The 121,896-nt window shown below is 35.8% G+C and overlaps 1 protein-coding gene and 1 non-coding gene across 2 annotated transcripts; one reads left to right on the top strand and one right to left on the bottom strand.

Moving 5' to 3' along the window:
• Positions 1-19,185: 19,185 nt before the first annotated feature.
• On the top strand, positions 19,186-115,701 carry LOC124641966. Its single transcript, XM_047180243.1, has 6 exons — positions 19,186-19,367; positions 72,130-72,647; positions 93,268-93,448; positions 108,138-109,170; positions 109,578-109,579; positions 114,521-115,701. The coding sequence occupies exons 2-6, from the start codon at positions 72,197-72,199 to the stop codon at positions 115,548-115,550; spliced, it is 2,697 nt and encodes an 898-aa protein (XP_047036199.1). The 5' UTR covers positions 19,186-19,367; positions 72,130-72,196; the 3' UTR covers positions 115,551-115,701.
• Positions 78,972-79,044, bottom strand: Trnak-cuu. Its single transcript has one exon. It is a non-coding gene; the product is annotated as a tRNA-Lys (tRNA).
• Positions 115,702-121,896: the final 6,195 nt, after the last annotated feature.

Genomic DNA, 121,896 nt, shown 5'->3' with positions numbered 1-121,896 from the left:
ATATGACGTTTAAGACCAACCGACAGATTTTTGCCGGTATATGGTGGATTTAACGCGCGTGAAAAAACTGTGAACCAGTCTGAAAGCGTTCCTAGTGTCAGAGTTATCTCAAATTCGTTTAACTGATATCTATCACCTCAATCATGCGTTATTCACATTAGTCAGTTGTTTAAGAGCGGTGAATAGTAAGGTACCTCACATTTAAGCCCATATTTGTAGTATACATTTTATACATATGTGTGTATAGAATAGTAGAGCAGCTACAACAATACTGCTGAAGGAACTTTATCTTGAAAACCCTTGATGTGAGCCTAAATGGGGTTGTATGAAGTAATAACAATAAGTCTTTGTTTATTTCCTAAATGTCACAAAACTGACCACAAGGGACAATAAATAGGTAGTTGTTGCTAATGTAAACTAACACCGGAAAAACGGGGACCTATTTGAATTAGGTATGTCTATATGTCTACTATAATCATCGGCAGGGATATTGAGCCTTGACCTTCACCTGCGCAGAAGCGATTTATTGGTTTATTGCCTTATGTGTACAGTGCGCAAAGCGATCCCAACTCATCCGCCGAGAGCTCAATATCCGTGCCGATAACTATACTTTTATTGCATTTTCGTAGCTTTTAGGGTGTTCCATTTAGTCGTAAAATAGTGATGCTCATATTTTTTGAAAAATTCTTTGATTGTTTAAAATGAAATGAAGAAAACTGAACTTAAGAACTCATGAGATGAGACAGACGACATGCATAAGAAAAATATGTCTAAACATGTCCAATTTAATCCATATTCTCAATTTAAAAGTGCCTTACCCATCAAGCATATTAATTTCAAGTCCTCAAAACGTCATTTGAAGCCAACAAGAATATGGCTCTCCTATAATGGAATCGAGAAACCGACTAGATATATTAAAATGCCTGTCATCTAGCCTGACAGCCGGCGACCGAACACAGCTGCTCCCACAAAAACTAATGTACGTTATACATTGCCGGTTTTGTACGTAAATCTGCCAATATTAAACCTAGTAAGGACGCAATGTATGGGGAGAGGGTGTATGGTGACGAGTATGACGAAGATGGATTAATTTCGCTTTGAGTGGCACTTTGGATGAGATTTTTATGGTGAAAAATGTATGTTTAAACATGTGTAGGTATGTTTTTTCGTTGAAGTACTTTTCTAGATAACGTTGTGTTGTTATTTTAGGCACGGAATTATTTTTTGGTGTTGATATAGATAGTTGGATGAAATTAAACGAGGCGGATAAAGTTTGGAATTTTTAAGCAGTCAGAATTTGACACCTACCATAAACTAACTAACATTTTATGAAGAATTCAAAGTTCGTAATATAGGATATTAATCCTTAAAATTCACACCACATACCCAACACATACCACACCACAACCAAAGAAGAATATAAACTTCTAAGTAGTTACTAAAATTTAGCCTTGTTTCTATCAGTATCACGTTATAACAGTTTCATAAATCAGTTCCAATCCGTGCTAGATAGTGTTCACGTCACTGTTTGCGTCAAACTGAAAATTGAATCATTCATGACACGCGTAACGTGTAATGTAGAAACTGTTTACGGAAAATAGAGGGTGAGAAATATGTAACGCCAGTATTAGATAGGACTAAGTTTAGAGCAGCTCCTGATTAAGTAACGGCCATACGTTTAAAATTAACATAAAGTTTAGCAACGCTGGCCGCTATTACTCTATAAATGGGTGACCATCTGTGTAGTGACGAGTTCCTCTGTTTTTCGAAAGGCACGTTAAATTGATGTGATTTGAACACCTTTGGCAGTCGTTACGGGTAGCCAAACCAGTCCTACCAAGGGATATCGGATTGCCCTGATAGCTGGGTTGAGGAGGTCCGAAAGGTAGTCGCTCCCGCTAAAATGCTGGTACCCGCTCAGTTGCAAACTGCGAGACTGGAACCCGACCACAACATAGATAGTAGAGAAAGGCTAGGCCTAACAAATTCACCATAGCAACAAATCAAAACGTACCTACATAAATACTCTTTTCTCGGGAACTACCAAATTAGTGTCGTTATAGTTTCAAGATGGCTTCCGAGAACGATGCGTTTGCGCAGAATACGTGGAAATAGTTTGTAGTTTCAGTCTAGTGGTCTGACGGCGTGGATGACAAATGTGCATTGTGCAGTTGGAGACTGCATTTCTTAGAAGGTAAGATGTCCGATGTTCAGGTATAAATATTCGATGGTTTTTTGACACTAAGCTGAGAATATTTTCAGAGTTCTTTTAGTCGGTGCGGTCCTTCTTTTATATTGCGTAAGTAGCTACCTATCTTAAGTAGGTATTTGATTGAGACCAAAAGTAGCAGCAGACGTTGATCTATACTTATCTATACTAATACGATTAAGCTGAAGAGCTTCTTTACTTGTTTTCTTAAACACTCATTGAAAATATCTTTCAGTATTATTAGCCGATATCCGGTTCGCTGGTTTATATAAGTTCAAGAATTACATTTAAGTTATTAGAGATGGCATCATCTAGCTAATTGTTAGCCCGTTTCCTACAAAATGAACATCACATCAATAGAAAAGTAAATCAAGCGTACAGTTTTACGTAATACTAGTATGATTAACGTTTGCTATAGCGAATAACTAAGTATTATTTAGACTAGGTCATACACAAAATATACCAGCGAAGGTCCAGTTTTTTAAAATATTTATCTGCTCACGCTTGCCTTTTTTTTAAATATGTCTATTTGTTCCAGCTCATCTCTGAAATGGCTTTACCGGGACCAGGGCTGGACTGATGCAGATTGTCTTTGGACGCGGGTGAAATCGCCAGCCAGTCTTTAGTACAATAAAATATTAATGAAAATAAATAATAAAAAAATCTTTAGCACATAAATCTAGATTAGTAGTAAGACATCACATTGTTAACGAACATGCAGTAAAAGTTTTCAAAATCTTTAAATGTTCTAAAATATTGTAAATTATGCCTCCATTCAAGATGAATTCTCACCTAATCTTCTCCAAATTCATATAAACCGGTCCTTCTGCCATACCTTTACGTATTATCCTAACTAGACGACCAGACATACCGGCGGCAGGTGTCCTACTGTCTGCTATGCCCTAAAATCTGATGAACAGGTGCCATAGAGCACGCATTTCCGAAGACAATACCAAAATAAAAGCACCCATTGCTGGCTTTCTAATGGCACTTTTCATAGACGCGGGTTTGAACGCAGCAGTGGATTCGAAACAAATGAATTCGTTAGTGAAATTGTTGTGTTTTTAGTAGTTGTCAAAGCGGGAACAGTGTCCAAGCCAACACTTTGGCACAGAGGGTTATAATTCAACGAGATAATTTATGACACCGCCGAAATCACTGAGGTGGGTCTTAGTTACGGATTAAAGAAAGATGAGCGGAGATGCCATAAGGAAGGTAGGTCAGGCACCTTCTTCTAGGTCAAAAATATACGCTGGGCATGACCAAAACGATCAGTGACGAGTAAAGCTATGAGGCGTTCGGGTTATTTAAGACATCTGACAATGATTTTTAGTATTACAAAAAATTGTCGGGTCCAAAGATCGCGTGTAAGGGTGAAAACAGTAACGTTCCTCGCCCCCAGTACACTCGCATTTTGGCGCGCTACTTTCTTAGGAGATTTTCCGTTATGGCACCTCCGCTAGTCATTTTGTTCTCTATGGTTTTAGTATATTTATAAGCTGTTACACGCCTTTTAATCTTTGTAATTGATAAGTCAGGTGGCAAATGTTAACTTATTGCAACACTTATATATAAAGTAATATTTTATAGTGCCTTTTTGATTTATTTTTATTGGTATTTAGATTTATAGATTTTATGAGTAAGATCTGCAGTTCGTATGAACGTTACCTGTCCAATACTACATAGACGTATCAAAATAAAATACAAATAATTATTTAACTATATTTTCTATAATTTTAATGAAGGCCATAGGAATCTGTGACTCCCAGTTTAGTTTACAGGCAACGTATCCTTGATATTTTTAAGCGATTGAAGCCCGTGAGATGTGAGTGAGAGAGAGAAAAAAAATCGAATTGCACTAAATGAAATATTTGTGGTCGGCATAGTCTATACCTTCCTTTATAACTTCATCCTAGTAATAGTCTTTGCAGCTATATTGTTTTTCAAACGATCTATCTATCGAATTACTAAATATTTACTACGCTATCGTTTATTCAGTCGTCGCCCTCTGTATCTATTCACATTCATGCTTAACACCTTCCTCATACCTTCATAAACTGCAAGAAACATAACCCATGAAAGTTCATTACACATCTACTCAACCGATTAAATTCTTAACACACAGATACAATTTTGTACAATAAAACAAATACAATACAAAAGGAAGAAGTTGCCGACATTTCTTTATTTGTTATTTTCCTAAAGACATTATTTTTGTCATAGTTTACGATGGGTCGTTTAATGCCGTATTTTAGATTCGCTATCCCTAAATATGGCTGTCAAGATTTAGGCGGGAAATATGATAGGAGGGTCATTGACCCGGGGTAGGGAAATATGTTCTTTTTATGTATTGATAGATTACGTTGTAGATGTTTAGATTTTTATAGGTAGGCATACGCAGTTTTAAATGATACGAATGGATACATTTTCAATATAAAAGGAGGTAAATCTGTAGGTATACCTAGATACATATTATGGTAGGTATTTTATGGTTTAGATATCAAGGCCCAAGTTTACCGACAATATTTCAGTTTCGTTCTGCTCATAGAGGTATTTAGCCTACTGCTATCACGCTGGCCAGACGGGTTGATAGAGGGTTGATGCGAGAAGCAGAAAATAGATCTCAGTGGCGTGCACTTGGAGAGGCCTATGTCCAGCAGTGGACTGCGATAGGCTGATGATGATGATGATGATGATGATTTCAGTTTTCTTAAAATAATTGTTTACTTTAGAAAATTGAACGAAAATTCATTGTAAAAAAGGGTTGTTTTAAGAAAACTAACATTTCAAGTACGGTGTATGTACAGTAAGTTTGCCGGTGAACTTAAGTAGAAAATTACGAGTGTCCAGCATCATAAGCGAGTCAGTAGGTAGGTATATGTATAGTGTATTATCTTCATAATATAGCTAATTAACTCTCTATTTATTTTCCCACCCGCACATCATTCACCTAGTTTTCATATTCCGTAGTCAAAATGTCAATGCAATATTGCATATTCTATGCATAACCAATGCATAGTCATAGACAATGCATAAAACATACGTTTGGACGTTTGACAATAAACCAATTTGCGTAGGATGGTAAAAATTGTAATTTCTTTGTTTTTCATTCATATTTGACCTTCATAGTCATTTATTATTTTAGTTGACTCATGAAGAATGAATTCTAAGCGAACCCATACTGTTGACCCGATAAATGCCAACTTTTTCAAAGAAAATCTTGATCCCAATCAAAGTTTTCAGTCAGTCTCATACCGGCTGTATACCAGATCTTTGTAATGTGCGTACTACCATCCATCTTCATACTGATTTATGAGCCCAAACAAACTATCGGCCGACTAAAAGTTTGCAGTCTGCGGTTACTCTAAATGATTGTATGGCAAAGATAAACTTGAAATAATTCTCTAATCATAGATATTATGTTAGTGTTTGCGTTAGAATCGACCATTAATTTTATATTATCGTATTTTTTCATGATTAATGCTTTTGTGACACAGTAATTTCAGGTATAGTTTAGGGTTCACAAAAAACATTTTAGGATACTCAGATATTCTAAAGTTGAAGAGGTGGAAAGCTTGTTTGAAAGAAAGCGCTAATCCTGTGAACTAAGTACTGAACGGTCTTAAAAAAATATTTTACTGTTTAAACTCTATTTACTGAGTGGGTCTAGGAAACGTTTTTTCCGGGAGCGCGACGTAGTTCCTACGTGATGCGGACTGGACTGAAAAATTTGTATACAGAGAATAAAGTGTCTCATCCTTATATTTTAATGCTTGAGTCGTAGTTTAGAAATTGTTTACTTATGACTATTTTTTATACCGCAATCTTATGATATCTAAGCGCAATAAATTTCAGTTTTCTAAGTCCATTTAGAGTTTGAAATTATTTATTAGAGGGCATTTTTTAAATCTGGGTGTTTTTGTTATGTTAGTTGAATGAACAATTAAGTTTTTAAAGTAGTTTTTTTTTAATTTTTCGTAGAACCTAAAAAAGACTTTCGAAGACAGAAATAAACTAAGCTTTATAACATTAAAGTATAGATAATTTGGCATTATAATCAATCAATCGGTAACTGGGTAAATGGTGTTGTTATTGATATTAACGTTCTACAGTTAGCGGGAAAGCTAGAGCTCAGATTTCATGACTACGCATAAATGCATTTGTAAGCAACTTCTTGTGGAATATAGCTGTGTTTGTATCTTATGTAAACTCAAAAATGACTGAATAATAAAATTATTTGATTGAAAAACAGCTAATTGCGGATACATTGTAAGATAGAATAGGTTTATAGGTAATTGCATAATTTTGATTTTCTGAAAATCATCGAAAGAAGTCAATTTGTAACAAATATAGCTTGAACCTTTGTGCAGATTATAAGTTAAGTAAGTATTTGATAAACATGATAACAATATGCATTCAGGTACATCCACTTAAGAACAGACAAAACCGCAGAACACAGCTTGTGCAGTTTATATTTAGCTTACGCGCATGAACAAAAAGTCTCAATTGGGTCGTACATCGTAACCTCTTAGAGCAGTCAACCAACTGGATGTGAAATGAGCACTATTTTGTCAGGAGAAGTTTGAAAAAGTTAGCCAAAAACAAGCTCCGGGACAAGGAAGGCAACCTAAGAAATATAAAAATATTTTTCTCTCAATAAACAGCTAATGAAAAGTTTTTCAACGTTTTTCTTTGCGAAACTTTCAATAATACCTGCGCTGCAATTTATTGATGTATACTTCGACAAAGTTTTAAATAAGTACGAAATTAGTTTTTCTTTTCTTTCGTTTCGAATTGAGAAATAGTATCGTGAAGAATTCCTCCACTAGCTGCTTGCCGAGGAATCCGTAGCCGCCTGTCACGAACACGCTGGCGCCGCAGTAGAACTGCTGCACGGCCGAGTCTCCGTGGTACTGAATGCATACGTGTCCGATTTTAACAGCCTCAGAATCATAAGCATCGGACCTTCTATATAAAACGCAGGCTACCGCCTGAGAAGCCGGGGCGCGGGCACTGGCCGGCCGGGGCTGGCCAGTGAGTCCCGCGCCGAAATGTGCCGAAACTAGCGCGACTGCGTCAAATTGACATTTTGATTATTTGTGTTTTTGAGTGCTATTTTGATTTGTTACTTTTATTATTGTAAATATTCTTTTGTGGAAAATTAATAGTTGTAAGTGTATACAAATAAGTAGCGAGGCACCCAGATGTATAGTAATAGTGATGGGAGTGTAAGTGCTTGTCAATCTTCAACATCTCTGGATGCCCTGAGATGCCCGCTGTGCCCCCAAGCACGTTTTTTTAAAGGTAAGCGGGGTTTGAACGTGCACATTGGGAAGACACATAAATCCCAAAGTGCAGTTCCTCCCACACTAACCCCGACAAACCCAGATACCGACACACCTTTGGAACCGTTTTGGAAAAGACTTTCAAAATTCAAAAACACAATTCCAATCCTAAAGCGGGTTCCCCGAGGCGCCAGGACTTTAGTAGCTCAACATTTGGCAGGTTGTGTCCGCCTGGCTGCACGGGAGAACTCGCAACGTGCTTGGGAGAACTTACTCACTTTCCCTTATAGAATCTTACATATTCAAAAAAATTTGGCATCCAAAAAGTCCTTAACGACCCAAATTAAAGATAATTGTAATGTTTCGGTCAGAGATTTCGACACTAAATCACCGACAACAGGATCTACCTATTCGAGGAGCATCCCCCACCTGGTAGAATCCAAGTTAAGTGAAGGTGACATAAGTGGTGCAGCGAGGATCCTCTTCAGCAGTGATGTGGTGGCTCCGTGTTCTCCAGAAACACTTTCCGCTTTGGAGAGCAAACACCCTGCCCCATCCGATGACCTTTCTTTTCCCGACCCCCCTGATCCGGATTTACATACCCTCATCGTTACAGGTCGACAATTGATCACGGCAATAGGCTCCTTCAGGAGCGGTTCTGCAGGCGGCCTCGACGGCTTGAGTCCGCAACACCTTAAGGACCTTACCTGCCCAAGCGCCGGGGAAGCTGGTGAGTCACTCTTGAAGGAGCTTACAGCCCTGGTCAACCTAATGCTATCCGGCAAGGTGGACGAGGCCGTCATCGACGTCTTGTATGGAGCAAACCTCTGCGCTCTACGCAAGAGGGACGGCGGCATTCGTCCAATCGCCGTAGGCACTACTTACCGTCGTATGGCAGCCAAGATTTGCTGTAAATTTTATAACGAGGGTTGTTCGGAAAAATTTCAGCCCCTTCAGCTGGGTTACGGCTCAAGAGGGGGCTGCGAGGCTGCTGTACACGCGTTGTCGACCTATTTAAATTGTGGCAAAGGAGAGGTCATAATGAAGGTTGACATAAAGAATGCATTCAACTCAGTTAACAGGGACACCCTACTAGCAGAAACTAAAAAAGAGCTACCCCAAATTTATAGTTTTCTTTACCAACGCTACAGGCACCCATCTAAATTTCTTAATCGGGACACCCTTTTAGAATCTTTTGTTGGCTGTCAGCAGGGTGACCCACTCGGGCCCGTGATTTTCAGTTTAGCCATAAACCCAATAATTCGGCAGCTAAATTCTGAATTCAATGTTTGGTACCTTGATGACGGAACCTTGGGGGGCAAAGTAGATACTGTTCTTAAAGACCTATCCTTTCTTCAAAATAAATTCCAAGCAATAGGACTTAATCTAAATTATTCCAAATGTGAACTCTTTGTAACGGACAATACAGACAGACAAGACATATTTTCCAAATTTTGTGCAATAGCCCCGGATATCAAATTAATTGACAAGAGTTCTCTTTGTCTCCTCGGTTCCCCAATATTTGAAAATTCATTCTCGAATTTTATTCATGATAAAATACAAAATTTCAATCATATTTCGGACAGGCTACTCCAAATTAAAACCGACTCCCAAAAACACTGAAAAGCAAAAAAAACTATTCTTAGGTGCATCGGCCTAGAAGTCGGTGTCTAATGGATGTAACTAAGTTTATAACGCCACCGACTTCTAGGCCGTAGTCGGTTTTATTTTTTTGTAAAAAGTTTTTTATTTTTAGCTTTTCAGTGACAAGCATAGTTGTCACTATCCGCATGTCATATCCGCAGTGGAAAGTTCTCATCAATACGAACAATATAAGCCCAAGCACGAGGTAGTTTACATATTCAATTGTCGAGTTCCCTCGACCTTCGCTGGTCTCCATCATCAGGTCAGCTTCAAACCTTCACTGTTGCAAAGGTCTCGTCAATACGAACAAAATAAGCCCAAACACGAGGTAGTTTTTTACACATTCATTGTTCAAGTTCCCTCGACCTTCTCTGGTCTTCATCATCAGGTCAGCTCCAAGCCTTCACCATTGCATAGTGTTATCAGACATGCGCCTTAGTGTCAAGTTTTTACCCTACGTATGCCTACGATTTTCGAAAGTTGCCCTCGATTTCTCAGGGTTTCCATCATTAGATCCTGACCTGGTGACTATGGGACCACCTGGAAGGTAAACCCTATCAAACAAAAAAAAAAAATTGCAAATCGGTCGAGGCGTCTCTGAGTAATCGGTGAACATACATAAAAAAAAAAAAAAAAAAAAAAAAAAAAAGATCCCGACGAATTGAGAACCTCCTCCTTTTTGGGAAGTCGGTTAAAAATGCACTCAGCTATCACAATCATTAGATATTGTTGTTTTGGCCCAAAATTAACGTACTATTTGCGTGCTTCCAGTCTATGGAAGCACACAAATCTTTTGGAAAAACTTGACAAAATTATTAGACACACATTAACATCAATTTTAAATGTGGCCTTGGACGACCGAGCCTGGATTCAGGCTACTCTTCCCGTTCGCATGGGAGGGCTTGGCGTCCGCAAAATTTCAAGTATTAGCCTACCGGCCTTTATATCCTCCGTCCATGGTACTGAGCAATTGACCAGGAAAATTCTTCCTATCACACTGGCCAATTGCGAGGTACCATGTCTGACTGAGGCTGTAGAGGCTTGGAAAATCACCTGCCCGAATACTGATCCACCCGTCAACCCGTCCTCCCAGAGACAGTGGGATGAGCCGCTCTGCAGAGTTATACGGAATAATCTGCTAAATACGTCAATTTCTTCTGCAGAGCGAGCGCGCCTTCTGGCTGTGGGCGAATGGGAGTCGGGTCTATGGCTTCTGGCACTTCCGTCGTCAAACATAGGCACATTGTTTGACGACACCACTTTCCGGCTTGCTGTTTGCTTGCGTTTGGGTGCTCCGTGCTGCTCTCCTCACCGCTGCCACTGTGGTGAAGCTGTCAGCAGCCTTGGACACCACGGCTTGTCGTGCAGCCGCAGCGCGGGACGATTTGCACGGCATGCGAATATCAATGACATAATCCGTCGTGCTCTTGTTGCCGTAGGCGTTCCAGCCATATTAGAACCCAGTGGTCTGGCACGCGACGATGGCAAGAGACCGGACGGTATGTCGTTGTTCCCGTGGAAGATGGGTAGGTCTTTAGTATGGGACGCGACTTGTGTCCATACTCTTGCACCATCTCACCTTCCTAGCTCGGCGCGATGTGCTGGTTCCGGTGCTGCGGCTGCAGAGAACCTCAAACGGCGCAAATATAGCACCCTGGTTGGTAACTATACCTTTGAGCCGTTTGGGGTTGAAACCCTCGGGCCGTGGGGTCCAAGTGCTCATCTGCTTTTTAAAGATCTGGCAAAGCGACTTGCTGACACTTCAAGTGACCCAAAGGCTGGTTTTTATTTTGGTCAAAAATTAAGCATTGCCATCCAACGTGGCAATGCTGCCAGCCTCTTGGGTACACTCCCGGTGGGCAGCGATGAGGAGTTTTTTGATGCCATTTTTTAGTTGTATATATGTATAAATAAGGCTTTTTTTTTACGTCATGTAAATATTTACATAAACTGAACCTGTTAAAACTTGCTTATTATAAATAAAAATATACCTAAGAAATTACTGATAGTTTACTTATAGATTTTTGATCACATTGTTATCTCTTGGGTAAGGCATAGTCGAAATAAACAAGAACAATTTTTTTTTCGTTTTGTAAGGTTTTGCTCGTATTTATCAATTTTTGGTAGAGAAGGAAGGCATGGCAATGGCTTCTCATCGACATCATCATCATCATCATGAGCCTTTTCATCGTCACACTGCTGAGCACAGGCCTCATCTCACACAGAGAAGGATTGAAAGTTAATCACCACGCTTGCTCAATGCGGGTTGGTATCTCTTGGCTCAATACCGTCTCCGGTAGGTTTAATGCTCTAAGCGTAACATGAAAATTCTTGGCAGCAAATTGTATTGCGGTAGGTTGAAAGATACGCTTTTAATCGTTGCGTTTTATTGAGAAAATGATATTAAACTCTTTGTAAAAACCGTTTATTGAGTTAACGTCTGTTGATCAACATCCATCGTTTATTTAGGTTATTATTGAACTTTTAACAGCTTAAATGTAATAAAAATAATAATAAAGAAAACTCTTTGGCTTTGCTAGTGACGATAGGCAAAACGTAAAAACAAAACTAGCATGTCATCTAAAATAACCGCATAAAAATTACTCATCTGTTTAAGACCTACGGTGCCACAGACAGTCACACAAGCAAACACTCTTTTGAGTCGTGGTAAGAAAACAAAAACCGGCCAAGTGCGAGTAGGAATCGCGCACGAAGGGTCCCGTACCATTATTTAGAAATGAGCAAAAAAATCCCGTTTGTTGTATGGGAGCCCACCAAAATATTTATTGTATTTTAGTATTTTTTGTTATAGCGGCAACAAAAATACATCCTCTCTGGCCTCCTCTCACAAGAAGAAGGATTGACCCTTAAACACCACACTTGCTCGATGCGGGTGGGTGATTTCAGACTCTCCATGAGACCGACATAAAAAAACTTTGACTTTGAGAGGCTTACTTCTTGACAGTCAGACTTATTTTCTGAGAACGGTATGATAACATTGGTAGATCATAAGTTTATAGGTCAACTATATAGCTATGTAGGTCAACATGACATTAGAATAGTTTACAATTAAACAATAATATCACACGTCATGTGTCATGTAATTCAATTTGTTAACATACGTGACGCCTGTCAGGAGCCCTTTAATTAATGTATTGTTAATTGTCATCGAAAGTAAGCTTTGTAATGGATTTTGTGTCTTAAGTTGTAGACGTTAAGGTGTATTTTTGGTAAGCTGTTTCTTTTCTAAGTTTTGGAGGAACTATTTAAGCTAGTCTTAATTATAAAATCTAAGTTACGGTTAAAATATATACTAAATGTTAAAACATATACTAATGGGATGAGCAGTTTTACCACGAAATCATAACATTAATTACAATAGGATAACTATGTTTATAATTTCGTGGATTTGAAACAGAAATAATAACTTCTGGTAGCCATATATTTCAAACAAATAAAATATCCGATAAATGATAAAACTTGGAAGATAAACTTTATTTCTTACTGTTTTATAGAAAAAAGTAAAAGAAGGTTTATATCGAATTGATTTAGGATGGCAACATCGTAAATGTGAAGTAAATAAAACATTACTGGCCGATAAAGAAAGCTACATAAAAAAGGGCGGCAAAACAACTGTCAAACTGTATTTACTGTTTCAGTGTTCCGAATTCAAAAGTTTGATCAACAGATTTATTTATTGCGATAAAAAGCTGTTTTACGTTTTGAGATAACTTTTATTTGATGGAAGGAACACATGTATCTATTTCATTTACAAAATCTGTCAACGACAATTTTGTATTAAGTTTTATCTAAAGAAAAAGTAAGCAGAATAGTCCAAAACTTAAACCCTAAATGTTTTCCTGCGGATTTCTATAATTTATCTATTCGATATTTTACTATTTATTAATTTTTTTGGATTCGATTTTTTATTATGATTTCATTTTGATATTTTTTTTTATTTATGGATTTATTTATTTATTAGATTAAAGAAATCAACCAGGAAAACATCTCAAGGAAACCTGGACTAAGTATCATATCTGGAATCACCAACCCGCATTGAGCAAGCGTGGTGATTAACGCACAATCCTTCTCTGTGTGAGAGGAGGCCTGTGCCTAGCAGTGGGACGATAGAATGACGAAAAGAATGCAAGTAAAACCAGAGGAAAAAGTTAGTATAATATTCTAAACAATTTGATTGACGTTTGTATAGCTCGCTGTAATGTACGCAAAGATTTATCGCCGTCTTAAAATATAATGATTGATAGACGAAATATTCACGCATTGAATAATAAGCAGACTAGGCACGGGAATGTATGAACTAACAATAAAATGTTTAGGAATACAGATTTTTTTCTTGTTACTCAAATAAAAAAAAAAACAGATTAGAAAAATATTCCAGCTTTATAACATTAGTATACATAGAAATAAATGTCGTTTTCGCAACAGCGACAGTAACAGCGCTTTTACACTAGCGGATTTTCCGCCCAGTTCCTATTGGCGGTTGTTGCAACTAATTGACAACTATTGTTGCAGAATATGACGTTTAAAACCGAGTGACCGATTGTTCTCACGGTCTTGCTATGCGCGACAAAGGTCGCCAGTATGAAAGCACTGTTAAGCTTTGGTTTCCTAGGAAAGCGGTGCCGTCATATAGCGGCCGTAATACAGCGGTGAATGACGTCACTAGAACGTTGTCTATGTAAACGAAATGGGGCGGTTTCCTAGAGAGCGGTAACGTACACCGTAACTTCAAAATGCGGTGCCGCCATTTGTATGACGGCCGTCTTGACGGTGTCAGATGGTTTGGTGAACGTTTTATTGAAAGCGGTGAAGCTTTTTTAATCCGTATTTATGTTTGTTTTTTCGGAACAACGTAAAAAATGAGTTCCAACTCTTGGAGCAGCGAGGACGACGAAATTTTAATAGATTTCGTTCGTAAGCCACGAAGCAATAAATAATATAAAAAGTAAAGATTATAGAAAAAGTCAACTAAAACAAAATCGGTGTCGTGAAATTTGAGAAATATTAAATAAATCAGGTTAGTAAGTATAATACGACTAAAAAAAAGTTTATGACGGTGTGTTAAAACGGCCGTGGAACTTTCCACATGTCATCACCGTAAAGACGACCGTCTATTTGCGTCCGTAATATTACGGCCGCTATATGACGGCACCGCTTTCCTAGGAAACCCAAGCTTTAGGCATTCCCTTGACGTTCAATATAAATATTACGCAATATGGTTTAGGGTTAACATTGAAGATTGCGCACTGATTTTTATCGAATTTGATTGCGCAATTATTTTGACCGTCTACGGAGTGCCTTATGCTGTAAAAATGATTTACTTGTATACGAGTCTATCCTAGTTATTGGCATACATTCGGCTTCCGTTCAGTTCGTTCCGTTTTATGCGTTCAGTTACATTATCTAGAGTTTTTATAGTTGCGGCTGGGAAGTAACGTGGTTTTTGAGAAATTTATGCTTTGAAGTATGTTGGTAAATGTTATTATTATATACTTAATATGTAATCTGTATTTTTTTATTGCTTTATTTTTTTTTTGTTTGATATTTTAAATTTTATCATGACAGTGTCCTATAATCAACAATGTATTTAGCAATTTAGTTTCTTTACTTATTGTATACATTTGAGATTTAAATAATTTGAAGGGCATTTTCCTCTAAAAAGTATGAATTTTGGATTCCTATAATCGAAAATATTTTTATTGTTTATTGTTCAACCAGTAAATAATCAAATAGGCACTTTGATTGAAAGCACTGCTTGAAATATAAACCGCCAGAGACAAGCTATCCCAGTCAAAGTTAAACGAATCATTGTCTACTGCTCTTCGAATTAGTTTCGAATTCTGTACAGCTGATCAATAAACAAATTGACCTCTAAATAAGTAGGTACCTATAGATGCTTTTAAAAATGGGTAAGTCACACTTGTTTGTGTACATGCATATTGTTTTGTACACGTAAGCCAGAGAGAGCTTTGCGGCCGAATAGCCAAACAAAAAAAACACTTTTTTGATAGGTTTGGTTAGGGACATTTTCAAATGGTACTGATTGATACAGTGGCAGTGTCAGACTTCTACTGATTAAAACGCACTCATGTTTTGTTTAAAGTCCTTTATGAACCATACAGCCTTTTTTTTAACGACGTCAAAAATCATCAAATGACCCCTCCCGCTGTGGGTTAGCAGCGGTGAGGGAGTGTCAGACTCTTACTGACTAAAAACCGTCGTGTTCCGTCGTAGGCCATTTATGTACCAGGACCGCGGTATCTCTTTCGAACAACCCGCAGCCCCGGCCTCTCTTATGACCTGAACCAACTTTTACAGAAAAAAAGGATGCCATCTAAGTTACGAATGTTTATTAAGTTAATTAAGCTAAGTTAGCGTCGGCAATCGATCACACTTGTTTGTACACAAACTGTGCTAATCTACGCATCAATCATGTCCCGATGAAAACGTAAACAGGCGTCAACTTTGTTCAATTGTGAGCCGATGACACACCGAGGTTTTTCTAAGATTTTAACCTTTTATGGTGAACTTAGAAACAACATGGAAACCGGCTTTCATGCTGTGGAAATTGCTGATTTGTACGGTCATGAAAATGTCAGAAGCCAGTCCAGTAACCAAGGGGTATTGGGTTGCCCAGGTAACTGGGTCGAGGAGATCAGATAGGTAGTCGCTCCTTGCAAAGCATTGGTACTCAGTTGAATCCAGTTAGACTGGAAGCCGACTCCAACATAGTTGGGAAAAGGCTCGGAGGATGATGACGGTCGTGAAAATGTGGATTCTTTCATATTATATTAGTTGGAATACTCTACTGGAATTGCCGTTTTCTTAGTAGAGAAGTTTTAAAGAATTTTGAGGATTAAGACAGCAAATCACCAATTTCAGATGGACAAGCTTTGATATCTGCGATTTGACGTAAACCTGATACGAATAAGGAAATAACAAGCCAGAATTATCGAGCAAAAACAAAACATTTAATTTTGGCAGCTTCCAGTTTGAAACAGTTTCCTCCAGTTTCTTTTCTTTACCGCCTTTTTTTTGTAAACAGGTCGGTATAGATATTGTTTTTTTTTTATATCTGTAAAAATACTTTTTTATAAGTACTATTTTACTCTTCTGATCATAGATGTAATATAATAAACAAGATTGCGCACGTTCAAAATACATATTTACGAAAATGAACTCTATTCCAACGCAATAAGGTACTAAATTTGTTGCATAATACACAGAGGCAAATCCGAGCCGAGAGGGATAGTTAGAACGGAGGCTGTTTGTCTCTTTCTAACACCTTGCCAGCATAAAAAAATGTTGTGGTCAACAGTTTTGTCTTCCCAAAAAAACAATTGAATCACATATATTTTTATCTTATTTTAACAATTGTAAGTCAACAAATTAATAAAAATCGCATTAATTTATTATACGAATAAATTATTTATATAAATTCTTATTCTTAAAACATAAACAACATATTTTTTTTTTCTAGCGGTAACCCTGAACATTCTTGGCGCGTAATCAGCATTTAAAATTTTGTTTATATTTTTTGTATTAAATCAATTTAAACTATTTAAATGGTGAAAAAGTGTTGTGTTTATACTTGTAAAAGTGAATCCTATGGTGGTTGCAATATATCGTTCCACAGGTTAGCTAATAATAACATTTTCGTAAACCAAACAACTAGGGTGCCCATGAATTCTTGTAATGAGTGAAAATATGGGTGATGGATTTTAAAACTGTTGTACTATTGTTATAGCTTCCCAAAAAATGAAGAAAGGCGACATAAATGGCTCAGCAGTCTATATATGAAGTAGAAATACAAAAAAAACAGTCTTCACTTCGAATCTTCCTGCTTTTATACTGCTAATTCCCGCTAATTATTAAAAGCCTTTATAAGTATCTTAAGGTCACAAACTGCGTAAGTTAAAACTTCAATACCAATCTGCGTTTAATAATCTTAGCAAAATTCGGATTTGTCTCACATAGCTTAATCTCATAGTCACTGTTTCACTCGGCTCGTTTTTTGGGTTTATATGCGCAGTCCTGTTTACTAATATTATGTCTATGCTTCTGATACAGTTATGTATTGTGGCCAGTGTTATTCGGAGCAATGATCTGTGAATGAATGAACGAGATATTTTCGTTCTGAAGTTATTTTCGTGAACGGATTCCAACAATCGTTGCTCTTGAATTTAGACTGTCATGTTTTTTATTGTTCTTCATTTTTCTTTTAACAACTATGTAGTTTAATTAAGTATGTTTTGTTTGGTTTTAGAAATGTTTGGAAATATACCTGATAAAGTTCATTCGCATAAATAACGGTACTAAAATATCTTGTTGCTAATTTATCTTGTCAATTTGTTTAAATGTTACAGATACTCACTATTTATATGTTGGTATATTTAGAGCTAGATTTTTTAAGGTTAGTGGAAACAAGAAACGTTTGTATTGCGAGATTTACTTAAGTAAATCGATCTCTTCAAACCTTTGTAAATCAGAGGACTTAAATTGTTCTCATCTTCAAGTCCTTTTCAGCCTTTTTCCGCCGACCAATTCTTTCCTAAATCTTCTTTAAAATCTTTCCAATTGTTCTACCTATTAAATGAAAAAAATACAGAATACTTACATAGGTACTCATTAGGTAGGCCGTAGATGTCCCCGCATGCCGGGGAAACCAACCCTATCTAGAATTTATTCGTGCAAATGAATCGGACCAACAGAAACCATTACTACTTATAATATTATATTACTATTTATAATATTAGTAAAGTCAAGATAAACTTAGGTAGGTATGTAATTTAAGTCCCGTATAAATTAATCCTCAGCAACATTTTCCTGTAACAAAAATAAGACACATCGTGACAAAAATACCCATACAAAAATATAAAATGAATTCCATAGAAACGGACATCATTGCAATATTCCTCATTCATTCATATTTAACAGGAATTGGGTCAAGAACGATGCCTACAGAGAAACTTTACAATATGACCTGCACCAATATTGTAATATTAGTCAGGAATGTAATGACAGAAACGAAGACTTTTCCTCATCTACTTCCTGGAATATTTGTACTTAAAGTACAAATAGTTTAATTTTACTAAATGTATGCGAAAAATGATTCTGATTTTCATGCTAAAATTCGTGAACCGATATGGATGGTATGTAGAGACGGGCATAGCCTACTTACTATGCGGATGATGATAGCACAGTCCAAATTAAATTATAATTATAACTGGTCACGAGTTTGTATCACAAATTCGAAGTTCATCGTCTCATCTGTACGAATAAGAGCTAGGTATATATTGCATTGATTTTAAATAGGTTTTAATTATTAACTCTACTGTACCTGATTTGTTCAATCTTCAAGCTCAATAATATACAATTTAGAAACTGCTCTAAATCTAGGCTCAACACAAGCTCCATTATTTTATTTATAAATCATTATTCTAAATCGTTGTTTGCAACATCTAATACTAAATTCAAGTGACATTGTAAAACATGTCATGCGTATACACAAAGATAGTGAATCGTTTTGTTCGCAAGAGAAAGTAAAAGTAAACCTAACGCACTAAATCCGAAAGTAAAAGGAATTAGAATACTTCTATACGTTTTAACGGTACCTATACAATGCTTATTTACCTTTATTTCGATCGACAAAGGTTTTAATCCAAGATGGCGGTTTAAAATACCGTTGCTTACGGTTTTAAAATTAGAATTAGAAAATGGCGAATGTATTTGAAGGACAGTCATTGTTTTGATGATTGATTTTAATTGCTTACATATAACAACATTTCATCTGAATCACCATTTATATATCAACACTGCGTGTAAATAATTGTCAGACATTAACAAAATATCAGAGCCAACATGTTTTTATTTCGGACCATAAATTATTTGACTGAGCCAATAATTAGCTCTCGCCCTACGTACGCGTCATAGACAATGTTGTATTCGAATCTCGAACGCGGCTTTCCCGCCCTCGACGCGTGATCCAAATGAAAACTCCGTGGGTGTGGAAATTCAGTAGGCCAGTTCTCGCGCTGCGAGCGTCAAGTGCAGTTGTCTCCACGTCGCTCTCACCAAAGTTTCGCGCGAAAGTTTTCACGTAAATAAAAGTGACAAGATAATTTTACAATAGTGTCAAAACAGTGTTTGTATTATTAAGATTTGTGTTAAAGTGCGCCTTCCGACTTATGACCGACATTTCGATTTGTGTAAGTATTTCTTATATTAGTATAGTTTAGTTTTAATTTTATTTTTGCTTCGAATAATAATTGATGCCGTCTAAATAGGTTATTGGAATAGATTCGTAATGAGTGGTTCTCGCGACAGTTTTATTCATTTCGATTGACACGATGGGAAATCTTCAAAGAGTGTGATGTGACATATTATTTTGTAATTAAAAATTATTTTAGTTAATGTTGTTTTATATCCGTTGGGATATCAAACGAATTAATGAAGATTTAGAAGTTTAAAACAAGATATTTCTTTCTTAAGATACTGTTATTCTAAAAACAACAAATTGATGATCGAAGTAGACAAAATGATGTTATTGAAAATGTATTTTATATTGTTTATTTTTTGTCACACTTTTTATGAAATGAAACTTTAGTCAGTAATTACTTTACCCAGTACATTAAGGAATAAATATTGTTTTGAATATTTATTGCAATGTTCTATTACAATCCAAAGATAAAATAACTATTTCAGTAAGTAGTAACTTAATACGACATAAAATATTAATTACGTTTACATGTCCTTTCGTGATAAAATATCACAAGTACCTAACTACCTGTATGTATAAGTTTGTATGTGAAAAAACGCTTGGCACTTATTTCCCGCGCTAGTAACCACAGATTAGCAACGTACGTAACTGAGCAAGTAGGTTAATTAAAAGAGTCCCTTTTCTTACATACGAATGACCTTAATAAGTTATGAACCCTTAGACACGATTAATTTTGACTTCTGATAGTTTTTTCTTCTAAATAGTGGTGAGATTCAGTATTGAAGTATTTTTTTAATTACACAAGAGAAGCATAAATCAATTTAAAGAACGTAATAACTCATACTTTAATAGCCTCATAACATTTGGAACTTAATTGTATGTCTTATTATACATAGGTAATAAGTAGGTAATTAATGTTGACATTCTGTTTTTACGTTGAATAATATATAGATCGATTAAGTTCATTTCAAAGTAGATAATAATATACTTACTTAAACTTCCACTTAATAATGTACTGCTTTCTTCGAGTAAAGTACAAAAAAGTTCCACACATACCAAGTGTCATAAATAAAGTAAATTATTTTTTTTTACTCATCCCTATTCCCATTTCTAACCTACATTTCAGAAAACGCACTACGTTAATCACTTCAGTTAATGAATCTTTTTTAACCCACACACTTCATATATCTTAATAATGTGTTAAAATAAAATTAATTAATGTTACATAAGTATAAATAGTTATAAATTGACTATAATGTTCTGTATTATGGAGGGACTGTCGTTGGTTCTGTTAAAGATGATGGATAAAGTATATTAATGATATTTATGATATGGAAAAAGTTGTCATAGGTTTTTGTAACAGTTGTTCGATGACAGCAGAGACAAAAATATTGTAACTTTACATAATGTATATTTTATGTATGACTTGTATGAGAAGCATAGTGGCTTCCATTTTCATCTAAGTTTATATGTATACTTGCTTCCGCCAGCGGCTTCGCCCGCGTGGTGTGTTGATAAAAAGTAGCCTTTGTGTTAATCCAGGGTATCATCTATCTACATACCAAATTTCAATCAAATCGGTCCAGCCGTTTTTGCGTGATTGAATAACAAACATACATCCATACATTCTCACAAACTTTCACATTTATAATATAAGTAGGATGTAAGTTTTATCACTATTTTATTGTTTTCATACTACTTTAGGTATTTTAAGAAAAAATAAACTTCCCTCTTTATAAATTATATTTTTAAATTTTTTATCAAAATAAAATATATCATTCATCTTCAAACTAGACTTCGAATATTTACCGACGTAACTTGCTTTCTAAGGAATTATTTCCTACTTAAAGATACCACTGTCCCACTTCATAGTAGCAAGTAAAATAATTGAGCATGCGTCGCAAGGTGCATATCCCATGTATAGCTTAGCGATAGTACCCAGAGTCACGTAGGGCGCGTTTATCACATTTCCTCGTCTTATCTTTCAGTAAAGACATCGGTTTTTTATGCCAGCGTTGCAGTGAAAGAGTACTTAATATAAGATAAGGCTTGATACGCATCTGCGTTTTTTTAAATCGGTAAAAAAGTTTGTACTTATGTAAAATTAGGATCCCATCTCTGTAAATTTTTGATCATCTAGTGAGCACAAATTAGACACGATTTTCTATGAAAAATGTTCTGAAAACTCCCTCTCCTTAATAAACACGGATTAAAGTTATACTGAGGAATAAGAAAGGAATGACCATACATTTTTGTGTTTTTTATTAACTAGGGGATGAAATGAGATGTTATTCCTTACCTGTATCCCACGTATTTTTGATACTTTGATACAGAACTAATTCTGACATTACCCGCGAATCGTCATCTCTATGAAAAACGCTACTGTACAAGACGCCTCAAACGTAACTAACTACATAGTAAAGTACTGAGTCATTAAATAAGTAAATACATAATTTGAGCGGCAATTTAGTAGCAATTAATAGTGCAATAAGAATGTTGTATATAGCTATGTGGTAATTAGCGTAGTTGTCAAGTTCTGAGTGCCAATAATGTTATTACTGCACCATGGAAAGGCTTATTTACTGGCGGACTTGTAGACAAAATCACTGCTTTGGCGGTGGAGTGTTCATACACCTAGTTGCGATGAATCAAGGTAGGAGCGTTCAAAAGAGTTACCGGGGCTCTAGAAGGGGATCAATGAGGAACAAAGATAAGTTTTTTAGTCAGTAAAACACTGACAGTTCCTCCAACTGCACCCACAGCGGGAGGTGTTATCTTCCCGTATAAAAAAGGTGCAATGTTATACCTATCTGTTACGATGTTTGAATGGGCTCCATTTTAAAGGGATTTTTAGTTTACTTCCATGTACAAAAAAAAAAAACATATTTTTAACTATGAATTAAAATAGAAGCAGTGTAAAATTGCAATATACCTCTGGAGGAATGATTCAAAGAAGCCTTTAAAACTGAACCCTCATTACTTAGGTAAACAATATCATGAGGTACTAGGGTCTCATATCCGCATAAAGGTATTATATTCCATCTCTAAAACATTACAGGCTTACAAAATGTATCATACACGCATAACATGAGAGAATCCTACATCTACTTACACTAAAATTTGCAATATGTTTAGCGAAGGATGATATAATAATCTTTTATGATAGATGCTTCAACTAACGATTATGATGAAGTGCTGGATTACATGGTACCTATATGAAGCTTATGTAATCTGAGTTCAATGACCTGTCTGTGAGCGGTGAGTTTTGGATGGCTCACCGTCTTTCCTCTAACAGCCTTTCCTAATAATCTATATAGGTATCTGTTGATTTGACTTCTAGAGAAAGAATTTTGACATTAGCCCCGTACAAGTAAATAACAATTCAAATCTGGGGATACGGTAGTGCCCCAGCCAAGACTCGAGCAAAACGGGCACGTATCATCCTTTTCTCGAAGCGTTTCGCGGCTATTTTTCCTATCTCTAGTAAGCAAAACGATAGATAGATACAATATCGGAATCGACCGTAAAAGAAGTAAGGGTCAATTCCCACTGAAAGAGCAGCGGCCGGCAGCGGCCGGCAGCGGCTGTAATTGCAAGGGATTGAGCGCGAGCGCGGCGGGCCGCGCGGCGCCGCGTGGCGCCGCACCGCGCCGCGCTCTTACATTTTCCGTGCTCTTACGGCCGCTGCCGGCCGCTGCTCTTTCAGTGGGAATTGACCCTAAGGACGTGTCGACGGCTCACGTTATTTCACATGCTCCACAAAGAGTGTCAGCAAACCACAGTGGATCTCATTAGTGCCGAAGCTTTCTGGGGCTGCAGGATTGTTCGAAAGAGTTACCGCTGCCTTGGTACATGAAGAGCTCTAAAAGTAACATGGTGACTGTCAATGACCTAAGTGTGGATTCGTTTTATAAGAAGAACACGTGTGACAAAGATTTTGTTAGAAGCCTTTGGGTACGTGTCAAACATTTTATGCGTATAATTTTTGGATTAGCTTTCTTTTACATAAAACATGACGCTGGTTTCCTCAAAGGGTCTCAGAGATTATCTTTCTTTTACATAAAACGCTAGTTTTTGAAGTCCTCGAAAGAACCAACAGAGGTGTATGGACTGTGGGATATGGAAAGTGAAATAGTTGCTAAATACTTTTGCAAAAAGTAAATCAAAAGTTTGTGACAAATGTTTATTAGAGTTTTGCATTATTTTTTTAAGCACCGTGTCAGTCGTATGTTTACCTTTTTGTACCTAATGACACCCCATGTTTCTAGCTGTATCTAAGAAGTAATTGAGGGCACAACTTGCCATTATTCGGGCAGAATTGAGATTCCTGGTTCCATTAAATGTCACTTGGGAAACCCAATTACTATGTACCTGACCCGGAAATTGAACTTGCGAGCCTCATATTCAGTCGAGTGACCAATATCTGTGTGAAAATCATAGCTCACAATATCGGATAGTTACATATCTAAAATTATATTCTTACTAGCTGTTTTCTCGCATACCATGGGAACTAGGTACTGCCCCTACCGGGATAAAATATAACCTACATATGTTACTCGAGATGAGTGTAGCTTTCTAACAGTGAAATAATTTTTGAAATCGGATCAGTGCTTTCGGACACTTCAGGGTAGAAACAAGCCAAACATTTTTCCTCTGTTATATTAGTATCTAGACTAAATAAATATCATAGTAAAGACTTAAAGAAATTCAAGGAAGGAAAAATCCCCAACTACGCTAACCTCCCAAATAGAATTATAACAATAATTTATGATACATACGTGGACAAATCTGTCGGCAGGTCACCGGGTTGGGACACAAAACCTCAGACCCCTTCATATGTCTTCATTAAGATATCCCGAAACAAATGTTCTATAATGTGTTGTTACACGGTGACCATGTTGCTAAAAGAGTGAGGACAGTCCTGAAAAAAAATGGTGATGTTGCTTTGATTATACAAGAGGTATATTTAGCTAGCTAAATTTTATTAAAAAAAATATCATTAGCACATAATGTCAGGGATTTCAAAAGCAGCGAATATATCCTCACAAAATATTTTTTACAAAAAAAATCTAGATACTTAGAAAACTTTTGGAAATTTTTTGAAATTTTTGGAGCGGAAAAATAAAAGAAGCTAGATAGAATATGTAAACGATATCCGTTATGAATAAATATTAAAATAGCCTTAAAACGTTAAAACCACTTTACGTGCCTTGAATAGCTTAGAATCTGATCGTAAATTATAGAACGCAAAAATCTTCAGCAAAATGGGGGCAGACGCTAAAAGGTTTGAGGGATCCCAAAAAAAAGGAACGCTTATCCCTTAGGATCTCCGCATACTAAAGACTAAACAATCGGCCGATAGTTGACCCGATCATCTTCCGACCCTTTTCCCAACTATGTTGGGGTCAGCTTCCAGTCTCACCCAATGCAGCTGAGTACCAGTGTTTTACAAGTAGCTACTGCCTGTCTAACCTTCTCAACCCTGTTACCCGGGCAACTCAATATCCCTTGGTCAGACGGGTGTCGGACTTACTGGCTTCCGACAGTTGATGCGATGGTTAGCAAAAATATTTTTCAAAGAAAATCTTGATTCCTATTAAAGTTTTCAATCGGTCTGATACCGGCTAAATCTAATATATGTAATGTGAGTACAGTCATTCATCTCCATACTGATCGATGAGCCCAAACCAACTATCGGCCGACTAAAAGTTTGTAGTGTGCTCTGGACTCTTAGAAGTTGTTCTTCGTAATATGTATTTGTCAACATGTAACCTTTTTGCTAGGAAAAGATTCTTTACATTTGAGGTTGGATTACAAGGTCCATTCAAGTTTAGAAACGTCAAGCGCGTTTTGTGATATATTTTTTTGTTGTTAACGATTGAACCAATCATCTTTGGTTCTTCTTTGCGTTTTATATAAAACTTGAAAAGGTTTATTTCTTGTGAATTTACTGTCTTTTAATCTGTTTAAGGTTCAATAGACCTAAAAGAAATTCAGGCTTTTAAATGGTTGGGTTTGGAAATGCTTAAGGCTGGAAATTTATTTTCAGATTTTTTTGCTTTCATTAACACATCGATATCAGAAAATAACAGGAATAAAAAGAATTTTATACAAAAATAAGGTATTTAGTTGTGTAAAACGAAAATAAATGAGTAACAAATTATCTACAAGACAAAATAACAAGCCTAAAAAATATGGTTTTCTGTGATGTGGCGAATAAATTAACGACTTCAATTGATAGAATTAGTGTAGACCACCTAGATTTTCTAGTTTATGAGCAGAAAAAATATTGTTTGTCACTTATTTCTCAGTAATCATTTACTATTTGATGTTGCTGAATCTTTACAACTTCCGATGACGTCAAAACCCCTTTTAAGATTAATTTATTTCTATCTACATATTACTATTAACTGGCTATCTAAAATCATGAGCAGTGTAAGAATTATTATACTTTTTACCATTATGACGGACTTTGGTTAAGAAAATAAAAGATTTCAGTGCATTACACTTAGACGGCCCACGGAAATGTTATTTAGTGATTTGGAACTTTGCCAAAGTACAATTTTTCATGTACTTTCTTCCAATTTGACTGATTTACACGTCATTTTGGTTTCATTATGAGTTGACCGAGAATTTGGGTTCGGCGGAAACTGAAGTTTATGAGATTGGCCGACTGTGTATTTATTGGTAATAAACATATTATCTCTGATGTGTTATGATGGTATTTACGCTTTATTATTTATTTGATATCAAAGCAGGTTTGTTGAAATATTTTAGATGTTTTTTTTTCTTTATCTGTCGCATGGAAAATATCATTGTAATTTCACGTGAGAACTTCTAGAACAATAATTCAAAGAGGTTTTTGAGGTATCTTCGTTATTTATTTTTTAGGATAGGCAAATACAGTTAAGACCTTAGGTAATATATGTATTGTTTTTATGACTGAGGTCGTTTTGCTAAAAAACTAAAATCCCTGACAAACAAAATAATTCGACCGACATCAAACAAATATACACAAACTCATAAACCTATTTTTGTTAACATGATTGTTTTTTTTTATAGTAATAACTGTCAGTGAGAACAAAATACAGGTTCAGCATTCTTTATAGATTCCTAAAGCCAGAAACATGATGCTATTTTTGAAATAGATATAAAATAAATTTAATTTTCTTACTTTGCAACTTAAAAAATCTATGTATCAAAGAAGCGTTTACTCAGCAATACCATAATATCATTTGACAATACCAAAACAAGATGTTATTAATATTATCTAAATCGTAAATACCTACATTGGCACAAACAAGACATTAAAAGTTTATAGGTAAAGCCTTATATGTGACCTATTTTCAGGCACTAAATATCAGATATTAATTAATAATTGTTCTATGTTTAGTTTGAAAACTATTGTTGTCTTAAACCTGTTTACCTACAGTTTATATATTGATTCTTTATTTAGTGTGCAATAAAGCAAATACTTTATCTTTCTGTATAATTTTTTGACACCAACCTCACAAAATATTATAATTGCCACACAAAATATCATAGAAAACTCTAAGAAACTAGTTGTATAATGTTATTTACAACCTGTTATAAAACCAAAACCGATCTTGCCTATATATTGATTAAAAAAATTAAAAAATGAACCAGGACTGTCCCACCAAAATCATGGAGTTCCTAGAAACGGATGGTGAAGCAACGCGCAGTGCAATGGCGACTATAAATCGCGCCAATTGAACACAAAATTGATACTAATCGCTTGAACGGATCGTTTTATGTGGCCGAGGCGTTGTAGAACTAGTAATAGGTAGGTGCTGTGAATGAACACTATTTACTGATGGTTTTGTGGACTATTGAGATAATCTGTATTTCTAAGCTAATATTATGTAGGTACCAGACGTTTTTGATTGGTGACAGGGCTAGTCAATCTCGGAGACTACTGGTCCGATTTGATTTGTTTCTAAGGGTGTGTTGCACCGTGGAGGTGAACCAAAACATATCTACCCGTTAAATTAAGTCATACTCATGTGTTTACATACCTGCATAGCTCACTTTTTGTGAGATAAACCATCTGTAGTAAGTTATCCTTAAGCGGCTGGTTAACAATCATACAGATAAATGTTTTTGTTTCAATCAGTGTCTTAACCAGATGACGCGGTTAGTGCAATTTGTACTAAGGAACGTTTACCGAGTTGATTTATGGTTGGTTTGTGGTTGCAGTATTTGTCCTATGGTTAAAACAAGCTGCCTTTGAAAATGTAGGTACTGATCTAGGCATACTATTATATTCTTAGAGGTATTTATGAGATTACGATCACAAATAACAAAATGGGATAAGGGCCAACTTGTTTCCGTTCTGTCAAAATAAACTAGATTATAGAAAGCAAAAAATATATCTTTTCCAGAAATTACAAAGTATACATTTGTTGACCTGTTACAAACATTCGGGTGTAATTAATTTTTTCAACTTTAACTCCTACTTCCAGCTTAACTAGACTGTCTGTAGAAGGTACCAGTGTTTCATATGGTGCGTCTCTCTGCCTGATCTCTGTAGCTATTTTATTAAAATTAAGTCTCATAAAAAATATACCCCACAGTTACTTATTCACAATAATAACCAGGAATGAAACGATAACTAGAAGGTTATAAATCACTTAAATTAAGTACCAAAACAATAAACCTAAAGTTGGTCAATTAAAAAGAAACAATAAGGAACAACTTATAATTCCAGACCAGACCAAGTTAGGCGCAAAACATTAAAGTAAGTGCACACTGCAAATTTTTAGTCGGCCGATACTTTGTTTGGGCTTATAAATCAGTATGTAGATGAATGGTACCCACGTTACAAAGATCAGGTATTTAGCCGGTATTAGACGGCCTGAAATCTTTACCAGTATGTCTGATACCAGTCTTACCAAGAGGTACTGGGTTTCCCGGGTAACTTGGTTGAAGAGGTCAGATAGGCAGTCGCTCCTTGTAAAGCACTGGTGCTTAGCTGCATTGGGTGAGACTGGAAGCCGATCCCAACATAGCTGGGAAAAGACTGAAAACTTTGATTGGGCTAAAGATTTTCTATAAAAACAAGCCGTTACCAAGTTGCTACCAACGGGGCAACTGTCGGCCGACTTTTTAGTCGGGTGTCTGCGGGTACTCCAAAGTAAAAGTTCCATTACAGGACAGACTTGAGCGAAAATGATTAGCATACAGAACAATAGATTAAGCCCAACTCGGGAAAATAGGACGGAAATAAATGGAGTCTTTTTGGACAAAAATACGGTTATGTTTCATTCTTTTGAATGATACGATTATTACATCTGATGATATTTTTTGGTAATGAAATTCTTTACTATTTTTGTGCTAACATAATTATGTAAGTATATGTTAAAAATCCTGTTTGCCTGCACGATTAAGCCGAAGTTCACTGACAACATAACAATCTTTCTTGAAACAACTCTTTGCTTTCTTTGAACGTAAAAATTCATATTAATCAGTTCTTTTCAGAAAACTGAAGTTTATGCTGTCAGAGTACTTGGGCCATAAATGTTTATTACTGGGTGTGATATGATCATGGTAGAACAATTGAACTGATCAATAATAGTTTGAAAATAAACAATTGACAACTACCTGAATTAAAGATGACACCTGAAACCACGCGACACTTTTATCCACGAATGTGTCGCGCGTTTACTCGCGGATAAATCGTTATTGTGAAAGTTTTATTAGTCATTACTCATTAAGTAAGCAGTATATGTGAAAAAGTACTGAATACGCACGTACAGGCGTAAAATAAACAAACATGCAAAACGTACGAGATATTAACAATGTCAAAACATGTCTCGTTTATTTTGACAAAGTTGTTTTTTGTGAAAATTTTTTTTGAATTTAATATGCAATAATATTTACTGTTTTATTAAATGCAAATTTATTAAATGAGTCAGTGTCATATTAACACTTGACGGATAACAATAACATCATTATTTGAATTTTTTTGATCCTTTCTGATGGTTTGTATAATATTTTAGCTATACCTATGTGTATTTTACCTTCTGCCAAAGAAAATTACCTACATTCCTAAATCCGCAATGTTCCCCTATACTAACACAACGTCTATGTTATTTCTTCTAAAAATAAGTTTTGTAACTTTATGAACACAGAAGAGAGATAACTCCGATACCTTATCCACAGTTTACCCGACAAACATAGAATTTGTATCAGATTTGCACTTCGAGCCATGTCAGGATATCCATTTTTTGTCAGACTCGGAAAGTAGATCAGATTTCTGCGATGTCAGACGATATTTCTGACGCAAATCGGAAAATGTGTTGACGCTGGAAATGGAGCAATGGTGGCTAGATACGTTTTGAATAATTTTGTAGGTATTTGAAATCAGGTTTTTGGCTTAGTGACATTTACATGTAAGATGAAGCTGTAAATTTATCTGTTTATGGACCTTATTTGCTATCGGGCCTACAAGAAAAAATTAGGCTGATTACAGCTGAGCGGTAACATAGATTCTAATGTTTGTCTGTTTGAACGTGCTTATCTCGGAAACTGCTGCACCGATTCTAAAAATAATTTCAGTGTTACATAGCCCATTTACGAAGGAAATTAATAGGCTACTTTTTATCCTGGTGCGTGAAGTAGTTTCCACTGTATACAGGTGAAACCGAAACAAACAGATAGGTAACTAAAAAGAAAATTTCATCAGAACAAAGTTATTAAAGAAATTTCATATAATTTAAATGTTTAATCCTTTTAACTGTCAAACTGAACCAACTTTACGAATTTAGAAAGTAATTTAAACTTGCAGAAGGTCACTTAATATCTGTCATTTCTCAGTCTAGATGAAAAGGGTATTCTTAGCACATTGATTGACTTTATCAGATTCCTGGCTCAGTCATTAGTTTTTAGTGAAATGGGAATAAAATTCTTCCAGAAAGTTCTACAAGATTTACGTAATCTTAGTATTTTATTCCGATTACTAGATTTTATTTAGGTTCTCAAACTAAAAGAACGATTTCGATTGAGAAGAAATTTGGTTTGGAAAGATGCTTGAAGTAGTGCTTACGGGATGCTGGTGAAATTGTGAGGAAAAGTTACTATTTTGTAGGTATATTAAACAATACTCAATACTTAAATCATTAATTAACTGTAAGTTCCACTGAAAGTATTTTTGTCGCAGTAAACGTAAGTCTAAAATGACGTTTGAGCAGTCACGCAGTGGCGTTTCAATATACGGTCGTAAGATCTATTGCTATAGGAAACAACCTCGCATACTCTACAAGATTAAGTGCCCCAAATTGCAAAAAAGAAAAAAAGCCGTTACGTATTTATTTGGTCCAAAAACTTTGACGGAATTGATTAAAACTTCGACGGCACTTTGTTAGGGTGGGCCGGCCATTTTTCTAAATGGCTTCACCTATAAATTATCTCTTTGTAAAAGTATTCCTATCATTATTTAGGATTAAAAGGGTGTAGTCACGTTACTTACGTGGTTTGAGGTATTTTTACAAAGTAGGGGTTTGCGTTTTAAGGTCGTAGGTATATTAGGGTTAAATATGACAATTTCTTGCCGTATCTATTATTATTCAGCTGAACAGTTTGTTTGTTTGTTTAAAAGCACTATGAACTACCTACTGGTTCGATTTAATTTACTCTTTCAGTAATTAGGTAGCTCATTTATACCTTCCTTGACTTTTTTACCGGAGTGCGCGGAGCAGTTCTTACGGAATACTGGCAAAAGCTTTAAAAAAAATATTTAAAATTGTGATAAGACTATAGACCCTTGTACTTTATTTTATTACAAACTTTTTTTTTCTCTTGGACTACTTTGCGGTGTCTTGTATCCTTCCTTTGTCAAAGAAATTTACAAGGGGTTAAGGATATTTAGTTACCGATTTATCTAGACCTAAAAACGTAGTTTTAGTAAAACTATATCACATCGTAAAATTCTATGTTATATGAACCGAAATTGTCTGGTTTCCTCCAAAATAATCATGCATATTTTAAAAGAGGGTCTAAAATATGGAATGTGTGTATCAAATTACGTATTAAGTTATTAAATATTGGCAATAAATAATCTAATTTATTAAAGTCATAAGTTTTGCTAGAGCAACAGTTTGTTGCGTAATAAATTAAAGTTCCAACTTTATTCGTTTATAAACTTTGACCTTATGTGCGTTATGGTAAAATTCCGATCAATATTAGCATATGAGGTTCATTGGCAAAAATGTTTCTCATGGTCAGGGTATTTTTACTTTAATTAATATAATTAAGCTGACAAGTTCGTTTGCCTAATCTCAGGAGCTACTTATTGGTTCCATTTGATTTTGGAAATTCTTTCTTTGTTAGACAGCCATTTACAGAGAAAGGCAGTAGCCTCCTTTTTATCCGGGTGCCCGTAGTACCTAGTGTTGACGGAATGCTGGTCTTCTGTCATATTTAACCAAAGAGTCGTTTTCATTAAAGGAAATGTTTATTTATCCCTTGTGAAACCCAAATTTTGGTCCTATCTGTTCACCAAATCTCATCCGCATCCATCTCACAGTTTTTACACACTGTTGCACTGAACATTCAAACAAACTTCTCGGTACATTTACAACCAGGACATCATAACTCCCTCTATTAAACACAGTTCATAATTCCTGTCCTCAAGGGAACGAAATTCTAACAAATGTAATATCACTTTAATATGCAGAATATGTGTAGCTAGTAAAATTCTTCGCAAACTAGTGTGATCGTGTCCCCGGCTGTAACTGAAGGATTTGTGAAATGTACGTATGTACGGAGAAACGATACTCTGGTAGTAAATATGTAGATAATTGTTTGGCAATGTTTACTAGGAGAATCTTCGTCGTATATTTTTGGTTGTGTTTACTCTTGATCGGATGTAGAAGGGATTTATATAAGGGATCCGTCGAAATATGGATTTAAATCAAATATTAGTTTTTCCATTGTTTCATACGTCCGGGTGAACTTCCTCCCGTACCTGTATAAAATATAGCCTTTCTTACTAGGGAGTAGGGTAGCTTTCGAACAGTAAAATATATTTTTTTAGCGTTTCTGTAATTTCGGAGCTTTTAGAGTACAAATAATTAAATTGTTATATTAGTACTCTTTAATATATTAGTACAGAAGTATACATAGATTAGTATTTCTTCATGACGTCGTATATGGTAGTGTTCATTTGTACTTTTTTAGAATAAATTTTGCTGATAACCTAGCAAAGTCTTCAAAATGAATTCAGAAAATAATTGAGTGTAAAAATTATCGCTGTAAAAATGGGTCAAAATAAACTAATCATTCATTTTTTGTCACCGTCCAGCTTCCTTTAATTGTCCAAGTTAAATAAACTTCTGTTTTTTATTGACTGTAAATTAAGAAGTTCCGATAAGTATTTGCTTGAAATAATGGCCGTGCCAGTATTTATGGAAATACATTTTTATTGTGTAAGTTTTAATTACTTGATTAAGTTAAGGATGGCTTTGATTTAAGCCGATGTTTTTTGAGGGAATGGCTTTAAGTGGTGAAGTTCCAAGCTCTGTTGTTTATGGAAGCGAAGACGTTTTCTAAATCCAAAAGACTTTTTTATCGTTCCAAGAAGGTTTGCAAACTTTTATTATGTCACTTGTTATTCTTTGAGTAAAGTGGGAACGAACTATTTTTCAAAATCCTGCCGATAGCATTATTTAATAGTTCCAATAATAATATATTTAATATTAAAGTTTCCATTTATTGCCATAACTCTGAACTAAAAGTCATTAGCACTACAAAACCTATCACTTCAAGCCATAAAACTCATAAAACATTCTACTAATATCTCCGGTTTTTAATAATCCCGTAATATGAATCCCGGAGAGCACAGACTGCCCCAGGCTAGCAATTAAGTTGCAGATTTCCCCGGACATCGGACAATTTTATTATAACCTCGTTTCGATGCACTGGAAAAAGATCTAAGCAGTATGGTCAAACGCCTTTGCCTTTTATTAAATCTGACCTACATAGACAATGCAGAATATATTTGGCGGGTTTTTGATACCTGATTTTAGAACTATGCGTTCTTTGTGATGAGTTTATGAATATAGTCCTTCTAATCTTCAGACAGACATGTGTTGCTGGGGAGTTTGTTGCGCCACTTCTTCTTCCCAGTAAAAACACATAGGAAGTGGTTAAGGGTGGGCGTTTTAAGGGCTGCATTTTGTAAATCTTTTTGTTCAAAAAGTGCTGTTTTGCAGCCTAGTCTGAATAAATGTTTTTAAGTTTTGAATAGTTGATGAGGTAGGTACTCCATTTTTAGGGTTCCGTAGTAAACTAGGAACCCTTATAGTTTCACCATGTCTGTCCGTCCGTCCTTCCTTCCGTCATTAATTTTCATATCCTATGAACTTTACAGAAAGAAACCACATTGCATTTTAATATTGCAAAACTTTTCAATATTTTTTCCGGAATTATCGACTACGTTATCTACGTATAACAAAAAATAAACATACCTGAGTATCTCAACTTCCTTCCCTTTATCAGTTCTGAAGCAAATGTACGGTAGTTAAAAACACGTTAAACTTGTTGTTACAAGACAAACGATAAGAAATGCAGCTGATAACAAGGCATTAGCTCTTGATATTTAGCTAAAGGATATGTTCGACATTGTGGTTATGATGGTTTTCCGTTGTGACGCATTTTCGCGATCTTTTTAAAAAGCCTTGTTTAACAGCGCTTTCACACTGGCGGATATCAGTCGCATGTAGTAAATCCGAGCGTCAAAAAATCTGCGGTCGGTTTCTGATGTCATCTTTCACACCGGTAGTCGTCAATTGTTTGCTGTGGCTTGTATAAGCGCCTGTAGGTACAAACAGAGCGTTGTCACTCGGAAAATCCGCTAGTGTGGAAGCGATATAAAACGAATTCAAAGAAAGGGAATTCCAAATTCAAATGTTGTTTAGTTTTTTTCTCTTTTTCAAGCTGAAGTCTAAAAATGTTCTGATTACAATAATGTTTATGCTTTATTTGCTATATCATTCCTTTGCAGATTTGGTGTTTCTTTCTGAACAAACTGCAAAAGAAAAAGGAAACGAAATAGACAGGAAAATTCAATTTCATCAAGGATATCTACATGAATTATTACTCTATCGATTCTATAAGACAACTAAAGCACATCCCATTATTTATTTCTATAAACCGACCTCTTTAAATAGATAACAGCACTTTAATGTAGTAAGAAAGTCCTTGGTACTAATCTTTGCGATATTATCGCGTAACAGCGGATGCCGGCTGATATACTAATGGATCATCCATTAGTCGTCTTCTTTGAATGAAAAACGGCTAAGATGTCTATTCTTACAGTTTGTTATGCATATTTAGCTAAGAGATAGAAAGTATATAACTTCATCTTGACTTAAAGTATGAACCAAGTTGCCTTATAACATGTACGTACGTGTTTTTTTAAACAAATGTTTGGGTACTTTGAAAATTGTATGTGAAATTTCATAGCGAACAGTTGTGTTAAGAAAAGTGACGTCTATGTTGTCGGTGAACTTGGGCCTACGTTTTTTGTTATTTTTTTTTCTACTAATTAAGTTTTTTTTACTAGCATTATGAGTCATGTTACTTGAATAAATACACGTTCTATTCTAAGAAAGACTTGAGCTATGGAAACTAAACAATAAATCAAATACGCTGGAATCAAACCCGCCACCCACAATGATATTATTAATTATCCTAACACGAAACAAAACGAACCACGAACGAACGAACTGTTATTTTTTACTATCCTTCCACCAAAAAACATATTAATACTGAGATACGACGACATATTTACGCGTTCTCTCCTAATGTTAGAACATGTTTATGAGTTGTCTTTACACAACATTTACTTAATGTGTTCCTAAATACAGCCTGTGAGCCTACGAGTGTCTCACACTACCGTGGTACAAAATTATGAGCGTTGATGCTGTGTGCTATATTCCCTTCGACGACTCCTAGACCTAAAATGACATCGGGTAATATTGTGCAATTAAATTTTGTTAATTCGCAATCTTTAATTTCTAAAAATCAATGCGCAATCTTTAATTTATGCATATTATCGTAATATTGCGCAATTTGACTGATCGTCTTGGGAACTCGATAGGTAGTTTATAGGAGAGAAACTACCCGCGTGCGGCACTGTGACGCACATAAGTGTTGCTTCTGGTATGCACGTTTCAGCAAATAGCAACAAATTAGGTGTTTAATACATACGTATATTTACATTATGAAAATCTTGGCTAAACTGCAATCTTTGCACGTGAACACATGCTAGAAGTGGACATACTAGGTACACTTGTTCGCGAACAAATGTGTGTGGCACTGTGTGATCCGCCTACTTTCTTTACGGACTGTAAAACGTTAGTAGGCTGAAAATTTTACTTCACAAAGATTGGTCTATCGTTATGGCTCATAAAATGTCTACTGGTATAATGTAGGAAAATGCTTTTATACAGTGGTTAGGACTTGTGTTAGCTGTCTGAAGTACTGTTTCATGATGTTGTTAGTTTTGGTATAGTTTTATTTTTATGTTAATCGTTGCTTTTTGTTGGTCTTTGACTTTTATGTTCTAATTGTCAAGTGTTATTTAACTTTATTTAATTTTGATTGCCATACAAATACGTAGCTTCTATCCTTATCCAAAAATTTATTTGGTTGGCTCAGAATGCCCTCTTATTTCATTCTCTATTTGAAATAATTTTGGTAGTCGGTAGTTGGTGATTGATACATTGATTCGGCCGTGCATCTAAACTCTCTCCGCTCGTATCGAATTGTACCATCAGACTATGAGAGTGAAGGAATAGAGAGTGCACCTGTGTCTGTGCAAATATTGTTGCAGAACCTATGCCTCAAAGAGCACCGCCATGGCCTTTTTCTGGACGTCATTATTATATACAAAAAAATCTAAAACAACCTCCAGCTAATACAAGCACTCAGGCAGATAAACAGTATCAGTTCAGAGGCCACTCAACAAGCGAGCTTGTAAAGTGATCCACCAACAGTGCATTATCTACTTTAGTGTCATTCCATTACTGTGAGTTAGGGTGTGAACACTTGCAGGCGGTTTGTGAAAAAATACATAAACAGAATAGATTGGTATTACCTGTTTTGATATTATATAGGGCTATATTTTATTCAGGGCCTCTATCATCTACCTTTTATCTGAACCTCTTGAAACATAGTGGTGTTCGTTGAATGGGAATTGACAATGGCCATATTTTTGTAAACGAAATTTTCTAGCCCCATTTGCTAAGCTGCTGGATGATTCGCGTGATTTACGGTGCCTCTGGTCACAAAGGGCTCCAGAAGGAACATGGTGGGTTTTGTTATAAGTCTGTCACTCCATTTTGCTGTACCCACAGTGAGAAGGCACATCTGAGGATTTACCACATAAAAAAAGTTTCAATGTGCAGTTGGTTTCACCTTCTAGAATTATTTCATATTTCTCGTATTGTTTAATAACGTAGAACTTGCTATACTGTGTCCAAGCCTTTACACCATTCTCAGATGTAGTGACGTAAACAGATCCATAATCTATGGCTTTATCTTTATTTCTATTACCATCACTAGGTCAACAGGATTCAAATGTTTTGACCGACTGTTCAGAAAAGGGTCATGGTTTCGCATGACGTACATTTGTGTCATCTTTAGCGAAATGCTTGACGTATTTGGATGTGCTTTATTTGGTCCAAGCGAAGGTTTTTTGGTAAAGGATTAAGTAATCAAGATTTGGCAATCCGGTTCGAATACTGTTTTGGTATTTAATTAGATGCCATAAAACCATAAATACTAATGTATGGGTCATCATATGGTTTTTAGAGCCGCTATCATTGATGTCGTTGGCCAAGGTGTTTTTATTTAGTTACTTTTGGTTGGAAAGTTTTCTTATATAAGTTTATAGCAGTAAAACATCTACTTATCACTGAAGAAATTTTGAGCTATAAAATAAAATATGAACTTTTATTAGTTATTTTTTCTATATTGCAAGCAGACATTAATCTGAAAAATATGACATTAAAATCATCCGGTATTTATTGCCTTTGATATTTGAAACCTGTGTCTGGAGGCATCTTTACTAACACACAATATTTTTTTTTTATGATATTTATTTAGTAAATGGAATAACGAAATATGTCTTTCTTTAAAACCATTTTATTACCATCATTCCTCACAGCCGACTGACCTTTTCCCTGGATAAGACAATCCAGATTGAAGAGAATCGGATTAAACTCAGTTTGAAGGAGATAGGAATCTCACAATTTTATTACAGAGATTAGTCTTGCCCTATGACTTCACCTGTCTTTAGTTTCAACCAGACATAGTAAAAGGACCCAACTTTACACATGTCGTGCCATTCTAAATTCTTTTGTTTCTATTTATTTCGCAAATATACGCGAGAAACAATTGATTTTCTATTGTTTTATAATTAGCGATATACAAAAGGATATGGGTCAAAGTATAGGGCTACATATCTTGTAAGCTTTTTGAATGATTGAGCTCTCAGGGTCAGACTAAACTTAATATTTTTTGAGTTGTGTACGTTAAAAAAGTGAAGGAACGTTTTTATATGCTAATATGTAATAATTTAACTGGGTGTTTTTTCAAAGTCCTGAAATCTATAAGCATAGATCTAGCCGACAACTTTCATTAATAAATATTATATTCAGCTTTTCGTTAAAAGTTAAGGAACAAACAAACCCACATTTTGATTTTAAAATAATCCAAGAAAGTAAGGAGGCTTAACAAAAAGGCATTAGAAAAAGATAAAGTAGGTACATTTCGTTTTTAACTCGCATTGTTTATATTCATCGTTAAATAAGACACTAAAGTGCTATGGGCAGTTCAGATTCTGTCTAAGATGTCACTGGTGACTGCTTTTGAAAGCCTCGTAAACTTGTACGTCTGATAAGCAATGATCATCGTCTGACAGACTTTTATGTTTGCAGCATTATAGTTGAATTCGTGTATTTATGAGGTTTTTTGATTTGCTTTAAAATAAGAAAGATAAACCTATCCTTAATGTTTGGACAGGGATTTATTTTAATTTTAGCTGTAAGGTAGACTGCAAACTTTTAGTAGGCCTAAAAAAAATATTCTTCATGATTATATTTTACAAACGTTCCTTTTCTACTTTAAAGCTTGTGGCACATTATAGCAGCATCGCAACAGCACGGCTGCAGCACGGCGTCGCCTCGAATTAAGACTACGGCGAGCGGACAGCGCGCCAACCACGCGCTGTCCGCTCGCCGCCCGTCGGCGCGCCGGCCGCGCGCCGGCCGCGAGGTGTAAGCTTGCTGTCACAGCAAACTCAATATTATTTTAAGACGATTATGATTGATGTTATGATTGAACACGACGTAATGACGTTGTTTCGCTGCCGGCTCGGAGTCGGCGCGCAATTAGCACGCCGTTGGCGCGCTGTACGCATGAGGTCAGCACGCGGGCGGCGAGTCGAGTTGTGTGGAAGCGGCAAGCACGCTGACTGCTCGCCGTTGGCTTTTTCATATTGACATTACGAAATATATTATAATATAAACGATTTAATGCTCTAAATTGAATGACAACTTAAATGCTGGTGTGGAGCCGTGCTGTTGCGGTGCTGCTATAATGAGCCACAAGCTTTACTGTCCATGAAATATCAGTTAAAACTCTAACTGCATGATTTTAATATTCATTAACCTTTTCAACTCTTTCATAAAAACTAAAAATAACTTCAAAATAATCAAGTAACCTAAATCTAAAACTGAGGTTTAACTTCAAAATGCAAAAAAATGCAAACGTCAGAAGTTAGAAAGTTGCACATAAAGTATTTCGCGATTTACTAGCGTTTGTTCACGAAACTGATGCAAATGAGGATAAGCAGGTCTGTTAGTTCAATGGTCGGTGCCATGGAGATCAAAATGACTAGCGGAGATGTCATAACGCAATATCTGGTAGGATATGGTCAATGCTCCTTTTGTTAAATAATATAAGATCCACATGTAGCCATATTCGCAAAAATAAATAAGTTTTGAGTTTTGAAAGCAAAGCGCCAATGTGCGGGTGTTCAGGGAACGAGGAACGTTACTAGCTCGGCTCTTATACGCCTTCTATAACTATTCTAAAATCACCAATCAATCAAGACCAACCTTTAACAGACTTGGCAGATTGGTTTTAAGTTGACATGGAACCCTAACGCCTCGTGAGTTCTAGTAACTGATCACGCCTACTGTACGTTACTTTGACCTACAAGAAGGCTCCTGACCTACCTTCTTTATGGCATCTCCGCTGTATTTTCTTTCTCTGTGGTCGGGACTCCGTACCAACTTGTAACTATTGCTGAATGGTTCGAGGACTTGGTAAGGGTGGTTGATTTGGTGGATAGGCGTAGCGGGAGCGGATACTCGTATAGATTTTTACTTGTCGATGTTTGTATTTATTTCTGACTCGGTAATCGAATATCTTTGACTATCTTACATCCAAAACTATAGTAGTAGAAGGTGATAAAGTTTTAAATGGATTTGTAAATTCAGGCATTGGAAACTCATTGTAAGAGTTGGTGTTAATATTTTAGTTCCATAATCAACTTTATACTTAATGCTTTTATAATTTTTTACCGGATTTAATGTACAACCTGACCAAAAAATGCTGGTTATTTGAATACCTCAATTGCTATTTCTTGTTAAAGAAAAAACACGACAAAATCAATTTATTCAACACATATAATTTCACTCGCTGCCCACTCTCGCTTCTCTCATCACCATACACCCACCCCAAACTAACCCTCGAAAAGCAATAGATCTAGTACTGATAAAATCGTGTTTCACATACACACAGATATTGTGGAACATCCCCAACTCTGGCCATTTATCATGCCCTCAACATTACGCTAAGTGGTATAGCCTATTCGGTGAAATGTTACGAGGTATTGACTACTAAAACGTTTACTGGAGGATGTGACAAATTACATAGTTTTACGATCTACAGTACATTGGCTGTACGAATTTTTCTGTGAATTTTCCTCGATTTATGAAACGGTTTTTAGCTGTGTTATATTTAATTTTTTAAGCGATCATTTTAGCCATAAAGGTATAGTTAGAAGATCAATTTGGTTAGTATGTAAAAGTTTCCGAAAGACTTGAAAAACGTTTTTTAGAAATAGTTTTTAAATAACAAAATGTATCTAGCATTTTTGTTACCACATTTCTTGTTGATTTAATCTTATTTCGCTAATAAAAAATATTTTAAAGTAAAAATTAACTAGGCATTTATCATGCCCTCAACATTACGCTAAGTGGTATAGCCTATTCGGTAAAATGTTACGAGGTATTGACTACTAAAGCGTTGTGACAAACGAGGTAGTTTTACGATCTATGGTACTTTGGCTGTACGGATTTTTGTTACGTCAAAATGTTTTTTGTGACTTTACCTTGATCCATGTACTTATGCTTTTCATTGATTGTGTTATATGTATCTACAAGTTTAGAAAGACTTGAAAAACGTGCTATGTTTGTGTTCAAAAGTCAATTTTATTACGCTATATTTTAAGAAATTTTTTGTCTAGCAAAAGAAAAAGTTATTTTGTTTTTGTATTTCTATTTTTTTTTGTTTAGTTATTTCGTGAAATAAAAACAGTTCTAGAAAAATAAACTGTTTTTGTGACAGCTGCAGCTAAAAACAAAATGCGTGCTAACTTTCCAGTATTCTATTTTTGAAAGCGACTCAATAGCCTTTAAAATCGATGTTAGTTCTGTAAAAAAACTTTTTGCTTGTCTTTGTATTGCGAAATGAGTTTATATAAAAAGAGTTCCAATACTTTGTAAAATAAAATGTTGAAGTTACGCTCAATGGGGCTTTGATGTGTCTCGATAGACTGATATTAAAGGAATTTTATTCAGATCTAGACTTTATTCGCGTTAGTGCAGAATACTGAATAGTTGTGAAGAAAAAGCTGTTTGGTTAGCTTAGTTTTGCAGTTGATTAGATTATTTAAAATATTAACTTAGAACCTGTTAATAGGTACTGGTTGTGGGTTATATTTTTCTGAAGATCTATTTCTAAGAGCTGTGGTGAGATTCTGTAAGACTTCATTCTTAACTTCGCATCTGAATCCGCCCGCGCCGTGAGTTTCGTGATTGGCATTCTCAAACTAACTACACTAGCGCTACTCTTGCGAGCGTGTTTGCGAGTTGAACTAAATTAAACTCGAGATTTTGACAGATAAAGTATGAGATGACTTTTAAAACGTTTTGAACCGAATGCGAAGTGAGAGTGAATAGCGAAGTGAAATACGAGTTGTTGTCTGAATTTTATAGAATCGACGTACTGGTTATTAATTTTAGATCATGCTACGTAAACATGTAGGTAGACGTTCCTTGGAAATAATACCCGCAAAAAATCTAAACTCATTTACATAAATGTCGCTGAAAATCTCCGCTTACAGGACTGACAGCGTGACAGTTTCCGAAATGATCGCCCTTCACCACTTCACATATGTTTATAAAATGTTAAAAACTACGTGCCAACACGTACCTACTCTATCTACTGATATATTTTTTAAAATTCATATTAATGATTTCCCAGCCCACCATTAATTAGAAACTTCACAACAGTACAGGAAAATTTTCAAGTCCTTTTGGCAACATTTCGAAATAAATTAAAACTTTAAAACACGTATAAAAACTCAATTTTATAAATGTAACTTTTTTAGTAAGACCGAACACAGCTATCGTACGATGTTCCATCATGAAGTTCCAGTTCACATCTTCCATAGTACCATATTATTGTATTGTCATCAGAACTACTTACATACATTCATAACAGTTTTAGTTACCTAAGAGTCTATTACATTGTAACATACAGGTCGACCTAATAAAAGCGTGTGAATTTGTAAAAAATATGAAGAATATAATTTACAGATACCATTAATACTCATTAAACCGATTTCAATCCACTGTCGCATAGAAAAACAATTGCTATACACACGGTAGGCCTCATTTTTGGCTAGATTAGCGATTCGGCGACATCAAAGCATTGGCCGATTGCCAGTCTGACTCAAGTACAGTCGCGGCCGATGGTTATCGTTCAAAAACAATACGACGGAATAAAATACTCCTTGGTAATTGTAATGTGACTTTTAACGCGAAATAAACGTTCAGAAGTTTCTTCCGAAGATACTTGATAATGATCTTTTAGATCTCGCGAAATGAGTTTTTTTTATTGTTGTTTTTTTTTCTTTGTGTGAATTTTTTTTTTCGCCGTTCAAAATTAGAATGGAACGTTTAAATTTTGTAATGAAATTCCTAGTGTTACTGGGTGGAAATTATTTTAATAGCACGCTTTTCCTTTTCATGTAGTCAGTTTATTTTGACGATGCCGGTGTACAAAATAAATGTTACCGTAATAAATTACAGTTTGTCTAGAAATAGCACACAAATCTATACTATATCCAAACTAATATTATAAATGCGAAAGTAACTCTGACTGTCTGTCTGTCTGTCTGTCTGTCTGTGTCTTTTCTTCACGCCTAAACTACTGAACCGATTTGTGTGAAATTTGGTACAGACATAGTTTGAAACTTGAGAAAGGACATAGGATAGTTTTTATTACAAAAAAAAAATAAAATTATTCCGGACATATAGCGCCATCTATTGGTCAAATCAAAAATCTGCTGGTAGTCACTATTCCACGCGAACGAAGTTGCGGGCAAAAGCTAGTATAATATATTAAAGAGGAAACATTGTTTAAAGACTTGAATCGATTTAAAAATCCCTTCACCGTTGGTAAGCTACACTCTTCCCGAGCAACATCCCGGTACGGGTAGAAGTTTCCACGGGACGCGGGTGAAACCGCGGGAAAACAGAATCTTATAAAGATGTGTAACAGTATAATTTATTCAGCGCATGATATCATAAATATGTTATCTACCTCCATTTCCAACTATTGACAAGCTTATTTCCTTTCGTTTTATATTCATTAGCACCCGAATATATTTGAGAAACTTTTCTGTAAGATCAAGGGAAAATTCTTAGCCGTGTCGTTTATTTTTTTTTAAATAAACAATAATGCTGACAGCATGTAGGTTATAAAGAAAAGTATTTTATGGCTTTCGATACGTACGTTGTATGCGTTTTTTGACGTAAATGGCTTTTCTTATGTTTGTTATGACAGTTGTTACTGTAATAAATCATTGTTTTTGGTTTGAAAAATAAAAATCGTTTTCAGCTGGTGGAAGCTCGTCTATTGTTATTGTGAAAGTGATTTAGTTTATCATAGATTTATTACGCTTCTACGGTGAAACGGTTTAAATACTCTTCATAATACGAACTTTTCTGGTAAGTAGGGAAACCCAATGATATTATAAAGAAGATACGCTACGTTCATACTAAGCGGCGTCCAAAAATTGTTGCGTTCTTATTACAAATGTACTTAAATGTCATTTTCAACTACGACTGCGACAGATAATTCGGAAAGTATGGTACAGAAAGAGATAGCTATTTGTAGTGAGTTGCGCTTGAAGTATAAGCCGACTAAAACAAATTACGACAATTGTCTGAATTCGTTCGCTACAATTTTTGCGTGCCAGTGCGATATCTACCTCTTTTTATTTATAATATCATTGGGGAAACCTGAACATAAAAAAGGCTACTTTTTATCCTCGTGCAGGACGTAGCACCATTGAGACTCGAAACATTCATGGTAAGAACTTTTCAGGTACGTATAAGAACTTGAAATTACCTGTGTGCTATTTTTTATTTAGCTATAGGAAGGGTGAACCATCTAGAGAAATCTTGATGTTTATAAAAAAATAAGGATTCTATAGGAAAAGAAACTTAGCGTAATAACTTAGCGAGAAAAACAAGACGAAAGCAAAAAGCTTATCTTGTTGATCCTTCGCAAGTTTTTTAAGATTGTTAAGAAAAATTGCTCTCAGCTCAGTTTGTAAGCGTCTCCTTGAACAAAGTTAGTGATCATTATCTAAGCCGCGCGATACTTGACGAGATTATATTCATTAATTTGTACGTTAGTGAGTTTTTGCAGAATTTTGGGGTTGAAAATTATATTTTGGTCACTGTTAAGTGGATAAAGTTTTGGGATTTTGAGCTTCTTACTGCATGAAATTATTTTCATACGTTACACACACGTTGGATTGTTGTGTTCCAACAATAATAAACATATATTTTTTTATTACATCATTGGTGAAATCTTTGAAAACGGACCTAAAACGCAGTGCTCTTTTAAGTGTGTGAGTATCTAATGTTGTCCGTTTTCAGAAATATTATCTTTTATCATAAAGATTATCAGTACATTCATACCCTTACATACTTAAATGATATGAAAACATCGAAAAGGATTCCCTTGTTACTGACTTAACACTTTTGCAACTAAGTCTGAGCAACTACCTATACGTCACAGTCCATTAAAAACTCCACAAAGGCAATACCTAAATATTAAACGTGATTTGAACTATGTGCTGTCTAGACTCTAGACGATTGTTCACGATAGTACCTCCCATAGCTGTAACATTTCTGTTCATGATTATACCCATAAAGTTTGATGATAGTTGCAATAGCGAATGTGACAGTAAATCTATTTCTGTGTCTAGTATTTTCAGTATAAGATAGCTGGCCTATGATCGCTAAATATTGATGCATTTATCCTGTAAAGCTTTGAGAGTTCAGAAAGACGGAACGATGTATATATTGTTAGTTATTTTCGCACTAGCTTTCGCCGGTGGCTTCACACGCGTCCCGTGAGAACTACTACGCTCAGTGCGCACCCTTATAAAAGTGGTATTTTCTATAGCTTTCCTCAATAAAAAGTGTTATTTAAATAATTTAAAATTAATCCAGCAAAAGCAACAAACTCATAGCTATTGAGTATTAGTGTAGATTTATAATACGACTTACAATTTCCGTTGGGAGATGTTCTGAGTAAGAACGGCAAAAAAACAATACTTTAATAATGCAGCCTTTTTGCCAATGTCTTATGCAATTAAAATGTTCGGCAAAAATGATCTAAGACAGTTGTGTGTAAGTGTACCTAGATCTTAATAAGGCTGTATAAGTTTCCGTTAGACGTTCTTGTTGGTACAGCAGCTGGGTTGTTTGCTGTTGTCATTGTAATCAGAGATATCCTAGGTTACACGAGCTTGTGGTATTTCATGTTTACTTGTCTTGTTGATAGAGAAATTCTCCCAAAGCTAGGCTAAGAAATATGTGGAGCATGCGATTTATTGCTCCATAGACGTTTAACATACATACTTAAAGGTAAAACTGAAAACATCCTTTTTGCCCACGACGGAACGGAACAGGTATATGCGTTAAGGGTGAGAGATGTGCGTTTGTGCGTTTGTGTGCGCGTTTTTTGAATTTGGTTACAAATGGTATAGTATAGGATAAGTGATGAGTAAGGCAATTTGTGCATCTTTGTCAGTCAGACGGTATAGTCTCAGAAGCAGTCTTACCTAGAAGTATCGGGTTGCCCGGGTAACTGGGTTGAGGAATGAGGAGGCACATAGGCAGATCACCATAGACAGTCGCTCCATGTAAAACACTGTTACTCAGCTGCATGCGGTTTGTCTGTAAGCCGACCCCAACATAGTGAGGAAAACGTTCTCGAATTTTATCTACATAATAATATATTCTTTACGACAAAAACTATATAAATACTAGTTTTCAGCTCGTTTCCGCTTGTCAACTACATGTCTGTCTGTCAGTCACATACATGAAATAGAGTTGTTACATTTAGCACTAGGTTCGCGTAAAATGATGAATATTACAATGTCTGAAATGAAGTGTAGTATTTTTGACGTGCACTGTAAGTAAATTGAAAATGTATATTGCTGTCCAAAATCGTATTAAAAAAAAAAAACTTCGATCAAGATATTTTTTAAGAAATATATTGTCATTGTCATATAGGCAGCTCAATAAACGAATATCCAAGTCCTTGCGACACGATCTGCGTCTCTTTAATACGAATCGTGTTAAAGAGACCATACAGCGAAACCAAGGCTCCAAAGTGTTCGCAAAGGACAAGTCTATTGGGCAAAGCCAGATGACTAAGCTGAAACGGGAGGATGGCAGCATAGCGGCGACCAAGGCAGAGGTTTTAGGCGAGATCGAGAGGTTCTATGGACAGTTATACACTTCGGTCGCAAAGTCCGTTGACAACTTGGCAGGAGATCCAAGAGCCAAGCTGTCCCGACATTATACCCAAGATATCCCGGACATCAGTCTGTACGAGATTAGGATGGCCCTGAAGCAGCTTAAGAACAACAAGGCGCCGGGTGAGGACGGAATCACTTCAGAGCTTCTGAGAGCGGGTGGAACACCGGTACTTAAAGTCCTCCAGAAGCTCTTTAACTCCGTCCTGTCCGAGGGCAAAACGCCTGAAGCATGGAGTAGGGGTGGGGTGGTGTTGTTCTTCAAAAAAGGTGACAACTGCCTATTGAAGAACTACAGACCCATCACACTTCTAAGCCATGTTTATAAGCTGTTTTCAAGGGTTATCACGAACCGTCTCGAACACAGGCTTGATGACTTCCAGCCTCCCGAACAAGCCGGTTTCCGAAGAGGCTTTAGTACCATAGACCACATCCATACGCTGCGGCAAGTTATACAGAAGACCGAGGAGTATAACTTGCCATTATGCTTAGCGTTTGTGGACTATGAGAAAGCCTTCGATTCGGTGGAAACATGGGCGGTACTTGAGTCACTCCAGCGATGCCATATTGACTATCGGTACATCGAGGTGTTGAAGTGTTTGTATAATAACGCCACCATGTCGGTCCGAGTACAGGAGCATAGCACGAAGCCGATTCCATTGAGAAGAGGCGTAAGACAGGGGGACGTTATCTCCCCGAAACTGTTTACCGCCGCAATGGAAGACGCCTTCAAGCTCCTGGAATGGCAAGGACTTGGCATCAACATCAACGGCGAATACATCACTCACCTTCGGTTTGCCGACGACATCGTAGTCATGGCAAAGTCGATGGAGGAACTCAGTATGATGCTCGAGGGCCTCGACCGAGTTTCACAACGGGTGGGCCTGAAAATGAACATGGACAAGACGAAAATTATGTCAAATGTCCATGTTCAGCCCACCCCAGTCTCTGTTGGAAGCTCGGTACTCGAAGTTGTTGACTCGTATATCTACCTAGGACAAGTAGTCCAATTAGGTAGGTCCAACTTCGAGAAAGAGGTCAACCGCCGAATCCAACTCGGCTGGGCAGCGTTCGGGAAACTACGCAATGTCTTTTCGTCCGACATACCTCAGTGCCTCAAGACGAAAGTCTTCAACCAATGTGTGTTACCAGTGATGACTTACGGCACCGAAACGTGGTCTCTCACTATCGGCCTCATCTCAAAGCTCAAAGTCGCTCAACGAGCTATGGAGAGGGCTATGCTCGGAGTTTCTCTACGTGATCGAATCCGAAACGAGGAGATCCGTAGACGAACCAAAGTCACCGAGATAGCCCACCGGATTAGCAAGTTGAAGTGGCAATGGGCAGGCCATATTGCTCGCAGAGCAGATGGCAGATGGGGCCGAAAAGTGCTGGAGTGGAGACCACGGACTAGCAAGCGCAGCGTAGGACGTCCACCAACGAGGTGGACAGACGACCTTATAAAGGTCGCCGGAAGGCGCTGGATGCAGGTCGCTTCCAACAGGTATCTGTGGAGATCAAAGGGGGAGGCCTATGTTCAGCAGTGGACGTCCTATGGCTGAGATGATGATGATGATGATGATGATATTGTCATTCGTAATGTTGACAGTTGCTATGCTTATTTCATAATTTTGCCTGAGTTTGTAAATGCTTAAAAACGTAGTTTATTGTAAACTTTATGAAATTTAATAACCTACGTTATTTGCAAATATCAGAAAAGCTACAGAGAGTTTCTGATCGCTGAATTTTTCATATAAATCAGTTTTTAGGGTTCCGTACCTCGAAAGGAAAAAACGGAACCCTTATAGGATCACTTTGTTGTCCGTCTGTCTGTCTGTCTGTCTGTCAAGACCCTTTATCTTAAGAACGCGTAAACGTATCAAGCTGAAATTCACATGAAATACTTGGGTCTATTGTCCCTTTAAGCTGTGAAAATATCAAACTTCTAAGCCAAGCCAATCAAAAGATACAACCGATTATGTCGATATTTTCAACAAATTTTCGACACTCGCAAAGGAATCAAAACCTACAGGGTACTTCCCGTAAACTCAGAATCTTGAAATTTGGCATGAAGCATTGTCATATAATGCAAATATAGGAAAAATTGCGAAAATCACATTTTTTTTGTTATATAATATAATAAAAATATTTTAATAAAATGAAACTTACTACCTTATTTGTCACGAACGAATAAAGGTACCGAATTGAAATTTATACCAAATACCTAGGTCTATTGTCCCTTTAAGCAATGAAAAAATCAAACTTCTAAGTTAACGCGATCAAAAGATACAGCAGTTTTACCGACACCTTAGACGAATTTCCGTCACACGCTAGGGAATCAAAACCTACAAGGTACTTCCCGTGAACTCAGAATCTTGAAATTCGGCACGAAGCAACGTTATATAGTACAGATAAAGGAAAAATTACGAAAATGATAAAGGAGATGGCCAAATTTTCATAGTAAAAAACCCAGAATCGACAGCAATGAAATGCTTACCAATAGGTTCATTATTATAGACCTTTGATGGTGCCAAAAACTCCAGCCTGAAATCCATGGGGTATAGGAGCTATATCATATTTTCACAAAAATAGGTCGTTGAATTTATATTGATTTTAAAGATCATTTACATCAAGGAACATAAAAAAAATCTATGTACACTAAGATTATACTAGCCAACAGTAATATCCCCATAGTTACTGAGATTGCCTGGTGATTAAAAGGTCTTATATTTAACCACTCCAAACACGAAAGCACCGACCTTACATACTTGGAGAGGTTTCGCAGTTATATGCAACCTTCACAACTGGCTATGAAACGTCTTTAAAAATTGTCTTTGAAAATCGCGCCATGTGACATTGTCAAATGTAACAAATGACTTAGCGATGCAAAACGGTCCAATCATGAGTCTGCATTCAACTTCTAATGAACATGAAACAGTAAAAGTAAACTTTTCTGTGAACTAAAATCATGATCGAAAAAACGTTATAAAAAGAGAACCCCATGGTTTTTAGATGATATGAAATACTTTTTTTAATCCTTACATTATACTGAATCCAATCGTACATATGAAGTTTCTGTCGACTCTGGGTGTTTTTTTGGCCATCTCCTTTGAAGTTACATAAAATATTAAAATAATATTATTTTTGCTTACATGACATAAAATATTTTTTTAATAATTATAAACTTACGCCCCGCAGGGCATCTGAGGCGGATGACGGGGAGTAGCGACCCCGCGGGGCTATATATCCGAGTGCTCCAGGGAGAGTATACTGTCCCCCATCTCCGGCCTGCCGGAGCGAAGCATGGCGGGGGATAGGTCTCCCGCCTCTTGGCTTGCCTTCATCGGCCGGTCAGAGTGGAGTCGCTAGAGCAGGATTAGCAGCCCACTCGGAGGGTAGGTGCCTCGTGGTAAGTGGCGAGTGGGCCGGTGATGCTGGACCCACAGGGAGCGCGTGATCTGCGTTTAAAGTCCGCCGAGGTATCCTCACCCTTCAGCCGCTCATGTACCTGTTGCCCTCTTGTTGCTATTCAGTGACTGATTCCCGAGGGCCCAGTAAGTGAGTTGGCGAGTCTCCACCTGCCATTTTTACGTGTGCAAACATTGTTATCGGCAGGTGCCATAGTCTTCCCATTCCTAGTCCACTAACATCCCATCACAATAGCCCAAGTAGTTTTCCTCCAAAGTTAGCAATAGTTTAGCACAGAACCGGGGATTGTCCTTGGGTACATTTCTATAGTGTATACGGGGATAATCGTCGGTTTTGTGTCGCCATTTCATTAAAGTTGTCTCAAAAGGGCTTCAGCGTGTTGGCTTCGGCCCCACGTTCGTCTCCCAAAAATCCGGGACTCTATAGTCCCGAGGTCTGGTAGAGACATACAAAATAATAAACTTACTACTTACCCCTTTTCACATGAACGCGTAGATATATTAAAGTTTTGATAAAAAGTGAAATTCATATCAAACACTTCTTAAATATAATGGCCTCTAAACTGTGAAAAATTTTAAATCATTCAAAGGTCATTGGGCACCTTAGTATGGAAACCATACCCACGGCGGATACGAACGAAATATAGCACAGTATAATGATAAAGGCTCTGATTTACTATGGCATTAGTCGCATCAATGTGAACCATGGGAATCTAGAGAAAATCAGGTGTAAACATCAAATATTTTCCTCATTTCAATGGGGAATGTAAGCGACCACGTTTGACGGATTTGAGAAATCATTTCTTTGTAGTGAAAGAGTATACTCGCCGTTTATTTCCGTTGTCATCAGGTCAGGATCTGATGATGGAAATCCTGAGAAATCGAGGGCAACTATCAGAAATTGTAGGCATGCATAGGATTTAAACTTGATTCTCAGATGTATGTCTGGGGATACTATCAAACTGTGAAGGTTTAGAGCTTACCTGATGATGGAGACGTGAGAAAGTCGAGAGAACTCCTTAACGGTATGTTTTTAGTTACGTCGTGTTTATATTATTCGTATTGACGAGAACTTTTCACAAAAGTTAAAAATAAAAACTTTTTACAAAAAAAAAAAACAACTTCTAAAAACAACAAGAAAACTGTTTATATGCATCGGTCTAGATCTCGGTGGTTAAATAAATATAGATGCATCCTCTAGACACCGACTTCTAGACCGATGCACCTAACATTTTTTTAATTTCTTTCTTGCTTTTGCTTTCTTGTTGCTTTTTTATATGTTTGAAGTTGGATTTGTTTGTAAAATGCTACAAAATAAAGCAGACTTTATAAAACAAAGAAAGGGACAGAATACTTTTGTCAAGGCTCTAGAAACGTAAAGCCAGCAGCCCCGAATCCTACTCTCTAGAGGTCGTTGTTACAATTCGACAGCTACAAGTCGTCAGGCGGTTTCGAAAAAAACCTGAAACTGGGGCTCGTTAGGTGATTAATCCCTCAAAAATAAAAGATCCCATTCCTGCAATGGCTGCTTTAACCCAAGTTAGTAGTGAATTCTCGTCACCTAAAATAAAATAAGCTCCAACACAAGGTTACGTTATAAATTGTAAAGGAGTTCCCATAACTATATCTGATCTTTGCTATCGATCCCACAATGGCAGTCAAACCTATCTATGTGGAAAGTCTTCGCCAATACGAATAAAATAAACCCAAACACGTGGTAGTTGCAACATACCGTTCAGGAGTTCCCTCGACTCTCTGTAGTCTCCATAATCAAATCAGCTCCAAACCTTCACTGTTTACCAGTACCCTCAAAAATACACTCACATGTCTGGTTATGACTCGATGCGTGCCTACAATATTCAAGAGTTGCCCTCGATTTCTCAGGGTTTCCAGATCCTCATCAGATCCTGGTTATCCGAATTGGCGTCTTCCTTCTTTATGAAAATTCTTTAACAATAAAAACTAGCATTGCAACCTGTACAATCCTCTGAAACTGCTTGTCTTTTATATTTTTCAAACGATCCTGGACATTCGTCTCCATGGAATTTTAATAAAATATTATATTCAAAGAAACGTCATACCGTTCTCCACGATTTAAAACTACTTTGATTCATGTCCGCCACTTTTTACAAAGCGGGTCAGATATGCCCAATGACCTTTAAGACATAATTAGTTATTTTCAATCAAATTTCTGAATGATGACTATAAAATGTTGTATATAAATAACTTTAATAAAATAACTTTTACAAGGTACTGGCCTACTATTTTAGTTATATTATAAAATAAAAAATATTAACTATTTTGACTCTCACGAAATTACCATAACTAAGATTGTTCTAAACTTAACGGTTGGCGCGAAACTCACTTTTTATCTATACAGGATTTGTACGGAACCCTCGCTGCGCGAGTCCGACTCGCACTTGGCCGGTTTTATTTTAATAAATCTCGGTTTCCATTATGATTAATAACATACATACCTACAGAAAAAGTTAAATTATTTTGAAAAAAAAAACGCAAGCAAAACCGCGTAATAAAACTAACCAGCAATAACCGTCCGTTAGCGCCTCGAATTCCACATTTAAAATTATGTTTCACGCAAACACCATAAAGGTTTTAATTAGATTCCAAGTTCTTAGGAAAACGAGGGAGAATTTCTCGAAATATCCCTACTTACATAATAATTTTATCCTCTTGGTAACGTGTTGGTTTAAGCTTCAAAGTAAATTATATTTCCATATTCCTTCTCATTTTCTAACCCACTTTTGTGATGTCCAACCTTTTACATGATAATTTAATGTCCAATTAAAATTTTTGGTAAGATTTTTTATTAGATTTTAATAGTAAATTATTGTTTATTGTTAAAGGGTTATTGATTTGCTTAATGTATTATATAGTTTAAATTATCGTACGTAATAAATAAGTTCCATATTGCCGTTGCGTATTTTTTCAACTATCTGTATATTTACGTTACATGTATATCTTATTAATGTCTCTTGTAATCGAAGTAACTCTTATAAGATTAAACGTGTCTGACAAACGACAGACGAAACATAAGCTTTATCATGATTATAAATGTCAAAACTCTCTTAATTTTTATGTTGCCAACCGTCACTTTATAATCGAGACATTTGGCAAAAGCCAAACTTTCAAAAAGATCCCCTTTGCTGTCAAAGTCAAGATTATTTCTGTTTTGTCACCTGTCATTTTTTCTAATCACCGTGTCACTTTTACAAATGTCAGCCAAGTTTTGAACTCGTTTAAAAGATCAATTTGTGCGTCCGCCATTTTTTTGCCAAAACATCAATCAGAATGTCCACGCTCCATAAAGCTGGGTTCGGTGTCGTTCCGTGTCTATGGACTTTTGGAATTTATCGACATTCTTTTGTTATGAATTGGCGGCATTTGTTTTTAGAATAGAATGCTGTCAATGTTATTGGTATTTTTAGAAGTACGTATTTTTATAGTACTATGACTAAGTTCTCTTTTTTTTTACGGTTGTTGAAAACTTTTTGCAGTGAGAGAAGAGATATTGTTTTAATTTTCTTTGAGATTTGATTTTTAGAATATATTTGAGGAATCAGTTAACTATAGATTTTGAGGCTACAGAGTAAATACTTAATCAGAATCCGTATACATAACATTTGCTTATGTAATTGCGGTTATCTTGGACGCTGTAGGCTATAGATTGTTGATCAAAGTTTAATCGAGATTAAGTTCTAGTTGTTGGATTAGTAAACTTCATTAAACTTCAGATACAAATCCAGTCCTACAAGAATTTTCTATCAATTACGTAACGAACATTAATTTCAGTTGCGAATTTTCGGGAATTAAAATTATTAAATTAAAATTATTTCAGAGATATTTTCTTCAGTCTACTTCAGTTTACTTCGATATTTTTATGAATTTTAGCTACAAATGACTTTCATTTCTCCTGTAGGTATTTTGGGTGTGTTTACAATCATTCTGAGCGGGAATCGAATCTGCAGCAGTCGATGTTACTGACCATTATATATTTTACGTTCTAACACATAGTTTACACACTGATACTTAAATAAAGAAAATCAAAGCAAAATCCCTGAAATAACCGTTTCATCTAGATTTAGTGCTAATCATTCACGCACTAGTTTCAGCACAATTTATACGGTTTCTTCCAAGAATTAGCTGAAATTATTTCGCATGGAAACTGGCTGATACATAAATCTTGGAACTTCATTGTAAATTGTTGGAAAAGAGATAAATGTTGTTGGTAATTTTGAATTATCTTTTGTTTAAAATTGTTTGTTTTGTAATTCTTTATGGCTCATTACCGTTATGTCAATATAAACACTACTACAGATACTAGGTATATACTAAATAGGTACTAAGTTCAAGGCTAATAACAGCGGCGTCTTGAAGCCCTAGATGCCCAACGCCAGCTCCAAAAATCCCGCCCTAAGGGCAACTTTACTGCGCTATTTGTGACCGCGTGTTCAGGGCAAAGTTTGGTTTCGCGAGTCATGTACGAGCCCATGAACGAAACCGAACTGCCGAAATATGCCAGGGTGTCGACGTCCACGGAAACGTCTAGGAGGACATCATCATCAATATTAGTTAGCTTTGACTTCAGACTTTGAGTTTGTATTTTGTGAGCAATGTTCTCCTTACGTTCAAATGGCAAGACCAATTTTAATAAATTTTGGTAAATATGCTAAACCTCACCCTGAATTACTATGTAGGGTTCTCTTTATCCAGTTCTTCGAAGCAAGTAGTTCTCTCAGAAAGCATATAAAACCATCTAACCCGCTATTAGGCACATTATAATTTCCAAAAATATTTTTACTCACCTACCAATTCCCTCCATTCATCTAACATAAACATGAATGCAAAAAAACTGACCCAGCAGCAAGTAAATAAATCATTAAGTAAGTGTACAGAATATTGTCGCAGTTGGTACACTATACACACTGGCTTGTTACGTTCTAGCTAAGTGCGTTACTGTGTCCGCTCTGTTACACGGAAAGCCCACGAAAAAGGGACAGCTTGTATTTTGATTGTATTTGTGTATTTTTGGCTGTTATTTATTGGTTGGTGATCGGGTTGTGTAATGTTTGAGTATTTATGGGGCAAGAAATATTTTTCATTGAAAAATGCATGTAACAAGAACAAGACAAAAATTTGAAAAACGTTGTCATCATCATTGCCTAGCCTTTTTCCTACTATGTTGCCCTAAGATTCAAGTTTAACCGGATAAAGTAAATTACCAGTGTATTTTACAAGGAGCGACTACGTGTCTGACCTCCTCAACCCAGAAAAGACTCCTAGGTAAGACTTGTTGTCAGACTAACTGGTTTCTGATCATATTGTCATATATTGTCATAATTAGTGATTTGTTTCGAAAGTCATAGTTGCACTCTTTAAAAATCGAGGTTCGTTACAAAGTCCTAACAAGCAATTACTGTCTGTTTTTATTCTGCTCTGGTTCACAGTAGAATTTTATGACACACTTCTAGATAAATCATTTGATAGCAACAAAGTAGTAATTTGTCTTTATAGTTGAATCATCTGAACTACAGCAATTTAATGAGCGGTACTTAACGAGGCTATATAAAATACTTCTAGGAAAAATATAAAAACTAAACAAAGTCTGACAGTATGTGATAAAGTGCTTGTACATCGTAAAAATATCCAGCTTAATCGCTTGCCGTAAATTAATTTAGTTGTCATTGTTTTATTGCGAACGTTAATAAATTGAGATGCTTCTTTTATTTGGATTGTAGTGTATTTTTGGATTCTTGTTTGGTAAATATCCAATAAAAAACATAATAATTAAATAACAAGCGTTGACTTCTCAACATGGTTTATATTGCCCGTTTTGAAATCGCTTTCAAATTCTTAAGAAATTATCTCTTTGAACTAGCATTGCACCTTTTACTATATGGATACAGTTCAAAATACTGTGAGTACCATAGTAGGTAAAAAAAAAAAACTTTTATAAATCAAGGCTACAACTAAGTAATTGGCTTTCACTCGAATAAAACACACATCCTTACAATCACAAATAAAAAAGTAAATAAAAGAAAATCTACAAAAAATCAAGACTATATTTCTGCCGCGACATCATGACTAGGACATAGTCGTAAATAATGTATGAAACACTACAACATTTCAATATTTAGCACTCTATTAGATATGAGAACGTTAAATTGAATGTCTCGTGAGCAAATTATCTTTGTTCTGAGTTATTTATTGCTTTCTTTGACTTTTTACTGTTATTTACGTGTACTCATTTATTAGGGTTCTGTACGTAGAGGGTACAACGGGACCCAATTACTAAGACTTTGCTGTCCGTCCGTCCGTTTGTCTGTCATCAGGCTGTAGGTATTTTATTTACCATTATAGCTAGAGAGCTGAGATTTCACAAATAATGTATTATTCTTGCCGCTATAACATCATGTACTTACTAAAAACTATAATAAAATAGGTAAGTATTTTAGAGCGGTATCCTACGACAAAAGTGATTTTATGTATGGAACCTTTCGTACACGAGTCCGACTCACACTTGGCCGGTTTTTGTAATAATTTATTCATATATCTGAGTTCGTAAATTTGTTTTCTGTTTCACGGACGCATGGTGTGATGACAGGTGAATATAAGGCGTACATTTAGCTATTTTTATATTTATGAAAGGTTTTTCATGTTAGAAAAAATGTTTTCTTCCGTTCTTTAAAGACGTCGTATTTTATACTTATATATTAATGTCTACGTATCTATATTTGGGACATATCTACAATACAATTTCTTATGACAAGGGGGTAAAAAGATCGTTATGCCTTTTATGGATATATAAACATAGACAAAAAGATAATTTTCTTTATGTCACCTGTCTAACCTTTTCCCAACTATGTTGGGGTCGGCTTCCAGTCTAAACGGATGCAGCTGAGTACCAGTGTTTTACAAGGAGCGACTGCTTACCTGACCTCCTCAACCCAGTTACCCGAACAACCTAATACCCCTAGGTAAGACTGGTTATCAGACTTTGTGGCTTCTGACTACCCGTAACAACTGCCAAAGATGTTCAAATGACAACCGGGACATTTTTGTGATAATAGTCGAATTATTTAAATCCCTCGCCTACTAACAATTTCCAAAAACATCCAAAAATAAACATTTCAATATCATAATACAGGATTATAAACTCCAAATTCAATTATGTTTCTAATAACAAGATCTGTATCAGTATATTTTGCCGGCTCCAAGTTTCTATAATAAATGAATACTTTCCCCGGGGTAAACTTATCTGACGCCCACAAGCGGCCATTTTGAAAAAATCTACTAAATTAAATGTGTTGACGCCTATTTTTATTGAGATTATTCTCGGAATAAGTGTATCGTGTTTCTTGGTTTTTTCTTTGTTATTAAGTTTTCTATGGATATTTATTTTGTAACCTATACCAATATTGTAAAGTTGAAGAGTTTTTTGTTTGTTAACGCGCTAATCTCAAGAAGTAATGGTTCGATTTGAAAAATTATTTCAGAGTTAGATAGCTCATTTATTGAGAGAGTCTATAAGCTACTTCACGGTAAATATAGATAGAAATACCAAATTATAATTAATTTACAAAGGAATACTTATGTTATTCCTGCTAAGAAATAAGAAAAGCATTTTGTCAGTTATTGTTTCTTTGAAGAGACACTAAGTAGGAAATTGTGCTAAATATAGCAGTAATAATCTGCTCTTTATGTTAATTTACAAGTTTATTGTAAGCAATCTACCTAAAATAACTTCCCTTTGAATTAATTTGTGACTAATTAGAACGAATTAACGTTTATTGGTTTTATTATTATTTCATACTCCTACGTAGCAATATTTCAAATACTTACTTACATAGTTATAAATAAATAACATAATATGCATCTTCAAAATCAAAATAATTTATCAATACTTGGCTGCAAAACAGCACCACCACTCCCTATCTGTTTTTGCTGCGAAGAAGTGGTGCAACAAACTCTCCAGCAACACATATTTGGAAATTCTGATTTTAAGACTCATACATCTCACACAAAGTACATATATTAAAAACAAATACAGGGGTCCTTTTTTACGTCCTCAAGTGTACACCGCAAGTTGTAAAGGAAGTTAGTTTCTCAGTGAGACGGACAACATTTGCCGAGTGTTACATGACGTTTGCGTCTGCCTACAGGGGGAGGGGAGTATGTGTAAGAGTGGCGAGGAGGGGGCTGGATAAACTGTTATCTAGTTAGGTCTGTCTACTGGTGATTTTATAATGAATGACGAAGCGATGTAGCTTATATAGACTTCGGTAGCTACTTACTTCCCACAACCGGGTAAACGTGTTAGGTATATAGCCTTCCTCGTTCACTCTTTCCGGTTGTGTCGGATTGCCGTATCGGGTTATGAGAGTGAAGGAATAGGGAGTGCACCTGTGTCCAAATAAATGCTCGTGCACTATAATAATGTCCTGCGCAGCTGGCTGATCACCTTAAATGAGAACAGCCGCCGTGGCCGGAATCGGCCGTGGACGCCATTATTATTATTTTATATAGCCTTACACAATGAATGGCCTAATAAAGGCTATATAACACTGATATATTTTTTCGATCTTGGTTCAGGTTCGGAATTTTGGGCGTTGATTCAAACAAATTCTCTATAAACTAATTATACATAAAAATACACCACAATCATTTAAACATCTTCCAAAAATTCCTACATAAACTAAAAACAGAAGCAACTAAATGTAAAAGCCTTGTTTTCCCTACAAATAGCCACAACCGGCCGTCTCCCTAAAGTGTAGTTGGGACAAGAATGGGCTAGCAACTCTCAAGTAAATATATTAACGTGATCGTCTACTGTTTGATTAATCGTTGTTATAATGATGCTATTTAAGTTTAGATTGTAGGTTGTGTGTGGTAGGTAAACGTTTTAGATGATAAACCTAAAACTGGATCTAAATAGTGGATCATTATTCAGATAGCTTTCCTAAACTTATTCTAATCAAATTAATACGTAGGTATCTAGGAAAGCTTCCAAAAATACTTACTAAGATGACCTCATTTAATCATTATCAGTTTCACCAACCAATGAAATGTTTCTTCTGGTCTACTCGCAAACATTAAAATGTCCGCGAAATTGCAACTTTTATGCGCGAATTACCCACACAACTTTTGTTTGCGAACCAATTATGTGCGACGTCAATTTTGGAATGGTGGAATCTCAGATGTAACATATACATATATTAAGATCTTGTCTAAAATAACAAGCACTGATGTCTTTTTCTCAGAATAAAAATGTAAGTAACTAAGTAGTAGTATTTCCTAGTTAGTTGGTTCCTCGTACATTTTGATAAAGGCACGCACTCGCACAGACAGCACTTTGGGAAACCCTCTGTCCGTTCCGCGCCACAGACTTAAAAGGATCTGGTTTTTACGTACGGTATCAATCGTTTTGTTTACTATCCCTATGGGAGAGAGTCCTAAAATTGGTTAACATTTTTTGTTTGTTGAAGTTAGAAATTCTTCTCCGTGTGAGAGGAGGCCTGTGCCCAGCAGTGGGACGATAAAAAAAAAGCTGTAACAGAAATTAGAAACGGTTGTGTCTAGTAGGTAAAGACTATTATAGCTAAGTCAGAAATGTAGCACAAAGTTATTTATAGCCCTTTCACATGAGCGGATTTTAGTCGAGCATAACAAAACACAGTTCAAAAGGTAAAAGGTAACCTTCCCCAAAAAGTGATCGAAGTATCTACTAAAAATAATCAAGAAATTTGAACCAATAGTTATTTGAATTCAAAATATAAGGTTTTTAATCAAGTATGCTGTACTGCTCTCATATAAGTAGGTAGCAACATATGTATGTCATAACATATAGATTATTCGTGTTGTGACTTAGGTGTCGTGAAACTATGTGGATTGCAACGAAGGCATAATCATTTAAATTAATTAACGAGTGAGTAACCGTCAACTCGATGAAACGAACAGAAGCCATGAAGAAAAACTTATAGTTTTGGATGTGGCATGTTGTTTTCATCAATACAATTGGCCTCCAATCGTGGACCTCCTATTTTTCCATTAAAATATTAAAAATAAAACAATGTGTGGGCGAATTGCCTGCTACACATTTTTAAAGGGGTCGATTCGCCCACTGTATAATTGCACTCGTGCGAGTTCGTGACAGTTAAATTCATGCACATTGACTTAAAACCCGAAATAAAATATCAGGATTATATGGAAGAATTCACACACAAACTTACGAAGGCAACTTTACCACATTTCCCGAAACTAAATTAAAATAGTGACGTGTAACAAACTGACTTGCTTACTACTCGACGAGTCAGAACCATACTTCATAATAATTAAACTACATTTGCAGTCGCACCGAGCAGTTGTGTAAGAAATATTACACTTCACTCTCTGGTATGAAATAATTTACACTGTTAAGTTATTAAGTTTAGCAGACTGCTGTTTACTGTAAATTGTTAACAACAACAAGAATTAACTTAGGAATTAAAAAGAAAACTTCGCAAAAAACTGTCATTTGAAAACGTGGGAACTATTGCACACATTCGGATAAAAAGTAGCCTATCTTCCTCGATCAATATTTAAAAACAAAATAGTTTTTCAAATCGAACCACTAGTTCCTAAGAGGAGCCCGTTTAAATAAACAAACTCTTCAGCTTTATAATATCAGCGAAATTCTCAGGAAAATTATATACCTATCATCGATTACCGAAAACCGAAGTTAATAACAGTTCGAATTAGATTTCAATAATATTTGTCTGTGTCAAAATTATCTCTACTATTTGTCGAATTACTATTTTGCGGGGGTAGTAAAGATTAGTAGGTACTTATTGGTTTATTTTCAGTTCATAATTCGGCTTATATCAATTCTATTTTGATATTAGACAAACCCGGATATTGACAGCTGACATTTACCTTAGTGTCAAACGTAATTAGTGATAAGTCTTAAATGTCAAATGAGATAAATTAATAATTGAAGTGTTGCGGTGGCGTATGACGCAAAACCGAGATCGCTAAACTTTTCCCGCAAGAGGAAATGTAATTTTCATCAATACGTGGGTTTTATTTGTAGGTTATGTATATTTCCAATGGCGAAGGGCATAATTTTCCAGGCAATTTTAATACCATTCTTTGATTGCAATCCGCTTTTTTTTTACCTATGTAAAGTATTTAGTTGCCATTTTTTTCTCTGCATCACACTTAAATTTGAAACGGTATGTGCAACTCTAACTACTAAATACATTTTGACGGAACTTGGGAGTAAAATAGCTTATATACCAGGACAACAAATAGGCGTATGTACATATATTTATATACCCGGAATGTTACTAGCCCTTACGTAAAAAAATATTTGCCTAAGATCAAGTTCAAAGTTACCAAGCTTATATCCTTTCAACACACAGTGTGACATTTAACCATAACTCCATTTCCTAAAATGCCCGTTTTCAAACTAAACCCATTAACGTTTTCGAAGCTAAAATTCCTCGGAACCCGTTAGAAGGGAATCTCATCAGGATTATCCGATACTGCAACAAATTAGACACATAGTTGGTGCAGAGGTCTGGTGAAGTGCAGGCAACCTCTTTTATATGATTATCGTCTACCTATTTGGTCTTTTAAAAGTTTCCTGTAGGTTTTGGGAGAGCATTCGAAGAGTAGGGTTTTATTTTTCCATGAAAACTCATACTAAAGTGTGTAACAAGAAAGGAACTGTTGTCATACCTTTCGAGTAAAATATGATCTTCTGTACGTTTTTATATTAAACTAGCTTTCGCCCGCGGTTTCACCCGCGTCCCGTAGCCGGATGGTGACAAAAACTAAAACCTTCTCCCGGGTCTAAGTTACCTCCCCTCTAATTTTCAGCCAAATTGGTCAAGCCGTTTTCATGTTATGTCTTGACAACGGAAAGCGGGTTTCATTTTAATATATATAGATCATGAAACTTATGGAGTGCAATAAAATATTGAATTGAATTGAATTGAAGTCTTTAATAGTAGAATAGGTATTACTTTTATTTATCCACATGGATGACATACACTATTATGTTGTATTTTTGCTTGTTACTGGAATTGCTAAGGTGGTCGACCTGAGATCGTATGTACAACACATAAACCCAAAAAGGATTTAAACTCATCTAACATAATAGGCAGCCATGTTGCAAATTGCGTTTCCTCACCTCCCGACAAATTAATATTTTGTTAGGTCGTAAAAAGTTTACAGCCTCTACGGAAATTTCCTTCAGCCTTTAATCCGTCACTTTAAATTCTTAGATTAAATTAAGAATGATTTAAAACAGAATGTAGGTAAATATTTACAAATAAATAAAAATAAACATGATACTTTGTTTTACGACGTCAAAAATCATCAAATGACCCCTCCCGCTGTGGGTTAGCAGCGGTGAGGGAGTGTCAGACTCTTACTGACTAAAAAGCGTCGTGTTCCTTCGTAGGCCTTATTATGTGCCAGGGCCGCGAAAACTCTTTCGAACAATCCCGCAGCCCCGGCAGGCATTGGCCCTGCTGGGACCCGCTGGAATAAACATGATACTTAAATCTCTCAGGTATCACATAAGAAAGTAAACGTTTTGATATATCAAAAGGCATAAAAATTGCATATCGTCATGCTCAAATTCAATTTGTAAACATTAAAATAAATTCGAAAAAGTATGATGATGAATTAATTCAACCACATTTCACGCCATAATTGCATAAAACTAGAATATTTTAAAAACGGAATCCGAAGCATTGTGAGACAAAAGTCGGGAAAAAGAGGATTTATGTGACCTCCTTTATAGAAGAGAGAAATTAAATTTTTGAATTAAGAAGGAAGTTGAATCGAATTAGGATTTAAATGGTTTTGCAGTGCAGATTTTTGCATATTTTTTTTATCTATAAGGGTGCGTCCACATCTGGCGAATGCGCCGCGAATGCGCAGCACGCGAGCCGATCGCGAGCTGTCCGCGAGCTGCGCGCGTGCATTTTTGTTCGTGCGCCGCTTCTGCGCCGCCCGCGCGCAGCTCGCGCGCGACCTAAGCGCCGCACGCGAGCGGCGCGCAGGCGGCGCGCGACGTCTGACATCTTCGATAGTACTGAGCCAATATACGGAACTGTAAGGGCGAGAACTGATTGCGCGCAGATCGCGCGCCGCTCGCGCGCCGCTCGCGCGCTCTATACGAGCCTTGCGTGAGTTGCGCTAAAGAGGCGCACCGAACTATTGCAGTGACTGCACGCGCGCAGCTCGCGGACAGCTCGCGATCGGCTCGCGTGCTGCGCATTCGCGGCGCATTCGCCAGATGTGGACGCACCCTAACTTAGAAATATTATTAAAAGTTATTTATGTATAATCAAATTATTAATTAAAGTCAAATTATATTATACTCAAATTATTATTTGTCTATAACCATTTTCCGGCGGTTTCACTCATGTTCCTTGGGAACTACTGCTCGTACCGGGATAAAATATAGCCTATGTTACTTGCGAAGAGTGTAGTATACTATACAACAGTGACATAATTTTTGAAATCGGTTCAGAATCCCTACTGGGGTACCTACATACAAAGAAACAAGCACACAAACTAATTTCCTCCTTATTTTATTGATATTGATTAGAAGGACCGATAAACATTTTTTGAGACCCGTAAAAGATATCTTAACTACTACGATCTTAATTCGTATAAGATTCAAAATGAATGAAAATAGCTCACTAGAATTGAATTAGGCTTTGCACTTTTAAAGTTCTTCCTGTTCCAATCTAGTGTTTCAAGTTGCAGAAAGTTTAAGTTAGAGTTTATCTTGTTAGTTCAACTGTTAAATAATTGCGTTTTAACTTGAGTCTAAAGTTTAAGTTACTGTGTTTGTGTAATGGGTTTCTTTTGTCGGCGTATTTCAAATGATTGCAACGTTGCTGGAAATTGTGTTCCTTCATGAATCTGTACGTACATAGCTGAATAGTTAGTTAGTTTAATGTAAGATAGATAGATCAATAAAGTTTCCTCTATGTTTCTATATGGACGACTTTTTATTTGGGTGTGTGAAGTAATTAGGTACCGTGGGAAATCGAGGGAGATAACATTTATTTTAACAAGAATTTTAAAAGTATACATTACATTTGTTTAAAACCATACTTCCTTAGAAGTGTTTTTTATACTTTCTTATCCCTAGAACCCAAAAGGTCATAAGATGTTGATCAATTTATCAAGCATGTTTAGCACCAAAAATGTCTCAAAGAAAGCATTCTGTTTGTTATTTGATTTCGGCCATAAATTTTACTCAATCGCTCCATTCCTGGGAGTCAACAGTAAGATATATTTAAGGCTAATTTATTCCTGTTTACAAGAAAACAGAGTTAGCCTAGTAAGCTTTGTGTACCGGCCAATATTAGCATAGCCTGATTTATAATGGGCATGCCATTTGACATTCTAGGCTGCCTGTGGATAATTAATGAGTAGGTATTATTGAAGTATTGATTTCATAATTGTCCACCAACAAGGTGGACAGACGACCTTATAAAGGTCGCCGGAAGACGCTGGATGCAGGTCGCCTCCAACAGGTATCTGTGGAGATCTAAGGGGGAGGCCTATGTTCAGCAGTGGACGTCCTATGGCTGAGATGATGATGATGATGATGATTGATTTCATAGAATAGGTTAATTTTTAATGCTATTCTGGCCACTTTTTACCCAACTGCTAAGAAAGGGTCATTCACCTGAGACCTAATAAAACTAAGAGCAAGACATTTTTTGGGTTTCGTGAGTTGAATAAATTATGAGTTTTAAATAGTTTCCTCATTATTTGTCTATCTGTTACAAAAATTATCAGTTGTTTGTAGGTAGGTACAGGATGTGTATGGAAAAAGTAATAGGAGTACCTGTAATATATGGCGCTGATGTATCTACTTTCTTTTAATTTAACCATTCATTTTACAAAACATTATCACATCATCATCCTCCTGCCCTTATCCCAATTTTATTTGGAGTCAGCGTAGCATGTTTTCTCCTTCCATACTCTTCTATCTGCCGTCATCTCACAAGTAACGTTCTTTCTTACCATATCTACTTTCACACAATCCATCCATCGTTTCTTTGGTCGTCCCCTTCCACAATGTCCATCCACATTTATACTCATCATCTTCCTCACAACATGACTCATTCCTCAGCATCACATGCCCGTACCATGACAGCAGTCACAGAGTTGAAATATTTTTCACTTATCTCCCCACAAAAGTATATTATCACCAACTCTTTTTTTTAACTTGTTATAAATTGACTTACTGATAATGAAGATTCTTTTAGAAAGAGAGTTCTTTCACAAAGTTCTGGGCGAGATTAAATTGTTACTTTTCTTATGAAAGAATTGATATAGATGAAGTTTAGGCTTTGCGAAGTTTTTAACTAAGAGCGTATCTTTATCGGTGTTAAGACAAGCTTTTGAATTAGTTTCTGGAAACTTTTGAAGTGTCTTATTATTTTTGCGTAGAGTGTCTAAAGTAATTAATGTTCTTTGAAAAAATTACAATCTATTCGACACTTAGGAGGTAACTGCCAGCTCTCTACTATCGAAATTGAAAAGTATGTCAATCAATATCGTTATTTACAAGTTAAATTTTATGTACGTATGGGTTTAAACTTTCAGGACAGATTTTCTCACAACTTCTGAATTGTAATAATATTAAACTCACTTTATCGTTGCAACTATCACTCAGTATTATAGTCATATAGAATCAGGCACATACTCTTTTATCAAATCTCGCCCGCTAGACTACTGTAAAGTCACTGACTTACAAGATTTGGTCAAACATCATTTTATCACTGTCACACCATTTCCCCCAACAGAAGAGTTTCAGCTTACCTAAGAAATGTTTCAGCGTTTCGGTGTAACTATTGCATTTAACATACCCCCAACTTTTAATCACCAAAAACAAGTAGGTCACCCAATTCTCCCCAACTAAACACATACATACATACTTATATACATAAATAAGTACATAGAGGGTAAGAAAATCCAATCCCTCGTGAATGGCGTGGCAAACTAATAAATAGAAGTAAATGATGCAACTAACCAGTCTCCCTTGGGCAGTGGATCACTCGATCAACCGGCTAATATGGCGGACCGGTCATTGAGGCACAAGGGTTGAGAAAACCGGGGTATGTTATGTATGTAGGTACCTATAGCTATAGGTTTTGTGTTGATAAAATTCTGACAAACAAGAATAAGTTTCTAATGTAGCCTGAAGTCGACCGATATTTTTTTTAAGATGATTAACTTAATGACATAACAAGGTTTCCATTGAACTGAAACACTTTTATTATTTATTCTCCGAAAGTATAAGATCTGAAAATATTAATATGCAAAATGTAATTAATTTGTGAATATTTTTTCAGGAACGACCTTTTTTTCTGTGGTTTCAAAGCAATTTTTCCGTGCTGCGATTTCATTCCAGCAAAAAGTCATAGCTTGTTTAGAGTTCTTAGAACTACTTTCCACAATTATAAATATAAAAAAAAATGATACAAAATAAAACCCCACATTACGACCTAACTCAATAAACTCTTAACCCTTACTGCTTTCAATTAACCAATTTAAACCACAGCTTCTTAAATTCAGACTAGACAATTTCAATTGGCGTACGGCTGAACCTCGTCTAGACTTCGCCTACGCATTCAGACGTCTGAGAGAGACTTTAACTTAGGGACCTGTCAGACTGCTCGCGGGGTAATGAGAAGCGATCGGTTCTGCGTGGGGTGAAAACCATTTTAGTTTTCATTTGTTTTATTTTGGATTGGCCTTTGGGTGCTTTGTGAAAGTTTAGGGAACCACGTCATACTCATATTTTAAACGTTTAAAAGTTCCGCTACCAATGGGTATTTTGACGATTATGTTTAGAAAGAAATGAGTACTTATTCAAATAATCGGAAACTGACTGATTTATGCCTTACTAGCTACTGCCAGAGCGTTCTGAGTGAAAATCTCATCTCTCGGTGACTACTTCCTGTACCTAGATAAAAAGTGACCTAGCTTCTCTCAACAGATGGTCATTTGATGGCATGTTTAGCACTAAGTGTTAGATTGCTCATTTATTGAAGGCGTAGATGCTTCTTTTTATGCGCGGGATAGTTTCCACGGTATGCGGGTGAAACCACTAACCGAAGCTAGTATTAGCATAGATACTAGCCGCAAAACTTCACTATTAGTTCAAAACAAAATGCAATCGCTATTCGCTCCCACTACAACACAAGCCTTATAAATAAATTCCTTGAGGTTTTACAAACGCGTCTGACAGAATAGTTAATAACAAGCTCAATTTAAACTGAAATTACTTTATTACTTTTATTTCTACACGAACAATTATTATATTTTTGGAAATTCAATCCCGTTTTAGACTATGTGTCTGTGGTATTTACTTTTTAAATTCAATCTAAAATTAGACATCCGTGAATTTGGATTGGAATGTTAAAATTAGAATTGGCATTTAAACATTGGAATAATATTTGAGTAATATTCATAGATAGTTTAAAATGTCAGAAGTCACACATTGAATTAGGGACTTCACGGAATTTGTTTCTCGATGATTTCTTTATCATTATCGAAAAACGTATGACCATGGCTCTTCTTTTATGTCTATTTATTCTCTTTATAACTATAGCAAAATGGGCACAGTAATGTGGATAACATTACCTGGATTACTTAGGTACATTATTGCATAAATAATTATAAAAATCTTTTTACAAAAAATAAAACCGACTTCATAATATACCTATCCAAAAACCTAAGATACATAGGTCAAACTTTTTTTAAAGTCCGTTTAAAAAAGATTTTTTCATACTGTGATGAAAGATTTTTATCGTCCCACTGCTGGGCTGCGGCCTCCTCTCACATGGAGAAGGATTGCGCGTTAATCACCACACTTGCTCAATGCGGGTTGGTGATTTCAGACTATATGTATAGTCCAGGTTTCCTCAAGATGTTTTTCTTCACCTTTTTTATATATTTGCCCTATATATATTTCCTCATAAAATATATCTTCCTTATCTAAATATTGACACAAACCCTACAACACTTCAGGTAACAGATAGGATTCCGCTGTCACAATTTCACCCGATTTGAGCGATTCCAGTTGAATATATTTTCGTCCGCGTATATTCTGAACTTGTATATTTACTTACCCGGTGAAACGGTATGGGAAGAGGCGTGGACAAAGGTATATTAATTTTGTACTGTAAATATGTACATATGTTGTTTTTGTGGGAATTTTCTTGATATTGAGGAGTTTTTCGTGTTGTTAAAAAGTAGCTAATTTAACTGTCTTTAAACTTTAACTGTGTTTGAAAGCTGGAACGATGTCAGGGTCAATGCATTTTGGAAATCAGATATTGTTCAGTAGTAAAACAACAAAGCTAAATTAATTTTAGAAAATGTGTCATTTTATATGCCAATTTCCACAAAATAATGACTATCTCAATTCAACCGCGTAAAAGAATTTTTAATATCAAAGAATCTCCGATTTTAAAATGTTCGGTACATATACTTTATAGGCACGGAAACGAGTGGAAAACTGAAACTGATGATGAAGTCGTACATAAAAGCAATTAAAATTAATGAATCACTTTCAACGATCAACATTCACTAAAAACAGGATCATGACAAATCTTTTATCTCCCCGACTCTGTCAATTTACCCCTCAAAACGTTCACGGACATCAAGATCACCCCACCCCGGGAACTATTATCCCGGACCTACATATCGTCAGATGCTAATTGTCCGGATATCCGGGACGTTAGACACACGGATAAGAATCTTCCTACATTAGTCTACACGCACACTTTCCCTGAACGTTTTACTGGGAAAGTTTCAATAGCTTTTTTTCTGGGTAATAGAGTAAAAGAGGGGCTGTAAAATCATAACGTCATAACGGTTATTTTTGGTGGGATATGAAAATATTTCATGTCAACAATGTATTTACTAAGAGATATTTTTTAGGTATAGGAGTCCAGACATCGTGATGTGTGTTTATTCGCTTAAAAACAATCTAGAGAGCTTTATTGAAGCCTAAAACAGCATTATAATCCATGCTTAATATTTGCAAAAGCGAACATAGTAGACAAGCCTGCAAAAGCCCATTTAAAAGGATATTAATGAGAGAGAAAAAACAAATTGTTTTCACCCTGTTTCGAAACTACTAACCAATTTGAAAAATTCTTTCATACTTTGAAAACCTGTACTAGCCCCCGGTTATAGGTAATATTTAATCCGAGTACAGCAAGAAGAAACCACGGGAAACAACTGCTTTGAAATAAAACAACTGCTGCTTGACCAAGACGCGTGAAACCGTTAGTAAAATCCTAGTGTATGATACTCCTACGAAGTGTTAGGATAGCGATATTATCTCTTTGAAACCAACAGCTTTGAAACTCACAGGCGTTCATCTGTATATCCGTCTTAAATATAAATGGTAACTATCAGTAAGATCTGTTTATGAAGATGTGAGGAAGTGTCACTATGCCTCAGTGAGCGTGTACTCGGATTTAACTAAAGATAATTTGAAGCTAATGAGCTTGGTTAGATTGCTAAATGAAGATAGGCACTTATGTAGGTAGTTTAGGCCGTTGAATCTCGGAAAGGAGGGAAAATTGATATCTGAATTGTATTAGGTATATTCTGTGATATAGAATAAAATAGTATGTTTACTTATAACTCTACTTGGTAACGTTTTCCCGCTTAAACCTATATCTAGTAATAGTTTTAATTTTTATTGTAAATCATGTATTATAGTTTCTGTAAATAGAGACAAGATTTTTTAATTGTTTGCCGAAATAAACCTTAGTTATTATCTAAAATACTAACTATCGGCTAACAGTTAACAATTATTCTATCTGTAGTTTTGATTACTAGACATAGGAGTTTGGCATTACTTGTGACTAATGTCAAAACTCCTTCTTTATTGTGCCAATCTACAGATAGGTAGTTTGTGGGAGCTCTAAAATCCGATCACATTAGAGGCGAGAAGATGCTATGAAGATACATAGTTCTCAATACAAGTCCTGAAAGACCCTAACACTCATACACTAGATTGTTTATACCCAACTCTATGATCTAAACTTACCATAATGTCACTTTCAGTTCCCACGCAATTCAAGGGTCCCTCAATTGTATAAGTTCCTATGTTAAGCTTAGAGCATATAACCAACTGGAGACAACATGAGCACAATTCTAAACGAAAAAATCTATGTGTAGTGAGTCCAAAATAACAAAAAATACGAATACGAACGAATATGAATATGAGAGAGCTATTACTCCTGCATCTTCGATCACGTCGTTACGCACGCACCCGACAATATTGACAGATACAAGCATAAACTTGACGTATGTATAAGTATGAAAGACGCTCTCATATCAAGTATCTACAGAGGGAAAGAAACGCCAATGGCGTGTCCGGTCGGATAATTTCTCTAAGTAAAGGCTTGTGTGAAATTCCTTGAGCACTTCGGTACGGTGTGACATAGTCTAACAAATTATACTGAGGAATGGGTAACGTGATTTGCGTTGAGCAAGAGAGTTTGAATGTGTGGTGATTAGACTGTTGTAGCTCTATGAAGTTTCTGACCCTTACACAAGTAGGGTCTTTGATTTATTGCTTTATTGCTAAAGGCCTTATCTTATTTGTTACCGTTTCAAGCCAAATTGATATTTTTTATGAACAAATAGACGAGCTATATCATTCTTCTCATATCAATTTTAATTTTAAACTAGCCCACTCGCGGTTTCATTTGCGTCCATAGATAACTGATTCCCGTAGCCGGATGGTGACAAAACATATCCTAGGTCTTTCTGCCAGGTTTAAGCTACCTCCCCTCTTACTGTCAGCATAAACGGTTCAGTAAAACACGCGTGATGCGTATCTAAGGGATATAGGGATACATTTTTAATTTTTGCATTAACAGCCAGCCCAAATTTTTAGCTAAGTTTAAATGTAAATTATAAACAACCGTAAATACTTCCTTTTGCCAGATTACCGCCAAGGTTGGTGATTACGAAGATGAATTCACCATCGTAATGTGTTAAATTTTCTAACTAATTTGTATGATAACACCCTCCGCTTTAGGGTTACCTAAAGTAATTTGCTTTCTAATTTACTGTAGAATTTTGTTATTTCAACGTTTAACTTGAGTAATTCCTTTTTGGGCGGAATTTTGGAGCAATTTTCAGGTTGCATGTGGTTACATACCCGTACCTACTTAAAAGTATGTGGTTTAGTGCAGGAACTACATTTACACTAGTTTAAATACACCGTTATGTAGGTTTGTATGTTTTCTTATCAAGTGAGTTCCAGGTTTTAATCACCTAATAAGTCTTAGTGCTAGAGTTTTCTCAAATCCTGACGGTCTCTGACGTGCTATTGTACGCTTTCTCAAATCCGCCTTTGACGTGAAATTGTGACAAAAGCTGCTACTGAGTAGCATATGGGAAGGCCTGTTTTTCTTGCCTTTGGGTAGATACAGGAATTAGAATGTAACACTACATGTTATTTATACAAGAGACTAGAAGTTTTAGGCTTTTTTATTCATCCGGGCTGCTTCTTTATTAGCCGCTTTTCAACAGTAGCTCAAACTTACCAGTGTACCTAATCTTCTTTAAAACAGTCCTCACAAATGAATAACAAATTTTAATTTGCTAACAAAAACGAGAAGGAAATGAAAGTTTGTACAAATCTCTTAAATGTTACAGTAACAGCTTGCTTTTTGCTATTAAATAATCTACAAAACAAAGGAAACCAGATGTTTTCAACAATTTGAGCAATATTTTAGTTGAAGTATTGTAAATATTAATTGAAACTTCTCAATTTAAAGAAATTTATTGATAAAGTTAAATGTTATTTTTGCCAAACCATTTATTTGTATTAATGCTGTAATTATACATATAAAATGTTTGCATAAATTCGCTCTCTATTTTAGAGTGCGAATTTTCCTAACACCTCATTTCCTACTCTTAAACAAGACTGATCAAAAGAATCATTTTCATGTTTGAAGCACGAGCACAAACTTTTTGAGAGAACCACTTTTAATTTTGTTGTTGTTTGCAAATAAATGATGTTCTTAAGATAAAGATGCATAATAGAGGTACAAGCATTTTCTAACATTTCCTTTCTCTTGTTACAGATAACGCCAAGCAATGTCGCCAACGTAAACACAAACGAAAAACAATGTGAAAATATGAATTGACCACATGATTTCAACAACCAACTACACACACACAGTGACACATGTAAACACACTACAATACGACTGTAGAAACATAACATATAACTACAAAAATGCAACACATAACTGCACCTTCGAAACTGGTGAAGAATACGACCATCACGGCTTTGGGAAGACGAACTTCTCCAATGCGACATACGCGATGTCGAACGACAATTTTACGGAGTACGCAGAAATTCCATATTACATAAAAGCGACTTCTATGACTTTCTGTATAGTGATAATGTGTCTTGGTGTGATAGGGAATGTGATGGTCCCAATAGTGATACTAAAGACTAAGGATATGAGGAATTCGACGAACATTTTTCTGGTGAACTTGAGCATTGCGGATTTGATGGTCCTGTTGGTGTGTACGCCGACTGTGCTGGTCGAGGTCAACTCGAAGCCGGAGACTTGGGTACTTGGGAAGGAGTTATGTAAGTAGATAATAATAATTATTAACCCCACTGATGCGCACTTGGTTTAGGCCCGTGCCATTAGTTCTGCCCGGCTACATAGCCGAGGAAAATAAATATATCAACAAAAATAATTATTAGTTAATAATTCTAAACTTAAATGTTAACGTTGGTGGTCTTTTAGTACGGTATCGGTGTTTTTGACTTTTTGACTTGAGACCCATTCTTTACTTTTAACCGACTTCCCAATAAGGAGGAGATCTCTATTGTGATGGTTGATTTTTTAAATCTTTGGTATACAATACTCGGTTACGTAAACGGTTTCACCTGTGTCCTGTTCGCGCACTCGGGTAAAAAGTATCTTATAACCTTTCTCAATAAATGGGCTTTCCAAATAGAACCAGTAGTTCCTAACATTAGCTCAAACGAACTCCTTCAGCTTTATAATATTAAGTCATTATTTACATTTAATCGATATTCAAAACTGAACACTGCTGATTGCAAAAATCTTGAAAGGACTGAAAAACTATATTAAAAGCACACACAGAACTCGAAGATCACATCACAAGATATGAAACTCGTGCATGACACACAAAATATTATTCATGAGCAGTTTGAACGGGAATGAATGGTGGATAATACTGAATGAAATGTTGAATGAATGAATGAATGAACTGCACTTTCGCACTCGAAGAAAAACGACAACTTTATAGAATATGAAACGTGTTTTTTTCATGAATGGAGGAAGTGCAAGCAGTTTTTAAGCCACTAATGAGCGCCCGCTAGTACCTACTGTTGAACTAAGACATAATGCTTAAAAATACATCAGGGAAAATAACAGTGGTGGAAAGGAAAACTAGATTCTATGGGTCGGTTTAATTAATATTTTATGTCGCTATACTTAAAAATAATAAAAATAAAATTTTGTTTGTTTGCTTGGACTCGTTAATCTTAGAAACCAGACAAGTTCTGATTTGAAAAAGATTTTCTTGATCGAGGAAGGCTATGAGTTTTTATCAGGGTGTCGAAGTAGTGAAAGAACTTGTGCTAGATACAAATAAAAAAAATATAAGTTATCCTTTTTACCCACATTTTTTTTAAGTATTGGAGGCAAAAGCGATCATTACAAAAGACATAATCGGTTGCAAACTTTCACCCTTACATCAGTAACTTCATAGGTCCGATATGCTCCATAAAAACCTAGTGTATACGTATGTAGCTTACATTTCTAGCAATATTCATGGTACAATTTCAAACGCCCCGACATCGACATAAAGTTCCCGACGGACTGTAAACTGTAACTGATATATTTGCCACTAAAGTGCAAACAGATCGTCCGTACGTCGCGTTTTATTGAAAGTGCGTCTTTACAAATGGTTCAATATTGGTATCAGCTATTCAAATAAAAATGTTATTTGTGTTTTATAATAGTACTGGCTATTGCATGCGCCTCCGTCCACTGTTTTCATGATGATCTTCATTTTATAACAGCCTATAATCATCATAATCAGCCTTTTTATCGTCCCACTGCAGGGCACAGGCCTCCTCTCATACAGAGAAGGAATTAGCGTCATTCATAATGTTTGGGCAATACGTATTGGCGATTACAGGCTTATAAAGACCTAGTTTCCACGCAATATTGTAATTCAAATTTATTTTTTGAGAGAGAGGTACTTACCTAGAGATTATCTCACGTGCTAGAAAAAAATACCATTCAAAATAAAAAAACTTTACTCTTTACCATTTTTTAACTGAATATCCATAAGCTTTTTAAATACCCATTTAAAAACACGCTATATACTCCTCTTATTCAGAATATTTCTACACAAAACCTATACAAATACGTATGTATTCAGATCTCGTCAACATAAGTAAGCATATACTGACAATCCTCTCAGTCATGGGCCATTAAATAAACATTATGAGACCGAAATACTTTGGACTTGCAAACATCTTACAGGCTCATATGAGGAGGAAACATCTTAGGCTTACTATGTATCGTTATAATGCAACTATTGAACAACTGGTTGTAGATATAATGCACTACTGGAAATTCAGCTTTATGTAAAAGTGTGAACGTATTAAAGGTAATTAGTTTATTTTGTTTCCACGGTGTTAATCAAATTATATTGGACTAATAATTACACTAGTACCAAATGCATTAAAGATTAAAAATATATAGAACCTATAGCACGGATTCCTTGATAGCGCCTTTTAAAATTAGGTAAATAAACTAGCTGTTGCCCGCAACTTCGTCTGCGTGGGCAATATAGAATCGTCAAAATACTACTTATCCCGTAGGTGCATTCTTTCACGTGACAGTATAATTAGGATTAGCACTTAGCAGTCGCATAGATTCATTGATCAAGGTTGTGTTGTGGATGTGACCATTTATCTAAACAAAAGAAGTTTTGTGTGTGAGTAGCGCGGGCGTTGCGAGCGCGCTGCGTGAACGTCGCGTTTTGCTGCCCTGCGGCATGTGTGAAGAGTGCAAGCGACGCGCTCGCGGCGAGCACGCGGCGCTCGAGTTGCGTTCTTACCCCTTCGCCTGCTAACCCCGCCGCCCGCTAAACGCCTTAGCAGTTAAACGTCAAGGAGAGCGGCGCGTGCGCGCCGCGAGCGCGCTGCAAATGCCGCAGGGCAGCAAAACGCGACGCTCACGCAACGCGCTCGCGACGCACGCGCGGCGCCCGCGCTACTCACACGCCCGAGGATCGCGCACGCCTAATGTGGGGGAGGCCTAAGCCGGGACTCCACCGAAATGTTTGCATTAGTTCACGAATAGGCAAAATGTACGTATCTGTGAGAGTCCACTTCATGTGTTCGTACTTGAAACCAGCAGTTTTGCCAAGATTTTCAGAATGTACGCTCGCAATTTGTCATTTCTTGGTGGAGCCAGCAAATCAAAAGAAACATAAGTGTTGTATACTGTGCGTCACTACCGCACACCGGGAAAATTTCGCTCTTGCGGAGGACGTTTATATACCATATTTTGTGTCACACGTAAACAGGACGACAGTAAGTATCCACCGAAACACTTTCAAAGATCTGATGAACGAACAAATCAGACCTGACTTGGTCACCTGGGGCCAATCAGAGCTCTATGAAGCGATAATACGCTTTGGCTCCTACTGTTATTGTGGTTTCTGAAAATTTATTCACCTCATTCAACGATGAATGTAATTCTGATGGTACTATTAAGAACACTTGCTTAGCGCAGAAGCTGACGTTGGCAGGTCAACTCTTTTGACTTCTCGAATAGGATACCATTGGTTTTTGTGCAATGCACACCTGCAATGCATTCTGGATTAGGATAGGATATAGGTGGATAGGATTTGCAACAGAGAACAATTCTGTCTTTGTGATTAAATGACATCAAACGTAGTTTTATATAAAAGGTGTTTTTTAGGGTTTTTAGGCTTGGCTCGGGTCTTACTGAGACTGTTCGTAATCGTGAACAGTGTATTTGCGATCAGAAGTTGAAAGTAAGCATGTCTCTGGTATGCGGCGCGTAATTTGTACGTTTTCAGACGCATAAAGCATTTTACGTGTGTATGGTATTAAATAGAGAGAGCTCCCATTTCTTCTTATCTGCACTTTGTATCTGGGCTTGTTTTTAAAGCTACAGAATCCTACATTACCTTCCTCACGCTTAGCAGCGCTTGCTAGAGATAGATCCTCATTTCTTCTAGGATTAAGTTTACATATTTTGCATCAGAAAAAATAATTAAGATCTACTTAATACTTCTCACTCAAAGTAATTTGTTTTAAGGCCACCACATTAGTGGAAGATAAGCTAAACTATGTTTATGAAAAAATCCTGATATGAACTCCATCTGTAACTTTAAATGATAATTAATTGTTCCACTAAAGTCATCATTTTTGACATAATGTTCAAAAAATAATTTAGATGGCACCGTTTTAAATTTGGCTGAGAACTATTAATTTTCTTTTCATCAAGGTAATAATTATAGTTGGATTTTGATGTGGCACGGCAAACTGACAAACACTATTGAAATGTCTATCGAAAAATTACACTACGTGTTAAAATATGGCGAATTACGGAAAATACACAACTCCATCTGTTGAAATAATAATCCTCTATAAAGAATGTATGGTAATATTGTCATTTACCACCTCGCTCCTTTGACAAATTTGATGTATTTTATTTACCACAGATGGAGCTACTTTAACCTTGGCTAAACAAAATTTTCATTTTTTTTTCTTCCGAAGTTACTTATAAAGGTGTGATTTTCTGTGTAAAGATTAATAATAGGCTGATCAACTAATATAAGTACAACATTCAAATGTACAGTTTTGACAAATAGATTGCGTGTCGTAATATTTTACATCTTGAATTCACAAAATTAATCATATCTTTTGATAGAGTGAATCGATTTCGATGAAACAAAAACTAAGTAATACCCCAAGTTACGTAGAATTTTTGTATATAAGCATTGTCTGCATTTAATTCGTAGATTTTACGTGAATCCCGAACAAACAAACAGATAAACAGACAAACAGACAAAAATTACAAAAATGATGGAAATGGGTTCTGTTAGTTATCCTTTAACATGCTGGCTATTTTTTTTGTCAATTTCTTCAATGTACAAAAATTACTTTTCTACAGATTTATTATATGTATAGATTAGCATACGTTTCGAAGAAAACCTCATGCACAATAGGTTTCGTAGTCATTGCATGCAGTAAACAAATATTTTGAGTTATGCCCGATTCGTCATTTTAGTGATTTGGCATCCATAAAAAACGTGTCCCAGTTTGTCATTCAATAAAATATTTTATTTTGCTTAGTCCCAATTGGTCATCCGTACTTTATTTTGTAAAAAGTACTGTCAACAAGATAAGCTGTACAATATTGTATTACGTTTTTTTTTATTTATGTTGGTTATGTTTTTTCCGATTATGGCAAGACGCTATTAATAAAATCGCGATTTCAACGGCGTCACACAACGCACGGCCAAAACCAAAATACCAGGATCGCATAAATCAGATGAGTAATATACCAATCAACGAGTGTCCATGGAACTGCCCACCATGTACTAGGACCACATAACTTACAGGAGTATAGCAGTCAAGAGTGTCAGGATTTTACGTTTTTTTCCTAATTGTATTGTATTGAACAAACCAATATATAATATATATATAAACATACCAATTTACACCATGTCGATGAATTGTATTTTATGTATGTGAACCAATTTTTTGAAAATCCCGGTATAACTTATTTATATATAAAATCAGGTAATAAAACAGAAGCCTTTTATTTTCTAGAAAGAGACAATATATAGAACGGGGAAAGTATGGTCCGGTTTCTATTGTTTTGTGTAAGTAACTATTTACTATTATCGGTATTAGCAAAAAAATATGTGGTGTAATATTAGTTGGTTATTGAGTGCCCTGGAAGTGTATGTGACTTGTGACCAAAACTTAAGCACATAGGTATACATAAATAAAATAAATATATTTTCTCAATTGTGTATGGATAGTAAAGCACTGATACTCAGCTACATCCGGTTAGACTGGAAGCCGACCCCAACACATTTTGGGAAAAAGGCTCGGAGGAAGAAGTGTATGGATAGTAAGAACAAGAAGTTTAAGAAGATAATTGAACTGAAACGTTCTGTTTAACCGAACAAGGACCAATTTAAAAGAAGAACTGCAGTATGTACAACACAACTGCTGACTACATTCAAATATTTTTGTTAATTAAATTTTATATTTATGAATATTTTTATGTATACAATCTCTTTGCTAGTTATGGGCCCCTGGTACTTTTGTTACCGGTACAAAAAGTATCGAGTCACATTTTCGGGTTTATAAAATGCCCATGTTGTCTTCACCTGTGTTTTAATGTAAACTTTATTATATGTATATGAGAACTATTAAAACCTTTACCTACATTGAAGTTTATCATTTAAAATTTCTTCTAACACTTTTATTTCTGACGGTACTCTGATACGTGAAATTTTATGCGGGTGACGAATCGGAACTCAAAATTTAAATATGTAACGCGCGCCTACTTTTCGTGGTCGAGTCCATGGCCATATAAGGCCATCGCATGATCACCGAGCCGACCAATACGTGGCCGGCCGGCAGAGGGGTGCGGGGAGCGAGGGCCTACTCTCACGAGCGGGGACGCTCGCTGAGTCGCCAGTCCGGCGCACGACGCCATGTATTTCGCACGATGTGTTAGCTCTCGCGACCGTGGCTATCTAGTTAAGTACGACGAGTATTTGTGAACTACCTATGTAACTAATTACCATGTCTCTATTCTAATTACAATAAACTTTCTATAACCAACAATGTGTTTGTTGTTATAAGTGGCGCCCAACGTGGGGCTCGAACCCACGACCCTGAGATTAAGAGTCTCATGCTCTACCGACTGAGCTAGCCGGGCAGAATTATTCTACTACGGAGAGAGAGGCTCTCGCCGTTGTCTGTGCTGTGGAACGGTTCCGCGGTTACATTGATGGTCATCAGGTCCACGTGATGTCTGATCACCAACCCCTGAAGTGGCTCTTTTCTCTCAAGTCACCTAGTGGAAGGTTAGTTCGCTGGGCCATGAAGCTACAAGCTTTTGATCTACGTGTCGAGTATGCACCAGGTAAAGTTAATGTTATTGCCGACACGCTTAGCCGCCGCGTTAGGGAGGCGCAGTTAGCAGATGTTGAAGTCGCCAAGATCATCCTGGACTTGGAAGGTAAGGATGACCTTTCTGTTACTCGTTGGTCCGAGCGAGGTTACCTATTGAATCAAGGTGTTTTGTATCGGTACGTCCCGGATACTGATTCGGAGGAGCCTCAGCTCGTTGTCCCGGAGAGCCTGCGGAGCACAGTCATGTTCGAGTGCCATGACTCGCCCACCGCCGCTCATGGTGGAATTGATAGGACTTTACATCGTATCTCGCAAAGGTTCTATTTCCCCGGGATGAGAAGGTTTGTTACTGACTATTTGAAGACGTGTGTCGAATGTCAACGATTCAAGCCGTCGAATGTCAAGCCTGCTGGTCTGCTACAAACTCCAGTTCCAGCTCAGAGGTTTGAAACTGTTGCAACCGACCTCTTCGGTCCGTTGCCTAAAGGTCCTCAAGGTGAGAGATGGATCCTGATAGTGGAGGATACCACTAGTAAATGGGTGGAGGTTTTCGCTCTTACTGAAGCTACAGCGGAGACATGTGCCAAAACTTTGGTTAATGAAGTCTTTATGAGGTTTGGTCTTCCTAGGCGTATTATCTCAGACAACGGAGTGCAGTTCGTAGCAGATGTTATGCAGAAGGCTATGTTTGTCTTAGGTATAAAGCAAAGCCTTGTGCCTCTCTACCACCCTGAAGCTAATCCAGTTGAGAGGAAGAACCGAGACCTCAAGGCTCAGCTCGCCATCTTGGTGGAAGGTCGTCACCAGAATTGGCCCGAGGTATTACCTTTTGTACGGTTTGCTTTTAATAATTCCGTTACCCGGTCTACCGAGCACACCCCTGCTTATCTTACCTTCGGTCGTGAGCTGCGGTCTCCTCTGACAGTTCAAGCTGACCTGAGAACTGTGGTCGAAACTGAAAACTTTGTACCACAAATCACACCTTACCTGCGGAAACTCGCGGATACCATCTCGACAGCCAAGGAGAACCTCGAACGTCATCAGGATGTACGTAAAGCATACGCTGATAAAACTCGGTCTTCGCCTGTAAAGTTTCTTGAGGGTGACTTGGTGTTGATGAAGACTCATGTCCTCAGCAGCACTGCTAAAGGTATCACGTCCAAGTTCACTCCGAAACGGGACGGACCCTACGTTATATCTAAGAAGGTGAGTCCTACCACTTACCTCCTAGCTCATAGTAAGACGGGGGAAGTTTTTGGTAAGTACCATGTGTCTGACTTACGCCCATATCATGCGAGGGAAGGTGAGTGTCCTGAGCCGATGGTGCCTAAGCGTGGTAGGGGTAGACCGCGGAAGGGTGTCACCTAACTATATTACTTACCTTAGGTGGTTGTTCAGCTGAGTTGTTACTTACCTTGTGTTGTTTTCCTTATAAGTTTACTTACCTTGTGTTGTTTTCCTTATAAGTTTACTTACCTTGTGTTGTTTACCTTGTAAGTTTACTTACCTTGTATTGGTTACCTTTCAAGTTTACATATCTTGTATTGTTTACCTTTTCAAGTTTACATATCTTGTGTTGTTTACCTTTTAAGTCTACTGTATTGTTATTTACCTTATAGGCTATATAGGCTTGCTTACTTTGCAATGTTTAACTTATCATGTTACTTACCTTGTGATGTAACTTAGAGCCTCGCGTTACTGTTGTTCGACCAGTCGGGGGACCCTCCCTGGTCTAAAGTGTGTAACGCGCGCCTACTTTTCGTGGTCGAGTCCATGGCCATATAAGGCCATCGCATGATCACCGAGCCGACCAATACGTGGCCGGCCGGCAGAGGGGTGCGGGGAGCGAGGGCCTACTCTCACGAGCGGGGACGCTCGCTGAGTCGCCAGTCCGGCGCACGACGCCATGTATTTCGCACGATGTGTTAGCTCTCGCGACCGTGGCTATCTAGTTAAGTACGACGAGTATTTGTGAACTACCTATGTAACTAATTACCATGTCTCTATTCTAATTACAATAAACTTTCTATAACCAACAATGTGTTTGTTGTTATAAATATTAAATTATTTATTTTGCTCGAATGACCAATCGGGATTTGGTGTACGGAAAAAATAGTTGGTGACCAATCGGTACTAATGACAAATTGGGAATAACTCAATATTTTGTAAACAGTTAAATTGGAATAGAATTGTACTGTGAAGTAGGCAATCCAATTTTATAATCGATAACTGGTTGCTACCGAAAATTTGTGCTCCAAAAATCCTTCTTTAATTGCATGCCGAGTTATTCCACATTAAAGTTAATATCGAGTCATAATTTTAACGTATCTTAGAACATAAAATAATACACTTAATTCTTCATAAAGTCTTTATTTAAATAAGCTGTTTAATTAGTAGCTCGTAAAGCTAAGATTTTATCAGCAATTGATTGCCGGTTGCCATGGTTACAAGATAAAGTCAGTTGCTCTTAATATTATTATTTTAACATTAAAACTCAATCTTTATTTCTTGGTATGCTCATTAAAGTCAGTTAAGATACCGACAAGTATATTTTACAAGTTTCACAGCCAATCCGACCACCCTTGTTAATGAGATATTATAAAAAATCTTGAGAAGTGGGAACTGTTCTCAATTGACTGCGGATTCCGTATCATTCCGTGTATTTTGCGATTTTGTGTGCTGTCAAAAACAATGACGAAACTTAGGTATCTTCAATTACTAACCATCTCGGCTTTTTATAGCTCTTATAATCGGTAGAATAATTTATTACTTATCCTGTAACTGCCTCGTTGGTCTAGCTGTCGCTAGTGCGGCTGCTAAGCATGAGGTCTGTGGTTCGATTCCCGAGTCGGGCCGAAATCGCTTTGTGGGTTTTAGAAGACTTTCACAAAGCAGCCCGGAGCCTGGAAGCTGGTGATTGATACACCCGTGCATCGGAGAGCACGTAAATGTCGGTCCTGCGCCTGATCTCTCTCCGGTCGTGTCGGATTACCGTCCCATCGGGCTATGAGAGTTAAGGAATAGTGAGTGCACCTGTGTCTGCGCAAATGCTCGTGCACTATAATATGTCCTGCGTAGTTGGCTAATCTCCTTACATGAGAACAGCCGCCGTAGCCGATAATCGGCTAGGAGGACATCACTTATCCTGTACTCATTTCAGCTTAACTTGAAAATATGGCATCGAAATATTGCAAAAAATAAACAACCGATAAACTTAGGTACACTATGAAGTGAATGAACCGGTTGAGATTCAAGCGCATTCAAAAAGTGAGTCGAGTATAAAAATATTTTAGGTTCTATTATTTATTTACGAAACCCTAAAACGTAACTTAAATTGTATTTTAAGAGTATATTCCCTTTAAACGCGTGCTTAGTAATGCCCCTCACTTAAATCGCGTTATTTTGAAGTTTTCTTATACAAATATGAAATAGCGATGCGGAGTAATTTGGGAACGTTCTTTTTAATTTTGAGAAATAACTGTAAAGTATCATCAAACGCTTTTAGGCCTTAAGCGTGTACATTTTAAGCGAAAAAGTCGTTCACTAAATGGATTTGGCGTGTTTTTGGATGGTCTGAATATTGTATTTAATATAAACTAAATGTACAAATATTTATTTGCCACATGTTGTACTAAATACTGAATAGCTCAGGTCATTTTATGTGACATATAATTTTGATTCCTTCCTATTTTACTTATTAAGGTCATCAATAAAATGCAAAGCTAATACTAAAAGCTACTGATTTCATATATCAATAAGTTGATAAAATGAAAAGGCACTCGACTATGAAGAATATGATATCGAGATCCTCTAAAGCTATCAGATATTATTAATCATTAAAATTTGAATAAATAAACAATAAACGATTAAGTACTACGAAAGTAGGTATGTAATCATTTACGATACTGGCTTTGATTGGCATTATAAATAGACTACACTTGAAAGCAACGAATCGACCAGCTACCAACAATAGATTCGAGATACATTATATAGCAGAATTTTTCTTGTACCTAAATACATCTGTTAAAAAAAATAACAATACCCGTATTTTCCTTTTATTCAAGCAAAGTCACTCCTTGTAAACCACTGGTACTCAGTTGCATCTTATTAGACTGGAAGCCCACTCAAACATAGTTGGGAAAAAGGCTAGGCAGATGATGTATTTTCAAGTAACCCAAATTAGCTGGTCTCAAGTGTACTGCCATTATTATAAAAGCAGATACGTAATAAAAAAGCTTTGGACCCGCTTTAAAACCAGTCCTTTGATCCGCAATTGAATTTAAATTAATTAGCTATAATAAAGTAGCGTGTCGAATCAATTTGCGAAGATATTGGATATTCGATCCGTAAAAAAAACGTTAGAAGATTGCAAGGAAAGATTTTTGCGTGTTCTTGAAAGCAATCTTTTCTCTTTGATGCTCATAATTTAAACTAATAAAATCCAAAATATGTTTTTTTAAAACTAGATTCCGCTCCTTGATACCTCGGATTAAAAGTCGCCTTTTACCTCCTTCGAAGTTAAATGGGCTATGGAACACTAAATACCTAATTTCTCAAATCGGACCAGTATATTCATAGTTTAGACTAGAGCGTTCAAATAAAGCCTAATAATATTTGGATAAGTAATTACAAGCAAGGCGATTCCTGATACAACTGAAACAAGCGAATTAACAAATGACTGAAACAATTGAAAACTATTTTTAGTAGAACACAGATTTCTCAATTATTTAAAAATAGCTAGGTACACATGTTATACCACGATTGTCTGCTAAAATTAGACGGACGGAACAATGACTGCGGATCAAAAGGTCATTCGTACGTGTAACGGAATCTATTTTTAACTTACTACAAGAAAAGGTTGAGAATAACAGAAATTGAAAAATAGCTATTCTTACCTAATGGATAAGATGGTGGTTGATAAAAATTGTATTGTTTCTGATTTTTTAAGTAGGTAGTAATTTTTATTAAAACTTTGAATTTAAATAAAATTACAAACAACGTCCAACGTTTCACCTGTGTCCCCTAGGAGCTCCTCTACACACCTGGCAGAAAGTTTCCTATAACCTTTCTCAAAATTGGGCTATCTAACACTGAAATATTTTTTCAAATATGTCCAGATTAGCTCGTTCAGTCACATAGACTCTTCTACTTTATATAAATGTATATGGTATCAGTACAGGTATTCCCTTTAATATTTAACTCGTCCCTATTACAAAACAGACATAAAAGTATATTTTCTCTACTTTTCTCACCTATATTTCTGGGGCAAATAGGCAGTTCAATGTTATTTTCTTTTAATAAAACTGTACATAACAAAACAATAACCGCTGCTCTCTTGTAACGTACCAATACCCACTAAATAGGTGACCATTCACAGCACATGCTGGCTTTGTATCAAACGACCAATACAAACACAATATCACCCTGAAAACCAACTTTATTTTGTAAACCACATGGTTGAGATTCCTTTGAGATGAAGTTCGGAAGCCGAAACCGCGAAATGCCCTAATTAAGTGCCATAAAGTAAATGTTCGGCGAAGATTACACGTGCGACTTTTAATCGCACGATTTTTTATCGGATTCTGTTTTCGATAGGGAATCTGTTGTATTATTAAAGGTGTACTTATTATCGATCAAATACCTGCATGTGGAATTCATTCAGAAACTGATTGTATTCTTTCGCATGCTTGCCTCTGTTTTACTCGAATGTCCTCCTTTTCTCTTCGAAATCTTGACTGTCTGTTTTCAGCAAAATTAATTGTATCCTGAAAAAAAAAACAATAAAGTAGGCATTATTAAAGACTGATTTTTCAATCGCGGATAACTTTCGTTCGCGTTTCGCGGATATTCCTCAGAAGTTAACTGATAAAAAAATCTACTCTTAATTTTGTTAAAAACGTTACAAACACAAATTAGTTCTGAACATGTTGTGTATCTATACCTAAGTTTTAATACCTATAATGCCTAAATTTTGTGTTGAACATAAAAAGAAAATAAAATGAAACCTACATTATATTTCCCAGTGTTTATGTAGTGAAAAATACCAATAATATGGTTCAAACACGCAGTAACGTAATTATTGAGTCAACCATACCTCGTGATATGTTTTTTATACTGTTTTCGTGCTCATTTTCATTAAACAAACAAAACTATGTGAGCGTAAGTGCTGTAATGTAGGAGGCACGAAAGTACTTGAACTACTTTAAAAATATATTTGTATCAAGTGACGAAAAATATATTTGTACACCTGTACCAGCCAAGTGAGGCAATTACTTCACATGATTTGATAAAAATCGTTTGTGTATTTACATTTTTTGCACAATGTACAACGGCGGACTTAACGCCTTAGACGTTTTCTGCCAGTTTACATGAGAGAAATTAGCTAATCTCGATATTCTATGTATATTTGTCGTTATTCTTGCAAAAATTAAACGAATAAACACATTCGTATTCACACTTTTACTATGTAAGTACCTCTAGTGTACAAATATTCATAATGGCAAAATCATTTTATTTCCCTTAAGAACTAAACTTTACATAACTTAACAAAAACTCGGTTCTGAACTAAAACAATTCTAAGAACAAAATATTAGAAAGTTTCTAAAGTTATTGAAGTATGTTAAAACATAACGTCTTATCCAGATATCTGAACAGTTCAAGAATATATCACGTGGAAGCAATATTTTATTGTAGTTTGGCTCGACACCTACTTATATTAAAAACGTGAGAAAATACTCGCCAAGAAGTGTAGTATCGTGCATTCAATATAAGACTTGCCTGGATGGCAGAAGTCACATATTTAAGTTAAGAAATCAATAATTTAAAGGCTAAATCTGCGGGAAAAAACATACGTGACGTAAACGAATATACCGACATACAACCAAACATACAAGTATCTATGATATTCGTATATAGTGTGATTTACAATCAATCAATTGTCAATTTATCGTAGATACCACTGTGTGACAGTTTTAAATAGTCTGGTTGTAATTTATTGGTCTTCACTGATAAAAAATAATTCCGAAGACACGGAAAACAGCCAGTACCTAGGCACAAAGCGTTAGAGAGTTTATTGTACTAAGACTCAGTGCGATTTTAGTATTTTATTATGAATTGTATTTTAGTATGAAAGTGTGCACAAACCTCTTGGCCGAATTAAGACAAATGTTCTCTGAAACGAAGTGCCTTCTTTTACGAGAGTTTTATTAAGTGACCACTAAGTATAGCTAAGTATAGATCTTCAGGTGTTAAGTGGAAGTAATGAGAGCGATTTCAAGAACATTATCGTTAAGTCAATGACTTGGATAGACCAACAAGTTGTTCGCATATTTTGTGATTAGTACCAGGGCTTAGAAAAACTACTAAATGTGCCAACGTGCCTTTCGGAACCCGGATATTTTTACTTCTTTACTTGATAAGTGAATTCTGAATAAACTAATTAGACAGAGTTATTTTTGCATTACAAGCCGACCCCAACATGATTGGGAAAAAGGCTCGGAGGAAAAGGCTCGGAGGAATGTTGTCTGTGGTGCTTTCACGCCAAACTTTTGAACCGATTTCAATTAAATTAAGCCGAGAAGGACATACGTACATAGATTATTTTTTACCCGGTTGTGGGAAGTTATTTTCCCGAACTTGGGTGAAACGTCCTTGGCATTAGACTAAAAAGTCACGAACCAATTTTGAGAGCCAAAAATATCACCAGTCGTGAACCTCGCCTTATTCAGCATACCTTTAAGCCAAGACTACATTTTGGCAACAATTCGTAGACCTAAATAAATTATAACTTAATACCATTTACAAAGAGCATCCAATTCCACAATGAATTTAAAATTATATTGTCTTAGGAAATATGGATTTGGCAGAACATTTATTTTTATCTGTACCTACCTTATATAAAATTATAATTTACATTGCCATTTACTTTAATAGGGTATAAGATGTTTAATTCTGCAAATATGTTGTCTAATTCAGCGTAAGACTTAACTATATTTTTATACTCCCAAAAATTTTACACTCCCTTTTTTTTTCTTAAAATGCGTGCCTAAGACTCAATGATTTATCCAAAAATGTCACTTCCCAAGTAGCTTTACTCAACTGCCAAGAAAGGCTATGTTTTTAAAATTAGGCACAAGCATTCACTCTGCCAAAATTTCAATTTCGCTTGCCAAATCTAACCTCAAAAACGGCTTCTATGCCTATTAGTATATCTGCGCCTAATTTATGATAAAGCGTAGAGCACACTGCAGTGCGGATGCCAAAAGGCTGTGTTTACACGGTTGGTAGATCACAATGTGTGTGTACAGGTTTATGACAGATTGTAGTTAAGATACGTTTTGAATGCTAGCTGCCAACTACAACTGATGACCACACATGCCACGGCTGCATTTAATCGACCGCAGTTGCTCTACTGGGTTTTTATGTATTTACGTGAAACCATTTTGGATCAAAGCGGCAGCAGCACGTGCAGTTGTCCTCAGACATCGACCGATTTGATGCAGTCGCTGCAAATGCGGTCGGCAGTTGCAGTTGCCAACCTGTTTTCAAAATGTACCTCAAGGAAGTTTTCAGTTTAAGACAGAGATGGAGTGATGAATATTTCTTTTTTTAAATAGTAAGGCGGTGATGTTGAATAGGTCCATTATTTTGTAACTACAAAAATAATTGACTACAGAACCAAAAATTTCATAGACTTTTTGAATAAAAAATGTAATTTCAGTCGCGAGTTTCTTTAACTTGCCTGAAAATATTTTATCCGTATTGTAAAACAAAGTAGTTTTACCTATGTCCCATATCTTAAATTCCGAGTAGATATGAAGATAAAAGCTTGATATAACTGCTGTTTAAATTCAGCTGAAGTATTTGGAATGGAAATTTTATCTTGTTAATGTAAACCCACTTACAGGTTTAAGTTTCTACGAAGAAGACAGTTCTGTAAGCCTTGCTGAAATTTTATTTTCATAGCGTAAACTTGGTTGTTTTGTCTACAAAAATATTTTTTTATTCATAAATTGTTTTCCATTCGAGTTCTTTATGAAAGTTCAACCATGTTGCCATCTTTCTACCTAATTAAATGTCAAAAGAAGATTTTTCTTAATATTACAGTTCCAGAGAAAATTTATATATATTTGACTAATTAATTATTTAAATCTATACTAATATTATAAAGCTGAAGAGTTTGTTTGTTTGTTTGAACGCGCTAATCTCAGGAACTACTGGTCCGATTTGAAAAATTCTTTCAGTGTTAGGTAGCCCATTTATCGAGGAAGGCTATAGGCTACTTTTTATCCGGGTTCGTGTAGAGGTTTCCACGGGATGCGGGTGAAACCGCAGGCAGAAGCTAGTAAATAATAATAGAAATGATTGTATCACCATTTCATTAAAGTTGTCTCAAAAGGGCTTCAACGTGTTGGCCCACGTTCGCCTTCCAAAAATCTGGGACTCTATAATCCCGTGGTCTTTTAGAGATATACAAAATAGGAATAATTTATAGTGATCTAAGTAAAGATAATACTAACTTAACTAGCACCGGGTAACTCAATACCTGTTTCCTTGAGTCAAATCAATGTACGGCTTTCAACAGAACTCCAAGCTTCTGTAGTATTTGTCAATATCGGGACTGCTACAACCAGGTACATACGGTTTCTACTCAGGACAGTAACTGCATTCAATTGCAGCTTGCAACAATTTGACGACAAGCGACGTATACTCACGTACCCATAGGTAAAACTTAATGCTGGAATTTGATAGTCAGAAAAAGAAATAATCCATCAAGTTTATATGTGTACGTGAGAATCTATGTAAAACGGTTGAAATAAGACCTGAGCAAATGGAATTGGAGATCTAAGGAGGAGGCCTATGTTCAGCAGTGGACGTCCTATGGCTGAGATGATGATGATGAAATGGAATTAAATAATTTAAAAATACTGCCCCACCTCAATTTGAACCCAGGATCACACAATAATAAAACGATCAATTGAAGTATTATAATTTATTATTTAGTTTATTCTTCCTACTAAAGTCTTATACTTATGTAAATACTGCCTATATTTTACCCAAGTAGCAACTGTCCCTATCTATTTTTAGTAACTCTGTGGGTCGAAGCCTTTCAAAGGTTTAGAATATCGTATTCGGTATCTTACAGACTTACTTTGGATATTTAATCTTTAACGTCTGTCTTTACGTTTTAGTATCTTGTGACGTAAGTGGTGTATAATTATGTTAATTAGTACTTTAAATGTATTAAATGTATGCCTTTTATACGTTTGTTGACTTCTTGACAGGACGAATATGGGTGTTTCTTGTTAAATGTTAAGACAGTGTAAGAGCTAAGTTAGATATTTTAGTCCAAAAAACAGGGCTAGTGAATTATGATTCCTTTGATCTGCACTATGTGAGAAAATCTTGAATAATAATGGGTATACATAGGTTAAAGTTGAATAATTACAATTAGAACCAATTCTGGTTATCCTTATTCGTATACAAAGAACTATCAAATTATATGTACTTGTTTATAAAATTATTGTGTAGCCCAGCCCAAAAAACATATATGACAAAAAGAGCAACGGTAATTTGTAGTATGTGTCAAAACTAAATTAACAACGTAAACCAGTTTACCTACCAATTACTAACATCCTTTCCAAATACCAAACCAATTTCAACACCATTGTCAAATAAAACGGCTTTTAGGGAAATAGGAAAATTAAACAGCCAAAAAAATACACATTTATCTGTAAGCAATAAATCACGGTGAACCGAAAAGCCTATATTTAGTGGATAATGTAAAAACTATTAGCCGAAATGCGGGCACGATTTATTGGGCCCTATCTACGTTTTGGGTCACTTAAAATCTATTTTCCTGGTATTTTTATCATGTAACTTAGTTACAAGGCTTTCTTGGAATGTACCTATTAAATATATTGGAACAAAACTGCGTACTGGAAATTATTGAAACAAAAGCGAAATATTTAGCTATTCAATTGTTTATTTCAGAGAGTGATGAACTCTTACTCTCTTACTTAGGTATTTCACTTTTCACAACCTACCCCATCACACATAAATGTTTTTTTTTAGATTACATAACATTTTTAATTACCGGTTCTGTATGAGATACTAAAACAGAGCAATATTATTATTGTAGATCAACAGGATTTGTCGCACTAATCTATCAATGAGGAGGCCTGCGTTCAGCACCGAACTTCCTACTTTAATAATGACGACGATTAACAAATATTTAGTTCCCAAAGCTAAAATGATAAGGTCCTATTCTATATAGCTAGAAACGAGGAGTCTAGTATGTATTAAACAAACTAAAAGATTTGTACTCTGGTCACCTTTTACGATACCCTCAGGCAAACATAATTCTTTATTTTTCCACGCCTTGCCCATACCTACTATTTATCGCTTAATTTAACAATACCTAAGTGTACAATATATCACAGTATTGGCTTGGAAACTGCCTATAAATCGCCATAAACTTTCTCACCTAAACTTAAAGCCACAGATTTTAATTTGTGCCAATATTGGGCCAAACTCCTGGCTGGACCAATGGAGAACAAGATGACTAGCGGAGGTGCCATAACGGAAAATCTCCTAAGAAAGTAGCGCGCTAAAATGTGTTTGAGCGTTACTGTTTTCGCCCTTATAAACGCCTTATTTGGACCCGACCATTTTATGTAATACCAAAAATCGTTAACAAATGTCTCAAAGAACAAGAACGCCTTGTTAGTTCACTCATAAGTGAATGATTTTATCATACCCAGCGTACGAATTTGACCTAGACCAGGGTGCGTGGCCTACCTGCATTATGGCATCTCCGCTCATGTTTCCTTACTCCGTTGCTGGACCAAAACTAACAATTCTTTTTTACGAGGTCCTTTGGCGCCGCGTCTAGGGGCCGTTAAACGCCAACTTTTAACAGTATAGATGATATATCATAATGACATAGTAGTTTTGTTTCGATTTGTAAGGAAGTCTTACTCGATTTTATGGTCTGCTCAACACCGAGTCGTTTTTCTATATCGCTGATTTCTTTTGGAAATATGATAACACTTAAGTAACGTATGGACGTGTAGGTACATACATAGTTATTCAATTTGGTGCAGTACATAAACTCTCTCTTAGTGCATTTATGCCTAAGAATGTTTTAAAACAAAAGGCAGCTGTGATTATGAAAACAATTCGTTATTTGCTTAAGAGCCAATTAGGTATGAGGAATCCATCAGCCGCTAAGAGCAATTTTCTAACACTTTTGTTCTTTTGTACCCTCATTTAGAGTAGATGGTAGTGTTATATTCTATTGTAGACTATTATGTATGGTGATATTCCATAATATTTTCCCTGGATGTGTTTGCGCGTGGTTTGCGCACAAAGGTTACACTTTCTTGGATATTTTATAAATGTCCCCATTGGATGCAATTTGTTACTATTTATCGAATCGACCGAAAGAATCATTTGTGTGCATCACAGTGCACACGGTAGTCTCGCCTTCATAATATAAATTTTGCTCTTTAGTTCCATATCCCAGAGGTTCTGACTTTTAGAAGTGCGTGGGTGAGCACCTAATCAAGAAACATGGCGCTAAGTTGCATCTAGCTGCGGTCTGTGTTGCATTTATAATTTATTGTATTAGAAACCTCATTCATCTTATTTTGTGCAACATATTGCGATAGTCTGGCTCTAAAGTTATTAGGAGAGCTATGTTAGTACTCATGATGAAATCGCATAAGAGAGTTTAAGTAGAGCATGTACTTCTGCATTACACTGCTTGTAGATTTTATCATTCATGTGGCTAACTGAGTCTTTAAAGGATGTGTCCTCAATGTTCATAACCGACACTAGTACATAAAGAGGACACTTTTTTTTTCGTTTGTTAACTAAAGGCTCATAAACTACTGAACTGATTTTAAAATTTGTTCAATGATGGAAAGCTACACAGCCCGAGTAACATAGGCTACATTTTATCCGGGTATGGACCGAAATTCTCCCGAGAAGCGGATGAAACTGCGGGGAAACAGTTGTATATGATACAGCAAGACAATCAGGGAATCTGGACGAAATCTGATCAAAAATGTTAAGAATAGAAATGGCTGTATTAAATAGCAGTACCCTGTAATCATTTTGGCCAAATTAGGGTAGAAAAATCTCTTGAATTTTTCAAATACAAAAATGTACGAGTTTTTTGCGAAAGTATTCCCAATAGCCGTTTTTAAGACAAAAAAGATCCCGAAAACACGAATTTGCACTAGATGGTAAGTGGTGGAAGAGGATAAATAAATACTAAGGAATTTATTTTGAAGTTACTAGAGTAATATATTTTTAAAGGGGATTGTAATTACTGTGCCTAAAATTATAGTCATTACCCATTTAGGAATTTATGACCTGTTTATTTATTACTAGCTTATGCCAGCGGTTTCACCCGCATCCCGTGGGAACTACTTCCCGTACCGGGATAAAAACTAGTCTATAGCCTTCCTCGATAAATGGGCTATCTAACACTGAAAGAAATTTTCAAATCGGACCAGTAGTTCCTGAGATTAGCGCGTTCAAACAAACAAACAAACAAACTCTTCAGCTTTATGATATAAGTATAGATTTGAACTAAAGGTCTGGTTTGTAACTAAACAATTGCGTTATTGTACTATGGTAAGAACTACAAAATCTTCAATGTGTATTAAAGACTTCAAAGAGTAGCTGTTTTCTAGACCACACTTGATTTATGTCAAATACCTATAAGTTGCACCTTAAAATTGTAATGTGGTAGCTTCGTAGATCCAGTGATCGAGAGAGCTATTATGAAATGTGATTTTTAGTTTTCTCTAAGTGAAAATCTTTAATACATACAATAGGTATAGTGAATCCTAATATACATACTCTTACATATTACCTATAAATAACCATTTCCTGCTTACTTCGTAAGTACCTAAGAACCCCGCAAATTAAAGTACCAATCATCATTTCTATCACCAACATCTTACCGAAAGTACCAAAAATGACCCCCCAATTTCAACACCACCTTTGTTCCCAGGTCTGGCAGTACCCTTCGTGGAGCTGACAGTGACCCACGCATCAGTGCTCACGATCCTAGCCATCAGCTTCGAGCGGTACTACGCGATCTGCGAACCCTTGCGAGCTGGGTACGTCTGCACGAAGACGAGAGCAACCCTCATTTGCGCGCTGGTGTGGTTCTTCGCAGCTCTGTTTACCAGGTAATTTGTAGTGGCTCGTGGGTGGGGATGGTACTTTGAGGACAATTATGAGTTAAGGACCGCTTTGGGCAAAGATTTTAGTACTTGAAAGGTTTCTTGATTGGTTCAATTGGACGATATGTTCGAAGGGAACATGGGAAGGGTAATTGTGGGGAAAGGGTAATTTGCACAGTGCTGTTATGTACTGGACCGGGTCTTATTAATGACGTTTTGACATCAAATGCAAAATGTATTTTGGCTGTCATGTTGGCGAATTTTTATGCTTTTTTTTTGTATGATCACGAAAGTAAATACCATATTAGTCCTAGGTTGTATGCCATCTCTGCCCACTGATCTCCTAATTATACCTAAGCTATAATATTGATAAGTTACGTGACGCCTTGTATCAATACAGATTGGTGACCAAGATAACGTGAAACCAATTTCTCAAATTGCATAAAACTGTGCTATTTTCGTGAAGCCTGGTGTTTCTGTGATTAACGACACAAAGTGCTAAATGTCGTGTTTGCCAAAAATCAGCGCGAAAATGCTGAAAGTGAGCTTATAACAATGCTATATTAACTAAACGCCCAAAATGGACTGTGGGTGTTGGTTTTGCTTGAAGCTAAGCCCTAAAAATGATTGTTATAATTGGTTTGAAAACGGATACCGTTCCGATGGTTCCAGTACTATAATTTATCATGTTCCGAAGATCCGTTTTTGTGGATTTAGGAACTGATATATCATCGAAAATGGGATTTTGTACTCCGATAAAAAAATAAATCATGTGTCAATCATTGTGATGAGTTATTGGCATGTGAATGAAAAGCTAATATTTTCTATTTTTCTAAATCCATTTAGATCCGTGTTTGACCATTAATCTTGATCAGTCGGCCCTTTGATAGTGATTACGTGTTCTTTCACATTGTACTTAATGTTTGGTATTATTAAGCAAGCTTTGTTAGTTTTTGGAACAGCAAGATATTCTTTTTAACCTGTTGCAGTTTCGTTGAAGGGTCTTGACTATACTATATGAACTATACTATGGTCTATACTGAATGAAATGTCACTTGATTCGATTCATAATCTTTAACTATTACGTGTGCACCTCGGAAAGATTCTCACCTTTTCTCTTCAAATCAAATCAAATCGTTTTATTTTGCAAAGAATATGGGTACAAAATAAGATCTTTTAACACTTTACGCAGGAATTCCAAGACATTCTACCTTACGGCATGCAAAGGAGAAGTAAAAAAGTTTTATTATATACAAACAAACAAAAACTGAAAGGAGAATATTTTTTTCTTTTGATATTGATAGGGATTTAGTTAACAGCAAGCGTCGATGCACCAGATATCACTTTAGTGCTCCTTAATTCAATAGATCGGTCTATTTGCTTCCAAAACTTTTCGAAGAAATGCAAAAATTCACGTATTCAGCAGTTCCTTGGCGTTTTATTGATGTGTTCATTTCATATTCTTCGTTTATACTCCACGGATGCTCTTACTTGCACTGCTCGTATTGGAATTCAATAAAATCCGTATGGGTTCTAAAATATCTATTGATACTTGCAGCTTAAGGCTATCTTTCAATTGTTAACAATCGGTATTGTTAACTTGGGAATTGTAAAATATACATTTAGATAGTTTTATGACATTTTCAAACTTATCGATGGAAATGCACTTTTTGAATGTCAGAAACAAAAGAGAGACGACCCTACCCGGTTGCTATATGTTTTTTTTTCTGGGAAGAAGTGGAAAAAACACACCAGTGTTGATATTTGGAAAAACTGTAAGTAGGTAATAAGAGCAATAGTCATGACAATATTTCTTTCAAGGATACCATATCTGACCTTTTCTGATTAGTTGTTATTTATCTTTTGACACCCTTTTCCTTCAAAGGGCTTCCAAAAACTTCTCAGTTGATTTCATTTCCTCGGTCCCGAGGGACAATTATTACGGACCTTACAATATGCCAAGGATACTGTTTAAGACGGGATTTGGTTTGTTTATTCCCTGCCAGTAAGGCAAGTATAATATAAAATTGTATTATTTGAGAACCCAAAATTATTTCTGTCAGCTTAAGAGTAAACTTCTAGTTGGCCGATAATTTGTTTGGGTTCATAAAAAAGTATGAAGATAAATGGCAGTACGCACATTACAAAGATCAGGTATTTAGCTGGTATCAGTCCGACTGAAAATTTTGATTAGAATCTAGATTTTTTTTTAATGTTTGTCATCAATCAGGTCAACTGTGGGCTGACTGTTTAGCATGCAGTGACAAAACACTACTTTTCTTAAATTGAGTTTCAAATACTTATAATTCAAAACTGTCATTTATGAAAAGATGTAGTAAAACCCTTTACATAAATTGACGTCACGTTGTTCACGTTGTCAACAAACAACACAATTTTCTAACAAAACTAAGAAATTGATACCACAATTATTTTCAAGAGAGAACAAGTTTTGTTACTATGATAATTTATTCTTTATGGTAGTTGAGCATCGAACTTAGAATACCCGCATACTGCAGACTAAACAGTCGGCCGAGAGTTGACCCGATATTTAATCTTATCTTTCTTCTTCTTCCTGCCCTGATCCCAATTTAATTTGGGGTCGGCGCAATATGTCTTCCGCTTCCATTCTTCCTTGTCACTCGTCATACTCACTCCCTACTCCCTTCCTATTCATGTCATCTTTCAGGCAATCCATCCATCTTTTCTTAGATCTTCCTCTACCTCTTCATCCATCTACATTCATACTTAGCACACACTTTGTAGCAGGCGTATCATACCTCCTCATTACATGCCTATACCATGTCAACCTTTTACTTCTCATATTTTCTGTAACTGGCGCTACTTTCTTTTTCTGACCCGATGTTTAGTAAATATAATATAAAGAAAAATCTTGATTCCAATTAATGTTTTCAGTCAGTCTGATGCCGGCTAATACCTGATCTTTGTAATGTGTGTAGTATTTCATTCATCTTCATAATGATTATATTCTGGTGATACTGGGTTAAGGAGGTCAGATAGGCAGTCGCTCCTTGTACTCAGCCGCACCCGGTTAGACTGGAAGCCGACCAAAACATAATTGGGAAAATGCGAGGAAGATGATGACTGATCTATGAGCCCAAACAAACTATCGTCCGACTAAAAGTTTTCAGTGTGCGGGTACTCAGGACCGAAAGACCGACACCTACGCCTTTAACAGTAAATACAAAGGGACTAAATTATTTTATGATTCTGAAGAGGTTCTGTCGAAGTTTCACAAACAAGTCACTTTGTTATGTATGCGTGAATAACGTTGTTGTTTTATTGTGGTCTGAAGGGTGACGTGCCCTTGTAACCGAACCTATACCGGTTTAACCTATCGATATGGGTATTGTAAAAGAACTACTGTAGATTTTGTAAGGGTTAGTTATTATTTTAACATTTTTGTGTTTAACAAATGTAATTCATAATGAGAAAAGCTCAAAAATAAACCACTTCAGATTTTTATGAACACTTATATTTCATTTTTTGAAACAAGCAAAGCAACAGTTTCCTTTCTTCTTCTTATCAAGTGAACTGCAGGTTGCATCGCCTAGCAAGCCTTGGTATCAGAGTTTTCTCAAATCTCCCTGACGGCCTCTGACGTCGAATTATAACAACGAGTGCTACTGAAATAGTATTCGGGATACATCTTTACATGCCCTGACAGCTAAATTCAATAATACATATTCGCTATTTACTATTATGAACTTAGAACCTAATACATACAAAAGCCCATATTGTTCACAAAACTACATTACAAAGAATAAGAAAAGGTCCAATATGACTTGATTATTTCCTAGCGAGTAGACGGCCAGCGTCCAATATAATGTCGTTCCTATTCGCGCAGAAATGCAACTTGTGAACTTGCAATGCCAAATGGAGTTTTGTTACGTTGCCTTTGTTGAATGTTTTCGAAATACTCCTATTAAATTGTAGTAGGTAATCATGGATTAAAGAAAAATATTTCAATCTAGCATTAGCAAGATTAGGTAGCATGCGGTTCCGGGTTTCTGAGGGAAATTTTTCTCGCTGGATAAAAAACTTTCATGTTATTCACAAATACACAACTAAAAAACTACAGTACATTAGTAAGAAAAAGAATAGGTCCAATATGGCTTTATTGACTCTAGGATTATTTCCTAGCGAGTAGACGGCCAGCGTCCAATATAATGTCGTTCCTATTCGCGCAGTAATGCAACTTGTGAACTTGCTATTTCCACTTGCAATGCCAAATGGAGTTTTGTTGCGTTACCTTTTTAGATTAGGTTATGTTGGAATTTTGTTGAATAATTCGTATTGAATTGTGGTAATTATGGATTTTACCCACTGCCCGAGGGAATTACTGAATCCCGCACATGGATAAATAGAAAAGCCTGTCAAGTTTCATAAAATCTGCCCACTGCCCAGAGTAGTTTACAAATGTGTTGAGGAATAGGTTTATAATGAAAAATCTATTAGTATATGGATCATACAAAATTAGGTACTTAAAATTCTTACCAAATTACAGCAGAAAGTTTACATTACAATAAGGCATCTTATAAGTGACACATTTTTTCAATGGCACTCAAGGATATCACGTTTAATGTGGTCTTTCGAACCAGGACCAAACATTCCAAAATAAAAACTTATAACAAAAATAATGTTAACTATCAACACTGTTGTTTATCTATACTAACGCCTATGACTTCACAAACTCAATCTGTGACACTATAGTTCGGCCATTCAGAGAATGCGTTCCTGACACGTCGCGATTGAACTGACGACGTAACTACATTCATTGATTATTGATATAATAATGTTGTTTTAATGCTCCTCAATTGTTAAAACGGTAAACAACCAGCAAAAATATTTTTATCGTAACTGCAACGCCATTGCAAAGTTACGTCGTCAGTTCAATCGCGACGTGTCAGGAACGCATTCTCTGAATGGCCGAACTTTAATTCTATCTCAAAGAGAGGAAACTTATTTGGTCCCCTTTGAGTTGGCGCTAAAACGTGTTACTCTACGTTTTATGGTTTGACGTGTTACTTGAAAAGAGGCTTATTACTTTTCCTCTATTTCCTTGAAACTAGAAGAAAAGTGGGTATGTGGTTGGTTTTATAAATAAATGTTTTCTAGGTATAATGTATCTTTAATAGATCTTTTGAGTAATGTATCTTTGATGATTTTTTATATGTTTGGTATTTTATATTTTGAGAAAGTGAATTGGGATCGCACTATTTTGCGATCAATTCTTTTCTATGCTTCTAAAGGATCAAAATAACATCTATCTTTAAAATTATCATAATTTTTTTCAAACAAAAATTATCAAATACATAGAATAGAACAAAGTACCTAACTTAAACCTATTCTGTAGCCAACCCATATTTTTCTAATTTCAAACACTTTAACGAGTTCTGTCCTTACATATTGTCTAACTTTATAGTTTCATAGCAGAACACTGGCCACATATAACGCGGAGACATAAACTAGCTCGACTGACATAACGTTACTTGCAAGTTTCTACGCTTTGCATTTTATTGGCTGGCAACTCGTAAAGCTAGGGTCCGCCATTTTGTGCTATGAACACTAAATTGTTCATAATTGTGTTGGAAAATTTTGATGATTTTTTTACGGTGGTGTTGTAGATTTTTTAATGAACTGTTGGTTTGCACTTAAACGGACTTGAAACGGAAAAGAAGAATATATAATTAATTATAAATACATAATTATCTTTTTTCGCGCGTAGTCTATTTCCTCCTAAATAAGAGTAGATCTAATATATTGTAGGTATAAAGAGAGCTTAAAGAATAAACTGACCTCATTGCGAAATACCAACTCTAAAAACTTTCTAAGCATACCGTGACATTTGCTAAGAGCACACAATCTAGACACACGGCAGTGTGTCCGCCAAGTTCGAGCAAAAAAAGCGACACACCGGCCGTGGGTTATATTACACGAACCATTTCGGGCCAAATTCGACCCCCCTATAACTCAAAATCTATTTTATTTAAGCATATCAAATTTCTAGTATCTGTTGAGATCCCCTCACTTATCTAAAATACAAAATTTCATTAATATACCTATTGTAGGTCTTGAGATATTGACGTCAGAAAATCGCTATTTTTACTATACACTCACTGACTGACTGACTCACTCATCAAAAACCTAGACCACTTCCAATGGTCGTATTGACTTGAAATTTGGCATGGAAGTAGGTCTTTATGTCAAGGTAAAGGGAAAAATCTGAAAATGGCCAAGTGTGAGTCGGTTTCAAAATAATGAAGGTGTAAATTTATACCCGCTGTAAATTTATTATAAAGAAGATGGATCAAAATTGCCCCACGTCCTATAACAATGTGACGTATCTCAAAAAAAAGATAAAAATGTTAAAAAAATTATGGCATACTCTCTAATTTATTTTTTTCACACCTTCATACGAAAAAACTGCTTTAAAAATTGTTCAGGCGCTGTTATGAAAACGTCGTTCGTAGGACTATTAATGGACCATTTTATTAAATATGTTTTTTGTTTGATAGGGTATACCACACAGGTGGTCCCATAATCATCAGGTCAGGATCTGATGATGGAAACCCTGAGAAACCCAGGGCAACTTTTAAAAGTTGTAGGCATGCACAGGATAAAAACTTGACTATGAGGTGTATGTCTGGTAAAACTATGCAACAATGAAGGTTTGGAGCTGACCTAATGATGGAGACGAAAAAAGGTCGAGGGAACTCAACAACTGAATATGTAAACTACCTTGTGTTAGGGCTTATATTATTTGTATTGAATAGACCTTTGCAACAGTGAAGGTTTGGAGCTGACCTAATGATGGAGACCAGAGAAGGTCGAGGGAACTCGACAACTGAATATGTAAACTACTTCGTATTTGGTCTTTTATTATTCGTATTGATGAGAACTTTCTACAAATCCGGATAGTGACAACTATGCTTGTCACAGAAAAGCCAAAAAAAAAACTTTTTACAATAAAATGAAACCGACTCCCAAAAACACTTAAAATCAAGATAAAACTATTCTTAGGTGCATCGGCCTAGAAGTCGCTGGGGACTTAGACACTGACTTCTAGGCCGATGCACCTAAGAATAGTATTTTTTTCGTTTTAGTAGAAGGTTCTCATCAATTCGAATAATATAAGCCCAAACACGAGGTAGTTTACCTACATATTCAGTTGTTGAGTTCCCTCGATCTTTTTTCGTCTCCATCATCAGGTCAGTTCCAAACCTTCATTGTTGCATAGTGTTACCAGACATACACCTCATAGTCAAGTTTTTATCCTGCGCATGCCTACAACTTTTAAAAGTTGCCCTGGGTTTCTCAGGGTTTCCATCATCAGATCCTGACCTGATGATTATGGGACCACCTGTGTGGTATACCCTATCAAACAAAAAAAATATTTAATAAGATGGTCCATAAATAGTCCTACGAACGATGTTTTCATAACAGCGCCTGAACAATTTTTAAAGCAGTATTTTCGTATGAAGGTGTGAAAAAAATAAATTAGAGAGTATGCCATATTTTTTTTTACATTTTTATCTTTTTTTTGAGATATGTCACATTGTTATAGGACGTGGGGCAATTTTGTATGGATTGTGATCCGTCTTCTTTATCTATATTTATATATATATATATTTTTTTTTGTTCTACTAGGAAAGTTTTTTTTTTGTGTTGTAAATATGTATATAAATTTGATTAACGCGAGTGATGTAATTAAATAAACACCTACAGGAACAAAAAAAAAAAAAAATTTATATAATATATCTTCGAATGGTCGTACCGATCTGAAATTCGTTACAAAGGTTTGTATTTAGTCAAAGTAAAGTAAAAATCTGAAAACGGCCAAGTGTGAGTCACTTTCGAAAATAACGAATGTGTAACATTGATCCACAAACATAATATATGATAACATGTCATGTCAGTCAGTTGGTAAATCTAGTCCATTTAGTTAATCTAGTTCATTTCTTTGTAAGAAGCATAGTGCATATTCAAAAATCTGAAAGATAGTATAAATGAGACATTCCTTTAACTAACTTAATCATAACAAAAAAATAAAATAAACAACCTTACAAAAATAAATGAAATCCCACCCAAAACAAAAATGTGAAAGACTGCTGCCAAGTTCGATAATATGGGAATGCTTCGCCTATAAAAGAAGTGGGATCTGAATAAGTACCAAGTTCCATACACATACCTCAGTTAAAAATAGTTACTTTTTAATGATGTTACTTGGCAAGTTTTAATAGAAAATTAAATACTTGATTCATTGCGTTTAGTCGGTTTACAACAAGGTGCGTGAAGACTTGCCAAGTAACATCATTAAAAAGTAACTATTTTTAACTGAGGTATGTGTATGGAACTTGGTACTTATTCAGATCCCACTTCTTTTATAGGCGAAGCATTCCCATATTATCGAACTTGGCAGCAGTCTTTCACATTTTTGTTTTGGGTGGGATATCCTTTTCACAAAGATTCCGTACAAGGAGACTTCTAGTACATTATTCTAAAGAATTTTTAATACCACAGCTTATTGGAGTTCTACACGAGATGCTGTCTTCTTTATTGGTTCCGAGTTTAAATAATAGATGGCGTTTTGCAATAAATCCTTCTTCCAGCCGCCATATTGGCCGACTGTCGTACGTTCAGTTCAATTGTTTGTGCATGCTTCCCGGTGAATGAATGGCGCTGTTCTTAATTTGAAATTCCGCTATTATTACTCAGAATATTTTCTTAGAACAAATATTTAAGTTCGTATTGGCATTTTTAATACTTTCTAAGTATTTGAACTTTTTTACTAAAGTATAAAACAGGAGCCAAGTTTTTTATGAACTTTTAGTTTAGGTTTATCTTGTTTTGGTGGGAAATCTTCAAATGACTCCTCCCGCTGTGCAGCGTGAGTCTCAGACTCTCACTGACTAAACCCACCATGATCCTTCTTAAGCCCTTTATGTACCAGGGTCGCGGTAACTCTTTCGAACAATCCCACAGCCCCGTTATCGAATACCTCAAGTGACTTCTATATGCTAAAAGGGTTATTATTTCTGAGTACAGTTTTCAATAGTGATTACAAAGTTACTGTTAAACTTTTACCAAAATACTAATTAAGATTAGATACCTATACAGGTCTTTGACTTTAGGAACTTTAAGTTGCTCCATACCTTTTAATGCGTGCGATAATATGCAAATATAGGACCCACTATCTTTTATCATTTGCACATTTATTGGCATTCGAATGTAACAAATTATTATAATAATTATGCTGAAGTTAATTTTAGTTACAAATTGGTTGGTATTACTATACTGATGTTAATGTTAACTATAATTTCGTTGGTATTGTTAAATATATTCATGTGAGATCATTTTTTGCACCTTTGACAGTCGTTACAGGCAGTTAGAAACTAATATAAATTCTGTCTACCAGTCTTGCTTTACCAAGGAGTATGGTGTTGTCTGGATAACTGTCTTATGGGAGTCAGATATGGAATCGCTCCATGTAGCACCGACAGTGTATCCAGTCAGACTGGAAACCGACCCCAACAAAGTAGGGGAAAAGCTAGGTAGATGATATTATCTATTCCTTTTGTGATATATTTTAATGGTTTTATTGTTCTGTACCTTATTTTTAGCTATAATTCCCTCTAGTTACTTACAGCCAGTTTCACGGTCAAATTCGTTTTTTCAAGGCTAAAGTAACAGCAAAACTTATAGATAAAACGAATTTGACCTTACTTTTACTTTATGACATTACTTTGGCTTTTACTTTTGATGAAGTAACTGGCTGTAAATCGTTTAAAGTAGAAAGTCGTTTAACATATAAAATAAGCCTAATAAACTTAAAATACTTACATGAAACAAACTAACAAGATATTTACCACCTTTCTCGAGGAATTCTTGTTAAATTGGTTAAGTTTAATTGCAATTCAACTTTCTGCAAACTTTTTAACCGACTTCCAAAATACGAGAAGTTTTCGATGCGGCTGAAGTTGTTTGAATTAAGGGTATATTACACTCAAGGCAATTTATAGACTGCTTAATATGTACTACTAAATATCAAAATACCATAGAAATGATTTCATCTTTTATGATCTTTTTCTTTCTGCCCTTGTTATAAAGGTTTTCAGTTGTCGGTCACCATATGGAAATAGGCTGATTTAACTAGAACATATTTACATGAAGTAAAAATAAACTTATTTATACATATATACAACTAAAAACAATTATAAAGCAATGGCATCAAAAAAATCCTCATCGCTGCCCACCGGGAGTGTACCCAAGAGGCTGGCAGCATTGCCACGTTGGATGGCAATGCTTAATTTTTGACCAAAATAAAAACCAGCCTTTTAAAACCGCTCACCATATTATTTTATCATAAATATTCAAATGTGATTTTGGGACACCATGTATGTAAGGGCCAATCATTTTTGATACAACTACAATAAATACTTCTTCATACCAAATACTTCCATATCTACTTACTATTCAAGTTATTAATCAATGATAATGCTAAGCTATTGCTATTTCAGGTTCAATTTACACGCATGAAACAGTGTTCAAAATAAACATAAGTGGCCTTACTACAAAAACTTTAACAACTGTTTTACACTTGTCTAAAAAAATGTGTCTCCAAAATTATCCTTATGTCAACGTCATAATTTGACATTTTTTTAGACAAGTCTTAGGCCTCTGCCTCGAATTTTGCGGGCAGCGGGGCGGCAGCGGCGGCGGCGCGGGAGCGGGGCGGGCAACGCATACCTGTTCTCGAAACTAGCGGGCAGATCGCGCGGCACTATAGCAGTGTAGTGTTGTGTTCTGTTGTTTTTGCTGTTCCATAATGGGTGTCCTCTCAAAGATGGCCGAAATAATTATCTCTTGCACGTCCGAAGACATTTTGATACGTCACAAAAAAAAATGTATAACACTATGCCTACAATGCAGACGCCCAACGCGGGCGGTCACCGCTTGACTGGAGCGCACCGCTCGTTGCCCGCCGCCGCGCCGCTCCCGCGCCGCTGTATTCGAGGGCCGGTCCATTTGATTATACGCGTAAGATCCTGCCGCTCCCGCGCCGCCGCCGCCGCCGCCCCGCTGCCCGCAAAATTCGAGGCAGAGGCCTTAGACTGACGTTAAAAAGTTTTTGTGGTAAGACGGATAATATTTCAGCATAAAAATACTATAACCCTTTAAGAAGCAAGGTTCGTACTATTTCGCTTTACAATATGAATGTTTGTGACAGCTACTGTGTATGTGCTTTATATGTCTGTTTGTTCGTTTTTATATGGAAAACATATTTAGAATACATTGCGAGATAAATGCAACTCAAGATTATTTATAAGTAACATTATTTAAAATATCTAATTGCAGGTTTTACATAAGTTTTTCTATTACCTAAACAAACATTTTAACAACAGTGAGAAATCATATTTTGTTTGTAAAGGCTCTGAAACTATTACACCGATTTAGACAATTCTTCCACTGTTGGGAAGCTTGACCATCCCCGGGAAACAGGCTATATTTTATCTGGATACGGGCAGTAGTTTCCACGGGCCGCGGGTGAAACCGAAAATAGGTAGTCCAACATAAATGTTGTCCCTTATTTCGCTTAATTTTCGATTGCAACTTATAACAATCTATAGGAATTTAAGTACTAATGAAAAACCAATTAGCTTAAAGCAACAAACCCATTGTACCAGCGTTCGTTCAAAAGCGATAGGTTCGTGACCTTAGAGACCTGTCCTCAATTCTTTTGCAAAAACGAACTAAAATATTAACAAACATTAACAAAGCTTTTTGCAAGTTGTCATTCGAAATTAAAATTGAACAATGACTATTAATAAATTAAAATTCTTTATAGAATGCTGTTTTAAATGGGGGTAATAGAACTGTAATACAAAAGCTAACTTTCCTGATACATTAGGTACATACCTTAGCTAACATTTTTAAGCTGAAAAGTTCGAAAATTCGGTGTTCTATAGTCTATTTTGACAAGGCCTGAGCAAGTTTAGTGCATAAAGTAGTTCTTACACATAGAAACTATTTATACATTAAAACATTATTAAAAGATAAAAAAGTAGTTTATTTAAAGTAGGCGGAAAATTAGCACTTTTTGAAGGTCAACTTTACAAAAGACAGCCCCCAAAAACGCCCTCTCTTCATCACTATTTTACTAATAAATGTCTAAGTTTTGTACCACAGTGAAGTGAGGTAAAACACAACTAATGCCGAAAATTTTATTTTGAACTAGCTTCCGCCCGCGGCTTCGCCCGCGTAGGGTTCGGTTATATCGCGTTTTCAAGAGAATTCTCCAAAAGTCCGGAATAAAAACTATTCTATGTTCTTTCTCAAGGTCAACTCTATTTCTGTACCAAATTTTATTAAAATCAGTTCAGTGGTTTAGACGTGAAAGCGTAACAGACAGACAGACAGTTACTTTCGCATTTATAATATTAAGTAGGGATAGTAGAGAGAAATAAACTGCATGGCGTAATGTATACTAAATATGTTTTCCAGTAGCCACTGACTGCTTATTTCGCACTATAACATTTTATTTTCATATTATTAAGATTTTTATGCACGTGAGAGGATTTTTATCTTTATATCTTTTACTATGAATAATGAAATCATGTTTATGATGGATAGCAAAATAAAACTTATTTATGGGTAGTTTCGACTTCTAAATAAACAAAAAATAATATTCACAAGATATTCTTATGTAAATTATATTCTTAATGGCAACAACATAATAATACCCGTGATTTATATTATACTTAGTTAAATAAAAGCTATGTAATAGTAATAAATGCATTTTTTCTACAATCCGATGGCTCTTGCCTTAAAATTTTCTGAAAACAGGTCCTTTGAGAACCATAATATTCACGTATCTAAGTGACAAAATACTAATACCTACAAAACTCAATTTAGAAACAAACAAAATAATTAAAGATTAATATAAAAAAAATCCTGCTAAATAAAGACAAAGAGTAGGCGAATATAGTGCCAAAAGCTACTAACAATATCTAATACGTGACCTCTCAATAGAACGTTGTCCAATTTGGGAACGGCCCACTTTCTATTCGCCAAAAATATTAAAACCTTTAGAATCAGTATATCTGTTACATAAAAAAAACAATAAAATGGAAATCCCAGTTATGAAGACCATTTGTCAACCGTGTAGAGCACACTCCAAACTTTTAGTCGGCCGATAGTTTGTTTGGGCTCCTAAATCAGTATGAAGATGAATGGTAGTACGCACATTACAAAGATCAGGTATTTAGCCGGTATCAGATCGACTGATTGATTAAAAAGAAAGAAAGAAGAAGGAAATATTTAACTGTGTGGGTACAATAAGTTGTAAGATTTAACATTTCAGTTTTAGCGATACTCTGCCATAATCAGTCGTACAATTTTTTATTTGATAAAAGATTTCTTTAAAAAATTGCCAAACATTATGTCAACTATCGGCCGACTGTTTAGTCTGCATGCGGGTACTCTTAGAATTAGTATATCCGTATCTGTTACATAAAAAAAACAATAATATGGAAACCCAAGTTATGAGGACATCTGTCAACCATTTAATGATTTTGAATAACGAGCTTGAGCTTTTGAAGAATTTGTTTTGTGATTTATGGTACCGGCTATTTGAAAAGCTGTAAATGGTTGTGTCACAAAAAATTGTTACGTAGGTATCCATCGTTTGCTAACCTTGGAAATGTTATGTATCTTTATATAATTTTTAAAAGTCATGTTACAGTTGTAAAGTCAGCATCAAAAAAATGTGGTCAGTTTGTACAACTTTTTTATGGGAAATCATCAAATGACCCCTCCCGCTGTGAGTGCAATGTTCTGTGAGGGAGTGTCAGATTCTTACTGACTAAAACCCATAATGTTCCTTCTTAAGCCCTTTACGTAGGTACCAGGGCTGCGGTAACTCAGTCGAACAATCCCGCAGCCAAAGTTTGTACTAATGAAACATGTCATTTGTTTTTTGCCGCGACTTAGTCCCTAGTCAATTTCGTAAATAAAGACATTAAAATTATAGTTACACATTAAATTGCGTAATATCTACGTTTACCTACATTTAGTTGTCAGCAAGACGATAACCAATGATTAATTTGATATTCTAAACGCTTGATTAAACAAAAAACCTATAAATAAGGCAGTTAAAGAAATTTATACACCTCAACTAAGAATTATAATTAATAATAATAACATATAACGTGTCATTTGATTCAACGTGTAAAATTTTAATGAAGAATTTGAATGATATACAGGAAATTACGTGTCATTAGTGTCTGCATGATTTAATATTATTTTCAGAGTATTACGAGCTAGTATTTAGGTTGGTTGCATAACACGTAAATATTAGAGGTAGCTACATATCATATTAATTAGAACTCCACCTATTATTTTGTTTGTTTTTCTGTTCTCTACGTAGACTGTCTTTTGTTTAATAATCATTTTATGGGTTTAGCACGAACGTACTGAAATTAATATTCTTTTTGCTCTATTTGGTCCTATTAAATTGAATAAAAAAGTAATAGTTCTTATACATAAAGCCAATCAATAACAACCTATTCAAACTATGTAGTTCGCGTAATATGTTCGCAAGTCGTTCGTGCTAACCCACCCGTAGTGTTGTTGTTAGCTTAGTAGATATCATGATCTTAATTTTTCTTCTTTCCAGTCCAATCCTGGCCATCGCCGAGCACCACACGATCACTCGCGGTGACGGCTCCGCTTACACCCAGTGCCTCACTCAGGCCGTCACCTACTGGCAGATCACATTCTTCATCGCTATCATCATTCTTCTCTACGTTCTACCTCTTATCATCCTCATAGTATTATACAGCGTTATAGCCAAAAATCTCATCACGGCCGCTTCTAAAGTAGTCATGAACAAAACTGTTGATCCGTACAACACTAGAGCTAGGAAACAAGTTATTTTAATGCTTGGAACTGTTGTGCTATGTTTCTTTTTATGTCTCATGCCTTATAGGGCTTTAACTCTATGGATCATCATCACACCCGCCGAATTCTACGATGATGTCAGCCCAGAAAAGTGGTACAACATACTTTATTTCGCAAGAGTCATGCTTTACATAAATTCGGCAATCAATCCTATACTTTACAATTTAATGTCTTCGAAGTTTCGTATCGGGTTTTGTAAAGTATGCGTGTGTTATAAAAGAAAGTTAGAAGATAAGACGAGGAGAGCTCAGAGGACTATTACAAACGGATCCACAACGAGTAGCAGTTTGACACGAACTACAAACAGTTTGAAGAAACTTTTCAGTCAGCGAAGCAGTATCGACCGCACTGACACTGAATCTGAGAGTAAAGAAGAAATAGAAAAAGGTCTATTCGATAGAATATTTACAAACAAAACATTTGTAAGACAGCAATCGGCTCCCGTTTGCTCAAACACGAATACAAAGCCGATTATAAACAGGATGAGGAGTGAAGGAAACATTGAGATAACCGAAGTAGTTGACGTAGAACATAAAATTGATCCAATAGATAGTAGCAAGTTTATCGGTCATTCCAATAGTAAAAATATTAGGTCAGACAGTGACGTGGACAATTCGGTAAGAAGTCACTCTTTGAGACGGAGTGTCTTGATCAACAGTGCCAAAGCAAGAAGTATGGATTGCGAGAAGAAGGTGTCTTATCAAAAAGTCAAAGTGGATTGCGTTGTGGCTTTTCAGAAGTCAAAAAGTGTTGATTATGAATTTCCAGAGAGTTTCGTGTAGGTAGTAGAATTTTGTTTTTTGTAGTTTTAGGCTTTAAATGTGCACAATTGAACCTGATATTTATAAAGGGCATTATGTTATTATGATTTGTAAGATTTAGCCAAACGGTATGTAACTTTTCCTCTTATTTGATTTGTCAAAGCCTGAATGTTGATAAGACTCTTGTAGCTCTCTGTTTATACAAATACTTACCAAATTTCTCCCCTATAAATATTGTCACAATTATTCGATTATATAACTCGTTCAGAGTAATCGAAATAATGAGGGGGTTTTAAAGTAAGTGTGATGAAGAACTTGGTTATATTTTGTAATAAAATAAGCCTTGTAAGTCTTAAAAAGTATATTGAGACCTAATAAATATTCCTAAGACACAGGTGTATGTGTTAAAATGACAATGCTTTTAAGATATTTTAAGAACCATTGTAAATTATTACTTACATAAGACATTTTGCGCTTTTAGAATAATAAAGCGATGAATTCTAAATTCTGTTACTGAGCCCGTGCGGTAGATATTTTATCATTGTTATTTATTTCATACTTTGTCTTCTGTCTGTATAAATGCACATATTTTTGCAATCTATAAAATGCCATAAGTATTTTTCTAAGGCTGCGTATATACTAAGGTACATTGGAGTGCAATAAATGGGTGTTAGTTACAAAAATCTACATATTATTATGCTATCTGTTAACTATAATATAAAAAGAAATGTTTTTGTTTGTTTGTACCGTTTAGGCTCCAAAAGAACTGGTATGTTACCAATCAGATCAGCCAGCTGCGCAGGACATTATAGTGCACAAGCATTTGCGCAGACACAAGTGCACTCACTATTTCTTCGATCTTATAGCCCGATGGGATGACAATCCGACACGATACCAATGCCTACTGATACTAAATACACTATAACTACATTAAACTGAAAGATTATCCTGATGTGTAACTGACCCGGTTTATTGCACCCGAGTTTAGCCATAAAAATTTCAATATATTGCAGCTTGGTACCGTATACTATATAAATATATACTATATACTGTATAATAAGCGAACCAATCTTGTCATGCCTGCCAGTTTAAAAATAGTTTAGCTAAATTCTAAGTTCTAAGTAAAATATGTTCAAAATATATGTATAAAAATGTGTATTTTAATGTTTGTTTGTCCCCTATTGTAAAAGTACCTATTTATTTAAATATTTTAGTTAATAAAGGAGATATTAATATATTAAGTGCCAAAGTATAGATCTGTTTTTTATTCCATTTTTCTTTAAATAAATAAAAGGTATGGTCAATTTTCCCTACATACTATCTTCTAAAACTTAAGATCTGTTCTTACCTATGGTTAAAAATAATTAATGTTCTGTTTGATTGATTGATTGAAATCATAGGATCTGGCCATAACACCCACGACCAAGTTATAACAAGTTCAGAACATTCTTATTTTCATCTACCTAATAAAGCTAGAAAACCCATCAGCACGAGTCCACTGCTAGCATGTATTCGCGCAAAAAGTTTGTAATTTCGCGGACATTTATAAAATGTTCGCATGCAATTTGTTGCGTAAAGTATAATTACTCTATTAATAATTACGTATCAATATACAAATGGCTAAGAAAGTGCAAGAGCTGACTTCAAGGCAGCAAAGTTATATGAAGAGAACTCAGTCCATATATTAAGAAACTTTAGCAACGCTTTTAAGTCTATAAAGGTAACAGATCATGTTGATCAGTATGCACACCACAAGCTAAGCTGTATAAGCTATAAGTTATAGCTTATCTGGAAGATTTAGCAGACAATGGACGCCATCAGGAGCCTGTTAAGTTATTGCGAACTTTAAGTTATTGCACATTGTGTTCTAAACAATAGGACTTTAGGGTTGTCACATGAAATATCTTAATATGAAACTTCTTTCTCCTAGCCGATTATCGGCTACGGCGGCTGTTCTCATGTACCTAAGTAAATTAGCCAACTGCGCAGGACATATTATAGTGGACTAGAATTTGCGCAGATACAAGTTTACTCACTATTCCTTAACTCTCATAGCCCGATGGGACGGCAATCCGACAAGATCGGAAAGAGATCACAAGTAGGACCGACATTAACGTGCTTTCCGATAGACGGGTGTAGGTAACTTCGGCCCGTCCCGGAATTCGAACCCGAGACCTCGTGCTCAGAAGCCGCGCTTGCAGCTAGACCAACGAGGCAGTTCAATCAATGTAGGAGAGGAGACCCCATTTAAAATACTGTGGCAACCCTAACCAAGTGGGCGTTAAATATGAAGGCAGCCGTTGAATTATACAATTTGTTTACCAAGTTAACTGTATGTCTGTTTGTATAGGGTTCAAGGGAGGACACTCACGTTCATCCACATTTGAGGCACTCCACATTCCTGCAGATTTATGTGGACTACCTCAAATGTCAACTTCATGCTCTCTTGAAGATGGTTAAAGGGTTAGTTACGTGTAGTGTATTATGAAGGTGAAAGTTTGTGTATGTGTGTGTGTTTGTGACTTCTTCATGTATAAGGCTGAATGTAATTTGATCAATCTCGGCAGTAATATAGTTTTATCAGAATAACATATTAGGCTACTTTTTATCCTGGTGCGGACAGCAGTTTCCTCAAGTTACGGCTGAAAACGAGGGCGCATACATGATACCTTCCCCGATAAATGGACAGGGTGAAGCAATTTATGAAATCGGTCCAGTTCCTAAGCTTGGCACATTCAAGCAAACAAACAAAACCTTCAGCTTTATAATATTAGTGTAGGTTATCTACTATTCACCTATTTTCGAAGAATATATAGGCAAATTACCTATGTACTTAGGATAACTTCTCTTGAGTTATGCATATCCCGCTGTGGGTGCAGCGTTAGTGTTCAGTGTCTCTTACTTACTAAAATCCATAGTTTTTCATTCTTGGGCCCTTTATGTACTAGGGCTGCGTTAATTCTTTCAAACAATCCTGCAGCTCTAACTAGGATACCTGACGGATATTTATCTTACATTCCTTCATATCTATAACATTTTTATAATAACCACCATGATGTTTTGATTAAGTCAGGCACTTCACACAAAAAGAAAATATGAGCGGACTTTTTATAATTAAAAGTTTTTTTCCTTATTCCCACAGACGCCACCACTTGTAATGAAATCATTTAATTTACCAAGGAAAACAGATAAATAGGCTCCATTACGAAGAAATATTTTTACAGCGTTATGTAATAAGACGAGGACAAAAGTTTCGCAGAATCTTCAACCTTATTTAAATGGGATAAGGCTCAGGAACTTTTGAACATCCTTGGCATCTGTTACGAGTAGTCAGAAGACTGAAAGCCTGACAACCGTTGGGTATCGGATAGCCCGGCAGGCAAGTCTGAGAGGGTCAGAAAGGCTCCATATAAAAAACTGTTATTCAGCCACACACTGTTTGACTCGAAGCCGACCCCAACATGGTTGGGAAATGGATGATACTTAAAAAAATAATTGAAAATAACACAAAATATATTGTGGATTGATTTAATGTGGCACAAGTAAAATAATTATCAGTGCGATCAAATTAATGGTTTCTAGTAAAAAATGAGAGACTAAATGTACTTACATACTATGTAATTAAAATATGTATAATGACACCATTTTTTTTAAACAATTTAGGTATGCACACAGTAAACACATGATGTAGAGTAGACGGACTGTTTGTCTTCGTGGCTTACAATAACTTATTTAAGATACTCCCGATTTGATTTCACCATTCCCAGATTGTAGCAGCTTGATAAACTTGAAGACAGTGTCATCATTATTTAAAATAAGCTGAATGTCTCATAGGTCGATTTATGGATACTTGCTGAGTTTGTTGTCATCAGCTGCTACTGGGAGTTTTCCAGTTAGCATATCCCCGTATTTTTCTAGGGCTTGTCTGCGGAGGTTCTTTACAAACCCTCGTTCTAAATAGCCTAGATCTTCCAAATGCTGTAGTTCATTTTCATCGATCTCAAATTTAATTCCTTTTTTATCGTAACCAACGTAGTGTAGTTGATCTTGCGTTTCTTCAGTCCTTGGTCTGGCACTTGCAACCACAAACGCCGTGGTCACTGTGGCCAGTATTAATTTTAGCGCGAACATTTTTTTGAATCAGTTGTTTGTAAGTGTTGTATAGTTTAGATTTACAATGGTCCAGTGGTGGAAACCAGTCGGGGAGAACCATTTATATTGGGTGCCGAGTGTATTGATAAGGGAATTGCGAACCTCGTGTCGTCATAGATCTATTACAATACTGGACGTGACTTTGTGAGATAATGCTTCTTTTTAAAGTTGCTACTTAAATTACCCTTCTTTAAAAGTTGTTACTTCTAGTTTTTAATTTTAAAATATTTGACCCTCAAGGCAGTTCTAGTTAGCCGTAAAGCAGCTCTCTATAATTTCTGTAAAATATAAGCACTAACCAAGAACATCAATACAGTAACTGATTCGATGGCTCTTAAACTTTCACAAAGCAGCCCGTAGTCTGGAAGTTGGTGATTGATGCACCCGTGCATCGGAGAGCACGTAAATGTCCTGCGCCTGATCCCTTTCCGGTCGTGTCGGATTGCCGTCCCATCGGGTTATGAGGGTGAAGGAAAAGGGAGTGCACCTGTGTGTGCGCAAATGCTCGTGCACTATAATATGTCCTGCGCAGCTGGCTGATCTCCTTAAATGAGAACAGCCGCCGTGGACGCCATTATTATTAACTGATATCTTTAACAGTTGATATTTACGATTGTGTATATTATTTTCCACTCTCATAGTACGCCTAGCCTCTCCTTTTTCAGTAGCTTTAACTCTGTGTAGGTACAAAGAAATCCCCTTTCCCCACAATATCGGTCTGACCGCAGTTGACCACACGTAATAATAGCTAATGTACATACATATACCTATATATGTACATACTACTAAATTATCGGCGACTTGCGGTTCTTATCGGAAAAGGCCATGTCGGTCACATAATGAAAACTAGATGTTAATTAATCAGTGTTACGTACTTTCCTTATTTTCTCTTTATTAGACACACAAGTAATGTGGATTATCAATTGCTCGTGTACTTCAACTTCAACGTGATTCATTATCATACTTTTTAATGACTATGTATTTATTAACCACATTTACAAATAATTACATTTTAATTAAAAACTGTTGTTGTAAAAAACCGAAAACTTTTTAAACTAAAAAGCATACAGCGTGTCCAAGAGGCTGGCAACATTACCTTAATAGCCAGCCTTTTGGTCACGAGAAGCGTCAACCAGCCGCCTAGAGAGATTCTATACTTTAATAACCAAATTTTTTTTCTCCACAGCCCCATCCTTGCCGTGGCTACCTTCACGTATGAAGATTATGAGGATGGCACCCAGGTCCCCGTCTGCCTCACGCAGGCCGACACCTTCTGGTCAGCTCTCTTCTTCATCCTGACCATCGCAGTCTTCTTCATCGTGCCTCTCGGCGTGCTTCTAGTCCTCTACAGCGTCATTGCCAAGAACCTCATGGAAAACCCCGTCATTATAGCACAGAATACTAAGAATACTAATAACACAGGCAATGTTGTACGTTACAGAAAGCAGGTCATTCTCATGCTTGGAACAGTAGTTCTATCATTCTTCCTCTGTCTCCTCCCCTTCAAAGCCCTCACGCTATGGATCATCGTATTCCCACCAGAGACAATAATGTCATTAGGTATAGATGGTTACTATATACTTTTGTATTTTTGTAGAGTAATGCTGTACTTAAATTCGGCGATAAATCCAATATTATACAATTTGATGTCGTCCAAGTTTAGGGAAGGATTCGTCAAGCTGTTAAAGATAAATAAGTTGATGAGGTGTAGCCGAACATTGAGGGAAACGATGCAGAGACGTGACACGTTCAACACTACCACTTCTACTGGATTCTCCAGCAGTCAGAATACTTCCGACTCATTTTGGAGAAGATATAGTAATAGGACATCTTCTCAAAAAATTTTCGTCAACAGAGAAAGTAAAAAAGTCAAAGAAGAAGTTCAACAAATGAAAGTAGGTGAAATTATAAACGTGGAGAACACTAGACGTAATAGTATGAAAATGATAGCAGCTATTAATGAGACAGATAACGAGACATACGCCGACGTACACGATAATCATTATTCTAATGAACTAGCGATAGACACTGCCAATGAGAACAATAAACAGATACAAATACTGAACCTAGATGTTAAAACTAACAATGTGTATTCAATAACTTTAGACGTAAGCGATTCTGTGGAGGGTAGAAATAAGTTCGTTTGTATACCAACACTTGATAGAGAGAATAATATATTTATATACGATTACAGAACTAAGGAGAGCTTTGTATGAAATGTTTTGTTTGATAATGTATTTGGCTGGGAGCCAGACTATTATGTGCATTTACTTAGGCAAACCTTGTATGACGATTGAATGTTACATCACTGGTCTTAGATTATATTGTAATAATCCTACCATCCTTCTTAATTCTGACATGACAAAGGACAATGGGCGATTCCGGTCCAAATTTCCACCACGAACGAGACCTATATGGCCAGATAGCCCGTTAAATATAGAACATTTTTTGTTATGAAAGTAAAAAAATATATGATGCCAGAAAAAAGTTATAGCAAAATCAAATAAAACATTTTATAGATTTTTTCAATTTAATTTTTTCAATTACTTTTCGTGATGTTCGATTTTCGTACTTTCTGTAACTTCTGATAAAATAGAATTGTTCATTATTAAAGAGAAGACACCACCAGTTACATCGAACTGTCTTAGATCCAGGCACCGCTGAGTATATTCAAGCACTTCTGGCGCCTCAATTGGTTAGTGATTCGTACATCCATCGGGTAAAAAAATATGGGCTGTTTATATGCAAATGTGTCTTACTCATCTTAGTTTTAGATAAAGTGCGGAAATGGAAGTGGAATAAAAAAATAATAATAATGATAATATACAAAAACTACCGAAAATTAAGAATACATTTTTGGCTATAACTTTTTTTTGGCATTGTTTTTTTTTTTTTACTTTCTTAGTAAAAGTTACTCTAAATTAAGTGGAGTATTTAATTACATAGGTCTCGTTCGTGGTGGACATTTGGACCAAACTTCATACATTCTTGCCCAATCTCCTTTGAATGAATATTTTTAGTATTGTTGTATTTTAGTTCGTTATGAGTGGAAACTTGTTATTGGCCCTCTTCCACATTATTACCCTAAACTAAACGATGTATGTAGCTGTAAGTTTCCTTAAAATTAATAAAATAAAAATAAATAAAATTGCCAACTTAAACAATGTTTCATATCTAGCTAGACCGACCCCTTGAATAACAAAGCACTGTTTTTGTTTAGGTATTTTAGGAATGTAAATTGATAAAAAACTTGTAGGATACTTGTCAACCTACCCGAATCTTCAAAACCTTACCAATCGAACATTAACTTTCCACTATTGTAATAAGAATTGAGTTCTGTATAAGATTCAGCCTGTAAGTCTAACACCAGTCTAACCAAGGGGTTTTGGGTTGCCCGGGTAACTGGGTTGAGGGGGTCAGATAGGGCAGTCGCTCCTTGTAAAGCACTGTTACTCAGCTACATCCTGTTAGATTGGAAGCCGACCCCAATATAATTGGGAAAAAGGCTCGGAGGATGATGATAAGATTCAGCTACAATACCATAAATATGCATATAAGTAATTCTTACGTACATTCCTATTAATACCAGATCAATTTCGTCATAGTAATTATTAAAAGGAACCTATTAAACGGGTGTCGATAGCAATCAAAGGCCTTTGACAGATCGCTTTGTTTTCAGAGTGCGTTCCAATTTCACACACAATTTGCGCGCACATTAATTAGGTTTCGGTACAGGCCTTTCGATAAATTAGCCCATAAATTCAAGGTACCCTTGATAGTTATTTGTTTTCGGAAGTAAGAGATTGGTAGGAGGACCTAATATTGTTGGGTAAAGGCTAAGACGTAAAAAGTCTAAGAAATAACTTTGAAGGTTGCTCATCCATTTTTAGATTAATACACTACACAAGTTCTTAATTACTTACTAATATTAAAAATGCAAAAAAAAACTCTATCTGTATGGGAAGAGGCCATGTGAATTAAAAGGCTGATGATGATGATGATGACGATTTTGGCCTATTACACATCTATAAGGCCTAAGTTTACCGACATCATAAACGTCAGTTTCCTTAAAACAACTGGTTATTTTGCATTTTTACGTACAATCAAAGTTACAAGAGTAGTTCTAAGAAAAACGAACGTTTGCGTTGTCGGTGAATTAGGGCCTAAGTCTACTATCGATCAGTGACGTAACATTCGTTCCAACACAATAATCATTCAATCAGAAAAGAACTAAAAGCCGGTCTTAAGTCGTTCACTCATATTTATGTTCATTCATTCCCGACAAGGTGATCAATAGTTCGGCCCATTTGTCATCCCGATTCTATGATAAATGGCCTACCAGAATGTTATTTTTATATATCTTTACTTATCTACTTAGTTAGATTCAATTGTTGTACTTGTTATTCGGTTTTCTTTTCAGTGTTAAAATATTTTCAAAAGTGTGTTTTTGTACCTGAGTGTGAAAAAGAAGAGTTATGTTTTTTTGTTGTTTTTTTATCAAAAGTCTTGGTTGATTGTGTGTCTAATTATGTCAGTAAAATATACATAATAAATGTCACTGCGTCCTTATAATACTGAATTTAAAAATGTGTTTTTTTTATTAATAAAATCATAATATTCATACAAATAACAATACAGGTATCTAAGAGGTATTTTTTTAATCTTCTGAATCCATGTTTATTTATTATTTCTCTCACGTTTTCAATTTCATTTACTTAAGTAAAATTGCCTACCTGTCTGGCTTAGCTTTTATCTCATTCATGATCTCTTACTTAAAGCTGCGAAGCTCATCACAACGTAATAACTTAAGAAATAATAATAAACGAGAACTTATGTTTAGTTAAACAAGCAAGAGTGTAAGTTATTTTGTATCCTTAATTACTTGCTTAATGGAAACTTCTACAGTTAAAACATTTAACACACTTTAAAAAACCCCTTACACTTTTTATTTATTAGCCTAATCTTTTTTAATAATATTTTGTATGAAAATGTACCATTATTACTTAAAATAGTTGATCTCTGTACTTATTGCATTTATTTTAAAAAAACTTAATATCATTAAAAAATAAGTTACAAAATAAAAATAATAATTAAAAATGTATACACATTTAATTTCAAAAGGACAATATAAAGATTTTCTATGCAATATTTTAATTTAGGATAAAATAGCAACGTACGTATTTCATAAGTCAAAATACATAGTTTCTACAATTATTATTTCCAATGTTAATAAAAAATATTAAACACAAAAATAATAACAATGTTTAAACTGTAAAAAAAGTGTTTGTAATATAGTAAAAAATAGTCATAAAATCAAAATAGGCCATAGATTAAAAACGATATGTCTAAAAGGAACGAATTATAGAAAGGACAGTAGGTTGAATACTGCCTAATTTGGCTGCCAATCGCGAATCGAAATATTGGTATTGTATGCATGTATGTTTATATGTATAAGAGAATGTTATAATATATTTTATTACAATGTAATAATAAGTAAATCAATGTTGTTTCCACTAGGTGGGATTTGCTTAGATAAAATTATTACACCAGTTTCAATTGTTATAAAAAACCCTGTCTTACATATATTTGGTAGTATTTTTAATCTTTACTTACGTTTTCTTTTCATATGGCAAAATAACATTTCAAAGAAAGATTTTGTTCTTTTTCTTACAAAAAGCTTCTTTACTTATGAAATATTATGTTTGTGTCGATACAGTAAAATGTTCAAATTAATTTGACTGTAATTGACATACACAATAGCTAACATTTAAAGTTACCTACCTATTCCTTACAACTAACAACATATTGATCTCACTGCTGACTGTAACAACGTTGTAACCGGTATTATTATACGATAATAACAAGATTGGAATAACGAGGGATGATTATCAATAGCGGTTAGACACACAAACATAAGGTGTAAGCAAACGATGTAAGGAAACTAAAATCATAATATTGTTGTCAATCAAAGTTTGGTGTAGGTAGGTATGTAATTATCGTGATATGGGACCTCAAACTCAAAAAATGTTTCAAATAGGTCTATAAAACCTCTTTCGAAAAGCGTCGAGCCAGTTCTATGGGACTCGATTCTAAGAGTTGTGTCTCATGGAGAAGAACTGGCAAAAAAATCTATACGTTTAAAACTATGTGTTTAGGTACAAAGTTTCCTTACATTACAAATTAACCGTGAAATTATGCAAATGAAACTAATATGATGTATTAATATGTGCAGTTTTGTATTGTTTTTAATGGAAGACAATAAATTGGTAGTGATCGTTTTTTTACCGTCAAAATTGTATTAAAAGAATAATTTTGTATTATACTTGCCTCGGAAGTTTTTTTTAATAATTGTAATATGAAATGTGTACAGGTCGATATATTTTTTGTTTTAGTCAAACTAAATGTGCCAAAAAGGCTACTGTATAAATTAATAGATTAATTGTATGACAAAACCGATTATTTTGATTGCGAAAAGACAAATATACATACAAAAACACGGCGTTCATATTATACCAAATTGTTATTCTACTCTGTGAGGACAAAACTTTGTCTTTTCGCATTCACAATATAACTAAATGAGTTAAATAAGATGAATGTAATAATATTGTATTCTCTTAACGCCTTGATTGTGTGCGAAGTTGAAAATACATGTATTATATTTAAAATCATTTGTTTTATTTGAAGAAAAATCTTCCAATTGAGTAGTATCAATTAAATGACAAATATCAAAGTATATTTTTGTCTTCTTTCATGCCAATGTGATTTAGTTTTAAATGATATTTACACTTATAATGCAAAGCATGAGAAAGAAGAGCTAAGTATGTTCTTTTATCCATATGGGAAATAGATCCCTCCGGATACGAGTGAAACCGTGGAGACCTGCTAAACGGTCGACATTATTTTCGTGGGTAAAGAACCTAACTTTTAGTAGCATATTTTAGTATGAAAAACATATCCCTTCTAGGCTAATGACATATTTTTTTACAGTAACTAGTTCCTTTCACTGTCTATACGTACATATAAACTAAAAAAACCAAAATATAAACTAAAAGTCGTGGTGGCCGTGGTGGTAAAGGACCAACCTCTCAAGTATGAGGGCGCGGGTTCGATCCCAGGTCAGGCAAGTACCAATGCAACTTTTCTAAGTTTGTATGTACTTTCTAAGTATATCTTAGACACCACTGACTGTGTTTCGGATGGCACGTTAAACTGTAGGTCCCGGCTGTCATTGAACATCCTTGGCAGTCGTTACGGGTAGTCAGAAGCCAGTAAGTCTGACACCAGTCTAATCAAGGGGTATCGGGTTGCCCGGGTAACTGGGTTGAGGAGGTCAGATAGGCAGTCGCTTCTTGTAAAGCACTGGTGCTCAGCTGAATCAGGTTAGACTGGAAGCCGACCCCAACATGATTGGGAAAAAGGCTCGGAGGATGATGACGTACATATAAACTAAGCATGAACTTACATTTTGAACTCCAGAACTCATAAATAACGCCATTAAAATCAAGTCCAAAAATATCAAAAAAATGCAGTTTTTAATTAAAATATAATTTGCATAATTTTAGTGAACGTTTTTAATGTGGATGCATTAAAATCACAATTTAACGACTATGGAACGATCCTATATTGCAATTAAGATTAACAATAAAAAGGATTGTATGCCGATATTAATTATTAATTTATAATAATATGCGGGAGTATAAGAGGACTGATAAAGAATATTATTTAATTGGTAAAAAGGTAGTACCTACTCTTTGTACTTAATAAATGAGCATTGTTGTCACAAATCATGTTTTTTTCTGAAAGAAGGCAAGAAAATAAAAAATCTCATATTCTGGCAGGAAACTGAAGACTGAAGAAGAACACGGCTTTAAATAAAAGATTATATCTATCTCTCATGTAGGTATTGTATTTCTAAATCCACTCATCTTAAAAATGCTAACTTTGACAAGAGCGTGACAAAAGTGCGAGTATTTAATAAAGACCTGTAAAATTGAAGGTTCGAGCAAAGGAACAAAGACATACTTAGAGCTAAATAGACGCAGAACATTTTACCGTAGTTTTCTCGAAAACAGTTTATCTAATTTTAATAAAATAATACGGCCTTACACTGCACTACAATATAAAGGTGAGAACTAAAATACCACATTTAAAAATATCACTATACAAAATATGTATAACAGTGGCTGTGAAAAACCACGCTAAAGTTTACTAGTCCCCATACAGTAACATACTACGATAGTAGATAGATAAGTATAAATATCTATATGTATACAAAAAGCCCTTTGCATAATATTATGAAAACGACCAACAAAATGTCATGTAAGCCATTCATTCTGGCATTCTAGTGCAGTTAGAAGTAAATCGCTTGGTATTATGAGTGACACCTTCAATAAGGGTAGACCATGGAGTAAGGAAAGATGAACAGAGATGCTATAACGCAGGTAGGTCAGGCGCCTTTTTCTAGGTCAAATACGTACCTACTATGACTAAAACGATAAGTTACGAGTGAACTATCAGGGGCCCGATTCTCCTAATTTTACTTAAGCGACATACGATTCACAT

The sequence above is a fragment of the Helicoverpa zea genome, chromosome 23 (genome assembly GCF_022581195.2).
Source record: "Helicoverpa zea isolate HzStark_Cry1AcR chromosome 23, ilHelZeax1.1, whole genome shotgun sequence".
Taxonomy (NCBI): Eukaryota; Metazoa; Arthropoda; class Insecta; order Lepidoptera; family Noctuidae; genus Helicoverpa; species Helicoverpa zea.
Note: the sequence above shows the minus strand (reverse complement) of the source record. Positions and strands in the feature narration are given on the sequence as shown.

Excerpts from the sequence above, each read along its gene's own strand:
- LOC124641966 (XM_047180243.1), top strand. The coding sequence starts at position 72,197 with ATGATTTCAACAACCAACTACACACACACAGTGACACATGTAAACACA. Across the intron at positions 72,648-93,267 it reads GGTACTTGGGAAGGAGTTAT|GTCTGGCAGTACCCTTCGTG; the intron begins GTAAGTAGATAA and ends CTTTGTTCCCAG. Across the intron at positions 93,449-108,137 it reads TTCGCAGCTCTGTTTACCAG|TCCAATCCTGGCCATCGCCG; the intron begins GTAATTTGTAGT and ends TCTTCTTTCCAG.